Raw genomic sequence first — 144,179 nt, forward strand, 5'->3', positions numbered from 1 at the left:
CCCAGGAGGCGGAGCTTGCAGTGAGCCGAATCGTGCCACTGCACTCCAACCTGGGTGACAGAACTAGACTCCATCTCAGAACAAAAAAAAAAAAAAAAAGTAACACAAAAGTTAGTTAATAAGTAACTCTAGGAATAAAAGCAAATTGAAAAAGAAAGTAAATGTATTCATAGTTCACTAATTGGCTCAACATTGAATTATACTGCATAGACACAGTAGTAAATTTATAATACATATTTCCACAAAAAAGTAAGACATATTAGAAGGATGTGGGATGGAATAGAGAAGAGTACGTATGTGAGCAAAACTCCAGATTTGACATAATAATACTCAATAGACAATGTCTAAACTTGATCCAATAACCCTTTGTGTGTGTGTGTGTGTGTGTTTTTTGAACATTTTGGAAAACAGACATAAATATCAGATGAAATAGTTACAGATTTGAAAGAGGTTGCCACTAGGGAATGAAGTTGAGCAGGTTAAATCAAGGAACTGATGTTTTTTATTAAAGGACTTTTAGCATTTTGGACTTTAAAAATCTTATTGTATATATTTTGATTTTAAAATACATATATTTTTAAAAATAGTGGAGTATATCTATTTATTAGGGTTTCTTCCTAGGGCTATGCAGGGGTTAATTATGAGTGTTGATTTTGCCAAAGGTTACATTTCACTACAACTTAAATGTGCTTTTGGACTTTCCTATGTTAGATTTTATCCATTTTTAGCTGATTCACCATCTTTGTACGGCCATCAGTGCTTTTGCAATCATTCGAATGTGTTATTGCATTTTGTTCTGTTATTTTATAAAAATGACTGTAAATAGAAATGAGTCTCATAACCATAACCTAATTGTGACAAAGATCATGCCCAAAGTAACAAATATTTAACTTCCTTGTGATGTTTATTAGGCTTAAATTGACCAACTGCAGGTTCACTTGATGACTTTAAAATTCAATTTAGAAATATGTGGAAAATTCTGGCCATATCAAACATTGAAGATTATGTCTGAAAGGCAAAATATAATTATCAAATAAATATATTTTAGCTTTCCAAGAACAGAACCACACTTAGAGCATCCAAATGAATTGTTTGACTTCTGCATATTGGACTGTCACCTAAATTTTCAGGAAGACATTATGTAGGAAAATTTGTGGCTGAAAATAGAGGCAACTATGTGATAGGTGGAAACTGAGAGTTAGAACCAGGATTAAAACCCTAGTCTTATCTCAGGTCCCTAAAAATCTAGACGTATTTCAGCTTTCCTATTAATTACCATATTTCAAAATGGATAAATTAATGAAGAAACAAGAAACCTAGAGACTTCCCCAATTAAATATAATTCAACAGCAGATATACTGTATCCCTCATTAACAAATGTATATCTATATAATACTGGCAAAAACAGGATATTTCAAAAGTGATGCACCATAGGAATCTCACAATTGGACTTAAGTCATTTATATACCTTCTTTCTAAATAAAGACCAACTACCAAAGTTACCTATAATGAGAGGATAGTGGTGGTTTTAGTGAAAGGTTGCTAAGTACTTCATATTGTTCATTTGCCATTTTGCATATGCACATGTATGCATGTGTACATACACACAGTGTGGAAAAGCCTACCATTAAAAATGTAACTACTAAGAGAATATTTTTCACTTTTATGAACTCAAGACCAACCTCATTTTTTTATGAATTCCCACCTATAATTTCTTTGTAAATGTAGCTTTTTGAGCAGAGGTTCTTGTAGACTAGAAAGAGATCTGGCTATCACATCAATCAGAGATTCTGAACCTGGTGTGTGTGTTGGGGCAGTGGTATATGTATGTGTATGCATTTCTCTGAAGCAATCCGTAACATTCATCAGGTTCTCAGGGGTGTCCATGACTCAGGAAGTATAACATTTGGGGAAATTGAGGCCCAAGGCGGGAAAGTAATTTGCTCAGACACATAGTGGCTGAACTGGAAGTAAAACTCACTTTGCCTAACTTCTTTCCATTGCATCCTGGAGCCTAGTCCCAAATCCATAAGCTTGCATCATGCTTTGTGGCATGGCACACACCCAAAGGGAGTTCAATTATTTACTGATGAGAATGAGGGGCATAACGTTTTAATATAACCCAATAGTAGGAATTCAGTGGTGCATGACTTTCTTCCATTAAGGCAATCTCTTTTCCAAGATTGGCAGGGGTCTCCCTCATCCATTACTATAAACAGTTCCCCTTGTGAGAGATGTAAAACATTCTTGAATGCTGATGTGCACTTATGTATCAGATCTTTTCAAACAGGAATAGAATCATAGGTCCCCATCCTCTTTCAAATCTTCTACTTCAATTTAAATCCTGGCTACGTAATTACTTCTCAACTTTGCATGATCTCTGCCTATTCAATATTGACTTCTTGGCAGGAACTTCCATCAGAGATCTTTATTTCTGAGTCTGCAGGTTGTTGGAGTCTGACCATATGACTTGGACTCAGAGTAGTAAATGTTACAATCCAAACATTTCTCATAAGGCCAACATGTACATTTGAGGTGAAGTTAATTTTTGGTCTTTGCTGGTCAGAGATGATTTAGGTCAAGAAAGCTAAATATTTAGGCTACATATCTATTCCCAAAGTCCTGCAATCTGACCTCCTTACTTGCTTTAATAGGTAAAATCTGGGAATATCCAAAAGCATAGCTCAATTTGATGAGTCTGCACTACAAATTCGAGTGAAGTGCTTCAAAAAGAGATTTTGCAAATTCTTTTGAATTTCCATAAAGCAGTGAGTGTCTTATACAATATTTATTTGCTGTGGGCTTAGTTTTGTATTTTTAACTCTCTTTGTTTCATGGCATGCTATAATTATATGCTCAAACCATAGTCTAAATTTATCTTATTGTAGTTTTCTGTAAAATACTATGTACTACATACAACATTTATATTTGTAAAGTCTATGATGGAGGCAGAAAGAGATTTGTTTAGATATTTAAATTGGGGTGTGGGGAAGAGAAGGGAAATAAAAAACTAATTTCAAGAGAATTTTGTGTCAAAGGGTACATGTTAAATGCTCTCATGGATGTTACTGCATGAAATGATATGATAACTATTCATTACTATCTTTTTTGTGCTAGTGTTCCAGAATGAAGAGTCAGGGACCATTCATTCTCTCCCTAGCCCTGCCTTAAACTAGCTGCCTGACTGCTGAAGTTTCAGTGTCTCATTTGTGAAATAAGCTAGCTGGACTACACAATCTTGAAGGTGCCTGCTAGCTTACAATCTGCAATATTATGCAGAATAAGGGACTGTAAATGTTTTCCTAGAGAAAAAAATATATACCTCAAGTATAGCAGCCTTCTAGGACCACCATCTATAAAAATATCTGCATTATTTTGGAAAAAAAAAAAAAAGAAATGTATTTTGGGGAATTGTGAATCTCTGAAGATATATACATAATTACTTATTTATTTAATAACCAAGATATTTTTTAAAACAAAATGAGTAGGCTGGATGCGGTGGCTCACGCCTGTAATCCCAGCACTTTGGGAGGCCGAGGTGGGTGGATCACGAGGTCAGGAGTTCAAGACCAGCCTGGCCAAGATGGTGAAACTCTGTCTCTACTAAAAATACAAAAATTAGCTGGGCATGGTGGCGGGCACCTGTAATCCCAGATACTCAGGAGGCGGAGGCAGAGAATAGCTTGAACGGTGGAGGTGGTGGAGGTTGCAGTGAGCCAAAACATCGTGCCAATGCACTCTAGCCTTGGCAACAGAGCAAGACTCCATCTCAAGAAAAAAAAAAAAAAAAGAAAAAGAAAAAAGAATAAGGAAGAAGAGCTTGCCCTGCCAAATACTTAAATATCTCTTAAAGCAACAATAATGAAAACAATATTATACTAGTATAGGAATAGACTGGCAATATTAACAGATAAGGAAAGAAAGTACAGAAACTGTTCTGGATGTACATATAAATTTAGTATATGGTAAAGATGATATTTCAAATCCATGGGGGAAAGGAAAATGCTGGGACAATTATTAGCTCCTTGGGAGTAAATTGAGCCAACATTAATTCCAGATGAATTAAAGAGTTAAATGTAAACGCTGAAGTCATAAAGCCTAGAAGAAAATACCATCTTGGAGGAAAGAAGGCATTCTAGGCATGGTAGCAAAGACAAAACTATACAGATTAAACAATTTGACTATATAATATTAAAATACTCTGCATGTCAAAATAATTTCATAAACAAAATTAACAGACAAATAACAAAATCAAAGATAGAATTACGTCATATATGAAAAAGACTATATAACACACAGAAAATACTTAAAATCAAAAGAGGATAAACACCTTATTGGAAACATAAACAAATGATATGAGCAGACAATTCACACACACACACACACACACACACACACACGAAATTTCCAAGAAGCATGAGAAAATTATGTTCTGTCTCATTACTACTCAGATAATTGCACATTAAAATAATGACATATCCCTATTCAATAAATGATGCTGTGATAACTGGCGAGCCATATGCAAAAGAATAAAACTGGACCCCTTCCTTATACCATATACAAAAATTAACTCAGGATGGATTAAATACTTTAATGTAAGACCCAAAACTATAAAAATTCTGGAAGAAAATGTAGGAAATATCATTTTGTACATCAGCCTTGGCAAAGAATTTATGACTAAGGCCTCAAAAGCAATGGCAACAAAACCAAAAATTGACAAGTGAGTCCTAATTAAAGTAAGGAAATTATCAATAGCGTAAACAGACAGCCTACAGAATGTAAGAAAATGTTTGCAAACTGTGCATCTGACAAAGGTGTAATACACAGAATCTATAAGAAACTTAATCCAGCAAACAAAAAACAGATAACACCATTAAGAAGTGAGCAAAGGACATTAACAGACACTTCCCAAAAGAAGACATACATGTGACCAAGAAACATATTAAAGAATGCTCAACATCTCTAATCATCAGAGAAATGCAAATAAAAACTACAATGAGATACCATCCCACATCAGTCAGAAAGGCTATTATTAAAAAGTCAAAAAATAACAGATGTTGGTGAGGCTGCAGAGAAAAGGAAAACACTTACACGTTGTTGGTGGGAATATAAATTCATTCAGCCACTGTGGAAAGCAGTTCAGAAATTTTTCAGAGAACTAAAAATAGAACTACCATTTGACCCAGCAATCCCACTACTAGTTACATACACAAGGGAAAATAAATCATTCTACCAAAAAGATACATTTACTCACATGTTCATCGCAGCACTGTTCACAATATCAAAGACATGGAATCAACCCAGGTATTAATCAATGGTGGATTGGATAAAGAAAATGTGGCACATATACACCATGGAATACTATGCAGCCATAAAAACAATGAAATCATGTCCTTTGCAACAGCATGGATGCAGCTGGAGGCCATCATCTTAAGAGAATTAATACAGGAATAGGAAACCAAATACCTCATATTTTCACTTGTAAGCAGGAGCTAAACAATACTAATGGACATAAAGATGGCAGCAATAGAAACTGGGGACTACTAGAGGTGGAAGGGAGGGGAGCAAGGGCTTAGAAACTACCTATTGGTTAGTATGCTTACTACCTGCGTGACAGGATCAATCATACCCCAAACTTCAGCATCATGTAATACACCCATGTAACACATTTGCACATGTACCCCCTAAATCTGAAATAAAAGTTGAAATTTAAAAAATAATTCCATAAACAAAATTAGGAGGCAAATAATAAACTTAGAGAAAATATATGCTTTAAAATAAGCCACTCTTTTAAAACAAAAATACCAAGTTGGCATATTTTTCTTAATTCTAGAAATATTTTTGCAGCAACTATTACTTATCAGGCACTGCATTAAGTAATAAGTGCTGGTGAATTCGACATGGGCTTTGTTTCATAAGTGTTCGGATGGAGATGGAGAAGGAAAAGTGGTAAGAGAGCTTCAGACAAAAGGCACTGTCGTGCACCACTGGTAGGACAGTAAATTGGTATACCCCTTCTGCCGAGGAATTTGAAAAGAAGCATTAAGCATATTAAATATAGACGTACTCCTTAACCCTGCCATTCTACCTGCAAGATTTTACCCTCAGTAAATGATCAGAGAGGCATACATTTAACAATAATAGTAAATATTACAAGTGCTTACTTGGTATTAGGCTTTGTGTAAGAATTTTACTAGCATTAACTCATTTAATTCTCTCAACTTTCTGAGATTGCTACTATTTTATCTCTATTTTATATATGGGAACATGGAAGCACATGGAAGCTAAGTAGTTAGCCAAAGATTTACAGAGCTTATAAGTGGCAGAGCTAGAATCTAAACCCAACAGTCTTTACTCTTAACCCCTATGCCATGATATCTATGAAAGGATACCAGGTACAGCAGGATTTATATTTGTGTACAAGTGTAAATAACATAAACACATGCCAATAGGGGCTCGCTTAAGTAAATCCAATGGAATACTATGCAGACACGAATAATCATGATCTAAAAGATTATTTAACGATTTGAGAAAATTACCATAACTTATGTGGAAGAAAATAGTTTGCAAAATATTAATGGCGGTGCCCTCACAATGAGGGCATTCAGAATAATTTCTACTTTTCTCTTAGAGTATGTCTGTAATTCTCAAATTTGACACAAAAGGCTGTTTTATCTTTATAATAATACATTTATCAGAAACATATATTAATTGAAAATCCATTTAACAAAATTGAATGGTTATAGTGATTTTTGTATCATATTAAAATTTGACCTTCATACTTGCACTATTGCCTCTACCAGGGGTGCCACGTGCCACCCCCCCTGCTATGCCCTTTCTTACCTCTCCTGGCTAATTCCTGCTTATTCCCGAAGATTCTGCTCAGGCGCACATCTCCACAAAACCTTGACAGACCACCAGCATTCCCTCCCCTATACTCAGGCTAGATTTAGGCACCTCTCTTCTGTGCTCCCATAATCCCCTGTGCATATCTCTAGCATTCCATGTGCCATATTATTTGTTTAGCCCTCTGTCCTCTACGTCCAATCCCTATTAATGTCAGAGATCTTTATAGCCCTTGAACAGTGTCTGGCCCATGGTAGGTATCAAGCCAGTATTTATAAAAGGGATGGAAAGCATTTCTTGGTGAAGAGAAGGAGGAAGAAACTCATTTTCCAGCTGTGCAAAATACAGTTTTTATAAGTTTGCTTGAGAATTAGTGGAGGGGCTTGGCTCTATAAGACTCGCTACCATAGGTCACCTTAGCGTTAGTACTTTTAACAGCCTAGGTCTCTGTATTAGTCAGGGTTCTCTAAAGAGACAGAACAAATAGGATAGGTGTATATATGAAAGGGAGTTTGTTTGGAGAACTGACTCACACGTTCACAAGGTGAAGTCCCATAATAGGCCGCCTGCAAGCAGAGTAGCCAGGAAGCCAGTCTGGGTCCCAAAACCTCAAAAGTAGGGAAGTGGACAGAGCAGCCATCAGTCTGTGGCCGAAGACCCGAGAGCTCCTGGAAAATCACTGGTGTAAGTCCAAGAGTCCAAAAGCTGAAGAACTTGGAGTCTGATGTTCGAGGGCAGGAAACATTCAGCACAGGAGAAAGATGGAGGCCAGAAGGCTTAGCCAGTCTAGTCCTTCTATGTTCCTCTGCCTGCCTTTATCTTAGCCGCGCTGGCAGCTGATTAGATGGTGTCCACCCAGATTGAAGGTGGGTCTGCTTCTCCCAGTCCACTGACTCAAATGGTAATCTCCTTTGGAGACACCCTCACAGACACACCCAGGAACAGCATCCTTCAAACCAATCAAGTTGACACTCAATATTAAACATCACAATCTCCAATGCCTAAGGGCAACCCCTTTTGCTACTATTGCCTTCCTTTCTTTCTTCCAGTCTAACCTTTATCACATTGTATTGTCCCCCACTAGACTGTGAGCTCCTTGAGGCCAAGAGCAATGTCTATTTTGTTTCTGGGTATTCAAAGCCTAGTACATTGCCCGAGGCTTTCTTGCAGATATCCTTTGACTAATCGCAAACCACTACTTAGCAAATGGTTAGAGCAAAAGGCCTGAAGTCCTTTGAAATGAAGCTATCTGCACGGCACCAGAATTTGCTGTGCCCCTTGCTGCCCCTGCTGCCTGTGTTGAGGAACTACTGTGAACATGTATGCTAAACATTGTTTTGTTTTCCCTGTTTTACAAGACAAACAAAAAATTCCTACCTCTAGCTATCACAACCAACTTAAGAGGGAAGTAGGTGGGGACAGAGAGTGGAGGAATAGCTTAAATTGCATCTTATGGCTGGGTCACATAACCTAATTGAAAGAGTAGTGTTTCTCAGAATTTAAAGCCTGAGTGAGTAAAAATACGTAAGGAAAACCAGTGCATTTACAAGATATCAAAACAACAAGTTGAAAATCAAACACTCAAAAGATTCCATTATGTGTAGTTTATATATTTTTCTCCAACATTGGTTAGCCTCATAGCAGGCTTTTAAACTTCTTCAGTCAGGCCACCATCTCTCCTCAATCGGTATGACCGATTGCAACCTCCACCCTTCACAGAGCATGGAGTTTGCCATATCCCTGTCTCTGCCTTCTCCAGGTGCATTCTCCTCCCGTGCAAAATATGCACCTGAAAGGCCCCTTGCTTTCAGTGTGTAAGGTTTCTGACCTCAGGCAGTCTGGATTCTTTATAGCCTTGGCCACAGATCCATGCTAATTTGCATCCCTGAATGCTTCACTTCCCAGCCCTTCTGATGATGGCCAAGACCCAAAGCAGAACTCTCCCAGTACCACAAGAGTACAGTTACATCAATGTCCCACATGACTCAAAGGGAACTGGAAACCTCATCAGAGAAGTAGCTCCTGAGATTTCCAACCTCATTTCCAATCATCGTTCCCTACGTTCATAAACACTTCATATACCACGTGTGAACAACATTCCAAGAGAAACTGTGGATAAGAATCTGATTGAGGCAGTATATTTTATCTATGGACATATTCTGAAAGCTCACCTGTAGAGAGCTAAAATATGACTGGGACATTGGCCAGCTATAACATGATATAAACACCCAAAGAGCTAAAGAAAGCATTTTACTAAATGATCTGTGTTTCCATTAGGCTGGAACTCAATAGAATATATTCCAACATTAAACAATCATATAGGGCAGTTATAAGTGTATAGACGTTAAGGGATCCAACTCTGAGGTCAAGTAGACCCAGGTTTAAAGCACAGCTTTAGAGCTGACTTGCTGGATTATGTGAACCTCTGTTTCTTCATCTGAAAAACTGGGCTCACCTCAAAAATAGTGCTCACCTCATTAAGGTTGAAAAGATTAAATAAGATAATGCATGTAAATGCACATTGCACAGAACCTGGCACAGAATAAGTGTTCTAAAATGTTACTTATGATAATTGTTATTATTATGTGTGCAGAGACTAATTCATCAATATCCATGTTCTCCTCTTTTTCCTGGGCACCCAGCTACAGTATGTTTCCAAATTTCCCTTGTAATTAATTGTAGTCATGTCTGGCTAATAAAAAATGAACAAAAGTTATGTGCACCACTTCCAGGCCTTTAAAACACAATCTTACATGCTCTTTCCCCTCCCATTTGCCAGATGCTGACCCCTAGGACAACCTTGGATACCCCGTGTTGAAGGGCAACCAGGGTCACTAAAATGACTACATAAAACAGAGCCCTATCATTATTACCACAGACTGGGAATACCTATATTGGACCATTACATAACCAATAAATAAACTTCTGTTGTGTTAAGGCACTTGATATGGTTTGGCTCTGTGTCCCTACCCAAATCTCACATTGAATTGTAATCCTTAGTGTTGGAAGTGGAGCCTGGTTGGAGGTGATTGGCTCATGGGGGTGGTTTCTAATGGTTTAGCACCATCCCCCTAGTACTGGCTCATGATAGAGTTCTCATGAGATCTGGTTGTTTAAAACTGTGTGGGACCTTCTCTTTCTCTCTGTCTCTCTCCTGCTACCATGCGAAGAAGGGTGCTTGCTTCCCTTTTGCCTTCCTCCATGATTGTAAGTTTCCTGAGGCTTCCCAAGACATGCAGAACTATGAGTCAGTTAAACCTCCTTCCTTCATAAATTACCCAATCTCAGTTTTTTGTTTGTTTGTTTTTGTTTTTTGTTTCTTTTTGAGATGGAATTTCATTCTTGTTGCCCAGGCTGGAGTGCAATGGCGCGATCTCGGCTCACCGCAACCTCTGCCTCACAGGTTCAAGCGATTCTCCTGCCTCAGCCTCCCAAGTAGTTGGGATCACAGGCATGCGACATCACACCTGGCTAACTTTCTATTTTTGGTAGAGACAGGGTTTCTCCATGTTGTTCAGGCTGGTCTCAAACTCCCGACCTCAGGTGATCTGCCCGCCTCGGCCTCCCAAAGTGCTAGGATTATAGGCGTGAGACACTGTGCCCGTCCTCAGGTAGTTCTTTATAGCAGTGTGAGAATGGACTAATACAGCACTGAATTTTGGGATCTATTGGTTATAGCAGCTAGTACTATCCTAAATAATACACTGCCCAAGTCACAGAAGAGCAGATCTGAAAATGTTTTTAAAGATCTTCTCCATTACGCAGAAGGAGACTGAGGCTCAGAATTATTGCTGAAGGTACTTATGGATCCTTCACTTCCAGGACTCCTTCAACACTAGGCCCTGCCCTTTTACATATAATGCTAATTAAAGACCATATGATCACATTTTCTCTGTTTGCGTAGTTAGAACCAGGTCTATTCATAGGGAAATTTCAGCATGGGAAGTTGGTAATACAAACCCACCAGAAGCACAGCAGAATGGAATAAAAACAAGAAAGCCCTTTGTCGCTGTTTCTGCAGTCATTAAAACATAACTGAAAACACTCTATGCCTTCCTCACATGGGGTAATATGATTATCATAACATTACACTTTGAAGGGGCTTTGAAAAATAGGCCAAAATATGGTATTATTACACAGAAATATTTTTGTCCTTTTTAAAATGTATTTATTTTTTAGAGCAGTTTTAGGTTTACAACATAATTGGACTGTACAGAGATTTACCATTTACCCCTTGTCTCCACACATGCACAGCCTCCCCCAATATCAATATCCCCCATCATAGTGGTACATTTGTTGCAGTTAATGAACCTACATTGACGTATCATTACCACCCAAAATTCACAGTTTACATCAGGGTTCACTTTTCATGTTGTATATTCTATGGGTTTGGACAAATGCATAATCACATGTACCCACCACTGTAATATCACACAGAGTGGTTTCACTGCCCTAAAATCTCCTCTATACTCAACCTATTCATTTCTTTCCCCTCTATGCCCCAACCCCTGAAAAACACTGATCTTTTTACTGTCTCCACAGTTTTGCCTTTTCCTGAATGTCATATAGTTGGAATACTACTGAATGTAGCCTTTTCAGATTGGCTTCCTTCATTCAGTACCATACATTTAGGATTCCTCCATGTGTTTTCATGGCTCAATAACCTTTTTTTTTAGCACTCAATAATATCCTGTCATCTAGATGTACCACAGTTTATACATTCACTTACAAAGGGATATCTTGGTTGCTTCCAAATTTTGGGAATTATGAATAAAGCTGATATAAATATAAATATATATGTTCAGGTTTTTGTGTGGACATAAGTTTTCAGCTCCGTGGGGTAAATACCAAGATGCACAATTACTGGATCATATGTTAAGAATATGTTTAGTTTTGTAAGAAACTACCAAACTGAGTTCCAAAGTGGCCGTACCATTTTCCATTCTCACCAGCAATGAATGAGAGTTTCTGTTTATCCACATTCTTGCCAGCATTTGGTGTTGTTAGTGATCTGGACTTACCATTCTAATAAGTGTGTAGGTATCTCATTGTTGTTTAATTTGCATTTCCATGATGACATGATATAAAACATCTTTGCATATACTTATTTGCCATTTGTATATCATCTTTGATGAGGCATCTGTTAAGGTTCTTGAAATTTTTTTGGTATAGTTGTTTGTTTTCTTATTGTTGAGTGTTATTCAGCAATTTTTATTGGCCTTTCCTCTGAATGATCCAGGGAAATTAATCGACAAGCATTAATTAAGCCACTATTATGTGCTTTCATGGCCCTGTGCTAGTCATTGTGGGAAACTAATCACAATCCTCAAGAAGTTTACAATCTAACTGATAACCACACAAAAGATTTTAGAAAAGCATGGTTACATGGTGCTAACAATGTTGAACTATAGGAGAGATTTATTGAGCAGTTGAAGAAATCCTCAGAGGAAATGGAACGTAGGCTAGGCTCCAAAGACTCTCAAGAGTTGGCTAAGCAGAGAGACCACACATATGGACATATATGGGTAATTCAAACAAAGGTCGGGGGGTGATGCCCGGATTACCAAGATAATTATGGCAGTTGACACGTTGCTTCTACTACTCTTCTATTCCTTTCTACATTCATCCAGCAATAATAATAATAATAATGAAATAACGAGAATTTACTGTGGGCCGAGCACTATGCTATGCACTTTTCATCCATTGTCTAATTTCACCTTAACTATAACCCTATAAGTAAGGTAACCCTATAAGTAAGGTAATAGAATATCCTATTCTACAGATAAGGAAAGAGGTTCAAGGAGGTTTAGTTAATTGTCTGCAGTTTCACAGCTAGGAAGTTATAGAGACAAAATTCAAGTTTGTCCCTGTGCTCTCAGTTGCCAACCCACACCATCAACAACTCATTTGGAAAGATAGCTATAACATCTCCAATGATAGGAAATCAAGACAAGACTCAGATATGGAGAGAAAGTTCTCTTCTTCCCTGAATGTGCACAGCATGGCAAAAGTACTGGACTATCAGAAGATGTGCATTCGAATCCTGGATCCACCACCACTAAGCTGTGACCTAAGGCAATGTACATTACTTCTCTGAACCTCAGTTTCTGATATGGTTTGGCTCTGTGTCCCCACCCATATCTATTGTTGAATTGTAATCTCCAGTGTTGGAGGTGAAGCCTGGTGGGAGGTGATTGGATCATGGGGGTGGTTTCAAATGGTTTTGCATCATCCCCCAGTGCTGTCTCATGATGGAGTTCTCATGAGATCTGGTTGTTTAAAAGTGTGTGGCACCTTCCCCTTTGCTTTCTCTTCCTCCTGCTCCAGCCATGTGAAGATGTGCTTGCTTCCCCTTTGCCTTCCACCATAATTTTAAGTTTCTTAAGGCCTCCCCAGAACCAGAAGCCTGTACAGCCTGCAGAACCATGAGCTGATTAAACCTCTTTTCTTTATAAATTATCCAGTCTCAGGTATGTCTTTATAGCACCATTAGAATGGACTAATACAGCTTCCTCAATTAGTAGTTACAGTTTTGGGGCTGTTAGAATTGACCTCAATTGTAACAGTTACAGTGTTACAGTGGGCTGTTACAGTGTTTCTCAATTGGGCTGTTACAGTGTTTCCCATATGGCTGTTGTGATGATTAAATGAGATGCTATAAATTTAAATAATTTTGAACTATATAAATATAACACCATTACTTTTCTTATTAGAACTATTTTTACTTGTAAGATTAGGACCAAATATAAAAATGTTTTAAGGGCATTAGAAATGATCACAGGAAACCATTGAACCAGAAGGCAGAAACTCACATGTGAAAAGAGAGTCCTATACTATAACCTACTACAAAATAGTATATGAGAAAAATTTATGGGGCTCAGGATACTCTACCCCCAAATATGGCAACCTGGCAAGTTGAATATTTTAAGCTGAAGATATTTGAGAAATGGCAGGTGTACTTAAGACTCTCTGATCTTTCCCTGAAGCTGGTCATAAGACCCTTATGTGAGAGGTGCCCTCCCTATACCCAGGCGAAAGGAACACCCTTATCTCCCAAGGCAGAGGGATGTGGAGAGGAATCTGAATGAATAGGCCTTGCTAAGTTTTCCCCAGTTTACTACTCTTAGCTCATACCTGTTTGTTCCATCAAATTTTCCCAGTTTCTCCCTCCTCATAAACATGCCCAGGTTTAACCATTTCTTGGTGTTTTCGTTTCTTTATGAAGGCTGCCTTGCCATGTAAAAATTATATTAAATAAATTTGTATGCTTTTCTCTTGTTAATCTGTCTTTTGTTACAGGTGCCCCATCTGAGAACTTAGAAAGGTAGAAGGGAAAAGATATTTTTTCTCCCCTACATAATCATAATAGGTAAAATTTAGAGGGTTCTTAACTATGTGCCACTCATTTCATCTGTATAACAACCTGTGAGATGGATTGTAGACTTTTTTCCCAGTAATGTTTGTTTGTTTCACTGTGTTTTGACTTGCTTTATGGTAGTCTAGTACCTGAACATTCTTCCCTTGTTTGAAAATTCCACCACGGTGTGAGTCTTTTTTTTTTTTTTTTTGAGACAGGGCTCACTCTGTCACCCAAGCTGGAGTGCAGTGGTGCCATCATGGTTCACTGCAACCTCGACCTCTCAGGCTCGAGTGATCCTCCCACCTCAGCCTCCATAGTAGCTGAGGCCACAGGTATGCACCATCACACCTAGCTAATTATTATTATCATTATTATTATTATTATTATTTGTAGTGGCAGAATCTCACTGTGTTGCCCAGGCTGAACTCGCACTCCTGGGCTCAACCAATCCTCCTGCCTCAGCTTCCCAAAGTTATGGAATTACAGGTGTGAGCCACTGCATCCAACCCACTATGTGAATCTTTATGGAAGGCAGGGTCCTACCTCCCATTCCAAAAGCCAGATCCTGCTACTGTAGTGATCATGAGCTAGTGCCCTAAAGTTGGCCAATTGAATGATCCCATAGAGGACTTGGCATCTGAAACAAGTGATGCCTTTCACCAGTAGGAACATCAAGTGATCAGAGTGATCAGTGGTCGTGGTACCAAAAATAGCCTCCAGAGTCTAGTACCTAAACTGGCCTTTGCAGTTTCCTTTGTTTTGTACCATTTTTGAAACCTGTTTTGCCAGCCTTCCTAATATCTTTCCAGGAAATTTCTGTTTTGAACTTGCTAACTGTAGTTGGTTGCTGTTGCTTGCAACCAAGAAACCTGGCTGGCAAAAGTAGGCACTCTTATTGTCCACATTCTATAAATGAGAAAACTGAGGTGAAGCTAAGTAATAATGGAGCTGGGATTTGAACACTGACAACATGACACCAGATGTTACACTAAGAAAAAGAGAAAACAAAGAGACCATTTACCTAGGACATTACTGCAAATGGATACATAGAAAAATAGATAGTTCAAAAAATAGTATATGTGAGCATACACACATGCACATACACATACACATACACGTAAGACCATCTGCCTCATAGGAAATTTCGAACAGTGTCTAGGACAATGTCAGTGTTTGATATTATTATGTGATTCAAGTATTTTTGGACTGCAAATGAAATCTTTAAATCCATCTCAAGCAAATAATCTACATTTTCTGAAGAAATTATCAAAATCTGATCAGATAAGGAACATTTACTATTCTAATATAAAAAATCATCCACCAAAGAAAATCCTAGAATCTTGAGAATTTTAAAATGGCACAGAATGTGGTTAGGAAGATACATCTCTTACCTAGACGGCCTTTGTTTTTTGAATGAGAAAGGTGCAGATATCTGAGTTGCTGTCAAATGACAAAGTATCCTACACTGCTCATTGAGACAGGAGAGCAATGAAAATGCTAGCAGAAGATACCTAGAGTATTTTTCCCTACCCAACTATACCAACTCACAGAGATCAGGAGCAAGAGTTGTTAGTAAATCCAGCTCACATGTACTATAAGACAATGAGGTACATAGGAAGGGGAACTAGCATTATTGGGACCCCTTCTACATACTATGCTCTTTAAATGCATTGCCTCATTTAATCCTCACAACAACCCTCAAAAATGGATACTATGATTCCCACTTGACAAGGCTATGAAATGGCGGAGGTGTGATCTGAATGTAGGCCTGTTTCACTTCAAAGTGCATTTTAAAACCCTAACATGAAAACTTCACAGAGGCAAATGCATTAGCTGGGGAAGCTTGAAGTACACAGCTCCAGAGAAAGGAAGAAGAAATCAACAAATGCTAGAACCTAACACAAACACAGCACCAAGGACTGTTTGAAATAATTTTGTCATGTATTATCTCATATTAGTAATCTGGCAGACTGAAGTTCAGTGGTAAAATGCTTCAGACAATTGCTCCCTGGTATTTAATGAATTCTAAAGTGACTTTTAATAGTTGGAAAATAAGATCTTAAAATAGCTCTGTTATGCTTTTCAACAGACACATGCAACCAGTTTGAGCCGTAGAATAAACATAATAGATCTTCCTGGAACATCTATTTTCCTTAAAGATTGGGAAGGAAAAGTTATATAATTTGCGTGACAATGTAAAATATTTTTAAAACTCAAAACAAACATGAACATATCATGAAGTAGTATGCAAAGGCCCGTGATGTTTTAAGATAAAACAGAATCTTCAAAGAAATTTCAAGCTTTTAACAGACAGCTTCTGAGCCCCTGGAGTGTTCACACTCCTCTGTTGTTAGGGACACTTGGGGAGGGGGAGTTTAAGAAACTCTGCAATATTATGTCCCAGACAGGGTTATTCTATCTTGTTCGAAAGTTTCACTAAATTCTTATGTACATTTCAGTCTGTCATGACTTCACAAACAATAGTCTTGTCAGCTAGCTTTTGCTTATAAATCTGGAGTAAGTTAGACTTTTAATCAAAATTGGAAAAAATAGTATACAGGCTACATTTCTTTAAGCAATGACTACCAAATCTGATATTCCAGATATTGCTAATAATCATAGCCCTGGTAATAATCACAGCCCAACAGCTGCCATCTACATTCTGGCTAACATCATAGTTAGCTGACGGAATATGTTATTATCCAGAAGGGATTACTTGATGTTAAATCTTGCAATGAGAACAGAGAGAATTGGTTCAGTGATGTGGACTTGCAGAAAGAATCTGCAAACTTGTATTCTAATTATTCCTCTCATATTCCCAATTCTATGAAAACATTAGAAATTCCTTGCTCTGCCTCAAGTGAACTACTGCTTGACTTCGCCAACCAATAAATATTAAGCAAAGCTTGAGTTTTAACTGAAACACATGATTTTTTTAAACTTGTATATCTATATCCTTTTTTAAAAGTGTTACATCCACTAACTGTAGGTTTAGCTGTATGTATAAACCTTTATTTAGGAATTCTGTCACTCCAATCACTTTTTGATCATAATTTCCATCTGCAACATGAATCAGTGTGTTTGTTGATATTCAGTATGCCTAAAATAAGCCTTAGCCTCACAGCCTTGGCCTCAATGCAGTGAGCTTAAGGTCCTCAGTCAACAGAAAGGAATAGCTTTCCTGTAAGTGACACACTTCAAAAATGCTCGTTCTGTAGTCAGCCTTCTGGTGGATCACCAGAAATCAGCCTTGTTTCCTTTTATTAGGATGATATTAAGCCCCCAATGGAGTTGTCGACTGGCCTGCACTGGGCTCCTTTCTCTGGGCAGCCTGGCTCTCAGAATAATGGGACAATCTTATGCAGCCCTCTTTTGGCTCCCCCACTTACAATGAGGATTCAAAAGCAAACAATGAGCCAACCTAGTCTACTCAGGGAACTTTCTATACTTTGAAATGCTGGGCTTTATTTGCCCAGCAAACCTCAGTATATGAGTTTCAGTTTTCTGCTATGGGCTCTGCTCTATTTGTCCACAAGAATGTGCTATATAGCTTTCCTTAGAACCCTATTGCTATAATTTTAAACAAGCAAAAAAAAAGCAGATTACAAAATTTCTTCTACACTGGAAGTGTAATTATGTAAAAATTATGTATGCATATTGACAAGGACTAGACAGGGATGAGGACAAAATGAAAACAATTTGATTTGCGGGGGGTGGCAGGACTATGAATGAGGATTTGTTTTTCCTTTCCTTTAGAGATTCATTAACATTCTCAGAGGCTGCTTGTACAAAAAACACAAGACAGTTAAATCTGTATTTTCGGATGTTAAATGTTGATCATCTTCTGTTCATTTAGCGTTTGCCTTATACTGCCAATGTTCCCTTTCCTACATCACCTGAAAGAACAGATTTCACCATAATTTAGGGAGTCTTTGCCAAGAAAATCAATAAAGACATATTTGTACAGAGCCTAGAGTGGGCTGGTTTTATCCAGGAATGTGTTGAGTTAATTGAAAAGGTTTTGGTTAAAGTTAGCCAGTCGGAGATCACAGCATTGTAGACAACACATACTGTGAGTATGAACTTCATACAACCTTTCAAATACCTTTGGGAAGGCAGGAAATTGAAATATTGTGCTATATTGGCAACTAAATGGTCATTTATCATCCATGCTAAGTTTGGAGCTCAGAAGAATGATTTGGAAACTCTTGAGGGCCTTTATTAACAATTTCAAAGTTAGACCTGTATATTTAGATTTTCACAGCATATTTGGGGAAGACTAAGAGATAACATCTGCGTATACTATTAACATGGCCTCTCTAATAACAAGTTCGGACTGTATTCACACCCACAAAAGCTGCATTAAAATACATTAAGCTTGAGACACCAACTGACAAAAGCAAGGAAATTCACAGTTAAAGGGGAAACGTACCATATGTTCTTCAATACCTAAGAGCAACGGGGTGCATTTGGAAAGTCATTAAAGCGGCACCCAGTTGTGCCTAGGTATTGGAGAACATATGGAATCTTTTCCTCTGCGAGTGTAATTTTCCCTGCTCTCAATGAACGCATGTATCAATCTTCACTTTTTGGTCGTATAGGTTTTTGTTTGCTTAATTACCGCAGCATGTAAAATAAATACCTTCTTATTTTCAAATATCAACACAATCACACAATGGAAACTAATCCTCAGTCATTGCTGCCTGATTATTCCTAGTGATTTGTCTTTCTTTCCCAAGGTGCCTGCACCATCCTCACAGTTCCAGCTGTCCTTTACCTCTTAAGGACTGCTTTTCCTTTTCCTACCCCAAGGATGCAGTCACCTATAGTGGCCAACAATTGCACTTCTATCAACAATTCAGTGGGTCAGCTGGCAAAAGTCAGAGTTTTGAGAGCCAGAAGAACCCATTCTTCTGGACATTTGCTATTAAGATAGTCTCTTTCTTCTTTATTTGTTTTTTTTTTTTTTTTTTTTTTTAAACTTTTATTTTAGGCTCAGGGGCACGTGTGCAGGTTTGTTATATAGGTAAACTCATGTCACAGTAGTTTTCTATACAGATTATTTTATCACCCAGGTACAAAGCCTGCTACACAATAGTTATTTTTTCTTCTCCTCTCTCTCCTGTTACCCTCCACCTTCCAGTAGGCCACAGTGTCTGTTGTCCCTTCTATGTGTTCATGAGTTCTCATCATTTAGTTCCCACTTAAAAGTGAGAACATGTGATATTTGGTCTTCTGTTTCTGCATTAGTTTGCTAAGGATAATAGCCTCCATCTCCACCCATGTTTCCACAAAAGACATGATCTCATTCTTTTTCACAGCTGCATAGTATTCCATGGCATATATGTACCACATTTTCTTTATCCAATCTGTCACTGATGGTCACTTAGGTTGATTCCATGTCTTTGCTGTTGTGAATAGTGTTGCAATAAACATTTGCAGGCATTTGCCTTTATCATAGAATGATTTCTATTTCTCTGGATATATACACAGTAATGAGATTGCTGGGTTGAATGGTAGCTCTGTTTTTAGCTCTTTGAGGAATCACCATACTGATTTCCACAATGGTTGAACCAATTTATACTCCCAAGCAACAATATGTAAGTGTTCACTTGTCTCCACAATCTCACCAGCATCTGTTATTTTTTGACTTTTTAATAATAGCCATTCTGACTGATGTGAGATGGTATCTCCAATTTTTTTTTAATATGTACTTTAAGTTCTAGGGTACATGTGCACAACGTGCAGGTTACATATGTATACATGTGCCATGTTGGTGTGCTGCACCCATTAACTCGTCATTTACATTAGGTATTTCTCCTAATGCTATCCTGCCCCCTACCCCACAGCAGGCCCCTGTGTGTGATATTTTCCGCCCTGTGTCCAAGTGTTCTCATTGTTCAATTCCCACCTATGAGTGAGAACATGCAGTGTTTGGTTTTCTGTCCTTGTGATAGTTTGCTCAGAATGATGGTTTCCAGCTGCATCCATGTCCCTGCAAAGGACATGAACTCATCCTTTTTTACAGCTGCATAGTATTCCATGGTGTGTATATGCCACATTTTCTTAATCTGGTCTATCATTGATGGACATTTGGGTTGGTTCCAAGTCTTTGCTATTGTGAATAGTGCCGCAAAAAACATACATGTGCTTGTGTCTTTATAGTAGCATGATTTATAATCCTTTGGGTATATACCCAGTAATGGGATCACTGGCTCAAATGGTATTTCTAGTTCTAGATCCTTGAGGAATCACCACACTGTCTTCCACAGTGGTTGAACTAGTTCACACTCCCACCAACAGTGTAAAAGCCTTCCTGTTTCTCCACATTTGTGACATAGTATCTTATTGTGGTTTTCATTTGCATTTTTCTAACGATCAGGGATGTTGAGCTTTTTTTTTATATGCTTGTTGGCCTCATGTATGTCTTCTTTGGAACAGTGTCTGTTCATGTCCTTTGCTCACTTTGTTATGATGTTGTTTGTTTTTCCAAGTTTATTTAAGTTCCTTACAGATGCTGGATATTAGACATTGTCAGATGCATAGTTTACAAATATTTTCTCACATTCTGTAAGTTGTCTGTTTACTCTGTTAATAGCTTCTTTTGCTGTGCATAAGCTCTTTAGTTTAATGAGGTCCCATTTGTCCATTTTTATTTTTGTTGCAATTACTTTTGGCGTCTTTGACAAGAAATCTTTGCCAGGGTCTATAACCAAAGTGGTATTTCTTAGGTTATTTTCCAGGATTTTTATGATTTTAGGTCTTAAATATGAATCTTTAATTCATCTTGAGTTAATTTTTGTATATGGTATGAGGAAGGGGTTCAGTTTCAATCTTCTGCATAACTGGCTAGCTGGTTATCCCAGCACCATTTATTGAATAGGGAGCCTTTTCGCATTGTTTGCTTTTATCAGCTTTGCCAAAGATCAGATGGCCGTAAGTGTGCGGCCTTACTTCTGGAGTTTCTATTCTGTTCCATTGGTCTATGTGCCTGTTTTTGTACCAGTACCATGCTGTTAATTCCTTATATGACAAATGTAGCAATCTGTGCTACAAAGAAGTGTTTATCAATACAACTGAGTCCTCTTTCTGTGACATGCATCCATTCATTCATTCAGTCATTCAATTGTTGAATGCCTGTCATGTGTAGGCATTAAGAATAAAATGCTGACTCAGACTTAGGCCCTGCTCCCTAGTTGCTCACTGTTTATTGGAATAGACAGAAGAGCAAGCAGGCAATAGTGGTCCAGTGTGATGAGTGCTGTTACAGAGGTCAGCAGAGGGGGTTGATGAAGCACAGAGGAAGGGCACCTAACCCATAGGAGGTGTTCTGGATGAAGAACCCGAGAGTGAGCAATTTTCCTGACACATACCCATTGTAGAGCCAAGCTTATAATTGAATTTATGCAGTACCGTCCACAAACTTATTGAGCCGTTACCACATGGTAGGCCCTGGACTAGGCACTGAGACTACAGACACAGTTTCTGTTGTTTTTAAGCAGGGGAGTGACAGAAACAGCTCGGCCCAATCATTAAAGATGAGGAGGACAGAAGAGACAAAGATACAGGGCCAGATCATGAAAGCCATCTTTTATACTACAGCAATTGAGGAATTACAGAAGACTTGTAACACGGAGTGTGATGTGATCAAATTAATGTTTTAGAAAAATCACCTTGGCACCATCAAAGAAGAGATTCTGGAAGGAGTCAAGAGAGTCAGAGAGACTAGTTAGGAGGCTGATGAAAGATACTGAGGCTCACAGCAAGAAGAATGCAGCTGAAATAGAAGGGCAGGGAAAAATTCAAATAATATTTAGAAGATAGCAGAACTTGGTGGTTGATTGGACCTGTAGACTGAAAAAAAAAAAAAAAGATGTATCTGTGGGATGTGGAATCCACACAGACTGACTGAATGTTAGAGGGGAACTTGGAGATTATCCAGTTAAGTGCTCCTGTTTCACCCATAAGGAAACTGGAGGTCCAGAAGTTGACTAACTTGGATCAAATCAATCAGTCTATTTTGTTGATGCTGCAGTGCCTAGGACCAAGATCCTCTAGTTCACAAAGAAAGCTTTGCAATAAACTTAACTTGGCATCTGGATTGATATAAAAGTATTATTTATACTTTGAAGCTCCCAAAGCTGAAAACTAATCTCAAAATTATTTGAACTTTCTTCATACTTTCTTAGCTTTTTTTCTTCCACCATATTTGATCTGAACTCTCTGCTCTCTACAAAGTGTGGCTGTATTATGACCTTATGACGCTGCAACTGTGAAATACAAATGTTTTTGTTGTTGTTGTTGTTGTTGTTGTTGTTGTTGTTTCAGACGGAGTCTCACTCTGTCACCCAGGCTGGAATGCATAGCATGATCTCAGCTTGCTGCAACCTCAGCCTCCAGGGTTCAAGCAATTCTCCTGCCTCAGTCTCCCTAGTAGCTGGGATTACAGGCGTGAGCTACCACGCCCAGATAATTTTTCTATTATTTGTAGAGACAGCATTTCACCACGTTGGCCAGGCTGATCTTGAACTCCTGACTGCAAGTGATCCACCTGCCTTGGCCTCTTAAAGTGCTGGGATTACAGGTGTGAGCCACCATGCCTGGCCAAAACACAAAAGTTTTATGTAGATGCTTATTTTGTGATTAAAATTTGTGCAGGAGTGTAGTACAGATACTGCAAAATAGACAGTAATGAATTGAGGTACATCCTTGGAAAGTCGTTTTTCCCTCCTTGGGACTCAATTTCTAACTTGTAAAATAAGAAAAATAAGATTTATTAACTATAGCAGTAAATATTGTTTGAAGGCAATGAATTTTGAAATATAGCAAATTAAAACATGTTTGTGGATCAATTGTAAAGTTGTTATGTTACTTTCCCCTGTCCTCAAACACTGCTACTGGGGTTCTGGATCATTAATGATAAGATCAACTCAGAAGAAGCTTGAGTGATAAATTAACAATAAATTTGAGTCAATGCGTCTCCTTCCAGATATAGTTTCAACATTCTTCATCAAACAAACACCTTAAGGGGTTGCTCCACATGCCTTTTCCAATGTCTTCTCAAATACAATTGCATCATCTAATGCACTAGCACTTTGAGATAGTACACACGCTCAACCACACACATAGGGGCTACTAATCCCAAGATACTCTGAATCTCTCTCTTCAATTAAAAAAATCTTACTTGATAAACAAAGGGTTTATTCTTCTTAACATTCTCCATATTGGGTCTCTGAAAACCATTGGCTCCCTAGTAGGCAGTGTAGTACATCAAACTTATGCTATAAAATGTGGTCAATATTTTGTTGACCACATTTGAAGACCACAGTTGAAGAGAAACACTGGGCATGGTTGCGTGCACCTGTACTCCCACTAGTCAGGAGGCTGAGGCAGAAGGATTACTTGAGTCCAGAAGTTGCAGTCTGGCCTGGGTGACATAGCGAGACCCCGGTTCAAAAAAAATTTGAAGAGAAAAGATGTATTTATATAATAGAATAATGTATTAGTTATATTTCATGCTGCTGATAAAGACATACCCAAAAGTGGGTAATTTATAAAGAAAAAGAGCCTTAATGAACTCAGTTCCAAGTGACTGGGGAGGCCTCACAATCATGACAGAAGGCAAAAGACATGTCTTACATGGTGGCAGGCAAGAGAGAATGAGAATCAAAAGAAAAGGGAAACCCCTTATCAGACCATTAGATCTAGTGAGACTTATTCAGTACCATGAGAACAGTATGGGGAAAACTACCCCCATGATTCAATTATCTCCCACTGGGTCCCTCCTGCAACATGTGGGAATTATGGGAGCTACAATTCAAGATGAGATTTGGGTGGGAACACAGCCAAAGCAGATCAGATATATGAAAATGTTGAAAGAATGTATATTTCATTCTCCATAAGTATTTTTCTTACCCATTGAACCAATGACATTCATTGTTTAGGGTGAGACATGGCAGGGTAAGGAGAGGGAGTGCTCCTGGTACAACTTAGAACAAAGAAATAATCAGTCAGCATGGATTTCAAACTACATTTTTCTAATTCCATAACAAGACAATGATCTTAAAAGCCGGGTTCAGCTGAGAAACTGAAGGATTTCTAAATCTGTTTAAATCCCATTATATAGCAAAAGTTAAACTTGGAGGTCTGAGAATAAAGATTTATTATTAGCCACAATGTAAAAGAGCATGAAGGATATGTCACAAAAATAATTTATCACTCAAAAAGGGAAAAACTCTTCCTGTGTCGAGAGGAAGAGTTGGTGGACGAATACATTTTGAACAGCTGAGACAAAGGAGAAGATGCCTCACCCCTGAGGTCAAACAACAAAACAACTAGATATACTGAGAGAATCCAGAACATACTGGGTGGTGGTCTACTTTCATGGCCATGTTATAAAATGGAAAGAGTAATTATGATATACTGGAAACATGAAGTGAGGCAGCATCAGCAGGAAAGGCACCTGTGTGAATGGATCTGAGATAGCACTTCCAATGGCCCACACAGTCTGTGAGTAGCAGAGGAAGGGATAAACTGAGAGAACTAATGAATTGGAAGAAGTCTGGTGCAGGATGAAAAGGTAAAGAGACCTCAAGAGCGAAGAAGCCCTGGATCATTGCAGTGGATACTACAGGCAAACAGGCACACCACAGCAGACATCAACACTGGATAGATGTGCCGTAACCTAGCAGGATGAGGAATATTCCAGGAGAAACCAACAAATCTTTTCTGTCCCACTGCTGCCGCCACTATGCATAGGCCTTCCTCTGCATACAGATATTATTTCAGGGAAAAAGGAAGGCGAAAACCCCTTGAAACAGCCTTGAGAAAGAGTTTGAACTTTGAACAAAATGACTACCTAAAAGAGAGTTTTCAGACTGAGTTGCATTCAGATGTCAGTTTAAGCTTCTTACCATCAAGATTAGAGATGCCAGAATGAGATAAGGTAGAGTTTAGATAATACTAAATGTGACATAAGAGACCCGTTTGTTTTCTCAACTTCAATGCTGCTATATTGACTTGTCGAAGTAAGGATTAATTTTCCTTCTATGACAAAAGTACTACCAATTCCCCAAATGAAGACAGGATCCTCAAGGTTTTGCAAAGCATCTTCAGCAGGAAGTAGAACTCATGGAGAGAATAGCACTTGTGGTTTCCTTAATCCAAATTTAGGGATATTTCTTCCTTTCCCCACCAACATAATTATGAAAAACAGGTTTGAATGCAGAGAGCATAAGGAATAATTTGCTTGCCATTAAAACATTCATGTTGAGTTTCAGTCTTGATCAAATCTACTGACTCTACTCTTCTTTCATAATAAAAATAGATTTGATAACCAGCTAGGTTAAAAAGGCCAAACTAGTTTGTCTATTGGCTGATGGTAGCAAGTAGTACAGTTCCCCACTAACTGCTGTGCTGATTGACAGGGACCTCTAAAACAATAGAAGAGTATGCCAAACAACTCCCTTTTGAATTTAACTCAAAACTCCAGAATGGCTTTCGTGAGGCCATGGTTGACTGGTGTCTTCTTTGATGTGATAAAATTTCAGTCATTTTCAGCTGCAGTTGTAATTGCTATGTACGGGAGGGGTTAGGGGCTGACTATCCAGTATTATTTTAGTCTTTCAATTCAGTCATAATATAATAACTTAGAGACTTAACAGCTCAGTGAAAGAATGGTACATAGTGGCCTATTGAGAAACCTCAGTCTAGTATTTTGCTTTTGACAGAACGTTCTTTCAGACGTTACTTCTGGGGGTTAAAAAAAACTGGATTATTTGCATAAGAATATATTGTATTGTAATGTGTCTAGCATTTCCATGGTGGAAAATTCAAGAAAGGGAACAGTATATTACCATTACAAACAATGATATTTGGAATTAGAACAGAAAGTCCTCAGTCATTTTTCAACCTGCCAAACAAATCAATGCCAAGAGAAAACTGTGTATGTGTGTGTGTGCGCGCGCGCTCACTTATGCACAAGCCTGTGGGCTGATGAGAGCGTCTAACAAAGATATGGATTTATAATTTGCTACCACCAAAGGAAGCACTTTAAATGGCACTAAGTTAGCGAGGAAGCAGTGGTAGAAGGCAAGGGTCATAAACTTCAGCACAAGTGTAGGGAATGTTTCACGTTTGTGTACATTTTTCAATCTTAAAACAGATTTACTCAGGATTTAAGACTTTATTAAGGTCAAAAGGATTACATTAAGTTCATAGACACGTTTGTTATATTAATTGAGTCATAAGTTCTGGCCGTCTGCAAACACATTTGAAAACAGGCATCAGCTGGTTTCCATTGCCATAATAGATCAGAAAATCTGCCAGTAAGTCTGTTTGCAGCTCTTAAAAGTTGTTGAACAAAAATGTGTTTTGAACTATCGACAATTACCTGAGAAAACAACTGGATTCTGTAAGTGGATTTGTTTATATTCCCAATATACTCTCCCTCACCCCACTTCCTCCGTTCTTATCATGGACTTCCCTTAGCCCCAAGCATCCCACTCCAGGGCTTCAGAGATGATCATTGCCTGAAAATATTTCCATTTCCTCCCTCATTAAGATGGAATATCAAGAAGAATGTTAACTTGTCTTTTTAAAAATAACTTAACATTAATAGAGGGGGAAAGAGTGTATCTAGAATAGGGAGACAGAGTTGGGTTTTTATTAAATTGTATGCAAAAGAACATGTATGTAAAGAATATATATAAAATATATTTAAGTTATCATAGATTAAAAAAAATTACCATTACATTGGCAGTCCCATTAGCCCCTCCACAACTCTACATCCTTCCCTCTGCACCTAGGGGTACTGTTCTGAATTTGTGTTTATTACTCACTTGCTCTTTTTTATAGTGTTTACTATATACATTTATATCTCCTAACAATATATTGCTGAATTTTCCATATTTTGAGCTCTATAAAATAAAATAATTCTTAATGTATCCTTCTGCATTTTTTAATATTATGCTTTCAAGGTCCATCCATGTTGTAGTATGTAACTTGAATTAAACTACTTGATATGGTTTGGATCTGTGTCTCCGCCCAAATCTCATGTCAAATTGTAATCCCCAATGTTGCAGGCAGGGCTTGGTAGGAGGTGACTGGATCGTAGGGGTGGATTTCCCCTTTGGAACTGTTCTCCTGATAGTGAGAGAGTTCTTGCAAGATCTGGTTGTTTAAAACTGTGTAGTGACTCGCCCCTCTATCCGCCTCCTGCTCCAGCCATATAAGATGTGCCTGCTTCCCCTTTGCCTTCTGCTATAATTGTAAGCTTCCTGGGGACTCCCAGCCATGTTTACTGTGCAGCGTGTGGAACTGTGAGCCAATTTAACATCCTTTATAAATTACCCAGTCTCAGGTATTTCTTTATACCTGTATGAGAACAGACTAATACACTACTTTCATTGAAGCACAGTATTCTATTCATGTGTATACCAAAATGTATTCATATTCATACAGTCTCTACATATCCTTAGATATTTATGTCACTCGATTTTATTTTCACAGTACAATAGTGCCATTATAAATATTTTTGTACATGTCTCACAGTATAAAAGTGGCCAAATTTAGGGTGAATTCCCAGGAAAGAAAATACACATTTTCCACTTTACTAGATAATGCCAAATTGCAGTTGATGCATATCTTCAGGAAGACTTGTTACTCATTCTGTTAGTCTGATAGCTGTGGAATACTTACCTCATTGTGATTTCAATTTACACCTCTCTGATTATTAACGAAACTGAGAAACTTTTTATATACTTATTAGCCATTCACATTTACTCTGCTGGTATGTAGAAATTCAACTTCTAAATTACCTTTATATCCAAACACCTTGGTCAAACACTCTTATTAATCCTAGTAACTTATCTGTACACTTTTTAATTTTTCTGTGTACACCATCATATGATTTGTGAATAACAATATTTTTATTTCTTCTTTTGAAATACTCAAACTATTTTTCTTTCTTTTCTTATTTAACTGGCTGTGATTGCCAGCTCAATGTTGAGTAGAAACTGTGATAGCAGACAACCTTGCCTTTTTCAGAAATGTAAATTTAATACTTTCAATGTTTTACCATAAATATGATGCGTGTAGTATGTTTTTTCTCATTCAGCAGGTTTAGATGTCCTCTTTTTTTCCTTGTTTACTAAGAGTTTTAGCATGAATAGATGTTTAATTTTACCAAATGTGCTTTCTGATTATATTGAAATAATCATACTGTTTTTTCTTTAATTACATAAAGTGGGGAATTTCACTAATTGATCTTAAAAATTTAAACCATTCCTGTATTCTGGAAATAAATCAACTTTGTAATGATGTATTATCCTTTCATGCACTGCTAGATTTGGTTTAATATTTTGTTTAAAATTTTTGAATTCTATATTCATACTAAAATTGGCTTGTAATTTTCTTATCTCTGTTCTTGTTTGTTATCAACATTATGCTAGTGTTGTGAAAAGAGTTTGTTAGTGTTCCCTCTTTTTCTGAAATCTGAAATAATCTGTGTAAAATCTGAATTATTTGTTACTTGAATGTTTGTTAAAACTCAATATAAATTTTTCCACTTCATCTGCATGTTTTACTAACTTAAGGTTATTCAATATTTATTATTTTATAAATTTGTTAATTTCTGAAACATTCATAATTATTCTCTTTTTTATTCCTGGTATATTTGTTACTTACATCTTTTCTTCTTGATCATTCTTGCCAAAGGTTTACCAATTTCATCAGTCTTTTCAAGGTACCAATTTTTGGCTTTATTGATTGCTTCTAGTAAACGTCTACTTTCTATTTTATTGGTTTCCACTCTTATCTTTAGTCTTTCATTCATTCCACTTTCTTTAGATTTAGTCTGTCATTCTTTTTCTAATTTCTTAAGTTGGATGCTTAGCTCACGAATATTTAGTCTACATTGATATAAGCATTTAAGATTACAAATTTCCCTCTAAGCACTATTTTAGCTGTAACTCCTGAGTTTTTATACGTATTCCAGTAATTTTAGTGCTAAATATGTTATATTTAGTTTAATATTTGCTTTTGTGATTCATGAGTTCATTATAAAGAATTATTTCCTAATTTTCAAGCACATAATTTTCTATATATATATATATATATATATATAATCTTTAGCTTAACTCCAGTGTAATCAGAGAAGTACAAAATGGGATTATTTCCTGATTTTAAATCACACTTCATCCCTGAGGTGCTCTGAGTTGAATAGAACATCACTGTTTTGACACATGCATTTATACTTTCTGTTCAGAACAGTATCTTCTCACTGTCAGAGGAAAGACAAAAAGAGATTTTGGAAGAAAAACACATAATGTTTTTGAAATGTACTAGTCCTTTCCAAAAACAAAAAAAGGTGTGCTGAGAACATATAATTTTTTATTGCGGTGAAAAATATAGCATAAAATTTATAATCTTAGCCATTTTTAAATGTAAAGTTCCATAGTGATAAGTACATTCTCATTATTGCGAAACTATCTCCAGAATTTTTTCATCTTGCAAATCTGAAACTCTATGCCTACTAAATAACAATTCCCCCTTTGGCCGCTTCCCCCAGTCCCTGGCAAGCACCATTTTATTTTTTGTTTCTATAATTCTGACTACTTTAGATATCTCATATAAGTGAAATCATACAGTATTTGTCCTTTTGTGACTAGCTTATTTCACTTAACATAATGTACTCAACATTTATCCATACTGTAGTATGTGACACCATTTCCTTCCTTTTTAAAATTAAATAATATTCCATTGTATGCATATACCACACTTTGTTAATCCATTCATCCATCCATGGACATCTAGATTTTTTCCAACATTTGGCTATTGTGAATAACACTGTTATGAACATAGATGTACAACTATCTCTTTGAGATCTTGCTTTCAATTTTTTTTCTGGATATGTACCCAGAAATGAGATTGCTGAATCATATGATAATTCTGTTTTTAATTTTTTGAGCAACCTCCATACTGCTTTCTGTAGTAGCTGCACCATGTTACAATATATAAATGATTTAAAATGAGAAAACAATGCTTAGAAGTTTATATGTGGGGTGTTGGTAAACTAGATATTTTGGGATCCTAAGAGTGATTTAAAATAGTCCATTAAAGATGAGTTAAGTTTGCTTTTCACTGGCATTAAAACAACTGATTAATTATTTTAAAAGAAGCCAACCATTTTGCTTTACAAGTTGCCACTGTGGCATTGAGAAGTCATGGCCTCTGTCTGCAAATAATGTTTTATGGTTTTTCCTCCATGATGAAATTAGCACTTGGCTAAGATATTCTTATAGATGTCCTTGTATCTTCTGCCTTATGTTTGGTTTTTCACGGCGCTGTCCACTTTAGGGGTAGTTTGGCTGTTGTTTTTTAGTATCTTTGAACACTTACTATAATGCCCAACACTGCGCTAAGGGATTTAACTATATTCTCATGTTATCCCTCAGAGGCAAATACCATTACTAGTCTCAGTTTTTTTCAAATAAGGAAACAAGCTGTTAAAGCTGAATGACTGTATTTCATTGATAATAAGATACACAGTTTACATTTCCAAAGTCAGTATGTATCTTGTAATCAATGACATCTTACAATCACTATTGCCCAGATGATAGCCTGGCATAGTAGCTATTACCTGCGTGTGTGCACACTTGGTCATAGTTGTTGATATTGTTGTCACTTCCTTTGCATTTATATACAACGTTAGTACCAGACATGGTGAGTTTTATTTCCGTTTTAAATGTTTTCAAGAGTATTCACTCCGAATTGACATTGAAAGGAAAAGGTACTGTGTATGCTGAAAAGCACTGAAAACACAGTAGCAGGGTAGCAACTGGGTATTCGTGAAACAAACATATATCGTTGGAGGAATGCATGCAAGTCCTTATTTTCTTGCAAAGTGACAATTAAGTGATTTGCAAGACCTAAGAAAGAAAGATGTCAACAAAAAGAAAGCTTTGTCATGTTGTGTTAACTTATGTATCCAAAACAATTGCCAAACAAAGTGACTGAAGGCAGGAGAAATTGTCAAATCTCACTATATATATGCAAAAAATTTCAAGGCTTGTAATGAGAGGTCTGTGTAGCCAACTTGCACATTGCACAGCAATATTGCTAAAAAGTATATCACTGTTTCATTGGAATTGTTTTTCTTTCTTAGTGGTCCATAAAATAATATTGCATCATACAATTGATGACATCTTAGATTAGATGGCATTGAGTATTTTGCTCAAGGTCACGCAGCTAATAAGCAAAAGAGTTGAGGCTTGTATACCAAGTCTGTGTTCCTAACCAGAAGGCTTTAGTGGACCTTGTTTTATTTCATAACTTCTTTTCTACTCTTTGGCAAGCCTATAATCACTTTTTAAATGAAATATTACTTGCATTTTATACTTTTTGATAATTTCATGACTATTTTGGGGATAAGTGTAGACTCCTTGGGAGTGGCTTCCAAAATAGAGTCTGGAATCACCAAAGTTAAGGAAAACAACAATATAATTAGAAAAGCAGCTAACAGTGACTCTCAAACAAAGCAAAAACAGATCCTGTCTGCATTAAGCCCCCCTCAAAATGGCAGTGAATGTTTAGTGTACTCTATCACTTGGGAATATCAAATGGGAGCACAAATCTTAGAATCCGTGGAGTCAAGGTCTTGGCTCTGTAGTCATATTTTATAACCCTTTCATGTTTACATGACTCTTCCTGTGCTTTCATAACCTATTGCTTTAAGGAGATTAAGAGAAAAAAAAAATCATGATTACCTCATAGAAGTAATCATGGCCATAACAATAATAAATAATTATATAGTGCCTGGTTGTTTGTTGTACTACTGCAATTATATTTCATTTGGTCCTCGTAGCCTCATCTTATAGTGGTTAAGAACAAAGTGCATTGGAAATCTTCACGCCATTATCTGGGTTCAAGTCTCAACTGAACCATGAGTTGAGTTACCAGCTAGGTGACTTTGGGCAAACCACTTCATTTGTATGAGTCTCATTTTTCTCACTTGTAAAATTAGCATCTAATAATACATGCCTTAAGAGCTATTATGAGAATGAAACGAGATAATGCATGTAAAGCAATTCAGCATGGTGCCTGCTATTTAAAGGCTTAGTAAATATAAGCTGCCATTATTAGTAGTAAAAACAACTCTGTGCATAACTAAACAATTTTACAAATTAGGAAACTAAGGCTCAGAGAAGTTAAATCAATCTTCATGACCACACAGCTAGTAAGTAGCAGAGCTGGTACACAAATCGAAAGCTGCACTTGTATTGGATGCAGGTAAAACATGCAATAGAGAACTTCTCGAGGTCTGTGCCAACTCTGTAATGACCATTCTTTTATGATTTCCACGTAACTTGACAAATTGTTGCAAGAGCTATAAAATCTTGAAAATGATTTTTCCCTTCTCTCATAAAGACTGCTAATGGATGGAGATGGAAATAAAAATTGAGTTGACTTTGCTGACCAATCATAGTATATATGGTTATCAAAATGCCCTAGGCCATCTTCTATTATAACCAAAATTTCTTTATTACAAAAAAGAAACCAAATCCTAGCAACTTTATCACAAATTCAAGAAATATTTAAAATAGTATTTTTGAACAAAAAAGAATATGGACAGGGTGTTGGAAGCTTAATGTAAAGGATTTGACCTGTACTAAAACCCCCTTGAATTTCCTGTTACTCTAACCCATGGTGATTATTCGAATTTGCGTGCAAGCTCTTCATCTGCATAATTAGTTCCAGTACCTTACAGAAGCAGACTGAGACCTAATCAAGGAGGACAAGAGTTGGACAAGCGTGAGCTCCAGAGGAAAGGATGCTGTGTTAACCCCTTCTCTTAGATTCATCTTTGTGTTCAGGAGCCACGTACCTGGGAACAAAGGGATGGCCCAGGGATACAGAGAGAAAATGGAGAGAAAAAGCTCTGGACAGACAGTCTTATAGATTTCTATAGCTGTAAGCACAGCAGCGGAGGGTGGCAAAATGGACTGAAACCCCAGACCAAATCAGGAGGGTGCTCAGCAAAGGCTGCCGTGCCTGCAAGAATCCAACAGCTAAGGGAAGACCCAAAGTCGTTACCTAGGAAGAGTGCCAGTAGAGAGCACAAAGCAGACCAAACCAGAGAAAAGAAGACTACACAAAAAGCAAGGAGATCACAGCAGTGGCACCAAAAGATCTTAGCACAGACTACTGAAACAACCACACCAGTGGGGTGGGTAAGCCTCTCAAAGAGAGAAGCACATCCCACAAAGAGCAGGTAGGCAGTCCTCCCTAGCCTAGTAGCCAAGCCAACTCAAAGCAGTCAGCTGAAGCAAAGAAACCACCTTTGAACGTTGTGCTTGAATCCTCACCAGTAGATAGACTCTCCTGGAACAGTGGACCTAATCCTTTCCAGTGGAAAATTGGGTCCTGGGAAAGTTGGGAAAACTAGGTACTTGGGAGAGCTGTAGCTATGGAGTAAGCTCTCTAGCAGGATAAGCATCCTGAAGGAGACCTGGGAACTGTTCAGGAGCTGCTGAAGACCTCATGGCTGCCATCAAGAGTCTACCAAAGAGATCAGGGAGCATATTTCTTGTTGGAGCGTATTTCTTTATATGAAAAGGTTTCTGGTTGGAGCCTCAGGCTAGGATGCATCAAAGACTGAGAGTGACGACTACAGCAGATCATCTCCAGCCCAAAAAGTACTAGGGAGTACTTGCTAACACCACATCAAATAAGTGGGTTGGTGCTTATTTTTTTTGCCGCAGTAAATTTAGCATCCTAAAAGATAAGCGCATACATGTATTGTAAGAAGTAACTATACTTTTATTCAGATATACATATCCTGCTCTTTGTCAAACCTTTATTCTAATTTAGAGTTTGTAAAATCCCTTATTTAAAATATATAAAATGATTTTATACACAGTACATAGCATCTTACAGCATCCTCATCTTTAGGTTACAAATGCACCAAGTGCATTAGAAATCATCACATTCTGGCCAGGAGCAGTGGCTCAAGCCTGTAATCCCAGCACTTTGGGAGGCCAAGACAGGCAAATCGCCTGAGGTTAGGAGTTTGAGACCAGCCTGGCCAACATGACAAAACCCCGTCTCTACTAAAAATACAAAAACTAGCCAGGTGTGGTGGTGCATGCCTGTAATCCCAGTTACTCAGGAGGCTGAGGCAGGAGAATTGCTTGAATCCAGGAGGTGGAGGTTGCAGTGAGCCAAGATCGTGCCATTACATTCTAGCCTTGGTGACAAGAGTGAGACTCTGTCTCAAAAAAAAAAAATCATCACACTGTCAGAAATGAATTCACTAAATGTCGGCTTTCTGAAACGTCCTAAGTAAACTTCATTGTACATTTTGTTACACTGATTTATAATCCATAACCTATTGCTTCTATGGAGAAAAAAGACACCAAGCCCATGAGTACATAGATATACATACACATACATGTGCATACTCACATGCTTACACACATTTGCACAATCACACACATCCACACACCACCCACACAGTCTCATTCACATGCACACACACTTACATACACACTCTCATACACATGGACACACATTGATAAAACTTCTGCATGCTCACACACACATGCACATTCATACTTAAAACATATATGTACACATTTAAACACACTCAAAAATACACATACATACATATCAAGTAACTGGTATGCATAAGTGAGCCACTCTTATTGAATCCACACAACATTATGAGTTAAGTATTGCTAATTCCATTGCACAGATGAGGAAATTGAAGCTCAGAGAAAGTAAAATAACTTGTTCAAATTCATGAACTTAGTAAATGGAAGGGTGTGTCTGATTTAGAAGTGTGTACAGCTGTTTATAGGAATTGAAACCAAACAATTTACTGTGCGTGGGACATCTTAAGGATTTCTCTAATTTAGACCATCATTTTAGTTAACATAACTCAACACATTTCTTTGAAATACTTTCCCTTAATTTTTCACTTAATTTTTGAGCCGTGCATATTTTGTGGGAAATTTAATCCACATGCTTGTGATTCATTTACACTAAAATGCTCCAAGTATTATTTCTTAAGAGGTATTTGATGTCAAAAGAAGTATTTTGATATTTTCAGTGAGATTTTTCAAGCTCTATATTTTATTAAAAACAGGCAAAACCATTGTCCCTAGCTTAGAGAAATTTGGAGTTATGTCTGAGATTTTTTTTTTGTTTTGTCATGTTGAAGATCACTTGCTATGCATACTCAGTTATCTGAATACAAACTAATTTGTTCTTGTAAGTCCTTATTGCTTTGGGTGCTGCTGTTTTAGCCAATGACACACTTAGTTACCTTAAAGATAATTCCGTGCTAATTTATTTGTTTTCTGCGAAGCTAACTATACTAACAAAATAAATTTAAACAATTGGAATATTCCAAAGGAAGTTGTAAAAATATTAATAACTTTACCACTTTAGTGATAAGTCCTTAGAAAATATAAGTGGAGTTCACACAGGATAGTAAAGACATTTTGAGTAGAGATGTGAGAGAAAATGTGAATTCTAGTAAGATATGGATGTTTTGTTTCAAAGTCAAATCTTACAAAAAATCAAAGATGAGCTCTAAGCAAATCACTACTGACCTTCTGAGGACGAATGGGTACTAATTAATCATCTGAAATAATTTTTAACAGCCTTGTTTCCTCTGTGTTTTTCCCTTGATGAAAAAGTTTTAAGATATAAAATAAAATAAAGACCAACACATCAGAAGCATGTTTCACTCTTTGAGAAGTAGTTGAGTTAGCTAACTTGTAACAGGAACAGAGCAGCTGATAACATCTCCTGAACCTGTGGACAAAGAATTTATAGATCCTCTCATGGGTGTGGTTCTGAGGTGGAATACTGATTGATACTTAGACAGTGGAATTCCTTCAGCAAGGATGCCTTTGCATGGAATGGAGAAGTAGTAACAAAACTAACGTTTGCAAACTGTAAGTCTCATAACCACAACTCTATGAAACAGATATTTATTATTGTTGTCGTTGCTATCATTACAATTATTATTGATATCATCCCTGTTTGAAAGATGAGCAACCTGAGGTTCATAGTTGCTCAAAGCTATCATAGTTAGGAGGGCACAGAAAAGATGACTGGTGACCAAAATGTAAATCTCCATGGAGAGTCATCTAACCCCACGCAGAATGGAGACTGAAGGCAAAAGCAAGACGTTTCTGAAGTGAGGAACAAAAGGAAGTAAGATAAAAGCCGACCTCTGGGCCAACAAACCTGAATCTTCCTATCACAGCCTTGACTGTGCCCCCTCAGCCTGATGCCCTACTTCAGCCTAACCTATGAAGAACCTTTTGCAGGATCTCTTTCTTGATACCTCTCCCTGTCTCCCTCTTCCCTTCCTCTGCCCCTCTCCTTTCCCTTTCAATCTCTCTCCCTCTCTCTCTTCCTTCCTTTCTTCTCTTCTCCTCTCATCTCTTCTCTTCTCTCTCTCTCTCTCACTCTCTCTCTCTCTCTCATTTCAAACAGGCAGCTCATAAGGGAAATAGTTGTTACTTTCTTGGCTTTCAGGTTAGGTTTCTGTGGCTAATGGTATGTCAAATGTTCAGATGCTTAGATGCCCTTATAGTGGGTTCAAATATGGCACCCTCATTCATAGAATCACAAAGAATAAATATGGACAAAATATGGGATTATGGGTTCTGGTTCTGTTTCATATTGACTGTGTACTCTTAGGGAAATTTCCCAGCCTCTCTGAGACTCAGTTTCCTCTGAAAAATGATAATACTATCTTCCAAGACTCTCATGAGGATTACATTCACACATGTAAAAGTACCTAGTATAGTCTGTCTGCAGAATCAGTACTCATGTAAAGGGTTTGGGGCATGGAATTTGCCTCAATAATCATGTCAAACGCAATATTGGGGCTTGGAGTCCATCACAATCAAATCTACCTCATACAATGTGGCTTTTTGACAGTTTGTAAGGATTTGTTTATTCTGGGGTGTGGTCCTAAATGTTGCTGGTACAGTAGATGAAGGGACACTCCCTGACTTCCTTGAGCTCCGGGCAGTAAGAAAAACATGTCCTATACTGCTAAGCAAGCTTCACCCTGTCCCATTGCTCACCAGCACTGCCCCCCAACACACCCACATACACACACACACTTTAGCATGAAATTACCTACCCCAACAGTACTTACCCCCAAAAAACTGAGGCAGAACTGTGAAGTGGGAATCCTTACTTCATAGGGCTGATGGGAAATTTAAAGGTCATGAATATAAAATGCTTAGCACAAATGTGGAGCTCATAAGTGGTAGCTATTAGTATTGGTGTTTGTTGTCATCCAGGAAGACTGTGGGGATGTTTTAGCTTCTGAACCTGACCTGGACCTGAACTTTATCAAAAGTTCTGGGCTATTTTGATTTTCATTTAATTACCTTCACCAAAAGAAAAGGAAGATATAAATATTGTAAGGCCCTAAAGGACCAGAATCATATAGTTTGTTTAATATTATTTTTAAAGACAGAGTCTCGCTCTGTTGCCCAGGCTGGAGTGCAGTGGCATAATCTTGGCTTACTGCAACCTCTGTCTCTCAGGTTCAAGTGATCCTCCTACCTCAGCCTCCTGAGTACCTGGGATTACAGGTGCATACCATCATACCTGGCTAATTTTTGTATTTTTAGTAAAGACGAGATTTCACCATGTTGGCCAGGCTGGTCTCAAACTCCTGACCTCAAATGATCCACCCTCCTCAGCCTCCAAAAGTGTTGGGATTGCAGGTGTGAGCCACAGCACCCGGCCCAGAATCATAGATTTTAGCATTGTATGACCCCTCTCACTTTGGTACGTGACCCAGGACATCGAGCAAAGTAGAAACTTAGTACTGTTTAAATAATAAATTAATGGACAATGAATGAATGATACATGTTTGGATGTTTCTTTTTCTATTTTTTTTTTAAACAGAGTCTCACTCTGTCAACCAAGCTGGAGTGCAGTGGCGCAATCTCAGTTCACTGCAACCTCTGTCTCCTGGGTTCAAGCAATTCTCCTGCCTCAGCCTCCTGAGTAGCTGGGACTACAGGCACATGCCACCACATCCAGCTAATTTTTAAAATTGTTATTATTTGTAATAGAGATGAGGTTTCACTATGTTGGCGAGGATGGTCTCGAACTCCTGACCTCAGGTGATCCACCTGCCTCGGCCTCTCAAAGTGCTGGGATTACAGGCATGAGCCACCACACCTCGCCTGGATGTTTCTCAGAACCTCTCTGTCAAAGCTTCTGGTCAACAGTAATGGTTTTCTAGTGTGTGCTGGTATTTCTACAACCCTGGGTTGTAATAAGGATTGCTTAACAAATGTTAGCAGAATCTTCTGCAAGGCCTCCAGTCCTTTCAGGGACAGATATTTGCCCAGTTCAGCCACATTTACCCACTCCTGCAGTTCAACTCTCGCTAGCCCTAAACCTACAATGCTTCCCTTTCCTTTCACTCATCTCCTTCAGCAGAAATCTTACCCTTTAAGGCTCAGCACAAATACCACTTCTTGCATGAAGCCTTCTTTGATCTTTCCATCTGGAAATGATCGCACTCTCCTTTGAACACCATTGCCCTTTGTACTTCCCTGTTGGCACTTCTCCCATTCCCCCTTATATTAGAATCATAATCCTGCCTCAGCTCCCCTACTAGTCTGTGAACTCTTTGAGGGCATAGAGCAGATTTTATACACTTTTAGTTTCCCCAACAGTGCCTAGCACTGCCTAGCTCACTGATGCTCAATATACACTCATATGAATGAGTGAATCCAAGCTAGGTGATGTAGTACATGACGTGACAAAGGTTGGCAAACCAATAGAACATGTGGCTTGACATGAAATACCTGAAAGGATAAAGCTGTATAATAAAAGTAAGCATGGTTCACGACCATGTTTCTCTGTGAGAAATGTCATTATTAGCCCAAACACTGCCTAAGGCAGGATATCAGCTAAAGGGGATCTGCTAGAAAAAAATATATATATAGTGCTTTTTACTAAACCTCAAATAAAATCACATACATTTATAAAAATAATTAAATCCTGCCGACTTTTTAAATAATTGTATCAGCATTTCAGTGGATGCCATTTAAGAGACTCAAACTGCTCAATTTCAGCCTTGACAGAATTCATCCATCACCTCAACCTTGTTTGTCTCTAAAAACGTTCAGAGTCAGCTGGTTTGACCATTTCTACCCCCTTTGACCTAAGCTCCCATGATTGCTACCTGGTGGGTTTGTACTCAAAGCTGACTGACAGTTGTGGCAGTAAAAACGCTCTTTCTAAACAGAAAACAAGACCATGTAAATACAGTCCTGGCATCAGGTTGTATACTTAAGTACTAAACTTTAGTACTTATAGGTTGCTAGATCATTAGCATATAAAGGGTCTGCCTATACTACTACCAAATCACTCATTTGCTCCTGATTTTCTTTCCTGCTGTGTGGAGAGGTACTTTCAAAAAAATTTTTAATTTGACCTCTGTATGACCTCATCAGATAGGTCACTGTGGACAGAGTGCACCCTGGAATGAGCATAAGCCCTGGGCAAGGCTGCAAAACCAACAAAGTTACTGGATTTCTGGCTCCCTCCACTTCACATAATGGCACTTTCATGCTCATCTTGAAGCAGGTCTCTCTCTTGCCCTTCCAAATCTTATGCTGTGTCCTAGCTCTGCAGGTTGCACTGGTTCTACAAACCACCCAACAACCTCTTCCCTGGAAACCCCATTCAAAAGTTTTCTGTTCTGTGTCCCCATTTTTCAAGATCCCACTTTCAGCTAGGGTTCAATGAGTGGTAATGAGTCAATTAAGATTAGTTCATGTATTACCACCTAGATAAACCAATGCTTTAACCAATAAAATGTACATGACATCCAAAGTACATGATTCCCAGAAAAACCTCAGGAATGGATGTTAATGGTGGGAATATCAGCCATATAACAGGAAATAGCCAGGACTTTTCAGTCTGATCTAATTGCAGAGTCTTCAACTCCCATTAAAAGGGCTGCTTTTATGGAAACTGGTAAGGCTAATCCTCCCTAACAAGGCAAGAAACCTAATGGAAAAGAAATGCAGAGGAGGAATAAGATGCACATCACTAAAAATGGGGCAAACCTAGGTATATACCCCCCAAAAATGCATGCATAAGTATACCAAAAGACAGTTGCAAACATGTGAACAGCAGCCTTGTTCATAATTTCCCCAAACTGGAAGCAACCCAAATGCCTATTAACACTAAAATGAATAAATAAATTGCAGTATATTCAAGTATTAAACAGCGATGGGTATGAACAAAGCACAACTACACCCAGCAATAGGCGTGAATTATAAAAACACAATGTCAAGCAAAATAAGCCATAATCAATGAAGATATGCTGTATTATTTCGTTGACATAAAATATAAACAGAGGCTAAACCAATCTATGGTGTTCAAAATCAGGTTAGTGATTACCCTTGGGAGGAGGAGGTAGTGACTGAGGGAGTCTTCTAGGTGCTATTCAGATTGTATTTCTTCATTTGGGTGCTGGTTACACTGGTATGCATGTTTAGGTTTTGAAATGTCATTAAGCCAACACAATTTTTTCACTTTTCTGATATATGTTACACTTCTTTAATAAGTTTAATAAAGCACAATACCAATAAAAATACTGAATAAAAGAGGTTTTGGTGGGGCAAATAGGAATGGGGCAAAAGACAGAAATAAGGTGGTTGAACATCTTGGAATAACTGTTACAGAAGAAAAATAGAAAAAAAAAGAGAGAGCTAGACAAAAAAATTATTCTTATAATGATAGCATTGCTTTATTCATTCAATAAATATTTCTTGAACAACCCTCAGGAGACAGGCGCCATTCTAAATGCCTGGGACACATCGTGAAGAAAATACATACTCCTGCCCTTGTAGCAATCACATTCTAATTGGAGGCATATCCTATCAGCATTGAGTGTAATAGTCCTTTGAAGGAAATATATGGAATCTTCAAAACCTAAATCCTCATTGATTAGATTATGCCATGGTTTGTTTCATGTGATCAGCAGCAGTCAAGACACCAGAAGAGACAGTCGACTCATGGTCACCTGTCTTGTCTTCCTAGGTTTCAGGTGATTTGAGTCTAAGCAGCAGTGTTCTGAATGAAATCCAACAAAAAATTGTGGGTTGCACGCTGTATGTGTTCCGAGTCCAGCTTAAAGGGCGTGCTGTGCTCTCCTAAGCTGACTGAGAAACAAGTTTTGCCCTCCTCTGGCTGGACTTCTCTCACTCTGGCACCTGTCATCCATTAGGAGCCCTCCTACTGGGATCTTTCATCATTGAAAATATATGATGATTTTCATTACCGCCTAGGCTAATTGGTAGTGAGTATTCCTTTAAAATATATTTCCCTAAATACTGGGTTTTGGATTTGCTTTGAAGTTTCTAACACCAACACAGTTGGACTAAAATCATCGATACTAATCACAGAAACTGAAAAGTCCAGTGCAGGAAGAATCACCACCATGGTTCTTTTCTTATTATTATAACCAGTTGGGCAGTAAGCACATAAATGAGAGGGAACCTTACAGCTAAACCAGCCCATGGCTGTCTCTAGTAGCAGGCTTGCTAGACCCACTGTGTTTATGTATCCCCTTGTGAAATTACCATCTAAAAGGAAGTGTTTGATGTGACCAGTTTGCTTTCCAAGACAGTGGAGTAATATTAGATTAAAAAAAATAAATAAAACACATCATATTGTAAGATTTCAACACTTGAAATTATATACTTAATTTAATAGAATAAATACTTATTTTTTAGAGAGGGAGTGGAAATATAGTATTTTCCTCTTATTAGTTGTTAGCATCTGCTTAATAAACTGCTCAGGCTGAAAGGGAAAGATATCATGAAACGCCTTATGCAATCTTCTTTTTTTTTTTTTTTTTTTTTCTTTTTGAGACAGAGTCTCGCTCTGCCGCCCAGGCTGGAGTGCAGTGGCCGGATCTCAGCTCACTGCAAGCTCCGCCTCCCGGGTTTACGCCATTCTCCTGCCTCAGCCTCCCGAGTAGCTGGGACTACAGGCGCCCGCCACCACGCCCGGCTAGTTTTTTGTATTTTTTAGTAGAGACGGGGTTTCACCGGGTTAGCCAGGATGGTTTCGATCTCCTGACCTCGTGATCCGCCCATCTCGGCCTCCCAAAGTGCTGGGATTACAGGCTTGAGCCACCGCGCCCGGCAATCTTCTTATTTTCAAATTTTTTATTTTCAAATGGAGACACCAAAGCCCTTAAAGTGTCAATGACTTACTGTAAGTTTCTGTTGGTAGTGGATCTCATTGTTGAACACAGGTTTCCTGATGACTGCCCCAGCACATCTTCCACTCTATAGTATTGTTAATAAAATCATGCCACAAACATACCTTTTACCCTTGCTGTGCACATGGATATATGTGTGTGTGTGTATACAGAAAAAAACACACAAAATAAAACATTTTTATTTACTTTTGGATAAAGTATATCACCATACTTTTAAGCATAAAAATTTTAAGCTAGATTTTAAACTGAGCTTGTTTATTAAAGATTATAGGATAGATGTTAGAATATGTAAATTTTAAAACAAATCTGTAAAGAAAAAACTAGTTTATAAAAATACATTAAATATGGAAAAATGAATAGAGGAAACTAAAAAAAGAATAGAGGATAGAATTTGCAGTTTACTTCCTTTTGTTTGTAAACGGATACGGTTTTAAGTAGCTCTTAGCTTTATAATTTGTTTTAGCCTGAATTTGTCCAAAAATATATATTTGATACCATCAATCACACAAATACTTAATATTTGTGTAGCTAGTTGTTGAATCATGAAATCAGGAGTATGTAACATGGTCCATTTAGATAGGAAAATGACATGCTGTGTTCTCACTCACAGGTGGGAACTGAACAATGAGAACACTTGGACACAGGAAGGGGAACACCACACACCGGGGCCTGTCATGGGGTGGGGGGATAGGGGAGGGATAGCATTAGGAGATATATCTAATGTAAATGATGAGTTAATGGGTGCAGCACACCAACATGGCACATGTATACATATGTAACAAACCTGCCCGTTGTGCACATGTACCCTAGAACTTAAAGTATAATAAAAGAAAGAAAGAAAGAAAATGACATGCTGGAACTTCTACTAATGTTTATTTTTTACTTTTATCTAGAATGTCTGCAGTTAGCTAGTATGGCCTATAATCTCTATGAAGGTAAGAATCATGTCGTTTCATTCACCACTGCATCCTAGTACCTAAAATAGCACCCAGCTTATAGTAGGTGCTCAATAAATATGTTGAATGAATGAAAATAATAAATTTTAGATTCAAGCTAGCTATGTGATATGTATCTGTATGATACTTGGTGTCACTATGAATAGATTTAAGTTTCTAGACCCTAAAGAGCATGGTTTTAATTTCAATGGGCTTTATTTATCTGGTATCCTTCAATCCTTCCTCATAGAATGCTGGAACTAAAAAAACAAAAAACAAAACAAACAAACAAAAATTTTCATCTAATCCAACTCCCTTATTTTACTGAAGAAAAAATAGCCAAGTCCATAAGAAGAAGTTACTCCCCAAGGATCCCACTGCTGGTTAACAAAAGAGCAAAAGAGCCTGGGCTAGACCCCAGTATAAGGCCATTGACTAGCTGCCTTTCACAGATGTATGTTTCACCTTAGCATTCACATCACTAGATCAGTGGCTCTCAATCTAATCTTCCCTGACCAGCAGTATCAGCATCAGTGGTACCTTGTTAGAAACGTCAATTCCTGGGCCCACCCCACTTCTACTCAATCAGAAACTTTATAGGGGTGGAGCTCAGCAGCATTTTAACAAGCCCTCCAGGAGACTCTGGTGCACTTCAACCTTGAGAAGCACTGGTCTACATAATATGACTGGCACTCCTGATATTTTGTGACATTCTGTAATTTTAGGCAAAAAAGATTGTGTTTACACACTTGATGGTTCATTTACATAAAAACAAAGATAGCATTTGTGGGTTTTTAAAATCAATTGAGACTGAGGAAAATAGTAGAGAGTCATATACGTTGTTTTCACATAACGTACTCAGGTTCCTGGCACATAATAGCTACTCAGGTTTTGTTAAAGTCATCTGAGAATATTGTCTCGATTTTACGGGCATTTCTATATGTACTATATAGGAAATATAATGTAGTAGTTTATTACATGGGCCTTGGAATCAGATTGACCTAGCTTTGAATCTCAAGTCTGCCACTAACTACTTGTGGGATCTTGGGAGCATTACTTAAATCTTTCTGAGCCTCACTTTCTCATCTCTGTAACGGGGATAATTATATACTTACTCCTCAGTATTGTTATGAGGATAAATAAGAAAAACGCACACGAACAGTTTAATATAGTGCCTTATACACAGTAATTGCTTAGTGATGGCAGCTATTATGACGATGATGATTATTAGTATAATCATCATTACCATCATCATCATCATTTGTTCTCAAGTAGGATGGATTATTCATTTGGACACATATTTGGCATACATTTCAAACTGGTAGGTATTTTTTTTTTTTAGTATTCCAAGGGTTATGGTGCCCATAAAAAATGTCTGTTTTCTCAGTGTTATTTGAATGTTCCCAGGCTTTTGAAAGTGAGTTTAGGGCACAGCTTAGACAAATGTTTCCTAGGGCTCCTCAGATATGATTCACACTCTAATAAAACCTTTTGGATGAATTTGCCTGCAGTGGGTTTTCCTTGCAAAACATAAAAGTGCATCAGAACACAAAATTATATCAGAAACATATTCTCACAGAAAGACGGTTTTAAGAAATTTGATCCATACCCTCACTAGCCATATAGCAGAGGAAGAGATAGAAGGTCATAAAGCCTAGGAATGTAGTTGAGATCATGTAAATCTTGCTTAAACTTCGAATTTAGATATTGGGACAAAACATAGTAATCAATATTCCTCCCCAGACCAAAAGATAACCTCTAAGGAGACAGTCACACCTCCTTTTCAGTATCTCTCTTAAGAATCACAGCAGATCCCCATACGCCCTCCCCTTCCGGTCAGGGAGCCGGGGAAAGTAGTCACACCTGGAGTGAGTTTGGGTGGCGGTGTCCCATGCAAATTCTCCTTTCAAGTCATTTTCAGAATTTCAATGCTGCCAACTTTTATTAACAATTCTCCATGTTTCTGTCATTCAGGGGAAAGGAGGAAACAGTCTCCCTGGTGGATTTCTCGTCAGAGAGGCATGAGTATATTACAGCCTCTAAATTTTTGAAGTAAGCTACATTTCATGAGATGAAACAAAGGTAACTCTTAACATCTGCCAATATGTTTTCAGTCCTTATATCAAAGAAAGTGAAACAGCTCCAAATCCTAAGAAAAAAAAAAATCAGGCTTTATAATTTATTCAATCACGAAGATGTGATATGCTGGGCTAAGTCTACTTTGGTAAGCAAAGTGTGGTTGACAGACAAATGCTTTCAGGAAGAAGCATCTGAACTGCAAGACCCTTTTTGATTAGGTTTGGAAGCCTTCCGACTTCACAGAGCTCCACATATGTTCTAACAAATTTGTCAAGTTGAAAACTTGTTCAGTTTTAGGGACAAGAGTACAAGGACCTTTGCTCTAAAGTTCATTTTCATGTAAAAAGAGTTACCAGAAAATACCTGGTTTTTAAAAACAAAATATATTCTTGTCTTCTTGTCCTTTTGCAAGTCTACAGAAATAAAGCCTATTTAAAATTCCACACTTGTGTAGATGTGGCCTTAGGGAAGACCCATTAGACACAGAGATGATTAATGCTCCCCTCGGAATCTTATTTGCTTCTTCAACTGATTGCTCATATAGAATCTTACTTACCAAGTACTTAAGTATTTAAGTGCCTTATCATTCTTGAAAATCACCACTCACTAGCCTGCCTCTGAGAGTGAGGAGAAGTGGAAGCACACACGGCTTCCTAAATAGGCAAAGTAGCTCACTCTCTCTCCAACTCTGCCCTACAACACCATCTTCACACTTGCCCTCCACCAAAACAAAACAACAGCCAAAAAACCTAGCCTTAAAATACTGCTTTCTATAGCACCAGCCCTTGTAATACAGGTGCCTGTAGGACATCTAAATATTGGGCACTCTGTCATTTGTAGAACCTGATTTTTTCAAATGGTGATTAGTCTTTGCAAGCTGAGGGGAGAAAAAGGAGAATGAATTGTTAATGGATTACAATTTCTAAATGTCTGCTAGATGTCTCCCTCTGGATATCCTCTGGCACAATGAACTTAAAGTGCTCTAAACCAAAGTCATTATTTATACTTGACCCCCTGAAAAAGGGCTTGGCTCCTGATTTCCCTATTTCTATCCACATTCCCACACAAATCTTCAGAGGTATCCCTGGCAATTTCCTAACCCTTTTAAAATGCATTCCATCATTTGTCACTACTTGTTGGTAACTCTTACTAAATTCAACTTCCTCAGTCTTTTTCCAATCTCTTCCCTCCTTTCCATTCTCAGCAGTTTCCTTGTCCTGGCCCTCACCGCACACCACCACATCTCTCCACCCCCGCCCCCTGCTCCACCTCCTGCATTGAGCAGCTTCTCCACTGGCCCCCAGCCTCCTGTTTCCTCCCTCTGTAATCAGTCCTCTACATCCACCACGAGAGAGCTTTCTAAAAACACAGGCCTGATCATGTCACTAAAAGCCTTAAATAATAAAAGATGTGAGAGGATAAAAGCCAAGTGGGGTTATCAGAACTCAAGCTTTAGTGCTCAAAATGAACAATTATCCTGATTTTAAATACACCCAAGCCATTTTCCTAAGAATTGCAATTGTTATAGTGGAAATTTTTACTACAGTGGTTGTAGGCAAGACCATTATATCTGTGTTATGGCCTTAACCATGTTGTGTTAGGAATATATTGTATGTAGCTGTATTTCCAGGAATTTTGTTTGGCATAGTTTATCCAAACATATGCAGTGATGAATTCTGTTGTTGATGCAACATTTACTGGGCATTTACTAGGTGCCAGATGCTGTGTTGTACACTTGGGGTACAAATATGAAAATAACGTGGTTCCAGCCCTCATGGAAATTTATCTGACTTTCTGAAAGAAAAATAAAACCTTTAGTAACTCTCTATTGTCTATAAAATAAAGTCTAAACTCCTTATTATAAAACATAATGAAACAAATATTTGTTGAATATTACTCTGAGCAAGGACATTAATTCACTAGACCTCTCTCATGAAACCTTCCCTGAACAGCCCAGCCACCACTAGCCGGCTGCATGACCATGGGTAACTTATTTCCTGAGTCTTGCTTTCCTCACTTGTAAAATGGAGGAAATGATAGTAACTACCTCACAGCAAGACAGTAAGGATGAAGTGCATTCCTGATATGAAATGTTAAATTCTTAGCACAGGGACTGGTCCACAGTAAGTGCTAAAGAGTTTGAGCTACTATTGTAATGCTTCACGATTCTTCAAGGACACTTCTCTTCGGAAATGCAAATGTGTTTTTGAGGAGGAATCTGTGAAACTATTTTCCGGCTGAGGTTTGTTACAGACTTTCCTACCTATGAGTAAAAGTTCCCAGGGAGAGCACTGGGTACTGAGGCTGGGTAAAGGCACAGAAAAGGGAGGCCTCTTATTTCCCACAGTTGTCTTGTGCCAGCCCTTCCCAGCCTGGATTTACTGGTAGAAGTCCTCCTCTCCTAGGGGTCTGTAGAGGTCACCATCATGCCTACTAAAGTTCAAGAGAAAGTCTGCAGCTGGCAGCAGCCCTCACTTGAGAGAAGGTTCCCTGTAGCTTTCCATATGAAGAGGAGGCTGGGCATAACACTGTGGTCTGTGAAAATCATTCTGAAACGCCATAATTGCTATCTAGCAGTGAGCATGAAGAGTCACATTAGTGTTTAAAAATCATCCAAACAGCAGAGTGCTATGATTACACTAAATCAACCTAATTTCTAAATCACTGGAGTAAACCCGTGTTGGATGCTACCACATAAACTTGAAAGAATTCAATAAAAGAGAGCAAACCACTTGGGTGTCATATCGAGATGGCAGTGCCTGTCACTGCTGCCTTCTTCTGAGGTCTGATGGACCTCAGTTGATGTGGTGAAGGGACCTCATTCTGTGAGGTGAGAGTTTTAAACAGAGTCCTGGGGTATTATTCATTCATTTGGCAAATGTTTACTGAGCACATGCTAGGTTACTGACACTTCTCTTGGTGCTGGTAATACGGTGTTGAGCTACAAAATTCTAGCCCTCATGGAGCTCATCCTTCAGGGGTCTGAGACAGACAACTGACACACGAATAAATATCTAATCTAGAGTGCTATGGAGAAAAATAAAACAATGTGAGAGGATGAAGAGGTCCCAGGGCAGGATTGGGATGGCAGGTATCTTAAATAGGCTAGTGTCACCTCTGAGGAGCTGACATCTGAGCAGGTGGCTAAAAGAAGTGACTGATAAGCGACGTGGTTATCTAGGAGAAGAGTGTGGTAGGCAGAAGAAATAGCAAGGACAAAGGCCATTGAGGCAGAAAACAGTTTGGGTTGTTCAAGAATCAACCCACAGCAGAATGAGTGGGGCAACGGACTGGAAGAAATAAGGCAGGGAGGTAGCCAGAAGCCAGATAAGGGACAGCTTGGAGGCCAATGTAAGTACTTTACATTTTATTAGGAGGCCTGATGGGAAGCTGTAGAAGGGTTCTGAGTAGTGACAGAATCAGATTTTTTGGGGGGGGACAGAGTCTCGCTGTATCCTCCAGTGGCGCGATCTCAGCCCACTGCAACCTCCGCCTCCCAGGTTCAAGTGATTCTCCTCCCTTGGCCTCCCGAGTAGCTGGGATTACAGGCATGTGCCACCACACCTGGCCAATTTTTGTATTTTTAGTAGAGATAGGTTTTCATCATGTTGGCCAGGCTGGTCTCAAACTCCTGACCTCAGGTGATCCACCCACCTCAGCCTCCCAAAGTGCTGGGATTACAGGCGTGAGCCACTGCGCCTGGCTCAGATATTTTTATTGTAATGGAATTTTCGTTATTTTGAATTGTATTAAAATATCTATAACATAAAATTGCCCATCTTAACAATTTTTAAGTGGACAGTTCAGTGGCATTAAATATGTTCACCATATTGTGCAATCATCATCACCATCCATCTCCAAAAGATGAATAACTTTTTTATCTTTCCCAACTGAAACTCCATACTCACTAAACAATAATTCCACATTACATTTTCTACTTCCCCCAGGTTCTGGTAACCAACTTTCCAATTTCTATCTCTATGAATTTGACTACTCTAGAAATCTAATATAAGTCATACAGTATTTATTCTTGTTACGACTGGCTTATTTCACTTAGCATAATGTCTTCAAGGTTCATTCATGTAGCATCTGAGAGGCTATTCTTCCTTTTTAAGGCTGAATAATATTCCATAGTACATAGATTATATATATGATTATATATATATATACCCACACACACACACAGTATCACATTGCGTTCATTCATCTGTCAATGAACATTTGGGGTGTTTTCACCCCTTGGCTATTTGTAAACAATGCTTCTATTAACATGAGTGTACAATCATTTTATTTTAAAGGATCGCACAGACTATTGTGTTGAGATTGGACACTAGATTTCCAGGCCAGAAGCTAAAGATCAGTTAGGAGGCTGGGTAAGAAATGATAGCTGAGAAGTCATCAAACTTTGATTTTAACTTGCGATAAGGCTGGCAATCTGGCTGAAGAAGTAGGTGGTATTCTGTACTTTATTTCTTCTCAGGCTAGCATCTGGTTTGTAGGATTCACTTCTCTCAACTTTCTACGGAATGCTAGTGCTATGGTCTTAATGTATGCCCTGAAGTTTGTGTGTTGGAAACTTAATCTCCAATGCAACAGTGTCAGGAGGTGGGGCCTAATGGGAAGCATTTTGATCCTGAGGGAGAATGGATTAACGCTGCTATGAAAAGGACTTGGAGGGGTGAGTTCACTCTCTTCTACTCTTCTGCCATGCGAAGACACAGTGTTCCTCCCCTCGGGAGGATGCTATGTTCAAGGAATCATGTTAAAAGCAGAGAATGGAACCTCATCAGACAACTGAACCTGCTAGTGACTTGATCTTGGACTTCTCAGTCTCCAAAATTGTGAGAAATAAATTTCTCTTCTTGATAAATTAACCAATCTATGGTATTCTGTTGTAACAGCACAAAACAAACTAAGACAGCCAGAAAAACCACTACTTCTAGAGAAATCTGATCATTCATCTACAGTGAGATTGACAAAAGTGCTAAGCAATCTGTAGTAATAACTCAGCCAGCTAGAAGCTTGGGAGATTTCTCAGGGTACGAGAATGCCTGAATAAAACAAACAAACAAAAAGCTTATTTTAACCATGTGTGATAGATAAAAAGCCAACTAAGGTATATTAGACTTTTCTCTGTCTTTTTAAAGAGAAGACATTGAAAATATTGTAAACTTTTCTGGATGACTTGCTATCACAGTCCGGAAAGAGCAACCTTAGTGCTGACATTATGTACATTATGAACAATGTCTTTAAGGCTACTGAAGTGGGCAGGGCTACATTATCCCACACTAAAGTAGTATCAGCCTTCTGCATTTTTGGTATTTTGGGGCTTTCTTACTGGGGATTTTCAGCCTCCTTTCTTGTTAATAAGCCTGCAAATACTGTTCTTTTTTTTTTTCTTCCTATGAGCTTGGAGAGCAGTGTCCAGCACTGTACCTTTCAGGTAGTTAGCGCTTGATAAATGCTGGTAGAATAAAGACAGTCAAACATGTTTATATTTTGGGTGAAATAAAAGTTGTTTTGACTTCTTGGGGTCTCATTTGTTGTCTTCCTAGTTTTCATGTATATTCAGAGCCAACAGTTTTGCCATATGACATCACTCTGCACACAGTTAAGGCATGAGGCCAGTGATGGCTGGTAAGAAAAACCTGCTTGGACCATACACGTTGATCCTAGGTCAGAGAAGCCACAAAATGAGAAATGTCTTCCTGTTTCATCTATTCCGGTCAGAGCCATACTGGAAAAAGATGTGCAATATTTTGAAAGCGTCAACTGTTTGACATCTGTTTTAGGGAAGTTCACAAGCACATTCTTGATGACAAAAGTAGTGTGTTATTTTCTTTATTTTCTTGCCAAAAAAAAATGCATTCTGAAATATAGACTATCTGGATGGGCTCACATTTAAACTAGAAGTACATGTGAAAATTACAGAATCTTACAGCAAGAAGGGATCCAGAGAGATGAGAAAAACAGGAAGACAGACAGATGTGGACATGAAGCTAGAGAACACTATCATTGTTACAGTTTACATTGCATATTTTTAGGAATGTCTCTTCGCCAAGCTGCTCTTAGGTTTTGGTTTGCATATGTGGCTCTGTGTCTTAAGAGGAATATACTAGGAGAGATTTGGAATTGGTACTGACTCTATTGATTACATTAATTTGAGGAGCCTTGCTTTAAGACCATGAGAGCTGACTCTGTCATCTAACAATCAACAAATGATTATGGATTATTCAACCATCAGTAAATTAAAACAGCTAGCTTATATTGAACACTTAATATTGCACTGCGTTAAGTACTTTAAGTATAACTAATTTAATTATCAATCAACCCCATGAAGTAGATTCTATTATTTTCACCACTTTATAGATGAGAAAACTGAGGTTTAGTAAATCACAGAGCTGGGGTATTTAAATCTGGGTTTGTCTGAGGCCAAAGCTACTGTCCTTAACCACTGTACCTTAACCACATGTATCTCTTGCTGATACATGTACATACTGCAAGTATCAGCAAGAGAATCAGAAACCCCGGGTCTTTGCTGAGTACCCAAAAGACTAGAGCTGAATGTAACTAATAGGGTAGTACTATGGATATCGCAGAGATCTCCAAGGGAGCTGGTTTTTGCAAGAATACAAAGCCTCATAAAAGCCAATAGAGGACTCAGCATAGACACTGCTTGCTGGAAGTTAAGCCCTAAAAGTGCTGAGAGCGAAAAACAAAAGAAACAAGAGCAAGAAATCAGAACGCTCAGAGAAATGGTTAATGGGTCCAGGCGATTGATTGTTGTACTCAGAAAGGGAATCATGAAAAGCTAGCAAATGCTCTGGCATACCAAGCAGCAGTCAGAAGGCCACAGCCACTCACCTTTAGGTATCATCTTACAGAATGTGAGGAGCCGTCGGATAGGGTACTAATACAAGCAATGCTTTTCCCAGGGAGAAGGGTCTACTGTCTACCTACCTCCTCCCACTAGAGTGTAAGCTCCTTAAGCACAGAAAGCATGTCTTTTTGTACAAGAATTTATCACCAATTCTTAAAACAGCACCTGGCACATAGAGGGTGCTTGAGAAATATTTGTTGAATTCAGGCATTCAGACAGTGCTCAGTTTGCTATCCTAAGCTACAACCCGGATGTCTTCAAGTTCTCCAGTCTTCAAACACACAAATAAGAGTCCACGCTCCCAATCCCCTCCGTAGCCTAGCAATCATTAGTGTCACTCAACAAATATTTTCAACTTTTCTGCTTTCCAGGCACATGGCAGACCGCACCTCCCCACTCCTTTTAAAGTTAGGTGTGGCACTGTGATGCCCCTTAGCCAATGAAATGTGACCAGAAGCTTTAAGAACTTTTCTATGCCTAGGCAATCACAGAAGCATGGAGATGTAACTTCCCTGAGCCTGACACCCAGAGTGAGGACCAGAAGAAGAGCCAGCCAACCCGCAATGGACAAATTCTGTTGTTTTTTAAAGCCACTGAAATTTTAGGATTGTTACTTCAGTCTAACCTAGCCTTGCCTAACTGATGTATGGCCTAATTTGCAGAAAAACTCATCTTTTTATTAGGTTTCCTTTGCCTAGATTTCCTGGGAATCATTAAGAGATGCCTGCAGTTTATAAATTGATTCTGGTTGTCATTCATCACCTTTAGATTTAGACCTCTGTCCCACATTTCCTTACTGGTCACTTCTTGCCTCCATGTAACTAACTTTCCCTGGGCTGCTGCTATTTTTCCAAACAATGTCGTGGCAAATAATGACAGAGTTAAGACCTGGCTATGGAGTTTAAAAGAATTTTACTGAAGGCTTGGGGACCACAGACGGGAATTACAGAGCAGGAAAAAAAAAAAAAAAAAAAAAAAAAAAAGCTCAATGTTGGTTGTTCATTATCATGTTGCATAGGCTCTATCAGTCAGGTCTGTCCACAAGGGTCCACATTAGCAGGTTCTTTCCTTAGTCTCAGCATCTACTGCCATGGTGAAAGTTTAGCATAGCTCACATGGAGAAAAGCATCTTCCACCTTATCCACACTGTCCAGAGGTCACCCCGTGACCTTCTCCTTCAAGACCCAAAGAGAGAAGGAAAGTCATCCTTGCTTCCAGTGGAAAGCATCATAATCTCTACAGATATCCAACTCTATCCCCAGGAAGCCCACCATGTACACTCTTCTACAGGGCAGTTTAACTCTTTATTTTGACAACCTCTTCATTCTAGAACAAAATGTAAGTTAGAGCTTTTCAAAATTAATGGTCCATTGAAGTGATTTTTCCCAAAAGAAAAGAGTAATATTTTCTCAGCAATGAACTCTCAAAGCAAAGGTAAGAAGCTGCTGGCAGCCTTAAATAGCAGCTTGTCCCTGCTTCTGGTCACTTTTTGCTTGATTTATTTTTATTTTTTAAAATTTTTTGATGGAGCCCACTTTTCTCTCCACACAAATTTCCAGAGCTTTCCTCCATGTGGTGTGACACCTAATCGCATAATGTCCTGTGCCATAATGATCTGTTCCACCAATCTTGTCTGGTGGCCTCAGCTTAAATGTAAGATCACTGGGAAGGGTAATTGTATCTGCTACTACTTAGTAAAGAGAGGCAGATTCACATAGGCTTAAGAGTTAGACGCTGTAAATATACCTCTTAACACAAAGTAAATGTTAAGTGTTTGCTACTACTATAATGTCTCTGGGATGACCCAATGACTTGTCTGGTTTCCTTCCTAAAGTGCTGAGATTGCAAGGCCTTGCTATCTTTAATGGCCAGAGGAAGAACTAGTTCAAGGGCTGAATGCCAACCTGAATTAAAGAGGAAAGCTAAGCCACTACCATATCTGGTAAGCGAGGCCATGGCCAGGGAACCAGGCAAGAGATCAAGAACAGCAGGAATCAAGGGCAGGAAAATAGAATCCAAGACCAATTTTGGAATTGGACCAAACCAAGGAATCTGGTGTTTGTCATTAAGGTGTGTTGTGGGGAAAGCAGAGCCAGACTGACCACCTTGCACTCTCTTCAAGGCCTTACATGAGTTGTTTTCCTTCTCAGAATCCTAAGGTTCCACTGAAAAAGAGAAATATTATTTCCATAAGCTAGCATTTTCCAAAGCTTGATCTGGAGAAACAAAGTTCTTGAGGAAGTTAGTAGGCATACTGTGAAACCAACTTGGAAATTGTAGCACTAAATAAAGTTTAACACGTTTCCTTACTATAGGGCCCATCAAAGGATGTTAAGATGCAGTGTGAATCTCCAGGAGGGAGCTAGAGGATGCACTGTCACCCTGAAGATACTTGAGAAGGAAACCTTCTTTTCATCACCATCTCTCCCTGCCATAACTTAATATATCTACAAAGCACTTTAAGCTCATCATAATGAAAGAGGCTATGTAAGTTCAATGTAAGTTGTAGATGAATGTATCTAATCATACTATTAGGCAAGGAACATCAAAATGGAAGCAGAAAAGGTTGCAAAGGATTTCTCCCAACCAGGTGGTTGGCAAGGTGGACGTGGCAAAAGTCATACACGTTATCTTGGATTTTGTGAGAGTGAAGGAAGGGGAGGCTAGAGAGTGAATGAATCAGATAAGAACAAGCCCTTCTCTGAAAGGGGAGCAGGGGTGGTTTCCTGGAGGATTAGCCATTTTTATTTTTATTTGGTTTTATTTTGTGTGTGCGTGTTATTAGATACATGTATTTTCTAACATTTTATTTTGAAGTAAGTTTAGACTTAACAAATGTGCAAAAATGGTACAGAGAATTCCCTCATCCCTTTTACCCAGCGTCCCTTAATGATAATATCTTACATATTCATAGGATTAGACATTTTTAGGGTATTTTCTCTGTGCCAGACACAGTGCTGTGCGCTTAATACACAATATTTCACCGAACCATCCCAACAGTCTCATAAGGTAGATCTCATGATTCTCACTTTGCAGACTAAGACACTGACCTTGAGGTTCAGAGAGATAGTGTAAATTGCCTAAGGTCACTTAGTATATTAGCTTGCAGAGCTGAGATTACAGCTAAGGTCAGACTGACTCCAAAATCTGTAGTCTTTGCTCCCTCCAGTTGACCACAGATCTCAATAAGCCTGTGCTCAGTGCCTTCTGGCCCCTGTGTGGGGGGTACACACTCTAATAGTGAAGAAGAAACTTGGTAACAAATAACTCAAATATAGTTATGCTCCATGTTTGTTCAAGGTACAGTGGAACTTGAAGGAGAGAAAATGTTACCATGTCAGCTTAGCATGTGGAGTGGAGGGCTGGTCAGGGAAATATTACAGAAGAGTAGCCCCTTGAACTGAGTCCTGATAAGAGTCACCAAGGACACAAGGAGTAGGCAGTAGGTGCTTGGTGGGTGTGGAGTACATTCCTGACACAGGAAATATTGTCCATATGGGAATTTTCATAAAACTTTTTAAATGAAAAAACAAACTTCCAAAAAAAAAAAAAAAAAGAATCTATATTACAGTTGCTGATAGTTCTGTTTCAGAAGTTCAGAGACTTGACCACCAGAAGAAAACACAACAGAACCAAACAACAACAACAAAAAAATCCAAAGGCATTGCTAATCTGTCATCTGCACCAACGATGTAGGAAAATAAACCAAGAGAGCTAAGCAAAGCAAAACAAAACAAAAACGCCTTAAACAAAAAAGACCTCTTTTGAGACAGGAGGAAAGCCCTGTCTCCCAAAGCCACATTCATGTTTTCTGTGTTTATGCTATGGTGTGACCGGGGCCTAGTGTCCTGTTGGGGGCCTTTTTATGCTTCATGGCTTAATCTGTCTCCATCACTTCCCAAAGTCAGACGGGAATCAGCTTAAAAAGCCAAGACTTGACTTTAGCCCTGCAGCGCCCACCTCCCAAGCCACAACATCTAGTGCAGCCTCCTCCCAGGCAAGGAAACAGTCAATAAGGAAATACCATAGTTAGGCTCTTTGCAACTTGCTGGAAGTGTGAGGCAGCGCTTCATTTCCTGATCGCTCAGGTGGAAATTGTAAAAACAATTAAGAGCAATGACTAATCACCGAATCAAAGCAGGTTGCCCAACTCATTTGCAATTGTGTGCTCAGTTCTGTGTGCCAACAAACAAAGACTTGGGGAGTTTATTATTTAAACCAATTAAAAGCTCTAGGCAAAGCGAGTAGTCAATTTGTGGCCACGTGGTGGGAAAACATCAGTTGGAAGAGCCTGAGGAATTTCGTGAGCAGAGCCATATGGCCAAAAACGAAATGAAGCTCCCAGGATCACTGGGAATGTCTGCAGTGAAAGCAATTTCAGAATAAAAAGTGTCACCTAGCAAGAAAGACTTGTGTTCTGCGCATGCGCCCCCCTCCCCCATATTCTAGCTTGCCTGCAAGGCTGGTAGTTCTAACAGTAAAAGAAAAACGAACTGACTAAAATCCATACTCTGTTCAGCAAGAGACATTGCTAAATTTCCTGTCCACCATTTGTACTTTTATGTATTTTAGGGCTACCTAGAGAGTTCTTAAAGGCCCAGATGATGAAAATCGGCTGCCCTTCTTCCCAAATGAGGTGCACAGTCCATCTGGAGAGGGCACTCACACTTTTGTATGAAGCTGTAGGCCATAAAAAGGAAAGTAAAGAATTAAAAACTGCAGCCATTTGGTAGCAGTTATAAAAAAAAAAAAAAAAAAAAAAAAAAAAGGACGGGGGAAGGTAGAAGGTTGTGTGGTGGGGGTAGTTGCTCCAGCAAATTAGATTTACAGAATGGGTTATAGAGTAAGTCTTTATTGAAAGTTCCTTTTCACATCTCTGCAAGATATTTTTTTGCTTACATTTCTTTCTGGCCTATAGGTCCCTTTGCTCCTAACCGTTCCTTTCCATGTCTCCACACCCGTGTCACTGCCCCCCTCCACCCCATGCATTTTCCTGGAAAGTCTGATAATTCTTGAGCTCCCAATGGATCTCACTTCTTAAGGTTCTGGTTCCTTTTCCCTTCAAGTTCCCTCCAAAACAAGCATTCCCAGACAATTCTGATTACAGAAGGAGGAAGAACAACTGTGCCGGAACCAACTGGAAAATTTGGAAAGCTGACAGCTAGCTGCAGCTGTCCTGTACTATGTTGTATAACTAATGCACTAATATTAAATCATTTTTGTACATCAATAAACAATGTGGCTCATGGTATGTCAACAAATAAATTGAGTAACAAAGAATAACAATTGTAATGTCATCCCTTTCAGAATCTAGTGCTGTCAATACTTCCAATATTAATATGGCACACCTGTTAGTGTGTTGGGATATGGTCAGGATTCTAGCTCCAATTTTCTGCAATCTGGAGGCTGGTAGCAGGAAAAGGAAAGGAGGTTCCAATGCTGTCTATCTGGGGCTTACTCTAGACCGTCACAGGAATCCAGTCCCCTCTCATTTCATTCCACCATGTTCACAGCAATGGCACCAACTTGCATTATAGATTAAGGAGACTAATCCTTGCATTTTTAAATCAGATGCCTGTAACAAGTAAGATTGCAAAGCACAAAACTACAGGACCTGTGAGTTCCAAGTCTGACTCTGCTACCAGGATCTAAGAAGCCCTCAGAAAGTCACCCGACCTTAGGGGCCTGCTTGACTGTCCAAAGAACATTCCTTCCTAAGACATTAGACATGGAAGAAACATGAATGGTAGTTCAGGCACTGAAAGCAGATCCCCATTTCTAAACCGGTGGGAATGGAAACAGCATGTCACAGAGACTAATTAAACTGTTTTGAGTAGCAGATTTCAAAAGAGGTGATTAAGAAATGTGGTCCTGTCTGAAGATATCCCTGATATCCAGTCTGGTGCAGATGTGGGATGGTCCTCCATCTGTGTGAGAGCACCAGGAACCCTCCTTAATTTATAAAACAAAATGTCAACCCTGCTACCTGGCTGGCTGTCAAGTGTGGTAAGCATTACAACTGCTAAACAATTTCTAGATGAAGAGGTGGGCATACCTGAGGAAAGCAAACCCAGTCCCTTTGAAGGTAGGCACAGCCACGTCACTTGCTTTGGCCAATGAACTGTGAGTGAAAGTGCTACGTGTTACTTCTGGGTAGGAGCATTTAATTGCCAGGACTTCCAGGGCTTTCTTTCCCTGGTCTGGTAAACCCTGTAGTACAGTGTTGATCGAGATGAGGTCATGAGGTGCTATAGAGTGACTATATGAAGCAAACCCACCTACTGAGCCATGCTGGACATGTAGCATGAGTGATCAAAATGTTTTTGTTGTATTCAACTACTAAGCTTCCGGTGGTGTTTGTTTTTGAAGCATATTCTAGCCTATTCTGACTGGTAACAGTCATAATCTAAGGCTACAGTTTTCTCATTCTGAGAGCTGTAACTTAGTCATTAGACTTTAGTCAAGAGTCTAATCTTGACTAAAAAGTTATTTTACCAACTGGGAAACATGATTTAGATAAGTAATATTGAAGAGGCAGTCTGAAGGACATATTGATCATCCAATCCTTTAGACTCTCCTAGGTCTAATTTTATGCAAATTAAATAAGCAGAAGCTCATTTATTTTGGCTGGTTTAGCTTGGGTCTGTATGGGAATGCATTCATAAAGCCTTAAGTTGTCATTCAAAATTGATCTAAAACAAGTCATTATCTGCAGAAGACAATAGAATGTTGTATACAGTGTTCTTTATATCATACTTCATGTGATAAGATCTGCTTAGAATCTGGTTTGAGGCAGAAAATTTATCTTTTGCTTATCCAGCATTTTTTTGGCAAAGTGGAATCATATTTTCATTTCTACCTTAGCTACTAGGAAGCTCAGAGCAAAATTTATCATTCTATTTCAGGAGCTATCATATTGCTCCTTCCAGGTGTAATTTCTTGTGCTTCTAACTCCAGTCTTCTCTTATTTATAACTGTCCTCATATATTCATATGTGTATTTTTATCTTTTAAACTGCTTTAGAATCCTTCGGAAATATTGATGTTGATAGCTATTATAAATTCTTTTGTTTTCAAGGTAAACTCACTTGTAGAGCCAAACCATATCCACAAAGTGAATCTAGTCCATTCCCATGATACCCAGTTCTAAAGCATTACAGGCTCTCACTTATTCCTCCATTGTCTTTAAAGAGAAGAAAATAGTCTCGTGGGTCACTGGACAGAGTATGGATGGCTTTTAGAGGTATAGGGACCTTTTTTATCTTATTCAAGGTGAAAAGAGTTAAACTACAAATTCAGAAATAATCTGATTATCTATATTCTTGGAACAACAGAATATGACAGGAAAGGCAAAGAGGCATTCTCGGCAATACTACTGGAAAGGAAACTTCACCAGGATCACAGATGAACTGGAAATTTTAACGTGCATAATTCTCATGAATGGAAGGGAGAGAAAAAATAAATTTATAAGGCTAACCACTAAGTTAAATGACTTTGCAAAAGTCTCAATAAGCCTAGTAAATTGTGTTTCTCAAATTAGGGCAGGGTTTCTCAACCTCAGCACTATTTCTTTTTCGAGACAGGGTCTCACTCTGTCAGCCAGGTTGGAGTGCAGTGGCGCAATCTCAGTTCACTGCAGCCTTGGCCACCCTGACTCAAGTGATCCTCCCACCTTAGCATCCCGAGTAGCTGGGACTACAGGCACATGCCCAGCTAATTTTTAATTTTTTTTTCTTTGGTAGAGATGGGGTTTTTCCATGTTTCCTAGGCTGGTTTCAAACTCCTGAGCTCAAGTAATCAACTTCCCTTGGCCTTGCAAAGTCCTGGGATTATAGGCGTGTGCCACCTTACCAGGCCTAACCTCAGCACTATTAATATTTTGTAGGAATACAGCTAACAAGAGAAGTGAAGGACCTCTTCAAGGAGAACTACAAATCACTGCTCAAAGAAATCAGAGATAACATAAACAAATGAAAAACATTTCATGCTCATGGATAGGAAGAATCAATATCATGAAAATGGCCGTACTGCCCAAAGCAATTTATAGATTCAATGCTATTCCCATTAAACTGCCATTGACATTCTTCACAGAATTAGAAAAAACTATTTTAAAATTCATATGGAACCAAAAAAGAGCCTGAATAGCCAAGACAATTCTAAGCAAAAAGAACAAAACTGGAGGCATCATGCTACCTGACTTCAAACTATGCTACAAGACTACAGTAACCAAAACAGCACGATACTGGTACAAAAACAGATACATAGACCAATGGAACAAAATAGAGAACTCAGAAATAATGCCATACACCTATAACAATCTGATCTTTGACAAACCTGACAAAAACAAGCACTGGGGAAAGGATTCCCTATTTAATAAATGGTCCTGGGAGAACTGGCTTGCCATATGCAGAAAATGGAAACTTGAACCCTTCCTTACACCATATACAAAAATCCACTCAAGATGGATTAAAGACTTAAATGTAAAACCCAAACTATAAAAACCCTAGAAGAAAATCTAGGAAATACCATTCAGGACATAGGCACAAGCAAAGATTTCATGACAAAACCACCAAAAGCGGTTGCAACAAAAGCAAAAATTGACAAATGCGATTTAATTAGACTAAAGAGCTTCTGCACAGCAAAAGAAACTATCATCAGAATGAACAGACAATCTACAAAATGGGAGAAAAGTTTTGCAATCAATCTATCTGACAAAGGTCTAATATCTAGCATCTACAAGCAACTTAAATTCAGAAGAAAAAACATAACCCCATTAAAAAGTGGGCAAAGGACATGAACAGACACTTCTCAAAAGAAGTCATACATGCAGCCAACAAACATATGAAAAAAAGCTCAACATCCCTGATCATTAGAAAAATGCAAATCAAAACCACATTCAGATACCATCTCATATCATTCAGAATGGCTATTACTAAAAAGTCACCAAACAACACATGCTGGCGAGGTGGTAGAGAAAAAGGAATGCCTTTATACTGTTGATGGGAGTGTAAATTAGTTCAACCATCGGGGAAGACAGTGTAGAGATTCCTCAAAGACCTAGAGGCAGAAAGACCATTTGACCCAGCTATCCCATTACTGGGTATATACCCAAAGGAATATAAATCATTCTATTATAAAGATACATGCATATGTATGTTCACTGCAGCACTATTCACTATAGCAAAGACATGGAATCAACTTAAATGTCCATCAATGATAGACTGCATAAAGAAAATGTCATATATGTACACCATGGAATACTATGCAGCCATAAAAAGGAACAAGATCATGCCCTTTGCAGGGACATGGATGGAGCTGTTATCCTCAGCAAACTAATGTAGGAACAGAAAACCAAACACTGCATGTTCTCACTTATAAGTGGGAACTGAATGATGAGAACACATGGACACAGGGAGGGGAACAACACCTACTGGGACCTGTCAGAGGGTGGACGGGGGGAGGATGGGGAGCTTCAGGAAGAATAGCTAATGGATGCTGGGCTTAATGCCTAGTTGATGATCTGTGCACCACCATAGCCCATGTTTACCTATGTAACAAACCTGCACATCCTGCACATGTACTCCTGAACTTAAAATAAAAGCTGGAAATCAAGAAAAAAAACCATTTTGTAGTGGATAATTACTTGTTGGGGGTAGTGAAGGGTTTCTCTGTGTATTGTAAGATGTTTAGCAAAACCCCTGGCATGTCTTCACTGTATAACAACAACACTTCCACCAAGCAATGAAAATGAAAAATGTCTCTGGACATTGGCAAATGTGCTCTAGGGAGTCAAACTTGCCCCTCAAGGAAAACCACTGAATCGGGCTATTTTTTCATCAGAAACTTCTGCCACAGTCAGCCATAACCCTCCCCTGTTTTGTATTTCTTATAAAATAGTCATAATAGCTCTCATTATTGTGTACCTACCATGTGTCAGAAACTTCATATGCATTCTCTCATTTAATCCTCACCACAGCCCTGTGAATTATTCATCCCCAATTTACAGATGACAATTCTGAAGTTTAGAGAGAGTCATACAATTAGTAGGAAATGGAGCTAAGAGACAAATCCAGAACTGTTTGGATCTAAACCTGTGTTCTTATCCACTGTCCAACCCAGATCGACAACCCACTTTGACAAATGAAGAAACTGAAGTTCTTCCAACTTAAGCAATTTACCTATACCACACAACTAGCCTATGGCAGAATAGGGTACTACTCTAGGTTTCTGCAGCTCAAATGATACACCTTTTTTTGTCCATATGAGTCTATTAAGTGGTGGCTGGGCCATTTGTACCCTCTCTGACTTGGGTGCCAATAGAAGCAAAAGGGTGAGATATCTGGAGCCAAGGAAGTTCAGAGATTGCACCAAAAGAAAATAACAAAGCAGTGGCAATCAGCAAAAGAAAAAAAAAATCCACCAGTACTAGTGAGGCCACACAGCTACCAAAGTTTGCAATGAGAAGAAAGAGTCCAACTTCTACTGCCACTTAGGGAACGATTTGAATATTTCTCTGGTAATCCTTGACCCTCACCTGCTTCACTGAACTCCAAAGCCAGAAAAACGTGTGACCAGATTGAGTTTTCTTAAGGCACTTTGAGACTATTCTACTTCATTATGTCTGCTAATGGCTGAGCCAGAAAAAAAAAAAAAAATCATATTTTCTGCAATGATGATGATGAAAAGTCAATATCTCATGAATTCCCCATGTGCCCAAGCTGGAATTTAACATGGCAAAATTAATGTGTGAACCAGTGTTGCTATTTAATGTGGTTTCTATCAAAGTGTTCATAAAACCTGGAGCTGCAGCTGGCCCCCATTAGGTAGTTTCTTGGTGAAAGTTTTCCAAGGAAAACTTTTTTTTTAACAACTTCATAAAGCCAAGCACAAAACGGCATTGCAATGACTGGCTGAAAGATATGGGACTTTTTGTCTTTGACGACTAAAATGTTAAATGGGGGCTTACTCTGTGCATTTATGGAAGAAAACTTGGAAGGCATTAAAGGCTATGTTTTGAGCCTTGCATGATTTCATTCGTTTATGCATGAATTCATTTGTTCAACATTTATTTAGCACCTACTATATACCAGGCACTGTGCCAAATGTTGGGAGGAAGAAAAAGATGAATAACACTGACGAGAACACAAGTAACTATTTCAAAGTAGTCTATGGCAAGGACTTCAGTGACAGAATTTGTAAAGCTACCTGGAAAAGTACTTCGTGCCAACAAATGCTCAGAATGTGTGTATTCATTCCTTCTACATACACAATTAAATGCAAATGCTTTGAAAGCCATCATGCATTTATTGCTAAAAGATGACTATCAACCTCACACAAAAGGTATTGTTTGGGACCCAATTTAGAAATATGTGCTATTGTTTTAAAAGGTACTTTTTTTTTTTTTTTTTTTTTTTTTGAGACGGAGTCTCGCTCTGTCACCCAGGCTGGAGTGTAGTGGCCGGATCTCAGTTTACTGCAAGCTCCGCCTCCCAGGTTTACGCCATTCTCCTGCCTCAGCCTCCCGAGTAGCTGGGACTACAGGTGCCTGCCACCGCGCCTGGCTAGTTTTTTGTATTTTTTAGTAGAGACGGGGTTTCACCATGTTAGCCAGGATGGTCTCGATCTCCTGACCTCGGGATCCGCCTGTCTCGGCCTCCCAAAGTGCTGAGATTACAGGCTTGAGCCACCACGCCTGGGCAAAAGGTACATTTTCATCTAAACAACAAGACATATATGTTAGTTTTGTCACAACACCATTACACCTTTCCTGTATGCTTGCATACTTCCTCTGCTCTCAGGAGACTTATACTCCAGCTGAGGAAATCATGTTTATATTTTCTTATGAATAAAACATGAAGAAGGCTTGCCCCTCCAGCAGACTTTCTTGCCCACAGGCTCAGGTTGGTTCTAGATTGGTGTAAACATCGGCCATTCATCCAACCAACCCTTCCATTCAACCAGCATAGGTAATAATAATGTTATAAGAGTTCAGAGGCACAAATGATCTCCGGGGGGATGAGGTGGTCAGGCAAGGCTCTACGAGGTAGGCAATCCTGAAGCTAGGTCTCAAGATTGAAGGTTGTACACAGTACAAAGGAAGAAGAAAGAAATTCAAGAGTAGGGGAAAGCTTGAGCAAAGATGCAGAAGTAGGAACATGCTTAGCATGACTGGGAACAATGAATACACCAGTTTGACCTGAATACCATTCAGAGGATTAGTGGAAAATCAAATTCACGATAGGTAGGGCCAGATCATGGAAAAACCTCAAATTTCAGTCTCAGGCATTGTATAAAATTTGCAGCCTAGATATGGTTGCAAACATTATACTTTTAAAAAGTGTATAGCAGGAACCGAGTCCACAGATTCTCAAGTATTTTATTCTTAGCAGTATTCTTTATTACAGTAAGTCTCAGAACCTTCCAAATGCTTCCAATACTATAAAATCCACAGGACTTGGAGGCCTGTAAAAGAAAAGGTCCTGAAAACATATGGCAACGCTGTACCTGGGAAATGTGTCCTTGAGAAAAGAAAGTAGTATTTGCAGACATTGTGCAAGACCCTTGTACGTGACCCTTGTACGTGTGTTCTTCAATTTCATTTTCACATAAAGTCTATGAGGTAGGTCCTAATATAGCCCCCTTTTACAGATGAAAAAACTGAGCCTCAGATAGCAGATCAATACAGGATTCAAACTGTAGCCCATTTTGTTCTAAATCCACTATTCTTTATTTTTTTTATTTTTTATTTTTGAAACGGAGTCTCGCTCTGTCGCCCAGGCTGGAGTGCAGTGGCGCAATCTCGGCTCACTGCAAGCTCCGCCTCCCGGGTTCACGCCATTCTCCTACCTCAGCCTCCCGAGTAGCTGGGACTACAGGCGCCCGCCACTGCGCCCGGCTAATTTTTTTCTATTTTTTAGTAGAGACGGGGTTTCACCATGGTCTCGATCTCCTGACCTTGTGATCCGCCCGCCTCGGCCTCCCAAAGTGCTGGGATTACAGGCGTGAGCCACCGCGCCCGGCCTAAATCCACTATTCTTTTTACCATACCACACTGCCCCCTGAATGGGAATTTCTCTGCAAAAATTTGAGTCAGGGTACCCTGTGATTCATCCATACCTTCAGTTGCTATTCATCTGGAACCTAGTAAAAATTTCTATTTGCCTATCATCCAAATATCTTTGAATATCAGACATTTTGAGGTTATAGCCAAGTTAGGGAAAACAATTAATGCCAAGACTCCCAGGACTATTCATTATAAAGTCAAACTAACCCTTCACTATATAGTCAAACTACCCCTTCACTATATAGTCAGACTACCCCCACATTTACTTAACCATCAAGCGACTCTACAGCAAGGGTCAGAGAAAAATGGTGCTAACTAGAACTATTTGAGTGGTTCGAGTTGACAGCCACAGCCAATAAGGATTAGCTCTATTATTCTGGTAGGCTCTTCTGCCTCTTTAAGTACTACATGACTAAAACTACAGTAAACAATTATACTAGCAGGTTACCTTTGTACAGCACTCTATAGTTTACAAAGGTTATATACAACCCCCTCTGAAACACCACCACTTTCAATTTCACAAATAAGAAAACTAAAGATCAGAGAAAGCAAGCAACTTGCTCAAGGACACATATCTCAATAATTGGTAAAGTACAAATTTAAACCCCAGCTCTTTGACCTCAAAGTTCAATATACTACTTTTTAAGTGTGAAGACACTGATATTGCCTTCATTTTGGCAAAATAACCATGGAGTGAAATACTAGGAGAAGTCATCAACTTAACTGATTTTATTTCTCACTGCTAATCTTCCAGGTTCTGAAGTGTATTAGGTCATTTTTGCATTGCTATAAATAAATATCTGAAGCTGGGTAATTTATAAAGAAAACAGTTTTAATTGGCTTACGTTTCTGCAGGCTGTATAAGCATGATGCTAGCTTCTGGTGAAAACTCAGGAAGCTTCTGGTGAGGACTCAGGAAGCTTACAACCATGGCAGAAGGTGAAGGGGAAACCAGGATGTCACATGGTGAGATAGGGATCCAGTGAGAGATGGGGAAGGTGTCACATCCTTTTTTCAATAGTTTATGTATTAATTTATTTAAAAATATATTTTAAAAATTATGTGGGTATATAGTAGGTGTGTATATTTATGGGGAACATGAGATATTTTGGTATAGGCATTCAATGGGTAATAATCACATCATGGAAAATGAAGTATCCATCCCCTCAAGCATTTATCCTTTGTGTCACAAACAATCCAATTATGTTTTTTCAGTTATTTAAAAATGTACAATTAAATTATTATTGATTATAATCTCCTTGTTGTTCTAGCAAATACTAGGTCTCATCCATTATTCTAACTACATTTTTGTACTTATTAACCATGTCCACTCCTGCTGCCCCTTACTATCTTTTCTAGTCTGTGGTATCCATTCTTCTACTCTCTATCTCCACAAGTTCAATTGTTTTGAATTTTACATCCCACAAATATGTGAGAACATGTGATAGTTGTCTTTCTGTGCCTGGCTTATTTCACTAACATAATGACTCCCAGTTCCATCCATGTTGTTGCAAGTGACAAGATCTCATTCTTTTTTATGGCTGAATAGTACTCTATTGTGCCACATTTTCTTTATCCATTCATCTGTTGATGGACATTTAGCTTGCTTCCAAATCTTGGCTATTGTGAACAGTGCTGCAACAAACATGAGTGTGCAGATATCTCTTCAGTATACTGAATTCCTTTCTTTTAGGTATATATCCAGCAGTGGAATTGCTAAACTATATGGTAGTTCCATTTTTAGCTTTTTGAGGAACCTCCAAACTCTCCTCCATAGTGGTTCGAATCATGTACACTCCAACCAACAGTCCCCAAGGGATCCTTTTTCTCCATATCCTCTCCAGCATTTGTTATTCCCTGACATTTGGATAAAAGGCATTTTAACTGGGATGAGATGATATCTCATTATAGTTTTGATTTGCATTTCTCTAATGATCAATGATATTGAACACCTATTGATATGCCTGTTTGACATTCATGTGTCTTCTTTTGAGAAATGTCTAATCTTTTGCCCACTTTTTAATCAGATCATTATCCCCCTTGGGATATAATTCCATTGGACTGGGAACCACACTCCCAGCCCCCACAGAAGCCACAGCAAGTCCAACTCAAGAAGAAGCTGAGCTCAGACACCCCTATCCCTGCCCCCACCTGGTGGTCTTTCTCTACCTGCCCTGGTAGCCTGGTAGCCGAAGACAAAGGTCACAATCTCTTGGGAACTCTATGGCCCTGCCACTGCCTGAGAAACCTGAATACTTAACCAGGTGTCCCTAGGGCAAGTTTGCATCCTCCCTATAGGACTCCAGCTGATGCCTCCTTGAAAGCACCAGCTCCTCGCTGGAGGCCAACCAACACAAAACCAGTGCACTAAACAAAAACACAACCAAAGACTCTCACAGAGTGCACTTCACTCCCCTGCTAACTCCACCAGAGCAGATGCTGGTATCCACGGCTGCAAGACCTGAAGATGGATCACATCACAGGACTCGTTGCAGACAATCTCCAGTGCCAGCCTGGAGCATGGTAGCTCTGCTGGGTGACTAGACCCAGAAGAGTAAAAGCAATCACTACACTTCAGCTCTTAGGAAGCCCCATTCCTAGGGGAAGGAGGAGAACACCAAATCAAGGGAGTACCCTGTGGGACAAAAGAATCTGAACAGCAGCCCTTGAATTCCAGAACTTCCACTTGACATAGTCTACCCAAATGAGAAGAAACCAGAAAGACAATTCTGGTAATATGACAAAACAAGGTTCTTTAATACCCTCAAAGATCATACCAGCTCACCAGCAATGGATCCAAATCAAGAGGAAATATCTGAATTACCAGGAAAAAAATTTCAGAAGGTCAATTGTAAAGCTAATCAAGTAGGCACCAGAGAAAGGTGAAGTCCAACTTAAATAAATAAAAAAAACATGATATAGGATATGAAAGAAAAACTCTCCAGTGAAAGAGATAGCATAAATAAAAAACAATCACAACTTCTGGAAATCAAAGACACACACAGAGAAATGCAAAATGCACTGGAAAGTCTCAGCAATAGAATTGAATAAGCAAAAGAAAGAACCTTAGAGCTCAAAGGCAAGTATTTCAAACTAACCCAATCTGTCAAAGACAAAAAAGAATTTTTTAAAAAATGAGCAAAGCCTCCAAGAAGTTTGGGACTATGTTAAAAGTCAAAACTTAAGAATAATCGGTGTTCCTGAGGAATAAGATAAATCTAAAAGCTTGGAAAACATATTTGAGGGAATAATCAAGGAAAACTTCCCTGGCCTTGCTAGAGACCTAAACATCCAAATACAAGAAGCTCAAAGAACACCTGGGAAATTAATTGCAAATCACCCAGGCACAAAGTCATCAGGTTATCTAATGTCAAGACAAATGAAAGAATCTAAAGGGTTGTGCAGCAAAAGCATCAGGTAACCTATAAAAAGAAAACCTATCAGATTAACAACAGATTTCTCAGCAGAAACCCTACAAGCTAGAAGGGTTCAGGGTCCTATTCTTAGCCTCCTTAAACAAAACAATTATCAGCCAAGAATTTTGGGTCCAGCAAAACTAAGATTCATAAATGAAAAAAAAAAAAAAAAATGCAGTCTTTTCCAGAGAAACAAATGCTGAGAGAATTCACCACTACCAAGCCAGAACTACAAGAACTGATAAAAGGAGCTCTAAACCTTGAAACAAATCCTCGAAATACACCAAAATAGAACATCTTTAAAGCATAAATCTCACAGGACCTATATAATAATAACACATTAAAAAAAAAAACAACAAGGTATTCAGGCAACAAATAACATGATGAATATAATAGTACCTCACAACTCAATACTAACATTGAAGGTAAATGTCCTAAATGCTCCCCTTAAAAAATATAGAATGTCAGTATGGATAAGAATTCACCAACCAAGTTTCTGCTGTCTTCAGGAGACTCACTTAACACATAAGGACTCACATAAACTTAAGGTAAAGGGGTGGAAAAAGATATTCCATGCAAATAAACACCTAAAGTGAGCAGGAGTAGCTATTCTTATATCAGACAAAACAAACTTTAAAGGAACAGCAGTTAAAAAAATGCAAAAGGTAAATGAAACGAAAAGCCAGTTCTTTGAAAAGATAAATACAATTGATAGACTATTAGCGGGATTAACAAAGGAAAGAAGAGAGAAGATCCAAATAAGCTCAATTAGAAACAAAACAAGAGATATTACAACCAATACCACAGAAATTAAAAAAAGAGAGAGCATTCAAGGCTACTATGAATACCCTTACATGCATAAACTAGAAAACCTAGAGGAGATGATAAATTCCTGGAAAAATACAATCCTTTTTTGGCTTAGGCAAAAACGTTGTGACCAAGAACCCAAAAGCAAATGCAACAAAAACAAAGATAAATAGATGGGACTTAATTAAACTAAAAAACTTCTGCATAGCAAAATAAATAATCAGCAGAGTTAACAGACAACCAACAGAGTGGGAGAAAGTCTTCACAATCTATACATCCAACAAAGGACTAATGTCCAGAATCTACAGAGAACTCAAACAAATCAGCAAGAAAAATCAAACAATCCCATCAAAAAGTGGGCTAAGGACATGAATAGATAATTCTCAAAAGAAGATATACAAATGGCCAACAAGCATATGGAAAAATGCTCAACATCACTAATGATCAGGGAAATGCAAATTAAAACCAAAATGCAATACCACCTCACTCCTGCAAGAATGGCCATAATCAAAAAATCAAAAAATAATAGATGTTGGCATGGATAAAGTGAAAAGGGAACACTTTTACACTGTTGGTGGGATGTAAACTAGTACAACCACTATGGAAAAATGGAAAACAGTGTGGAGATTCCTTAAAGAAATAAAAGTAGATCTACTGTTTGATCCAGCAATCCCACTACTGGGTATCTACCCAGAGGAAAGGAAGTCATTACACAAAAAAGACACTTGCACATGCACGTTTATAGCAGCACAATTTGCAATTGCAAAAATATGGAACTAACCTAAGTGCCCATCAATCAACAATTGGATAAAGAAAATGTGACATATATATATACACCATGGAATACTACTCAGCCATAAAGAGGAATTAAATAATGACATTTGCAGCTACCTGGATGGAATTGGAAACTATTATTCTAAGTGAAGTAACTCAGGAATGGAAATCCAAACATTCTACGTTCTCACTCATACAGTGAGTTAACTATGAGGATACAAAGGCATAAGAATGATATATTGGACTTTGGGGACTTGGAGGAAAGAGTGGGGGGTGGTGAGGATAAAAGACTACACACTGGGTACTGCTAGGGTGATGGGTGTACCAAAATCTCAGAAATCACCACTGAAGAATTTATTCATGTAACCAAACGCCACCTGCTCCCCAAAAAACCATTGAAACAAAAAAATTTGGCTGGGCGTGGTGGCTCACCCCTGTAATCTCAGCACTTCGGGAGGCCAAGGCAGGTGGATTACCTGAGGTCAGAAGTTCAAGACCAGCCTGGCCAACATGGTGAAACCCCATCTCTACTAAAAAATATATAAAAATTTGCTGGGCGTGGTGGCACACACCTGTAAACCCAGCTACTCAGGAGGCTGAGGCAGGAGAATTGCTTGAGCCCGGGAGACGGAGGTTGCAGTGAGCCAAGATCATGCCACTGTACTCCAGCCTGGCTGACAGAGCAAGATTCTGTCTCAAAAAAAAAAGAAAAAAAAATTTTTTTTAAAGTAAGATCATATCATCTGCAAAAAGGGTAATTTGACTTTTTCCTTTCTAATTTGGATGTCTTTTATTTCTTTCTCTTGTCTGATTACTCCAGCTAAGACTTCCAGTACTATGTTGACTAACAGCAGTGAAAGTGGGCATTATTGTGTTCCTAACGTTAGAGGAAAGGCTTTCAATTCATCCATACTCAATATGATACTTGCTGAGGGTCTGCCCCATATGGCTTTTTTTTTAGACGGAGTTTCACTCTTGTTGCCCAGGCTGGAGTGCAATGGCGCTATCTCAGCTCACTGCAACTTCTGCCTCCTGTGTTCAAGCGATTCTCCTGCCTCAGCCTCCTGAGTAACTGGGATTACAGGCAAGTGCACCACGCCTGGCTAATGGCTTTACTTATCTTAAAGTATGTTCCCTCTATGTCCAGTTTTTTGACAGTTTTATCATCATCAAAAAATTGGGATTTGATGGTTTGAGGGATGTTGAACTTCATAGAATGCTTTTCAGCATCAATTAAAATGATCATGTAGTTTTTGTCCTTCATTCTGTTGATATGATGTATCACATTGATTTGTGTATACTGAACCATTTTTGTATCCCTGGGATAAATTTCACGTGGTCATAATGAATGATCTTTTTCATGTATTGTTGAATTTGGTTTGCTAGTATTTTGTTGAGGAGTTTTGCATCAATATTCATCAGAGATATTAGCCTGTAGTTTCCTGTTTTTGATATGTTTCTGTCTGGTTTTGGTATCAGGACAATATTGGCCTTGGAGGCATTTGCACTGCACAGCTTTACTCTCAGCTGTGGCAAGGCAACACTGAGTTTAATGTAAAGTCTCTCAGTTGCTGTGTTCTCCCTCCCCAAAGTGCACAGATTTTATTTCTGCATCCAATAGCTGCTGCTGTGGGGTGGAAGAGGGGTGGCATTAGTGATTCAAGACTGTCTCTCCTGCCATCCTCAATGCCTCTTTCTACAATATGAGGTTAAAAACAGGTGCTGTGGTTGCTCACCTGATGTTTGGTTCTTGTGAGGGTGCTTTTTTTGTGTGCAGATAGTAGTGAAAATTTGGTGTTCTAGCAGGAGGAACAAATGATGTAGGCTTCTATTCTGCCATTTTGCTGTGTTCCCGAGATTGCCACAACAACAAAATCTCACATGAACCCAGAGTGAGAATTCAACTCATTACCATAGGGAGGGCACCAAGTCATTCATGAGGGATCCGCGTCCATGGCCAAATCACCTCCTACCAGGTCCCCTCCAACATTGGGTATTACATTTTAACATGAAATTTGGAGGGGACAAGCATCCAAACCCTATCACGAATTTTCTCTCTCCAATCCTGTCTCCAGCTCTCTATTGATTGAAATGACCAGCTGGTCTGGTACCATGCAGACATAGTCTATGTGTCATAGGTGCAGAGAACTCCCCCTCAAACTCCCAAATGCAATAAACATGACTTTAACCTTGAGGAAATCCAAAACACATGGAAAACATAAAAATGGCATTGGAGAAATTAACAACAGGTTATCAGAGAGACAAGAGTCTCTAGTTGTGTTATATTGATGAGTCATGACTAGACCCTGTTAAAAAAAGAACCTGGATGGTATTATAATGATATAGATAGCAGAGAACATGTAGGAATAAGATAAATAGCTACCTGATGAGCATGCAGAGATACTCAAAAGGTCTCTAAAAATTTCAGTCATCAAATCATGCTATTCACAGGCTACCCTATCTTATAACATATTTTTCAAAATGTATGCATGAAAATGAATATACTCATTGCCTATGTTCATCAAGCAGCTAATTACTTTAAGGATGAAAAAATCATTAGATTGTATTCTCCAGTGAGTTTTTTTTTTTTTTTTATTTAACTGGTGAGATGAAGATTCTAGTTTAGGCCCTTATTGCCCAGGGGTTGAATTCTGCAAAAGCCTCCTGCTTGACTTTCCTTAGTAGTGTTTCTCGTACTGGAGAATCCACCAGAATCACCTGTAGGGCTTTTTAAACCACAGACTTTTGGGACCCACCCTCAGAGTTTCTGATTCAGTAGGTTTGGGGTGGGGGTCAAGAATTGGCATTTATAACAAGTTCCCAGGTTCTGTTGACACTCTTAGTCCAAGGACCACACTTGGAGAATAAATACTGTATAGCCACTAAAGCAACCATCTGAAAACACTTACTTTGTTTGTATCACTCTTCTCAAATACTTTCAGAGGCTTACAATTGCCTACCCAATAAAGTTCAGACTCTAGTACCTAACACTGCAAGCTCCAGTCACCTTCTCTCTCCAAACTTCCCTCTCAGCAATCAGAAACACAAACACTTCATTCCAGCCAAGAAGGTTTCTTCATTGGTCCCTGACTCAATATGCTTACTGCTTGCGGCTGACTTCAATCCTTGCTTCATGCTGTTCCTCTCAAAGGAAATGAATGCCTTTACCTTTCCTTTGCTCATCAATTTGGACTCCTGCTCTATTTCTTCTAATTGGCCTTTCTTGACTCTTCTAGCTGCATTAATCTCCTCTTTCTATAGAGGCCAATAGCACCTCTAATTTGTATCCCTCAGTTTAGCAAGCAGGAAGTTGAGTGGTTTTATGTATGTCGCTTCTCTGTAAGTAAACTCAGTTCCCTGAAGGCCCATGTTTTAAGCAATGTTCTCCTTCAGTACCTATGGCAGTACTAGACAAATAGTAGGTACTCAATAAATACAACTTTTTAAATTACAACTTTTAAAATACAACTTTATTAATTAAGGATGTTTCATATATATTTTAAATGTGGTGAAGCTTGGCACAGTAATGAATGGTATATTTTGGCTAGATTTGTTGTGTTTTCAAGTTTTTGTTTGTTGTATATTTCTTTCATGTTTTCAGAATTCCCGAACATACTTACATTTGTAAAATTAGGTTGAAAACAGATGTGACAACATGGGTACAATCTATGCATTTGCTGATCACTGCTGGATATTTCCCAGTATACTCACACATGGAGCACAGACCTAATTTGCAGAGCTCAACTTAACCCTCTGGTAACACAGGCACATTATAGGTTCCTTTGACCCAGATTCAGCACCAAACAGTGATCTAGACATATGCTAATTAAGATTTCATTAATGACAAAAATATCCTGCCTTTGAGGGATGCTTTGGTGAAACAGGATGGAGATTAAAAAGACAATTACACTTCTTAAATCACCTCCGTTGCTCTCCATGAGATACTTTGAGGCTGGTTTGGTTCAATTCCACCTTTTCAAAAAATCTCAGTTGGGGGAAAATGGGAATACAAAAATAATAATTTCTCAAAGCAAATTTAAACTATTCTAACCAGAACATGGTATGTAGAAAGCAACTAATGTCTAAAATTACGCTGGCGGTGTTCTTCTTCCCGTAGAATCTAAATTATTTGAATTGATGAAAGAAAAACACACAAATTGTGTCTATACATACAAACTAGTTTGAATTTTTTGGAAGATTATTCTCCATTTCTGAATAGATTACTAACTTGGGTTTGATTTCAGTCAAATATCTGGTACTTTTCTTATGAATTGTTGTCTTCACTCCAGTGCCACATAACCACACATATTTCTAGAATGTGTGAGGGCATAATCACCTGGCAGCTGGATATCATTCTAATGACAAAGACAGTGTGACTCAACCCAATGACATTAGTTACAGTTGGCAGTGGATTTTTTTACTTTATTTTGGATTTCGTTCACTCCAAAGAGGCTCTCTAACTCAAATACTTTGCTATATAAGTGATTGCTTAAATGAGTGCAAAGTAACAGGCTTGTTGGTCTCTATGGCAGGCCATACATAATCACCATAGAAATATATAATTACACCTGTCAACCTCATCTTGTGTAATTGATTCAATGACTAACAATGTCAGTGGCAGACTAAGCTTTGAGGTCTCACTGTGAGAAAATACTCATACATGGCTAAACATCTTGGTGTCTTAATTGCTTGTCATACTGCCAAGGCTCCTGTGTTGTATCTATTTCCACAGCAACAGACTGGAATCGATAAAGCATATTTAATAGCCTAAAGTGAAATGATAACCTTATTTTTGTTTTATAGGCTTTTTAAGAAAATCATAGAGTCATTGAAAATAATCTGGTCGTGAAGCCAAATTTGAGAGAGAGAAGCCTAAAATATTCTGTGTGTTAAAAACTAGATGCACGCTCTGCACTTTAAAAAAAAATCCTCTAATTATGATTACAAGCTAAGAGGAGCAGTTCATGGTTGAACATGTACAAAAGCCCAACATGACAAGAGGTTTTCATCACTCACTGCCTTTTCAGGAGTTGTTGGAACACATTAAAGTCTATCGACCCCAAAGCAAAACACTAGAAGCTACTGACCATTGGCAGTTTTTCTGAGAGGATGGGTTGGGGAAATCAACATGATGGTGAAGTAGAGGCCACCAATACTAGGGGCCAGCACACTAACCATAATTATGTGTAATGAAGATGCGGAGTCACAATTAGTATTGTAACAAAATGCAATCAGTTAGTTTGAAATTTAGCAAATGACATCCTGTAGCTAGTGTTTAGAGGGTATAGTGACTAATTGAAAGTTGCCAAGAAGCCTGCAGATTAACCCAAGATTAAATAACTTTTGATACATTTCACAGCTACAAAGTAACTCCCACACCCAATCTCTACTGTTCTATTTATTTATTTATTTACTTTATTATTTTATTTAGTTTTTTGTGACAGAGTCTCACTCTGTCACCCAGGCTGGAATACAGTTGCATGATCTCAGCTCACTGCAACCTCTGTCTCCCAGGTTCAAGCGGTTCTCCTGCTGAGTAGCTGACACTATAGGCATGTGCCACCTGCTCTGCTAACTTTTGTATTTTTAGTAGAGATGGGGTTTCACAATGTGGGCCAGGCTGGTCTCGAATTTCTGACCTCAGGTAATCCGCCCACCTTGGCCTCCCAAAGTGCTGGAATTACAGGTGTGAGCCATCATGCCTGGCCTCTACTGGTCTCTGATTTCTCATTAACAAGCTATTTTTTTGTATGAACCATACTCAGGCAACTGCTTTCCATGGCTACCAAAGCCCATTCATTCGTTAATTCATCTATTTATTCACTCAATGAACATATTTTTGAGCACATACTATGTGTTAGGCACTGTGCTAGATGTTGCAGTGTAACACAAGAGAATGTGTGCCATGGAGGCACATAAGAGTAGTGCTAGCTCAGACTTGATCAGAAACGTTTTCCTGGAGGAGATGACACTTAACATGAGTCTTGCAGCATGAATAGAATATTAACCTGGTTTTTAGGGGAGGGGGAAGTATCAGTGACATGGTACAAAGTCACAGAGGTGAAGTACAACATGGCTGGAGCATAAAATGGCATAACAGGATATTTGGCTTGAGAGCGAAGAAGGAAACAGATCATAAAAAGGTTTTTCACATTTTAAGGATTTCAGATCCTGATCCTGAAAGCAAAGGAGAACCAGTTTTTAATTGTGTATTGGGAGGCAGGGCACATGTTAAGAATATTATTTATGTGTAACATTAAAAATAGAACACTACTTCCAGAAGAATCTGATTTTTCTATTCAATTACATTTTCCTCGACTAGAGTATTTAACACTCTTCATAACATGATAACTTTGTTTGCTTTTCTGATGCTTTTCTAGCTCCTTTGCTGTTATTTATTCTGTCAAATCAGTGGATTCTTCCCCTTCCACTGTCACCAACCCTATACAAACTTTCCTAATTCGCTTCCTAATATACCTCCCTCCTTCCTCCAATTCATCACGAATACTTCTGGAAATTTGCTCTTTCTAAATTCCACTTTCAGCCATATAATATGCACCTGTTGTTTCTAATTGCATAACAAACATGCCCCCATTTTTGGTAGCAGCACCATAATTTTCCTTTAGAAAACAATCCCTTCCCCAGTGGATCATGTCCCACCTTCCTCTGGTCAGAGGCCAGTTGTATAAGCCAGGCCAAGCCAATTAGACTTCCCATGAAATTTAAATCTTGACCTGAAGGATTTATTGGTATCTAGTTCACCGTAAGAGCAGAATGCTGAAGAACTTGTAATTTAGTTCCTGTGGCTTTGGATCTGTATGGTTCTTGTCCTTTCTAAAGCCTGTTTGTTGTGCATTCTCTTAAGTTCTAGAAGCTTCCCTATATCCTTCTAGTGGTGTGCGTGTGTGTGTGTGTGTGTGTGTGTGTGTGTATAGATAGATAGATGATAGATAGATAGATAGATAGATAGATAGATAGATAGATAGATATTCATGTGTGTGTGTAGAGTTCTGGTTAGTTAGAGTCCACTACTGTTGCTTGCAAATGGAAAGTGTAAGTTTCCTACTGGCATTAAAGGCACTTGCTTAATAGAAACCATCTTGCCTGTCCAAACATATATACCGTCATTAGCCAAACTAAACCCTCTGCCACAGTCTGAGTCTCCCTTCTCTACCTCTTCTGCCACACCTACTTTTATAGTCCTAACTCCATATTTTTTTCTTTCTTCTCTCATAGTCTATCCTCATATCCCATTACAGTTGATACTGATGGAGGGCAAACAATTATGAGTGGCACTGTGATGATGGTTCAGGAAAGAAGAGATGAGGGAAACATAGGTCCAACCTTAAAAACTAACCTTCTATTCTACAAATCTTATTTTTCCCTTTTGGCCTCCTGCCCAAAGCCTTTCCCAGTAACGTTATGAACTTTCTAGGGCAAGGGTCCCCAACTCCCAGGCTGCACAGCAGGAAGTGAGCAGTGGGTGATAGAGGGGAGCTTCATCTGTATTTATAGTCACTCCCCATTGCTCGCATTACTGTCTGAGCTCTGCCTCCTGTCATATCAGTGGTAGTATTAGATTCTCATAGGAGTGCTCACCCTATTGTGAACTGTGCATGTGAGGGATCTAGGTTGTGCACTCCTTATGAAAATCTAATGCCTGATGATCTGTCACTGTCTCCCATCATCCCCAGATGGGATCATCTAGTTGCAGGAAAACAAGCTCAGGGCTCCCACTGATTCTACATTATGCTGAGTTGTATAATTATTTTATTACATATTATAATGTAACAATAATAGAAATAAAGTCCACAATAAATGTAATGCACTTGAATCATCCCAAAATCATCCACCCAACCCTCACCCTGGTCCATGGAAAAACTGTCTTCCACAAAACTAGTCCCTGGTTCCAAAAAGGTTGGAGACTGCTGCTGTAGGGTCTAGGAACTTTGCCTTGATAGTCTCTACTGCACAGGTGAGCATTAGGATAAATATTGTTGAATGCTGTAATTTAATTTTCTTTTTTCCCCAGCAACATTATAAGCTCTTCAGGAAATGGTTGTGTCTTCTGCTACCTTTCATTCTCCCTCCCAACTCCATCTGCCAACCTGCAGTTTTGTGCAGGAGCATACTGAATTAAATAATGTTTAAGATACTAGGGAAAATATAGGAAAGAAAATTACTTTTAAATTTTTATTAATATATAATATTTGTACAAATTCAGGGGCTATGTGTGATATTTTGATACCTGTAAACAATATGTGATAATCAAATCAAAGTAACTGGGACATCCATTACCTTAAACATTCATCTTTTCTTTTTGTTGGAATCATTACAATTAAGAAGTTTATTTTTAACTTATGCCCACTGTTGGGCCACTGGAGCCTTATTTGTTAGAGAGTGTAGCATATTACGTGGGTTTTGGAATCAGACAGCCCTGAGTTCAAACTCTGGTTCTGTCACTTATGAACTATATACCTATACTTCCACACCTCAGTTTTCTCATCTGTATATTAGATGACACTATGCATATTAAATTGCTAAGCCCAGTGTCTGGCACACTAAAGAATTACTATTTTTAGTTGTTTTTATTAAAATGAAAATTGTTTTCTTAATCAATAACCCCAAACCACATTTAATTTTTTACATGCCAAATTCTGAATCTGTGGCTGCAGAGGAGTCTATCTATGGGTTTCCCTCTGAAATAAAATAAGATGTATTTTGTGGACAAACCTAGAAAATTTCTAAACCACTTTTATCTCCAAAAGCCATTGATTCACTCTCACATTTTATCTTTCCCACTTAGTATAGAAACAATTTTTTAGAATAGGTGCTGATTTCCACAGAGGCCTCAGCAGCAAACTCATGGACCAGCGAGCCTTGTGGTGAAAGCCCGTATTGCAGGGGGTTCTTTCAGAAAGGGTAGCAAAAGAGCATTGAGAAGATTTTAAGCTGGGAAAGATTTAATGTGATAATACATGTATTTGGCACCATGACTAACATGTGGTAATTACCGAGTAAATATTAGTTGTCCTTTATTTTAATTACTTTCATTTCTAATTCCAGTGTGTGATTTTTCAGACATTTTAAGCAACATTTTAGCTACGCATTCTTCTATGTTCTTAGGTTATGTTACCTCAAATAAAAATAGCATAGCTAGTCTATAGTATCTTGGAACCCTTAGAAATTCTACTGATGAATTATGATTATAAATTATGCACTTATGCGGGGTGCAGTGGCTCATGCCTGTAATCCTAGCACTTTGAAAGGCAAAGGCAGGTGGATCAGCTGAGGTCAGGAGTTTGAGACCAGCCCGGACAACATGGCAAAACCACATCTCTACTAAAAACACAAAAATTAGCCAGGCATGGTGGCACATGCTTGTAATCCCAGGTACTCAGGAGGCTGAGGCAGGGGAATTGCCTGAACCCGTGAGGCAGAGGTTGCAGTCAGCTGAGATCGCGCCACTTCACTACAGCCTGGGTGAAAGAGTGAAACACTGTCTCAAAAAAGAAAAAAAAAAAAAAAAAGTGATGCACTTATGTTTCAAAACAGTTTGTAAAACATGAATTGATTTTTATTTTAAAAATTAAGCATAGTGCATACACACACACAGAGTACAAAAAGTCTAGAAGAAAACAATACATTTAACACTGGTTCTCTCAAGTAAAAGGTAAAAATAAACGGAGGAAGAGCTGTTTTTATTTTACCTTATACAATTCTACGTTGTTCAAGCTTTTAAAAATTTGAAATGAACATGTGTTATTATTTTTGTTAAACTAATCAATCTTCTCTTGAAAACTGGCCATTTGAAGATTATTTTTACACCTATCACAAAAGTACAAACATATAGTCCCAGAAATCCATGAGAGTAACTCCTCCTAAATAGACATCAGTAGATTCACAGATAAATACATGCTACTTTTAATAGTTTACTTTTTGCTTATGCTGCCAGGAAGCTTAGAGTTTAATTCTGTGTTTTATCAATAACTCTTCGCAAGTATTAGTGTATCATTGTTTCTTTTAACTTTTTACATTTTTAAAATATATTTAATAGTAATTCTTGATATGTTTTTAAATATTATACACAATCCAATATTTTTTAAAAGTAGGCAGAGTGTAATTGGATTGTTTGTAACACAAAGGATAAATTATTGAGGGGATAGATACCCCATTTTCCAAGATTAGATTATTATATATTGCATGGCTGTATCAAAATGTCTTATGTACTCCATAAATATAAATATCTACTGTGTACCCACAAAATTAATTTTTTAAACCTCCATTTAAGGTTTCTGAAGTAGCCATTAGAAAATGAAGAAACAGGCCGGGCGCGGTGGCTCAAGCCTGTAATCCCAGCACTTTGGGAGGCCGAGACGGGCGGATCACGAGGTCAGGAGATCGAGACCATCCTGGCTAACACGGTGAAACCCCGTCTCTACTAAAAAATACAAAAAACTAGCCGGGCGAGGTGGCGGGCGCCTGTAGTCCCGGCTACTCGGGAAGCTGAGGCAGGAGAATGGCGTAAAAACCCGGGAGGCGGAGCTTGCAGTGAGCTGAGATCCGGCCACTGCACTCCAGCCTGGGCAATACAGCAAGACTCCGTCTCAAAAAAAAAAAAAAAAAGAAAATGAAGAAACATTTATTTAACATCTTTGAAAATTCTGTGTTAATGTGAACCAAGACTCTTCCCTCTCTCTCCAACAAAGCAGAGAATCCACTCACTTTCTGAATACAAGATTCCAGCTCTCCCCATCCTCCATTTATTCCCAGGAGCAGCACACTTCAGTATTTCTCTTCCTGGAGAAAATGTGCCATGTTGGTGTGCTGCACCCATTAACTCTTCATTTACATTGGGTATATCTCCTAATGCTATCCCTCCCCCCTCCCCCCACCCCACAACAGGCCCTGGTGTGTGATGATCCCCTTCCTGTGTCCAAGTGATTTCATTGTTCAATTCCCACCTATGAGTGAGAACATGCGGTGTTTGGTTTTCTGTTCTTGTGATAGTTTGCTGAGAATGATGGTTTCCAGCTGCATCCATGTCCCTACAAAGGACATGAACTCATCCTTTTATATGGCTGCATAGGATTCCATGGTGTATATGTGCCACATTTTCTTAATCCAGTCTGTCATTGATGGACATTTGGGTTGGTTCTAAGTCTTTGCTATTGTGAATAGTGCCGCAATAAACATATGTGTGCATGTGTCTTTATAGCAGTATGATTTATAATCCTTTGGGTATATACCCAGCAATGGGATGGCTGGGTCAAATGGTATTTCTGGTTCTAGATCCCTGAGGAATTGCCACACTGTCTTCCACAATGGTTCAACTAGTTTACAGTCCTACCAACAGTGTAAAAGTGTTCCTATTTCTCCACATATTCTCCAGCACCTGTTGTTTCCTGACTTTTTAATGATCGCCATTCTAACTGGTATGAGATGGTATCTCATTGTGGTTTTGATTTGCATTTCTCTGATGGCTAGTGATGATGAGCATTTTTTCATGTGTCTGTTGGCTGCATAAATGTCTTCTTTTGAGAAGTGTCTGTTCATATCCTTTGCCCACTTTTTGATAGGGTGTTTGATTTTTTCTTGTAAATTTGTTTGAGTTCTTCGTAGGTTCTGGATATTAGCCCTTTGTCAGATGAGTAGATTGCAAAAATTTTCTCCCATTCTGTAGGTTGCCAGTTCACTCTGATGGTAGTTTCTTTTGCTGTGCAGAGGCTCTTTAGTTTAATGAGATCCCATTTGTCAATTTTGGCTTTTGTTGCCATTGCTTTTGGTGTTTTAGACATGAAGTCCTAGCCCATGCCTATGTCCTGAATGGTATTGCCTAGGTTTTCTTCTAGGGTTTTTATGGTTTTAGGTCTAACATTTAAGTCTCTAATCCATCTTGAATTAATTTTTGTATGAGGTGTAAGGAAGGGATCCAGCTTCAGCTTTCAACTTATGGCTAGCCAATTTTCCCAGCACCATTTATTAAATAGGGAATCCTTTCCCCACTTCTTGTTTTTGTCAGATTTGTCAAAGATCAGATGGTTGTAGATGTGTGGTATTATTTCTGAGGGCTCTTCTGGTATTATTTTCTTTCTGTCTGAAACATTTCCTCTGAGGAAATGAGTTCAAAACCAACATTTTTTCCTTTCATTCATTATTTTCCCACTCCCCCTTCTATGGTGTGAATGTTGTTGTCTCCTCCAAACTTCATGCATTGGAAACACAATCCCCGATGCAACAGCACTGGGAGATGGGGCACAATGGGAGGTGTTTAGGTCATGGGAACTCTGCCCTCTCTAATAGATTAATGCTGTTAAAAAAAAAAAAAAAAAAAAAAAAAAAAAAGGCGGGAGGGCTTGCAAGATTAGTTTCTCTCTCTTGCTCTTCTGCTGTGTGAGGACACAACATTCCCCTCCTCTGGAGCAATCAGGCTTCAAGGAGTCATTTTGGAAAAACAGAGAGTTGGTCCTAATTTGCTGGTGCCATGATCTTAAACTTCCCAGCCTCCAGAACCGTGAGAGAATAAAGTTATGTTTTTTATAAATTACTCAGTTTTAGGTGTTCTGTTATAGCAGCACAAAACAGATGAAGACACCCCCAACCCACCCAAAGAAAAGCAATGATGATATGTTTGATCAGATTCCTGGGCATTAATTGGATCTGGTTTTCTAGTGTATAAGGTCTCAAAAAGATGAACAAGCATGAGCCTGATGAACAAATGTCTCGATATTCTGCTATTTCCTCTAAAACGAGCTGGCATGGCTTAATGTCTCATTTGAAAGGCAACGTTCCGAGATGCAGCTTTGTGTTTAGGGAAGAGGGCCACTTAAAACTCTAGCACAGAATTTACAAGAAAAAAACAAACAACCCCATTAAAAAGTGGGCGAAGTATATAAACAAACACTTCTCAAGAGAAGACATTTATGCAGCCAACAAACATATGAAAAAAAGCTCATCATCAATGATCATTAGAGAAATGCAAATCAAAACCACAATGAGATGCCATCTCATGTCAGTCAGAATGGCAATTATTAAAAAGCCAAGAAACAATCGATGCTGGTGAGGGTGTGGAGAAATAGGAAAGCTTTTATGCTGTTGGTGGGAATGTAAATTATTTCAACCATTGTGGAAAACAATGTGGCAATTCCTCAAAGACCTAGAACCAGAAATAGCATTTGACCCAGCAATCTCATTACTGGGGATATATCCAAAGGAATATTAATTATTCTATTACAAAAACACATGCACACATATGTTTATTGCAGCACTATTTACAATAGCAAAGACAAGGAACCAACCCAAATGCCCATCAATGATAAACTGGATAAAGAAAATGTGGTATATATATATACCATGGAATACTATGCAGCCATAAAAAGGAATGAGATTATGTCCTTTGCAGGGACATGGATGAAGCTGGAAGCCATCATCTTCAGCAAACTAACACAGGAACAGAAAACCAAACACTGCATGTTCTCACTCATAAGTAGGAGTTGAACAATAACACATGGACACAGAGAAGGGAACAACACACACCAGGACCAGTCGGAGGGTGGGTGATTGAGGGGAGGGAGACCATTAGGTCAAATAGCTAGTGCATGTGGGGCTTAAAACGTATATGATGGGTTAATAGGTGCAGCAAACCACCATGGCACACATACACCTTGTAACAAACCTACACATTCTGCACTTGTACCCTGGAACTTAAAGTAAAAAACAAACAAACAAACAAACAAAAATTACTCTAGCACAGGAAAGAGGAAATAAATGCCTCGAGTGCTCCAAGCATGCTCACTTAACTTTTACTCTGGCATATGCAGCTCAAATCCCAGGTAATAATAAATCATCACTTTGTTTTTCATGATTTCATTTGCATCTATATATCCCTTGGAGCTCCTATAAAGAGAAAAGGTGGCTGGGCCAGGGTTTGTGTACTTAACTAGGCCCTCTAACTGTATACCTTCTTATACAATACCCTCCAATGGAAACATATATAAAAGTTATGAACTAAGAACACCAAAACTGGCTTAGATTGAGGTCCCTCTTTGTTCCTGGCATTTTATCTCCATCCTTTAGTAATTTTTTTCCCTTCAGTTCCTGAAGATTTTCTGGTTCCAAGTTACCTGAATTTCACACTTTCAATTTTTCTCTACCTTTGGGTGTCTTCATTCTGCTGGTTCTATTTTTATTTTTTTCCACTTATTTCATTTTAGATTCATGGAGTACATGTGCAGGTTTGTTAGAAAGGTGTATTGGGTGATGCTAAGGTTTAGAGTACAATTGAACTCATGACCCAGGTAGTGAGCATGGTACCAAACAACTCAGTTTTCAAACGTCTGCCCCCACCTCACCTCCCGCCCCTGGTAGTATCCAATGTCTATTGCTCCCACCTTTATATCCATGTGTACCTAATGTTTAGCTTCCACTTATAAGTAAGAACATGCAGTATTTGCTTTTCTGGTTCTGCACTAATTCAGTTACGATAATGGCCTCCCTTCTTATCTCTATACTTGGCTTCTGCCCCATGATTAATTCTAACCTTTATTCTTTGCACGATCTGACTGTAGTTTTTCTACTCAAATGCGACCCACAGATTTATTATTGCCTTTATTATCTGAGTTCACCACTGCTCTTAACTGACTAGTAGCTTTGAGACCTGTGATTTTGTTTGGCTTGTGACACTCTGTCCCAGCTTAGTGATCAATCCATTCTTTTAACTTCTCCTACCTTGTATTCATAGTGTGATTTTTATCTCTTCTCATCTTTGCACCTCACCTTGATGTCCCAAACTTGTTCGAAATTCTTCAGCGATAGATAATACAGGATGAAGCAGTTAGCTCAATTAGATCATAATATCACTGAAACCAAGATCAGGCCGGGCGCGGTGGCTCACGCCTGTAATCCCAGCACTTTGGGAGGCCGAGGCGGGCGGATCACAAGGTCAGGAGATCGAGACCATGGTGAAACCCCGTCTCTACTAAAAAATAGAAAAAAATTAGCCGGGCGCAGTGGCGGGCGCCTGTAGTCCCAGCTACTTGGGAGGCTGAGGCAGGAGAATGGCGTGAACCCGGGAGGCGGAGCTTGCAGTGAGCCGAGATTGCGCCACTGCACTCCAGCCTGGGCGACAGAGCGAGACTCCGTCTCAAAAAAAAAAAAAAAAAAAAAGAAACCAAGATCAGATACTTAATCTTCATTTGAACCACCTGGTCCTGTGCCCCATTGATTACAGGGAGAGCAGAGGGAGGGTGTGTGGATTAAATAGTAGAAACTTACCCTGCTATTGACAGCACATCTTTTAAAACATGTCTGAGTGACTTTGGTCAGCATTATCATCTCTGTATGGGAAGGACACCACACAACTATTTACATATATAACACATGCAAATGAGGTTGAGTTTTGTCCAGAGGATGCATATGCTGAAGACACCTTTTAAATTCCAACAGAAACAATTTGTGTGTGAGGAACTCCTGTTCAGAGAAAATGCCTCTGAGATCAGAGAAAAAGACTTGAATTCCCTGAACCAGATTGTTCAAAGTATTGGAACATGCTGTCCTTTCAATATTAAAGAAGCATGGCTTTGATCATGATTATTTTCATTATGAATGATTATTTCTATTACACCATCCCTCTAAGGAATAGTACTAAAAGACCTCCTGAATCTTCTAAAACGTATTTATAGATCTCATCAATGAAATAAATAAATACACAAATGTCCTAATTAGCTAGAAAAAGTTCAATGCTGCCTTTAATGATATTTTTGAAACAGGAAGCAAGTGATTTTACAGCAATGAAATGGTATATGTTCTGGTTTAGAATGTAGTATTTATTAATGCAGAAAATATAATTTTTTTCACAGTATCGGTGAGCCCTGAAGGAAGGGACAATACTGATTGATGGCAGGCATAAACATTAGGAAAGTATTCTCCAAGTGTACCATGCATTCTAATTGACCAGTTACCAGTTAAGTCACAAATGAGATCCTGCTTTGTAATTCTGTGCTAGCACTGTGTATGAAAGTATTACAGCTGGTATAATAGCAAATAATGTATGTTGCAAAGCAGATAGATTTAAAAATTAAAACATGATATTTCATCTAGTTCTTTGATAAAAGACTAGTAGTAATCAATTATTTTCTGTATTTAGGGTCTCATTCTACATAGTCCATCTATAGAAATTTATTAATCATTGTTTACCTTATAGAGCCTCAAGTTCTTCAGTGGCTAAAGAGATAATAGGCTTTTTGAAAAATTATGGGAGATACTTCCATAATAGGAGCCAGATCTTTGGATTTAATATAGAGTCTTTTGATGACTCAATCTCACTGAGTCTCCATTTACTCTTCTGAAATGGTAAAATAGAGCTAATAATATAGGGCTGACCTAGATGTGCTAGATAAGCTTTCATTTGCCACTTCAGACCCTTCCTTCCTTCTCCACTCTGCTTTGTGACCAGGAAGCTAACTTGTATAGGCTTCCTTGATTTCTAACTTCGACTTGGGTTCATTCAATGGGAGGCACTGGCAAGAGGTCAGAGGTCATGAAGAGAATAAGGTCAGGGAATTTATTTCCCCAGCTTCCTCCCTGCTAGGTCATCTTGGGTTGGCTATATCCTTTCTCCTAAAGATCCCTTCACAGCCTTTCCAATGGCCCTCACCAGTTATGTTCTCTACTTTCTTCCCTTGTCCCTTCGGGACTAGGGGCCTAGAAGCTTAACATTGGCAATGGTTAGATTAGATTAAATTGGCATCTAAGAATGATTCAACATGACTTGTTGGTTTCCCTTTAACCTGGGACATATCTGTGTAAACAGTCACTTTATTAAACTCTTAATTACTCCAGCTGAGCATGCCACCAATTTCAGCCAGCACAATGACTGATTTAGTCACAGGTCGTTTTGATGACTAATGAGATATCACATACAAGGTCATATTGAAATACATAAAGCATACATAAATATTAGGCCTTTTTTTTTATCAGAAATCAAACACTGAATAATTGAACTAAGCAGCGAGAAAACTCAGATATATCTAAAACATGAGGTTAAAGCAAAATTCAACTAGTCTATGACAAGTCAATTTACTAAAAGGTAAATTGCCGGGGTTGAAAGGGCTAAAAGGGAGCAAGCAGAAGAACAAACGCCTATGAGATGGCCATCTCAAATAAGACATGGAGCAGTGAAGACTTTCAAAAGAAATAGAGGAGCAGTATGGGAGGATGTAACTCCAGAACAGGCTCCAGTGTCAGCCTTCCACCTCTGCCCCCAGTCTCTGGACATTGTAGTACCACCATTGAGAAGACAAAGCACCATTTTGTCTCTAAAGTCCACCCTTTGGCATTCATTTCTTCAATAGTTTCCCTGCCCCACACCACTGACTGCAATAGAGAACACTATGGCCCGTTATAGGGTGTTTGCTATTTTTTTTTCCATTTCAGTGCAATCTTGAGATAAAACTGCTCTTTAGCCTCTCCCAGATTATCTGTTTCACCATTATTATATTCTACTCTCCATCTGCTGACCTTTGATTTACCTGTCCTTATTGCTCATTCATATGATTCCGCCTCTCCTTGGTTGTGCGAGTTTTCTCTGAAAAAGCAGAGGCCTTTCTATTCTGTTCCCTGGCCCACCCTCACCTTCAAGCTGAGATTGCTTTTCTGATTGCTTTTCTTGAAGCTTTGTGAATCCCAAGTCAGCAGTGTTCCCTAGACTATCCCTGGAGAAATTCTCTGAACTGGACCCTCCTCTGCTTAGTAAACAGTAGCCAATCTCTTTCTTTTCTCAAGTCTGGCAGCTGCTTAAGTCCCATAGTCCACTCAATCTCTGAGAAGCTCCAAGATCTAAATTATTTATTCTCTCCAGGCCCCAATTCCTTTGGCAACTCTTCCCCTCCACCTAGCCCTTTTGTACTACCTGAGACTTAACCTCTCCAACCACTCTAGGATCATTGTCTCACCTCAGATAATATGAACATAGAACAATAACACATCTTCAACTCAATTATTAGTTCTTCTGGCTCCAGACAGATAGCAGCTACTCCCATATCTACATATAAATTTGGAGGAAAGGGTCTCTGCCAGAGACAAAGAAGAAACATCAGGTCTTTGTAGTGTAAGTCACATAGCACAAAGAAAACCAGGGGAGTTTTCTGTAAACTAAAGCAGAAACCATCCTATTCCATGGGTTACAATATACCTAGAATGAAAAGCAAAAGAGAGAAATACAGTGTTCTTCTAGTCATAAAGAAAATTTTATTTAATGTTTATGTCTCAATAGGCGCTTGAAAATATTGATGCAATAGTGCAATTTTACTTTGTCCATGTACTGTCTTCAGAATTCTGAAATGAATTTGCTCAGATTCCTCAGGAGTTATGAGAGTCTGGTGTTGTGGTTAAGCACATAGGCTCTGGAGCCAGCTTACTTGGATTTGAAATGCCAAGTCTGTCACTTAAGCAAGTAATTTAAATTTTCTATATCTTGATTTCCTCATCTGGGATAATAATTGTACAGCATACTTGTCCCACAAGACTGCTGTGAATATTAAATGAGTTATGATTGGGAAGAGCTTTGAACATGTTAAAAAGAAAATAGGAACTCAAAGGCCGAAGACTGAGTGGTAAGTGTCTTACTGTTAGACAAAAACCTCAGTCTTAGGCAGATGTCACGTTCCATGAATTTGCACTAGAGGGATGGAAATGGGTTACGGTTCTTAAAAAGCCAAAATTGCAAATTATCTCCGCTCTATACTAGGAAAGTTCAGTGTATGATTGATTGGTTGGTTGTAGGTATCTGGGGAAATTGGTTAGTATTGAGCACATATTGGGGTCCTAGTCTGCTGTGTTTCTTAGGTCTGTGCTTCAGAATTTATGGCATTCAGTTGTCATTTTAGTAGAAGTTAAGTGTGCAGTGTTTTCAATAGGATAGATGGACATCACAGAATGCCTTAAACAATACCTGGCACCTCATAGTGGCTATTATTATTCTGCTAAAGCTATTGAGCAGGGATATATTCTTCCCATAAAAATATTAGATCATCTGGCAAAGCTTCATATAGAAATCAAAGATATTTTTTAAAGAACCTCTGTGTCTGGCCCAGTGCTTACTGAAGTGAGTGGATGCAAGTGACTGACTTGTATTGAGATTCAAAATGATGGTGCTAAGAAACTTAATGGAAGCAACCATAAAGATTAATTTGCAGCATTGGGTCAGGAAGAAAAGGGGGTGCCACCAGGTCAGGCCTGGTGCTAAAGAACCCCCAAGGTCCTCTCCTAGATGCTTCCCAGGTGTCTGCCTCTACAGCTCAGTGACTCCAGCTTAGGAGTCAGAATTTATGAAGAGCACTCTCTCCCCAACCTGGCGCTTACCATGGGTATTCTTAGGCCATTTATCTTTGTCTCGGTACACTTAACTCTATCAAATCTTATTTATAGTCTGGCACCCTAAGCTCTTGGATTCTAATTCCAAATTTGTCCTTTAATCTGATTCTCTAATGCTACTATTGCTTACACATTTTGTGTATATTCTGCTCTTTTCTCAACGCTGAGCTATACCATGTCTCTGATTTACCTTATTACTACAAATCAACAAAAAATAGCTGAATTCCTTCCTCTTGTGGTGGCAACACTCAGACTACCCCTTATACTGTCTCTATCTCACATTAAAATAATTCAGAATGGGAGAATTTCCTGTGATAGCAGAAGAAAAGGTCACACAAATTCCCCACAGATAATAATTACAAAAAATGGATAATTTTTTTTATTTTTATAAAATTTAAATAAAAAAAAAAAAAGTCTTAAAAAACCTACTATGTCGGCTGGGCATGGTGGCTCACTCCTGTAATCCCAACACTTTGGGAGGCTTAGGCGGCTGGATCACCTGAGGTTAGGAGTTTGAGATCAGCCTGGCCAACATGGTGAAACCCTGTCTCTACTAAAAATACAAAAATTAGCTGGGTGTAGTGGCGGGCACCTGTATTCCCAGCTACTTGGGAGGCTGAGACAGGAGAATCACTTGAACCCAGGAGGCAGAGGTTGCAGTGACCCGAGATCGCACAATTGCACTCCAGCCTGGACAACAAGAGCGAAACTCTGTCTCAAGAATCCAAAGGAGGGTTTAAGCTTATAAAACTTCATCTGAAAAGAGTAAGAATTAGTGATTTGGTGCTTACTGATGTGTGGTGACTTTAAAGTATGTCCACAAATTCTTTAATAGTCTCCCTTCAAGAAGTAGAACCTAATCCCTTTCCCTTGAATGTGGGCTGGGCTTAGTGACTTGCTTCATTGATTGATTGATTGATTGATTGATTGATTGATTGAGACAGAATCTCACTCTGTCCCCCACCACCCACACTGCAACCTCCACCTCCCAGGTTCAAGTGATTCTCCTGCCTCAGTCTCCTGAGTAGCTGTGACTACAGGCATGTACCACCACACCTGGCTAAGTTTTGTAATTTAAGGAGAGACCGGGTTTCCCCACGTTGGCCAGGCTGGTCTTGAACTCCTGACCCCAAGCGATCCGCCCACCTCTGCGTCCCAAAATGCTGGGATTACAGGTGTGAGCCACTGTACCCAGCCTTAGTGACTTACTTCTAAAGAAAAGATAAAGCAGAAGTGAAGGTGTGGGACTTGCAAGACTAGGTCAAAAAAGGCACTGCAGCTTCCTCCTTGCACTATCTGTTGAATCACTCACTCTGGGGAAAGAGCGAAACCCTTTATCAAAAAAAAGAAAGAAAGAAGACAAGAAAAATAACTTATGCAACAACTAGAAAACAACTAATGAAGTGGCAGTAGTAAGTCCATATCTATCTATAATACCAGTGAAGGTAAACAGACTAAATTCTCCAATTAAAACATAGAACCAATTAATGGATTTGTTTGTTTGTTTTGAGATGGACTCTCACTCTGTCGCCCAGACTGGAGTGCAGTGGTACAATCTTGGCTCACTGCCACCTCTGCATCCCGGGTTCAAACGATTCTGCCGCCTCAGCCTCCTGAGTAGCTGCGACTACACTCATGCGCCACCACGCCTGGCTAATTTTTGCATTTTAGTAGAGATGAGGTTTCACCATGTTGGTCAGGCTGCTCTTGAACTCCTGACCTCGTGATACGCCCGCCTTGGCCTCTCAAAGTGCTGGGATTACAGGCATGAGCCACCATGCCTGGCCTTGAATGGATTTATTTAAAAGACCCAACTATATGCTGCTGAGAAAAATCTCACTTTACCTATAAAGACACACATAGACTGAAAGTAAAGGTAAAACCAATATTCCATGGAAATGGAAACCAAAAATGTGAGCTGGAATAGATATGTTTATATCAGATATAATAGGCTTTAAATCAAAAACTATGCGAAAAGACAAAGCAGGTGGGGTGAGGTGGTTCATGCCTGTAATACCAGCACTTTGGGAGTCTGAGACAGGTGGATCACCTGAGGTCAGGAGCTTGAGACCAGCTTGGCCAACATGTCAAAACTCCATCTCTACTAAAAACAAAAATTAGCTGGGTGTGGTGGTGCACACCTGTAATCCCAGCTACTTGGGAAGCTGAGGCACGAGAATCGCTTGAACCCAGAAGGTGCAGGTTGCAGTGAGACAAGACCGTGCCATTGCACTCCAGCCTGGATGACAAGAATGAAACTTTATCTCAAAAAAAAAAAAAAAAAAAGAATGAAAATATGAATTCAGTAAGTTATAGAATACAAAGTCAATGTGCAAATATCAGTAGTGTTTCTACATGAAAATAGCGATCAATCGAAAAAAGAAATGAAGAAATCAATCTCATTTCAACAGCTACAAAAAATACCTAGAAATAAATTTAACCAATGAACAGAAATATCTCTGTGAAAAAACTACTGATTGATGAAAGAAATTGAAGAGGAGACAAAGAAATGCAATAACATCCCTTGCTCATGGATTTGAAGAATGAATATGGTTAAAATGTCTTTGGGTGGCCAAAAAAATGTATAGATGCAATGCAATCCCTATCAAAACACCAATGACATTCTTTACAGAAATAGAAAAACCAATTCAAAAATTTATATGGAACCACAAAAGACCCCAAATAGCTAAAGCAATCCTGAGCAAACAGTACAAAGCTGGAGGCATCACATTACCCGATTTCAAATTACATGACAAGGCAATAGTAACCAAAATAGCATGGTACTGGCATAAAACCAGACACACAGACCAATGGAACAGAATAGAAAACCCAGAATTAAACCCAAGCAATTACAGCACACTCATTTTTGACAAAGAAGGCAAGATCAGACCATGAGGAAAGGACAGTCTCTTTAATAAATGGTGCTGAGAAAACTGGATATCTATACACAGAATAATGAAACTAGATCCCCATCTTTCACCATATACAAAAATCAAATCAAAATGGATTAAAGATTCAATGTAAAGCCTACCACTATGAAACTACCAAAAGAAAAATTTAGGAAACCATGTTAGCATATTTGTCTTGGCAAAGATTTATTTGGTAAGACATTAAAAGCACAGGCAACAAAGCTAAAATAGACAAATGGGATTCGTCCAAGCTAAAATGCTTCTGCACAGCAAAAGAAACAATTAACAAAGTGAAGAGATAACCAACAGAATGGGAGAAAATATTTGCAAACTATCCATTCGACAAGGGATTAGTAATCACAATACATAAGACACTCAAGCATCTTAATAGTAAACAAACAAGTAATCTGATTAAAATGTAAGCAAAGACCTGAATAGACATTTCTTAAAAGAAGACATACAAATGGCTAACAAGCATCTGAAAAAAATCCTCAACATCACTAATCATCAAGGAAGTGCAAATCTGAACCACAACAGGCTGCCATCTCCCTCCAGTTAGAATCGTTATTATAAAAAAGACAAAAAGTAACAAATACTGGCAAGGATGTGGAGAAAAGATAAGTCTTATACACTGTTGGTGGGAGTGTAAGGTAGTATATCCATCATGAAAAACAGTACAGAGGTTCTCCAAAAACCTAATAATAGAGCTATCATATGATCCAGCAATCCCACTGCTGGGTATATCTCCAAAAGAAAGGAAATCAATATATCAAAGAGATATCTGCACTACCATGTTTATTGCAACACTATTCACAATAGCCAAGATATGGAATCAACCTAGGTGTCCATTAACAGATCAGTGGATAAAGTAAACATAATCTATACACACACAATGGAATACTATTCAGCCATAAAAAAGAATGAGATCCTCTCATTTGCAACAGCATGGATGAAACTGCAGGTCCTTAATGGTAAGTGAAATAAGCCAGTCACGGAAAGACAAAACATTGCATGTTCTCACTCATATGTGGGAACTAAAAAGGTGAATCCCATGGAGTATGAGAGCAGAATAGTGGTTACCAGAGGCTGGAAAGGAGAGGGAGGAGAGGAATGAAGAGAAATCGTTTAAGGGGTACAAAAATACAGTCAGATAGAAATAATAAGTTCTAATATTTCAATGTATACTAGGGAAACTATAGTCAACAGTAATGTATCGTATATGTCAAAATATCTAGAGGATATTTGTAATAATCCCAACACAGGGAAAAGATAAGTGTTTGAGGTGATGGATATCCAAATTACCCAGATTTGATCATCACAAATTGTATACAGTTACAGAATATCACACATATTCCAAAAACATGTACAACTATTATATATAAATTTAAAATTTTTAAAAATCAAATACATATATTACTTGGTAAAAATATAATTTCAATTTTAAAAATAACTCTGAAGAATTAAGAAAGAAGAAATAATTACTGAATGATGTCAGGAAATACCAAGGATAGTGGCATTTGATTACTGGTTTGATTGATAACAAATGTACTAAAAAATCTACCACCATCCCACGCCACATCCAGAAAAAAAAAAAATCAGAATATAAAAGAGGGCATAACTAACAATACAAAGAGAAATATCAAAACTATTAGGAGCTTATTATGTATAACTTTATGTAAATAGATTTGAGAACTTAAATGAAATAGATCACTTTCTGGGAAACACAACAGTTATGAAAATTGACTCAAAGGTAGAAATCCTGAATAATCCTCAAATCATAGAAGATGCTGAAAACCTAGTCAAATATTTGCCCTTAAAAAAGCCTTAAGACCCATATAGCTTCACAAATGAAGTCAACCAAATCTGAAAAAAATAGATAACTCATTTGTTGATTATATTTCATTAATTCTATGTGTCTATTTTTCACATTCTAACATCTCTAAAATCAGAAAGAATTTTACAACCAACAGCACTTTATAGTGGACATTTGATAGGCAAGTAATGATATATCTGTCATTGTTTGCATATGTCCCACCTGGTCACAACTTCTAAAATTGTTGTCATGTTAGATATGTATAATATACTGTTTGACAAAAGCCTCAACCCATAGAAGAAGGAAATCCACTGGCACTGCAGAGTCTGGAGGCAAACATTTTATATCAGTAACACTTCAATAAAGGACATAACAAGAAAAAAAAATCCACAGAGAGTTATACAATGATACGGGCTGGAAAAACAATATTTTAGAGATGCCATTTCTCCCAAAATTAACCTATAAATACAGTGCAATGAAAAACATCATTTCAACAGGATGTTTTGTGCAACTTGGCAAACTAATTTTATATTCAACGTAGAAAGTAAAAATACATAAAAATTATTTTTAAGTGGACAAAAAAGAACAATGATAGGTTGCGCCATCAGATATTAAAATATCCTATAAGGCTAAAATAGGTTATAGTAATTAAAATGGACAAGTACATCAGTAAGATAAAACAGAGTCAGGACATCTAATAGAGGGAAAAAGTGACACTTCAAATTAAAAGGGAAACAATGCATTAAGTAATATTGAGATAACTTACTTCATATTAGAAAAAAATTAAGTTCACATTCTAATTGATACCACACACAAAAAATAAATTCCAGATGGATTAAAGAACACAGTATCAATGACATAACTAAATACTGTATTAAGTTCTAAGAAGAACATTTAGAAGGATATTTTTATTATAGGGTGAGGAAGACCTTTAGCAACACTTAAATCAAGAATCCATAAAGATGTAAAGACTTAAAAGTGAAACTTAAAACTATAAAAACGTGGGAAGATAACTTAGGAAATAACATTCTGGACATAAAAAGTGGCAAAGATTTCATAACAAAGATGCCAAAAGCAATTGCAACAAAACAAAAACTGACAAGTGGAATCTAATTTAACTAAAAAGCTTCTGCATGCAAAAGAAACTATCAACAGAATAAACAGAAAACCTACAGAATGGAGAAAATATTTGCAAACTATGTATCCAACAAAGGTCTAGTATCCAGAATCTATAAGGAACTTAAATAAATTTACAAGCAAAAATCAAACAACCCCATTAAAAAGTGGGAAAGGACATAAACAAACATTTTTCAAAAGACGTACATGCAGCCAAAAAGCCTTTAAAAAAAGCGCAGTATCACTGATCATTAGAGAAATGCAAATCAAAACCACAATCAGATATCATCTCATGTCAGTCAGAATGGCTATTAGTAAAAAGCCAAAAATTAACAGATGCTGGAGAGGTTGTGGAGGAAAGGGAACACTTATACACTGCTGGTAGGATGTATGTTAGTTCAGCCATTGTGAAAATCAGCGTAGTAATACATTAAAGAACTTAAAACAGAATTACCATTCAACCCAGCAATCCCAGTACTGGGTATATACCCAAAGGAATATAAATCATTCTACCATAAAGACACATACACACATATATTCATCACAGCACTATTCACAATAGTAAAGACACAGAATCAACCCAAATGCCCATCAATGGTAGACTGGATAAAGAAAATGTGGTACTTACACACCACGGAGTACTATGCAGGCAAAAAAAAGAACAAGATCATGTCCTTTGCCATTACATGGATGGAGCTGGAGGCCATTACCCTAAGCAAATTAATGCAGGAACAGAAAACCAAATACCACATGTTCTCACTTATAAGTGGGAGCTAAACAGCGAGAACGCATGGACACCAAGAAGGGAACAACAGACAATAGGACTTATTTGAGGGTGGAGAGTGAGAGGAAGGAGAAAATCAGAAAAAATACCTATTGGGTACTATTCTTTTTTTTTTTTTTTTTTTTTTTTTTTTTTGAGGCGGAGTCTCACTCTGTCACCCAGGCTGGAGTACAGTGGCACGATCTCAGCTCACTGCAAGCTCCGCCTCCCAGGTTCACGCCATTCTCCTGGCTCAGCCTCCCGAATAGCTGGGACTACAGGCACCCGCCACCACGCCCAGCTAATTTTTTTGTATTTTTAGTAGAGACGGGGTTTCACTGTGTTGGCCAGGATGGTCTAGATCTCCTGACGTCGTGATCCACCAGCCTCGGCCTCCCAAAGTGCAGGGATTACAGGCCTGAGCCACTGCGCCCGGCTATTGGGTACTATTCTTATTACCTGGGTGATGAAATAATCCACACAGCAAACCTCCCTCCTCAGTGACACACAGTTTACCTATATAACAAATCTGCACATGTACCCCTGAAACTAAAAGTTTAAAAGATTTGTAAAGAAAAAAATGAACATTTTAATTATGTAATAGATAGATCTTATAACAAATTATATAATTTAATTATATTGTTAATTAATTGATGTTGTAAGCTAAGAAGGAAAGTGACAGACTGGGAGAATTATTTGCAACATGTATGATAACAGATTCAGATCTAGAACATATGAAAAAAAAAATCTTAAAAGGCAAAGAACCTATTTTGAAGACAGGGTTAGAAATGATGTGATTATGAGATTCAGAGAGGAAGAAATTTAAAAGGCAACCAAGTATGAAAATGTACACAAACTCACTACTTATCAGGGAAAGCAATATTAAAAGGATAGTAGTTTTTTGGGTCTGATTTGACAGAAATTTCCACTTTTGCTTAAAGCCTATAAAATAATATGACCTCTTTGGTGGGATATTTCTTAGTTGCTATCAAAATATAAAATATGCAAAGTTTGGACCTAGCATATGTGTACACACAGAGACGCAAGGACAAAGATATTTGTTGTTGCATTATTTTTAATTGTAAAAAATTGGAAACAATCTAAGTGCTCATCAGTTGTTAAATAACGATTTATCTGCATTAGGTTGTGGTTAAAAGAAATGAAGTAGGTCTATATGCACTGACATGGAAAAGTCTCCAAAGCGTATTATTATGTAAAAAAAAAGTATTAATAGCAAAACCATTTTTATCATATGATTTCAATAAGGTAACCAAACGAATCTGTAGGTACATATATATGTAAATCCATAGGGAAAAGTTTGTAAACATTCACATCAAAATGATGACAATGATTATTTCAGGAAGGACGGTGAGATGGGGGACTGAAATGTAAAAGGAGCACTTGAACGTTTTACTTTCTGTACTTGTGAATGACGACTCATTCCCAATGGGAATGTATTCTTATATTACTTGTGTAATTTTTTAGACATAATAAAAGTTTTAAATACTAAATAAAACTGGGTAATGAGAAAGCATAGGGTAAGGAACTGCTGTTTCTCATTACAAGCTTTTGAATAATATTTTGTTTTTAAACCCACGCACGTGCTTTCATGGAAAAAGGTAAAGGTTTAAAAATGCATTTAAAATATATATTTTTACTCAAGTCCTCACAGCAATAAGGGCAGAGTTGGTCTTCAAACCAAGGTTGTGTTAAGAGTTTCTAAAGAAAGAATTTTTTAAAGTTTTATCTAGTAATTCATTATAATTAATTCCTATTCAGCTTTTACCTATGTTATGAGAAACATGATCATGGTTTCATAATCATCTTCATAACAACCTGTAATAGTAATCTATTTTAAAAGTTTTAAGTAAGGTCCTATCTATAAAATGACTTGGAATATTTTTTTCCTTAAACGTATAAATTTGGCCCTAAAACTGGTGCAGTTAGGGTTAGCTTGGTGTCATCACGATTTGTTAGCAGCTGTCTACTTTAAACATACTGTCTGCTCATTTATATTTCTTTTTAAGCTCATCAGATTTAGATCAGAAAGAGAAATAGCTATCTGTTTTCATTGTGGGTTTGTGTATTTTTCTACGTAGAGGACATTCTTGTTTCCACATATCTTTATTTACAGATCAGCATGTGTTCTTGGGAGTCCCTGAATATAAGACCACATGGTTTTCATTTTCCATTTTCATAAAACTGTTTTTTATTTTAGTTTCTGTGGACAAATACTTAATGACAAATTGCCATCTTTATTTTTATAATGCATGAAACAAGTTTATTCTTACCATTAAAAAATTAAAATACACCAAAGAGAAAAAACTTTTTAATTTTTGCATTCAAAGAAAATATCTTCGTTATCATTTTACAGTCCTTATACTACAGCATACAAGGCAAAAGAAGTTAGAATTTAATGTTTAAGAACATTGTGCACTCATTATTATTTTTTTCATTATTTTTATCCCTTTGCAGTATGTTAGTCAAGACTATTTTGGTTAAAAGTAGCAGAACCCCAAATAACCTTAAGCCATGCCATACATGCCTGTGTATGCATGCATGTCACATGCACATGTGCACACACACACAAACACACATACACACACACACAGTTCTAGTTGGAATATACAAAAAATATTGGCTTCATTCTCAGACAGGCCTAAGATGATAAAGTATAGCCCAGTGGTTCTCAGTCAGGGTGAACTTGGTCCTGCAGAGGACATTTTGCAATGTCTGGAGATGGAGGAAGGTATTACTGGCACCTAGTAGGTAGAGGACAGAGATGCTGCTAAATATCCTAAAATGCACAGGGCAGTCCCCAACAGCAAAGAAATATCAAGCCCCATATGTCAATAGTGCCAAGGGTGAGAAACCCTGGGTATAGGCACACTGATGAGTAACAAAGGTAGAGTAAATAGGGAGGAATTTAGAATGAGATAATCCAGGAACTGTGATGCTCGGATGGCACTATAATTATTATATAGGAGGGGCTTGGGAGTGGCATTCTGATGAGAAGTGGAAAGATGGAGCATAGTTTGTTTAAAAATTTTGTGAAGTTGTAGAAATATCAATTATGTATATCAAAGAATAGGACAGGACTCTAACGTTCTCCTAATTCCCACCCCATTAGCAACACCACTAAACCAGGATGTTAAACTAGTCCTTAACTTAGATTTTTAAAATTATTATTATACTTTACATTTTGGGATACATCTGCAGAACGTGCAGGTTTGTTACCTAGGTATACTGGATCCATGGTGGTTTGCTGTATCCATCAACCAATCATCTACATTAGGTATTTTTCCAAATGCTATCCCTCCCCTACTCCCCCCACCCCCCAACAGGCCACAGTGTGTGATGTTCCCCTCCCTGTGTCCCTGTGTTCTGTTGCAGGAAGTCAGGGACCCCAAACGGAGGGACCAGCTGGAGCCGCGGCAGAGGAACATAAATTGTAAAGATCTAATTTTAATATGGACACATATCAGTTCCCAAAATTAATACTTTTATAATTTCTTATGTCTGCCTTTACTGCAACCTCTGAACATAAATTGTGAAGATTTCATTTTAATATGCACTTTTATCAGTTCCCAAATAATACTCTTATAATTTCTTATGCCTGTCTTACTTTAATCTCTTAATCCTGTTATCTTCATAAGCTGAGGATATACGTCACCTCAGGACCACTGTGTTAATTGTATTTAACTGTACAAATTGTAAAACATGTGTGTTTGAACAATATGAAATCAGTGCACCTTGAAAAAGAACAGGATAACAGTGATTTTAGGGAACAAGGGAAGACAACCATAAGGTTTGACTGCCTGTGGGGTCAGACAGAATACAGCCATATTTTTCTTCTTGCAGAGAGCCTATAAATGGATGTGCAAGTAGGGAAGATATCACAAAATTCTTTTCCCAGCAAGGAATATTAATAATTAATACCCTGGGGAAGGAATGCATTCCTGGGGGGAGGTCTATAAATGGTTGCTCTGGGAGTGTCTGTCTTGTGTGGTTGAGAAAAGGATTGAAATATGCCCTAGTCTCCTGCAGTACACTCAGGCTTATTAGGGTGGGGAAAAAACCCTACCCTGGTGAATTTGAGGTCAGACTGGTTCTCTGCTCTCGAACCCTGTTTTCTGTTGTTTAAGATGTTTATCAAGACAAAATGTGCACAGCTGAACATAGACCCTTATCAGGAGTTTTTGACTTTGCCCTTTGCCTTGTGATCTTTGCATTGCCCTTTGTCTTGTGATCTTTATTGGCCTCAGAAGCATGTGATCTTTGTTCTCCTTTTTGCCCTTTGAAGCACATGATCTTTGTGACCTACTGCCTGTTCATACACCCCCTCTCCTTTTGAAGTCCTTAATAAAAACCTGCTGGTTTTGCAGCTCAGGTGGGCATCATGGTCCGACTGTTATGTGATGTCACCCCCAGAGGCCCAGCTGTAAAATTCCTCTCTTTGTACTCTTTCTCTTTATTTCTCAGCCAGTCAACACTTAGGGAAAATAGAACCTACGTTGAAATATTGGGGGCAGGTTCCCCTGATAGTGTTCTCATTGTTCAACTCCCACTTATGACTGAGAACATGCAATGTTTGGTTGCCTGTTCCTCTGTTAATTTGCTGAGAATGATGGTTTCCAGCTGCATCCATGTCCCTGCAAAGGACATGAACTCATCCTTTTTTATGGTTGTATAGTATTCCATGGTGTATATGTGCCACATTTTCTTTACCCAGTCTATCATTGATAGGCATTTGCGTTGGCTCCAAGTCTTTGCTATTGTGAATAGTGCTGCAATAAATATACATGTTCATGTGTCTTTATAGTAGAATGATTTATAATCCTTTGAGTATATACCCAGTAATGGGATTGCTGAGTCAAATGGTATTTCTGGTTCTAAATCCTTGAAGAATAGTCACACTGTCTTCCACAATGGTTGAATTAATTTACACTCCCACCAACAGTGTAAAAGCATTCTTATTTCTCCAGATCCTCTCCAGCATCTGTTGTTTCCTTTTTAATGATCACCATTCTAACTGGCATGAGATGGTATCTCATTGTCATTTTAATTTGCATTTCTCTAATGACCAGTGATGATGACCTTTTTTTCATATGTTTCTTGGTCGCATAAATGTCTCCTTTTGATAAGTGACTGTTCATATCCTTTCCCCACTTTTTGATGAGGTTGTTTTTTTTCTTGTAAATTTTTTAACTTCCTCGTAGATTCTGGATATTAGCCCTTTGTCAGATGTATAGGTTGCAAAAATTTGCTCCCATTCTGTAGGTTGCCTGTTCACTCTGATGATAGTGTCTTTCACTGTGCAGAAGCTCTTTAATTTAACTAGATCCCATTTGTCAATTTTGGCTTCTGTTGCCGTTGCTTTTGGTGCTTTAGTCATGAAGTCTCTGCCCGTGCCTATGTCCTGAATGGTGTTGCCTAGGTTTCCTTTTAGGGATTTTATGGTTTTAGGTCTTACATTTAAGTCTTTAATCCATCTTGAGTTAATTTTTGTATAAGTTATAAGGAAGGGTTCCAGTTTCAGTTTTCTGCATATGGCTAACCAGTTTTCCCAACACCATTTATTAAATAGGGAATCCTTTCCCCATTTCTTGTTTTTGTCAGGTTTGTCAAAGATCAGACAGTTGTAGATGTGTGGTGTTATTTCTGAGGCCTCTATTCTGTTCCATTGGTCTATATCTCTGTCTTGGTACCAGTACTATGCTGTTTTGGATACTGTAGCCTTGCAGCATACTTTGAAGTCAGGTAGCATGATACCTCCAGTTTTGTTCTTTTTGCTTAGGATTGTCTTGGCTATACGGGCTCTATTTTGGTTCCACATGAAATTAAAAGTAGTTTTTTCTAATTCTGTGAAGAAAGTCAATGGTAGCTTGATGGGAATAGCATTGAATCTCTAAATTACTTTGGGCAGTATGGCCATTTTCACGATATTGATTCTTCCTATTCATGAGCATGGAATGTTTTTCCATTTGTTTGTGTCCTCTCTTATTTCCTTGAGCAGTGGTTTGTAGTTCTCCTTGAAGAGGTCCTTCACATCCCTTGTAAGTTGTTTTCCTAGGTATTTTATTCTCTTTGTAGCAATTGTGAATGGGAGTTCACTCATGATTTGGCTCTCTGTTTGTCTGTTATTGGTGTATAGGAATGCCTGTGAATTTTGCATATTGGTTTTGTGTCCTGAGACTTTGCTGAAGTTGCTTATCAACTTAAGGAGATTTGGGGCTGAGACAATGGGGTTTTCTAAATATATAATCATGTCATCTACAAATAGAGACAATGTGAGTTCCTCTCTTCCTATTTGAATACCCTTTATTTCTTTCTCTTGCCTGTTTGCCCTGGCCAGAACTTCTAATACTATGTTGCATAGGAGTGGTGAGAGAGGACATCCTTGTCTTGCCGGTTTTCAAAGGGAATGCTTCTAGTGTTTGCCCATTCAGTATGATATTGGCTGTGGGTTTGTCATAAATAGCTCTTATTATTTTGAGATACATTCCATCAATACCTAGTTTATTGAGAGTTTTTTGCATCAAGGGATGTTGAATTTTATCAAATGCCTTTTCTGTATCTATTGAGATAATCATGTGGTTTTTGTCATTGGTTCTGTTTATGTGATGGATTACGTTTATTGATTTGTGTATGTTGAACCAGCCTTGCATTGTGTATGTTGAAGCCAACTTGGTCGTGGTGGATAAGCTTTTTGATGTGCTGCTGGATTTGGTTTGCCAGTATTTTATTGAGGAGTTTTGCATTGATGTTCGTCAGGGATATTGACCTGAAATTTTCTTTTTTCATTTTGTCTCTGCCAGGTTTTGGTATCGGGAAGATGCTGGTCTCATAAAATGAGTTAGGGAGAAGTCTCTCTTTTTCTATTGTTTGGAATAGTTTCAGAAGGAATGGTATAAGCTCCTCTTTGTACCTCTGGTAGAATTTGGCTGTGAATCCATCTGGTACTGGGCTTTTCTTGGTTGGTAGGCTATTAGTTACTGCCTCAATTTCAGAACTTGTTATTGATCTATTCAGGGATTTGACTTCTTCCTGGTTTTGTCTTGGGAGGTTGTATATGTTCAGGAATTTACCCATTTCTTCTAGATTTTCTAGTTTATTTGTGTAGAGGTGTTTATAGTATTCCCTGATGGTAATTTGTATTTCTGTGGGATCAGTGGTGATCTCCCCTTTATCATTTTTTATTGTGTCCACTTGAGTCTTCTCTCTTCTTCTTTACTAGTCTGGCTATCAGACTATCTATTTTGTTAATCTTTCCAAAAAACCAGCTCCTGGATTCATTGATTTTTTGGAAGATTTTTCTTGTCTCTATCTCCTTCAGTTTGGCTCTGATCTTAGTTGTTTCTTGTCTTTTGCTAGCTTTTGAATTTGTTTTCTCTTGCTTCTCTAGTTTTTTGTTTGTTTTTTTTTATTTGTTTGTTTGTTTTGCAGTGGTGTCTAGCTCTGTCACCCAGGCTGGAGTGCAATGGCGTGATCTCAGCTCATTGCAACCTGTGCTTCCTGGGTTCAAGTGATTCTCCTCCCTTAGCCTCCCGAGTAGCTGGGATTACAGACACCCGCAACCACACCCAGCTAATTTTTGTATTTTTAGTAGAGATGGGGTTTCACTGTGTTGGCCAGGTTAGTCTCAAACTCCTGACTTCATGATCCACCCACCTCAGCCTCCCAAGGTGCTGAGATTACAATCATGATCCACCATGCCTGGTCCTCTAGTTCTTTTAATCATGATGTTAGGGTGTTGATTTTAGAACTTTCCGGCATTCTCCTGTGGGCATTTCGTGCTATAGATTTCCCTCTTAACACTGCTTTAGATGTGTCCCAGTGATTCTGGTACATTGTGTCTTTGTTCTCATTGGTTTCAAAGAACTTATTTCTGACTTAATTTCGTTATTTACCCAGTAGTCATTCAGGAGCAGGTTGTTCAATTTCCATGTAGTTGTGCGGTTTTGAGTGAGTTTCTTAATCCTGAGTTCTAATTTGATTGCACTGTGGTCTGAGAGACTGTTCATTATGATTTCAGTTCTTTTGCATTTGCTGAGAAGTGTTTTACTTGCAAATATGTGGTCAATTTTAGAATAAGTGTGATGTCGTGCTGAGAAGAATGTATATTCTGTTGATTTAGGGGTGGAGAGTTCTGCAGATCTCTATTAGTTCTGCTTGGTCCAGAGCTGAGTTCAAGTCCTGAATATCCTTGTTAATTTGCTCTCTTGTTGATCTGTCTAATATTGACAGTGGGATATTAAAGTCTCCCATTATTATTGTGTGGGAGTCTAAGTCTCTTTGTGGGTCTCTAATAACTTGCTTTATGAATCTGGGTGCTCCTGTATTCGGTGCATATGTATTTAGGATAGTTAGCTCTTCTGGTTGAATTGATCCCTTTACCATTATGTAATGCCCTTCTTTGTCTTTTTTATCTTTGTTAGTTTAAAGTCTGTTTTATCAGAGACTAGGAGTGCAACCCCCCTCCCTTTTTTTTTTTTTTTTTTTTGTTTCCATATCCTTGGCAAATAATCCCCCATCCCTTTATTTTGAGCCTATGTATGTCTTTGCACGTGAGATGGGTCTCCTGAATACAGCACACCTATGGGTCTTGACTCTATCCAATTTGCCAGTCTGTGTCTTTTAAGTGGGGCATTTAGCCCATTTCTAAGGTTAATATTGTTATGTGTGAATTTGATCCTGTCATTATGATGCTATCTGGTTATTTTGTCTTTTAGTTGATGCAATTTCTCCATAGTGTCAATGGACTTTACAATTTGGTATGTTTTTGCAGTGGCTGGTACAGGTTTTTCCTTTCCATATTTAGTGCTTCCTTCAGGAGCTCTTGTAAGGCAGACCTGGTGGTGACAAAATCTCTCAGCATTTGCTTGTCTGTAAAGGATTTTATTTTTCCTTCACTTATGAAACTTAGTTTGGCTGGATATGAAATTCTGGGTTGAAAATTCTTTTCTTTGAGAATGTTGAATATTGCCCCCCAACCCCCTGTCTTCTGGCTTGTAGGGTTTCTGCAGAGAAATCCACTGTTAGTCTGATGGGCTTCCCTTTGTGGGTAACCTGACCTTTCTCTCTGGTTGCCTTTAACATTTTTTTCTTCATTTCAACCTTAGTGAATCTGATGATTATGTGCCTTGTGGTTGCTCTTCTCAAGGAGTATCTTTGTGGTGTTCTCTGTATTTCCTGAATTTGAACGTTGGCCCATCTTTCGAGGTTGGGAAAGTTCTCCCGGAAAATACCTTGAAGAGTGTTTTCCAACTTGGTTCCATTCTCCCTGTCACTTCCAGGTGCCAATCAAACATAGGTTTGGTCTTTTCACATAGTCCCATATTTCTTGGAGGCTTTGCTCATTCCTTTTCATTCTTTTTTCTCTAATCTTGTCTTCATGGTTTATTTCATTAAGTTGATCTTCAATCTCTGATATCCTTTCTTCCGCTTGATCCATTTGACTATTGATACTTGTGTATGCTTCACAAAGTTCTCGCGCTGTGTTTTTCAGTTCCATCAGGTCATTTATGCTCTTCTCTAAACTGGTTATTCTAGTTATCAATTCCTCTAACCTTTTTTCAAGGTTCTTAGCTTCCTTGCATTGAGTTAGAACATGCTACTTTAGCTCGGAGAAGTTTATTATTACCCACCTTCTGAAGCCTACTTCTGTCAATTTGTCAATCTCATTCTCTGTCCAGTTTTCTTCCCTTGCTGGCGAGGAGTTGTGATCCTTTGGAGGAGGAGAGGCATTCTGGTTTTTGGAATTTTCAGCCTTTTTGCACTGGTTTTTCCTCATCTTCATGGATTTATCTACCTTTGGTCTTGACCTTAGAATGGGGTTTCTGTGTGGACGTCCTTTTTGTTGATGTTAATGCTATTTCTTTCTGTTTGTTAGTTTTCCTTCTAACAGTCAGGCAGGCCCCTCTCCTGCAGGTCTGCTGGGATTTGCTGGAGGTGCATTCCAGATGCTGTTTGCCTGGGTATCCCCAGCAGAGGCTGCAGAACAGCAAAGATTGGTGCCTGCTCCTTCCTCTGGAAGCTTCATCCCAGAGGGGCATTTGCCAGATGCTGGCCAGATGTCTCCTGTATGAGGTGTTTGATGATACCTGCTTGGAGGTATCTCCCAGTCAGGAGGCACTGGGGTCAGGGACACACTTGAGGAGGCAGTCTGTCCCTTAGCAGAGTTCAAGCACTGTGCTGGGAGATCTGTTGCTCTCTTCAGAGCCAGCAGGCAGTAACGTTTATGTCTGCTGAAGCTGTACCCACAGCTGCCCCTTTCCTCAGGTGCTCTGTCCCAGGGAGATGGGAGTTTTATCTATTAGTCCCTGACTGGGGTTGCTGCCTTTCTTTCAAGATACCCTGCCCAGAGATGAGGAATCTGGAGGCAGTCTGGCTACAGCAGCTTTGTGAGCTGCGGTGGGCTCCACCGAGTTCGAACTTTGAGGCGGCTTTGTTTACACTGTGAGGGGAAAACCGCCTATGCAAGCCTCAGTAATGGCAGATGCCCCTCCCCCCACCAAGCTCGAACTTCCCAGGTCGACTTCAAACTGCTGTGCTTGCAGCGAGAATTTGAAGCCAGTGGATCTTAGCTTGCTGGGCTTCATGGGGGTGGAATCCACTGAGCTAGAAAATTTGGCTCCCTGGCTTCAGCCCCCTTTCCAGGGGAGTGAGTGGTTCTGTCGCACTGGTGTTCCAGGGGCCACTGGGGTATGAAAAAAAAAAAACTCCTGCAGCTAGCTTGGTGTCTGCCCAAACGTCCACCCAGTTTTGTGCTTGAAACCCAGGGCCCTAGTGGTGTAGGCACCCAAGGGAATCTCCTAGTCTGTGGGTTGTAAAGACCGTGGCAAAAGCACAGTGTCTTGGCTGGAATGCACCGTTCCTCATGGCACAGTTCCTCACGGCTTTCCTTGGCTAAGGGAGGGAGTTCCTCGACCCCTTGCACTTCCTGGGTGAGGGGATGCCCCACCTTCTTTCAGCTAGCCCTTTCTGTGCTGCACCCACTATCTAACTAGTCCCAGTGAGATGAGCTGGGTACCTCATTTGAAAATACAGAAATCACCCGCCTTCTGCATTGATCTTGCTGGGAGCTGCAGACCGGAGCTGTTCCTATTCAGCCATCTTATCAGCCAACCCTGCCCCCTTAACTTGGATTTTTAATGCCTGGGAATTCTTCAGAGAGGGGAGAAAGAGAGCCAACCATCCTTGAATAGGGAAACTGGAGACTTGAGTTCTAAGGTCACCCTTCTTTTTTGTGTGTGACTTTGGGTAAGACACTTTTCCTCACTAGGTTTTAGTTGCCTCCTTTGTAAACTGAGGACATTTGGTTCCATCATTTCTAAGGCTCTTCCCCATTATTCTAACATGTATGTGTCTGTATGTGGTTCTATCAGTTGGAAGTAGAGCAAAAGAAAGCCTAGGGACTTTTGTTTTCTTTTTTTGGTTTTTTTTTTTTTTTTTTTGGTGATTGGCTAGGATGTCCAATTCTTGAATGTGGTCAGTCCTGAAAACATCTTATCTTAGTTTATCCTGGAAGGTTGATGAAACTGAACTATGCTTGTCAACTGCTACCCTAGCAGATACAGATGATTCCATTGATGAGAATTCTATGTGGCCAAAATAAGTTGGGTTGATCGTTCCTCCCACTGCAGACTTACATAGGATAAAACCTTAAAACCTTTGATGATTGTAACATACAGTAATTTCAGATTTTTTGAGGTGTTACATATTTACCTAATATTCATAATGAAAAATGTAATTCAATGAATAAACCCAGAGTTTTTAAAAAATTGTTTCTCATGTTTAACATCTTTAGAGAAGGGGCTATTTTATAAAAATAAAAGTTTATAGAAAGAGAACTGTTGTGGTGCTAAAGAATGAGAATATTTCTCATCTGAAGCAATCATTATGATCTCCCTGCTAGTCATGAACTCAGTCTTTGGGCCAGGGCTTTATTTAAAATGTGAAATACTTAGCAGAAAATATTTCATGAGAAATTTGAAGTGTTCAGTACTCAACTGTAAGAGAGCAGAAAGGAGATCATTCTCTCTTTGTTACTGGTGACTGAATCTCTATTCAAAGTGAAACATTTAGTGAAGGCTTAGTGAAAACTCTGGACTTGTGTTAAATGCACAGAGCACAACTTACCTCTTAAGAATTAGTACATACACAACACACAGGTTGTTCAGTGCACAAGAACACTAGTGGAGATGGCAAATGAAGGCTGAAATCCACAGTCCTTCCACCATTCACCAAGCCATGCACCTTTGCAGGGGGATGTGTCTGTGGAGAGGAGGCCTTTTTCCAATTCAGATAAAGGCACCGTATGTCATTAGGCGATAAAGATGCCTTTGTCAAAAACCGATTGAAGCCAGCCACAGTGGCTCATGCCTGTAATCCCAGTGCTTTGCAAAGATTACATGAGGTCAGGAGTTTGAGACTCGCCTGAGCAACCATAGGAAGTCACTGTCTCTATGAAAAATTAAAAATTAGCTGGTAATAGTGGCGCATACCTACAGACCTACTTACTCGAGAAGCTGAGGTGGGAAGACTGCTGGAGCCCAGGAGTCAGAGGCTGCAGTGAGCCGTGATCGCCCCACTACACTCCAGCCTGGGTGACAGAAAGAGACCCTGTCTCTAAAAAAAATAAAAATAAAAATAAACATGAAAAAATAAAAAAGAATAATGTAAATTCTTATTTTAAACCACAACAGTGTGAATTATAAAAATTGCCCAAACAACAAAGTTGATCCAGGTAAGAGAAACAGATAGTAGAAATTTAATCAGAAAATTACCTGGATGCAACAAAAAAAATTTAAAAAAAATTAAAAAGATTGTTTCTGAATACTAGAGAGTCAAAAGACAAGCTAAGGATATGAAGAGGAAGATTCTGAAAGAAGGAAACAAATAATTTGGCAAAGTCCTGCTTTAGCCCTTGAGGCAATAATTAAATTTGCAGACAGGCGCCCACATTATGTGGCCCAGGAGGTTATCAATTTGGATATCATACATTCTGTTTCTGAGAGAGGCCAATGATACATAAACAAACCTATCCTCAGGGATTGTTCTAAAAAGCAACTTTCAGGCATGTCATTGGGTCAGTACATCCCACATCTGCTACACAAAGAGAATTCAGATTTACAACATGAGCATATGAGGCTGCATCACCAAAGAGAAATAACTTTTTATTCGACCTAGCTTAGATTTTGTTATTTTCATCATTTCCCAAGTCCATGGCAACTGATAATCTAGGAATAACATTATTCCTAGTTTCCTAGCTAACTCAACATTAAAAAGAGAACCAGTGTCCATGGCCATTCTGCAGAATGTATAGCACAGATCATTAAAGGTCAGAGTACTGTCTAATTATTATAATCTTATGTTTAGAAAGTTTTCAAATAAAATAATTCTAATTCACTTTTTCATTTAAAAATTTGTAGGTATTCTTCAGTAAGTAACTTACCAATTTAAGAAAAATCTTATTAAATGAAAAGCATAGGATAACGTTGAAATAACCTTTTCTGACTTAATTTGAATGAAAAGTCTGATTACTTTTAAGCCATTACACAGCAGATCCATATTCTCCCTATGTTTATATCCTTCTAAACAAGCTGAAAATTCAGATCACACAGTCAGCTAGCTCCCCATTTGCATTCTTGATTGGCATGATGAGAGCTGCATCATAGTTTGTGAATATCATGTATTACATGAGACCAAAGAGGAATCTACCCAAACCTGCAGGATGTGGTAGGCAATCAAGCGGCATAAAGGAGATGAATTGCAAGTCCTTTGAGAACGGAATCATTATGAGCTTAACAAGCATCATTCTCAGCTATATCTGTTTTAGTGGTGTTAGTATGATATTCATGGTTGCATATGAGCTGTTGTGATGGCTTTAGACTTACCAAGATGATAAATATTTTAGAGTGACATCTGAATAATCACGAGGATGTGTTACGGTGCTCTTTATTCAATCGTCCATCTCCTGTGCATGGACAAAGAAGGGGTATATTTTTTAGCTAAGCAAAGGGTAGAAAGAAAAATCAACATAATTAAATGCAAAGAGAGTCAATGAAATTATAGAATGTCAGAGCTGAAGAGAACTTTAAATATCAGCCAGTTTATTGTTTCTGCAAATATTCTACCCAAGTGCTCCTATGGTAAAGAAAGGGTATTATGTATCCCCAGCAGCCTGGGAGTGTAGTCCTCAGAGGCCAGAAACACATTTGAAACATTTATCGAAATGCCCTACTTTATTCTAAAATGTACTTAACCTCTAAATCTCACTTTCCTCATCTGGAAGATAGAGATTATAATAGTGTTTACCACATGAGCTGGATTTTAAGACTAAGGGAAACGTGTATGAAACACAGAGTACATAGTACCAGCCATATACTAAGGGCTAAATTAAGAGTCATTATTATTATTTACAATAAAGAAAAAACTAATTGTGTTTGCCTCTTGTGAAAAATAAGCAGGACAGGGGTGGGACATGGAGATTAGTTAGAAATACTGGCAAGAGTAGATAGTGATGGATCCAGAACCTGGGACTTTACTCATACAAGGCCCATACAAGATTACAATGAGAAGTGACCTGGGATGTAAGCTTTAAAGCAACTTAAGCTGAGGCACAGGCACCCCTAGAAATACACTGGAAATGACTTGACACCATAGGATAAACATAGAGAACTTCCTGGATCAGCAATTTTATTAGATACTGAGGGAGAGGAAATGGTTATCAAAATAAGCACATACGTATTATAGAATAGAATATATATTTTTGCATTAATCTTTTTCTTTTTTTTTTTTTTTTTTTTTTTGAGAGGGAGTCTTGCTCTGTCACACAGGCTGGAGTGCAGTGGCGTGATGTCGGCTCACTGCAACCTCCACCTCCCGGGTTCACGCCATTCTCCTGCCTCAGCCTCCCAAGTAGCTGGTACTACAGGCACACGCTACCATGCCCGGCTAGTTTTTTGTATTTGTAGTAGAGACGGGGTTTCACCGTGTTAGCCAGGATGGTCTCCATCTCCTGACCTCGTGATCCACCCACTTCGGCCTCCCAAAGTGCTGGGATTACAGGCGTGAGCCACCGCACCCGGCTTTTGCATTAATCTTTAAGTCAAAACATGAGTCTTCAAAGAAGTGCCTCACCCCTTACCCTTAGGAGTTGAGTTTATAGTGCTCAGCTGTTAGGGATACTTCTGTTGGGAAGTAGAAAATGCACAGAAGATCATTCACAAAATCATTGTATTTCTCTCTTATTTCTTGTAGGCTCATTTAGACAAAAAAAAAAAAAAAAAAAAAGCAGCCCTCGACTATAAGTTCCCTGAAGCATGAATCCAGTTGTTTTTCTTTAAAGTTTTATTTCCAGCTCTTAGCTCAGTGTTTAGAATATAGTGAAATGGTTGGATAATGGATGGCTACATGGTTGAGGAGAAAGATGGGAGAATGAAGTGATTCATTTTGCTTCTTCTTTCCTGTATGTAGAATCTCAGTAACAGTACTAAATTGATTCACACAAAAGTCAAGAAACTCAGGAAGCTCTCATCTGATCTGGACCTGAGTCCAGATCATAGGCAATGCCTTTTTCAGGAGGATAGCTAACCCAGTCATCATAAGGATTTGCCTGGCCATAAAAGAAATGTGTTTAGTTTGCCAAACGAGAGGCAAGAAAGGGGTATACACATGTACATGCAAGTATGTGAGAAAATTGGTGCATATATGTATTACTGAGATTCTTCATTAAGACTAAACATCTATCTTCCTTCAATGTTGGCAGCCATCTGACCTTATGCAAGCTACTTAATTTTTGTTAGCCTCAGTTTCCTCATTTGGGATAATAATACCTGCCCTGCAGATTATATTAACTTCGCAGTGTTGTTTTGAGAATGAAAATCAAAATTAGATAATGTATGTGAAGCAATATAGGTATATCCTATAAAAAGCTACACAAGTGCTAGAGAAAGCATCATCATACATACGTACTATGTAGTAGCAAAATTAACAGCAATAAGGTATACTGGCAAACCATTTATCTCTGATTCGTAGTTACTAATTGAAGTCAAAAAGATTACATTTCAAGAAGAAAATGTCATGCTCATCTACTTATTCACATACCTTGGAATGTAGTCTCAAACATCTAAGATTCCATGAAAGTGGGGAGGCTGATTTCCTCTTTGTACTTGTATCTGTGCCACCCCCACAAGGAGCCAGAAGACGTTGACAAGACTGCCACTCTATAGGAGGCAAGAGCCCAAGCCAGGGTTCTCACTACAGACTGACACCAGCAGCTTGTTAATTACATATTTCCATTAATGGGATGAATTCCATTGTCTTTCTAGATGACAATCTCCCTTTCAATGCGTAGATGTCTTATTTTGTTCCACACACCTTAGCAACCCAGCTACTGTGTTCTGACATTTCCATTTCCTTACTAGTCTTGAAGCTGTAAAAAAAAAAAAAAAAAAAAAAAAAAAAAGGAAAAAGGTTGTTTTTGAACAACATGCATCTTTCTACACTTGATTTTTCCCCTAAGTTTTTACTATCAAAAAATGTTTAAAGAAATACATTGACTGGAAACATATAAGGGCAGCATAACTTTTATGTGGCAGCTTACCTTTTAAAGCCTCATCACATCAGAATAGGATTATCTTCTGTCTTAGGAGCACAAATTAAAGGGCAATCTTGCAAATATACCCAGAGTTTACTTTATATGCGTTCTTGGTCAAGGAGTTTGCATTTGGTTAGGTAAAATTCTCCAGAAGGACATGATTATATACCTCAAAGCATTCTTTTCTATATAGAAAAGTACATGAGATGGCAGTCACAAAAACCAAACTCTAGGGAGAAACCAACGAGAATGGGTATTTGAGAAAATAAAGATTTTCTTATTTTTTTCAGACTCAGTAACTACAAAACTATGCCTGATAGTCTAAAACATCTTATTAGAATGTGGCATATAACATATTTCCCCCACAATTCTTTTGCAGAAAGATAAGTTTTACAACTCTACGAGAGAAAGTGACAAAACGCCCCAGGCATGAAACTGAATTTGAAATAACAGCCATATAAATGAAAGGAAAATGCTTATCTTTGGGAGAACCAGAGAAGAGGTAGAGACGAAGCCAAGGTTGAGGCAAAAGAATGTTGAGCATGTGAGGGGGCAGCCATAATGCCAAACAGACATCAACACTTAAAAGTTGGAATCCTGTTTTTAACTTGGATTTCAGAATGGATAGGGAGTAGGACGGAATACAGTAGTAGTATGGTCCTGAAACATTATGAGTTCTTGATTTAAAGCAAAGGAGTTGTGAGCCACAGATTACTAATTTTCCTCAGACATTACTTCGGCAAGGTGATTAATCTTTAACATTTCATTGAGTTTACTCTATATTCACTGAACTACTCTTTACAGTGAATACCATTCACATATCTGAATAATGCTGTAGACTATGTTGCCCCATCCACTTGCACATACAAAATACTCCTGTACCAGAATGTGCACATACTTTCCAAAAAGAGTAAGAGGAAAAGCAAAGTTACTGTATTAGTTTTCTATTGCTGAGTAACAATTTATCACAAACTTAATGGCTTAAAGTAACATCCACATATTATTAATACCTCATAGTTTACCTGGGTCAGAAGTCCAGGTATGGTTTAGCTAACTTCTTTATTCAGAGTCTCACAAGGCAGAAATAAGGTGTTAGCAGAGACTGTGATCTCATTTGAGGCTCTAGGTCCTCTTCCAAATTTACTAGATATTAGAGAATTCAGTTCCTTATGGTTGTAGGTGAGACCCTCTGATCCTACAGGCTACCTTCTATTTCCTGCCATGTGGCCCTCTTCACAAGAAGACAGTTTACTTTCTCTAAGCAGCAGAAAACAATTCTCTGGCTTCAATCCTCCCATTCTGGCCAACTGCGGTGGTTCATTTCTGTAATTCCAGTACTTTGACAGGCAGAGCTGGGAGGATAGCCTGAGGCCCCTACTTTAAGACCAGCTTGGGCATCATAGCAAGTCCCTGTCTCTCTAAAAAAAAAAGAAAGAAAAAAAAAATAGTCGGACATGGTGGTGCACACCTGTGCTCCCAGCTACGCAGGGAGCTGAAGTGGGAGGATTGCCTGAGCCCAGGACGTTGAGGTTGCAGTGAGCCATGATAATGCCACTACACTGCAGCCTGAGTGACAGAGCAAGACCCTGTCTCAAAAAAACAAAGGAAATTCCTAGTTTAATAGGAAAATTACCCTTCCTTTCCAGGGAGGTCTGACATCTTCCTTATTTTTGTATTTTTGTATTTTCATTATTATTATTATTTTTGAGACAGAGTCTCACTGTCACCCAGGCTGGGGTACAATGGTGTGATCACAGCTCACTGCAGCCTCAACTTTCTGAGCTCAGGTGATCCTCCTCCCTCAGCCTCCCAAGAAGCTGGAACCACAGGCATGTGACACCACATCCGGCTAATATTTATTTTTATTTTTATTAGAGACAAAGTCTTTGTTTGTTTTCCAGGCTGATCTCGAACTCCTTTTGTTTTCCAGGCTGATCTCGAACTCCTGGCCTTAAGCAATCCTTCCACCTTGGCCTTCCAAAGTGCTGGGATTACAGGCATGAACCACCATGCCCGGCCCTGGGGACCTTCTTCAAAGGGCTCATCTGATTAAGTCAGGCTCCCCCCAAGAATAATCTCCTTTTAGATTAATTCAAAGTCAGATGATTTGAGACTTTAATAACATCTGCAAAATATCTTCACCTTTGCCATAGAATACAATCTAATTACAGGAGTGAAAACCCCTCACATTCACAAGTTCTGTGCACATTGAAGGGCAGAAGATTTCACAGTGTGTGTCCATCAGGAGGCAAGATTCTTGGGGGCCATCTTAGAATTCTGCCTATCATAGCTAATTAAATGGAAAATTTTCTTTGTCTCCACTTTTTCTTTGCTTATACTAAATGATTCATTAAAAAAAAAAAACAAAAAACAAAAAAAAAAAAACAACCTTTTTTTTTTGGTAAAGTCTATAATGAAAACTGAGATATTTTGAGAATTTCCTATGAACTTTTATTTTTAATAAAGTTTTAAAACCATTCCCAACGCTGTTTGGTCCCATACCACTCCCTCTCTAGAAACAAGCTTATAAGCCTTAGGTCTCCAAGCCACAAGCAAAGGGGCAGTTTTGCAAACACATCTAGAATTGGTTTGTATGGCCTTCCTTTGTCAAGAAGACTGCATTTGTCCAGATGAAATTATCCAGAAGGACTTGTTTCATACCTCACAGAGGTCATTAGTATTTTTTTTTTTTTTTTGAAAGATAGGGTCTTCCTCTTTCACCCAGACTGGAGTACAATGTCATAATCATAGCTCACTGTGGCCTTTATCTCCTGGGCTCAAGTGTTCCTCCTGCCTTAGCCAATAAAGTAGGTCAGACAATAGGTATGCACTACCATGTCCGGCTTTTTTTTTTTTTTTTTTTAAAGAGAAAGAGTCTTGCTATGTTGCCCAGGTGGATGTCAAATTCCTGGCCTCAATCTATCCTCCCTTCCTGGCCTCCCAAAGCACTAGGATTACACGTGTGAGCCACTATGCTCAGCAAAGGGTAATTTCTACAGAGAAACATAAAAAATGGCAGCCACTAGGCCGGGCACAGTGGCTCACGCCTGTAATCCCAGCACTTTGGGAGGCTGAGGCAGGTGGATTATTTGAGTTCAGGAGTTCGAGACCAGCTGGCCAATATGGTGAAACCCCGTCTTTACTAAAAATACAAAAATTTGCTGGGCGTGGTTGTGCGTGACTGTAATCCCAGCTACTTTAGAGACTGAGGCAGGAGAATCGCTTGAACCTGGGAGGTGGAGGTTGCAGTGAGCCGAAATCGCGCCATTGCACTCCGGCCTGGGTGACAAGAACGAAACTGCATCTCAAAAAATAAAGAAAGAAAAAGAAAAAAGAAATGGCAGCCACTGAAACCACAATTTAGGGAGAAACCAAGAAGACTGAAGATTTAGAAAAGGAAAGAGTAGTGATGCTCACATGGTAAGAAATACCTGAACTCACTGAGAAATGCCCAGTGTAAGTGGCAAGTGAGGCCAAAATTGGCAAAAGTAGAAGCCCATGGTTGGCAAGGAGGTTCGAGGGTTCATTGTCTAAGGCTTACGATTACTTAAGGAAAGGGCCCATCTCAGGATGGTATTTTCAACAGGTGGCCAGCAGACAAGACAGCCAGCTCTCATTTCTTCTAGGGAGAATTTCTTTAGGGCATTCAGTATTCATTTTGCTTGCTATATACTGATGTCCCTTTAATTTCTGTCTCATGGATATTGGTGTTAAGCTCAATGAAGCCATTTCCTTAAATCTTGCACACACACACGCACACATGCACATGTATAGTCAGTGGAGATTGTGGAGCAGCAACCTGTACAGTGGTTAAGAAGGTCACATCTAGATTTAGCATAGATAAGTGATCTCAGTTAAGATAATTTACTTTTTTGAATTTCAGTTTCTCTAACTGTAAAATGGAAATAAATAAGCTAAGCTCCCAAGATTGATATGAGGAATAAATGAGATACCATAGAAAGCTTCTAACATGCCACCTATACAGCAAATGAAAGTTACTCCTATTGATTAGTAGTATTACAATATTCATTCTTGTTTTATATGAAAATATTTTTTAGATAAAGCTCAGAGAGAGCTCACAATTTTGGAAGAGCAACTTCCCATGCTTAGAGTAACCTGGGAGAGAGGGCAGATGATCGAAAACATGACTAGACATGGAATGAGGACCCTTTGTCTTCTTTATTGCTTAAATAATGTATGGCCAGCCTCCTGACTCCCTGCTTAAAAAAAAAAAAAAAATCATCTCCGTTTAATGATAGAGTGCTTGGGTGCTTAAGGCATTAGTACCACTGATTGAAGGGTTTGTTCTTATCATAAATGTCAAGATCCTGATTATTTTTTTCACCCTACATTTTTAACCTGCCTTTTGCCAAGGGGGAAGGACGCATGTAGGACAAGAAAACAGAGTGAAAAGAAAAGAACAGAAAGATAGAATTTTTCCTCTCAGTTGGTCTGAATTTTAATAAAAATTTCCTTGCTTTAACAGCAGTTTTGTTTGGTTGCTTTAATTTATTTCCCCCACTGAAATACATAATGAATTGCTACAAGTCCCCATGGTGAGCTCTGTTGCAGGGGGAGCCGCTCATTAGTTCATGTGAGGTCATGGGTATTTGTGTCTAATTTACATGGCAGATATTGCAAAGATTTCTCAAATTTGATAGAGACATCAACTCACAGTCATAGTGAGATGACTGCTGAACCAGAGAAAGAAAGGAAACCTGCATTTGCTTTTGATTGTTTTCATGGCCACTTTTCATGTACACATACTCCAAAAATGACTCTGAAATCACAGAAGTAAACAAAACAATTTTAAAATACATTGAGAAATATTATTTTACTATTGTCCTTTATATAAGGGAAGGACCAAGAAGGACTGCGAAGAAATAGACCCTCCTTTTCCATAGAATCGAGGGAGTGTCCCTAAGGAATGAAATGAATTCCAGCTTCCTAGTGCTTAACGGAATTTCTTCATTTAATTTAATAAGTGGGTAATATTTAAACTATCTTCTCACATAAATATCTCTGCGTTGTAGAGTTTCATCATGAAAATCACTGCTCCTTATGGCCTCTGAGGTCTCTTATAGCATGGAATTCCATAACATTCATTCTTAACATACAGATGCATTCTCACAGTGAGGGAAAGCCCCTCAATAGATTCTCTGAGTTTACAACTTTTAGAAAGAAAAGAGGTAAGCTGGTAGGCAGCGCTAAATCGCACCAGGCATTAACCTACAACAAAAAGAACGCTGAGAATTGTATCCCACTTTTTGGACTTGGAGATTTCTTCTCCTTTGCCCTCACTTCTCCTCACAGTAAGTGAAAGTAAGTTCACCATGTCCCCCAAAGCCAAGCAACTTTTTACTTACACAACCTTACAAGTCTTTCCACATCACTTCAAGTGAAAAAGTATCTTTGTTTTTATCTTCAAGAACAGACCCCAATATAACACCCAGACACCGTGGGCCTTTCATTACATAGCACAGTGTTAGAGCTGCTTGAAAATCAGGATGGATTCCTTGAGAAGCAGCCAGAAATCTTCTAAGTAATCTATAGCATACCCTCTACTTTTCCGGCCAAGGAGAGTGAGGTAGAGTGGGGACAGAGAAAACCATACAGAAGAGTCACAGAACATCACAATGTCTAGTGCGGGTCCGTTTATTATGAAGCTGGAGAAAATGAGGCCCTGAGAAGGGAAGTGACATAGTTTAAGATCATGCATCAAGTTAGTGGAAGAGAGATCGAAATTAAGGATTAATAACAATGACAATAGCTAACATCTACTGAGCACTTACCACATGTTAAGCACTGTTTGAGGAGCTTGTCATCTACGTCCTAATTGTTTCTTTTTAAAAACCTATCAGGCCAGGCGCAGTGGCTCACGCCTGTAATCCCAGCACTTTGGGAGGCCGAGGCGGGTGAATCACGAGGTCAGGAGATCAAGACCATCCTGGCTAACACGGTGAAATCCCGTCTCTACCAAAAATACAAAAAATTAGCTGGGCGTGGTGGCGGGCACCTGTAGTCCCAGCTACTCGGGAGATTGAGGCAGGAGAATGGCGTGAACCCGGGAGGTGGAGCTTGCAGTGAACGGAGATTGCTCCACTGCACTCCAGCCTGGGCGACTGAGCAAGATTCCGTCTCAAATATATATATATATAGATATCTATATCTATATCTATATATATATCTATATATATATCAGCTGGGTGTGGTGGCTCACCCCTATAATCCCAACACTTTGGGAGGCTGAGACAGGCGGATCACCTGAGGTCAGGAGTTTGAGACCAGCCTGACCAACATGGTGAAACCCCATCTCTACTAAAAATATAAAATTAGCCAGGCGTGGTGGTGCACGCCTGTAATCCCAGCTACTCAGGAGGCTGAGGTGGGAGAATCGCTTGAACCCGGGAGGCAGAGGCTGCAGTGAACCAAGATCACCCCATTGCACTCCAGCCCGGGCAACAAGAGCGAAACTCAGTCTCACAAAAAAAAAAAAGAGTAATGAGAGAGAGACATTAAATACTACAGCTTTCCCACCTCCTCTCTCCACCCTTTCTTAAAAGTTGTTCTATTTCTCAGAAGTAACCATTTTCAAGAGTTTCTTATAAAACTTATTTTTAAGACTTTCTTCAAGAAATGTACTAGAAATATACTAGTATATAGATATATATGCCCTTTATATAAATAAATTACACTTTACTCTTGTGTGCTTGATATTTATTAAACACACAAAGAGTATTCATTTTAATGCCTGCAAAGGTATTCCACTGCATGGATGCACCATAATTTATTTAAACAGCCCTCTTTTGATGAACACTTGTGTTATTTCCAGTTTGTTAATTTGTCTGTTTTTATTTTGTTATAAATGAATATATGCAATTGTCTTTAAGAAAAAATAAGAGAAGTGAAATTTCTGAGTCAGTGTCATTTTAGTTTTTATAAATCCTGCCAGATTATCCTATAAAAAGGCTGCCTAGCTTACTCTCTTACCATCAATGCTTGAGAGATGCTATTTTTCTATATCATAGTTAATACTAGCTATTAATCTACTTCTTAGTATTTGACATTCTGATGAGGAAAAATAATACTGCCTTAATGCTGTTTCAATTTGAATGTTCTTAATTATAAAAAAGATTGAGCATCTTTTCTACCTTTATTGTCAATTTATATTTGTTTTTTTCTATGAACTGTCTCTTCATATGCTCTACCTAGTATCTCCCATTGGGTTATATTACCTTTTCATATTGATTTCTAGGAGCTCTTTGTAAATTTACAATTATTTCTCTGTTGTATGTGTTGTAAATATTTGCCTCATTTGTTGAATTTTTTAAAACATTATTCATATTTATCATACAGAAATTTCATATTTTTGTACAGAGTTAATCACATACAACTTTTGAAGGCTGGTTTATCTGTCTTTCATTATATCTACCTATCTATCTAAATTTCCCAGTCAAGTTAGCCTCTAGAAAATATTAAATAAATTGGCTTCTAATGATATACTAATTTATGAGTATAGCTTCTGAATGGAATATTTATAAAGAGATTTCTTTTTTTTTTTTCTTGAGATGGGGTCTCACTCTGTTGCCTAGGCTTGGGTGCAGTGGCGCTATCTCGGCTCACTGTAACCTCCGCCTTCCAGGTTCAAGCAATCCTCCTGTTTCAGTCTCCCAAATAGCTGGGACTACAGGCGCATGCCACCATGCCCTGCTAATTTTCATATTTTCATTAGAGATGGGGTTTCATCATATTGATCAGACTGGTTTTTTGTTGTTTTTTTTTTGACGGAGTCTCGCTCTATTGGCAGGCTGGAGTGCAGTGGCGCAATCTCGGCTCACTACAACCTCCGCCTTCTGGATTCAAGCAATTCTCCTGCCTCAGGCTCCCAAGTAGCTGGGAATACAGGGGCGTGCCACCATGCCCGGCTAAATTTTGTATTTTTAGTACAGACAGGGTTTGAGCCACCAAGCCCAGCAAGAGATTTCTCTGTGGAGAAAAATATGTTAAAACTTCTGGCCAGGTGCAATGGCTCACACCCATAATCCCAGCATTTTGGGAGGCCAAGGTGGGAGGATCCCTGAAGCCAAGAGATCGAGACCAGCCTGGGCAACAAAGTGAGACTCTGTCTCTACAAAATAATAATAATAATACTTGTAAATGATCTCACAATCAGGCAATGAAGAACCTGAATTTAGTGCTGTAATCTTTATGTTGAATGTTATTAAATTACAGTTTAGCACTTAACCATATGATATGGTTTGGATTTGTGTCCCTGTCCAAATCTCATGTTGAATTGTAATCCCCAGTGTTAGAGGTGGGGCCTGGTGGGAGGTGATTGGATCATGGGGGTGGATTTCTCCCTTGCTGTTCTCGTGATAGTGAGTTCTCATGAGATCTGGTTGTTTAAAACTGTGTAGCACCTCCGACCTTTACTCTCTTCCTCCTTCTCCAGCCATGTAAGACTTGCCTGCTTCCCCTTCACCTTCTGCCATGATTGTAAGTTTCTGGAGACCTCCGCAGCCGTGCTACCTGTACAGCCCGTGGAACCATGAGCCAATTAAACCTCTTTTCCTCATAAATTACCCAGTCTCTGTTGTTAGTTCTTTACAGCAACGTGAGAACAGGCTAATACACAGTATACACTGTTGAGGGGAGAAACTCTACGTTTCTATGTGTCATACATCATACTAGGCAATATTAAGTCCTTCCTCATGTATTATCAATAAAGACTGTGAAATAGGTACTATGGAGATAGGTATAAGATAGGCATAATTATGTTCATTTTTAACATGGAGAAATTGAGGCAAAGAGAAGTTAAATAACTTCCCTAAGGTTACACAGCTATGGAGTAGTAGAACCAGGACACAAAGTCACACTTTGCCGACTCCAAGTCTAATGGTCTTTCTGGCAGACTACAGTCAACAAATATTTATTGAATTATATTGCATTAAAAAGCTGTGCCGGATAGATTTACAAAGATAAATTAGCCAGGCACGGTGGCTCACGCCTGTAACCCCAGCACTTTGGGAGGCCGAGGCGGGTGGATCACAAGGTCAGGAGATCGAGACAATCCTGGCTAACACGGTGAAACTCCCTCTCTACTAAAAATACAAAAAAAAAAATTAGCCAGGCATGGTGGCAGACGTCTGTAGTCCCAGCTACTCAGGAGGCTGAGGCAGGAGAATGGCGTGAACCCGGGAGGCGGAGCTTGCAGTGAGCCGAGATCGTGCCACTGCACTCCAGCTGGGTGACAGAGAGCAAGACTCTGTCTCACACAAAAAAAAAAAAAAAAAAAAGAAAAGATAAATAGGTCCCTGCTCTTAATAAGCTTTTAGTTTAATAGGAAAAACACACATGTAAACACCAAAGTATAAATGCAAGTAGAAATGTAGAAAAAAAAAATGGATTTTGACTTTGGGAACTGAGAAAAAGCTCTATAAAGAAGGATTTATTTATTTATTTATTTATTTATTTATTTATGATGGAGTCTTGCTCTGTCGCCCAGGCTGGAGTGCAGTGGCACCCTCTTGGCTCACTGCAACCTCTGCCTCCGGGGTTCACACCATTCTCCTGCCTCAGCCTCCCGAGTAGCTGAGACTACAGGCGCCTGCCACCATGCCCGGTTAATTTTTTGTATTTTTAGTAGAGACAGGGTTTCACCGTGTTAGTCAGGATGGTCTCAATCTGCTGACCTTGTGATCTGCCTGCCTTGGCCTCCCAAAGTGCTGGGATTACAGGCGTGAGCCACTGCACCCGGCCAGAAGGAATCATTTAAATGAAGTACTGGAGAATGTATTGGGAGAGGACAGTTAAAGAAGAGAAGAGAAACGTATTCCAGGCAAAGAGAACATAAAATGAACAAAGCCCCAGAGATAATATAGCCTGAACAAAAGCTGCAGTACAGGATAAGCTTAGGCTGGTAAACTGGACCTTGTATATTATGCAAAGGACTTTGGATTCTTTTCTGTTTCTTGTGAAATACGAACTAATCTCATCTAGTTTTTACTTTATGATCACTTATAATCATTTTGGGGAGCCAAGAGTGTATTAACCTGTGTGTTAAGAAGATATCTTGGGCCAGGCATGGAGGCTCACACCTGTAATCCCAGCACTTTGGGAGGCTGAAGCAGGAGGATTGCTTGAGCCCAGGAGTTTAAGACCAGCTGGGGCAACACAGTGTGACCCCACTTCTACACACACACACACACACACACACAGTTATTAATTAGCCAAGGCAGTGTACCATGCCTGTGTTCCCAGCTAGGATGAGGTGGGAGGATTGTTTGAGTCCAGGAAGTCAAGGCTGCAGTGAGCTAGGTTCACATCACTGTACTTCAGCCTGGGTGACAGAGAGAGATCTTGTCTCAAAAAAAAAAAAAGAAAAAAAAAAAAGATATTTGGCAAACATGTAAAAATGGCCTTGCAAAAATGATGGAAATTGAGGTATGGAGAAATACTGCTTTTCATATCTACAAGAACTTTTTTTTTTTTTTTGAGACAGAGCTTCGCTCTTGTTGCCCAGGGTGGAGTGCAATTGTGTGATCTTGGCTCAATGCAACCTCCGCCTCCCAGGTTCAAGCAATTCTCTTGCCTCAGCCTCCTGAGTAGCTGGGATTACAGGCATGTGCCACTACGCCAGCTAATTTTGTATTTTTAGTAGAGACGGAGTTTCTCCATTTTGGTCAGGCTGGTCTCGAACTCCCAACCTCAAATGATCTGCCCGCCTCAGCCTCCCAAAGTGCTGGGATTACAGGCATGAGCCACCTGGCCTGGCCCATATCTACAAGAATTTGAACTTTCAAGTGACTCACAAATTTTCATTCCTTTCAGAAAATAATACCTGACATTAGTGCTCATTCTATGCCAGTGACTTGTTTTTCTTAACATTTTGCATGTTTTATTAACTCATTTAACTCAGTAGCAATTCATTCAAACCTCAAAATAACCGTCAAAGGCAGGATTGTAATCCCCACATTACAAATGAGAAAACTGAGGCACGGAGAGGTTGACTACACCCAGGTTGAAACCTTAGGTTGTCTGGCTCCAGAGTTTGTGCCCTTAACCCCAGTTTTTAGACTCTCTATTTATGAAACATGCAAGAGACTTGCCTCCCACATAGCTTCTACAGGGGCTGGCCAGCCTTTGCTTACGTGCTGTCACTGTTCAGATCATTCTATTCTGGCACAGTTTAAATCTTCAGAGTCCTGCCTCATATTGCACCCAAGTCTACCTCCTTATAACTATGAAGCAAACGTCTAAAGTCAGTTAGCAAATTTCACCACTCCCAACTCCACTGAGGTAAGCAGAATGGTCCACTGAAGATGTCCATATCCTAATTCCTAAAACATGGGATTATACTACACAGCAAAAGATGTTTTGCAGATGTACTATAGTAAGGTTAGGGGCTTTAAAATTAGAGGGATTGACCTCGATTGGCCAGGTGGGTGAATCTAATCACTTGAGTCCTTGAAAAATAGAGAACTTTCTCCATCTGGAGGCAAGACAGATGTAGCAACAAGAGAAGTCAGAAAGACTCACAGCTTGAGAGGCATTCAACCAATTGATGCTTAAGGAAGGCCAGTTGGAAAGCATGAGAAGCAATGAGGGCAACATTTAACTCCAAAGACTAACCCTCATTTGACAGCCAGCAAGGAAACTGGGTCTTCAGTCCTACGGCCCCAAGGAACTGAATTCTACCAATAACCTGAATGAACTTAGAAGTCGATTCTGCCCCAGAGCCTCCAATAAGGAACGTAACCCCACCAAAACCTTGATTTCAGACTTGTAAGACCCTAATCTGAGAACCTAGCCAAGACCACCCAAACTTCTGACCTACAGAACTGTGATGTAATGAGTGTTGTTTTAAGCCACTAAGTTTGAGTAATTTGTTATGGCAGCAATAGAAATCGAATACGATCACCAAGTCTTCTCTTCCTAATTCCTTTATATTCCTGACGCCACAGCGTTTTCATCCTCTTACCATCAAGTCTACAACATTTGATCATATTCCAATTTGTCTATGACCCTCTGAAAAGGGTAACACCCATTGTCACCACCTGAGCCTGCTGATCAATGTTGGCATCACTAAGACAAGGATAAACCAGACCTTGGGTTCCTGCCTATGGGATCCAACAGGAGGCACACAGAAGTATCCATGAAATAGTCTTGCCAAAAATGTCTATAAACACTATCAAACTTTTAGAGCAAGTGTTAAGTGAATAAAAAATATAGGGAATAGAGAAAAAAGTTAAATGGAACCCAAGAAAGCAATCAGAAAATCCAGAATATAAGAAGAAGTGGCTTTTTTTTTTTTTTTTTAAGAAGGCAATGGGAGGGAATAATTGAGGGGAGACTACTCTAGTTTAAAAGATATTTGAGGGACGATTACAAACAAATGTAGTGAACCTGCATTGGCTGCTACTTCAATTGAATTAAATGTCTCCAAGGCAGCCTGGGAAATTTGAATATGGACAGGATATTAGATGATAATAAGAAATTATTGTTAATTTTGTTAAGTGTAATAATACCATTGTGGTTATATAAGAAAATGTGTGCCAGGCACAGTGGCTCATGCCTGTAATCCCAGAACTTTGGGAGGCCAAGGCGGGCAGATCACCTGAGGTCGAGAGTTCAAGACCAGCCTAACCAACATGGAGAAATTCTATCTCTACTAAAAACACAAAAATTAGCCAGGGTGGTGGCGTGTGCCTTTAATCCCAGCTATGAGGGAGGCTAAGCCAGGAGAATATATGGAACCCAGGAGGCAGAGGTTGCAGTGAGCTGAGATCGTACCACTGCACTCCAGCCTGGGTGACAGAGCAAGACTCCATCTCAATAAATAAATAAATTAATTAAAGCTATGCTTTTCAGATTTATTGCATATGTAAATCTGCTCAGCGTATTTTATGACATTTTTCCAATTATTGATACATATTTTGATTCAATATGGTAAAGGACAAAGCCCTGTCATGCTTCACTGAATAGTTTTATCCAGTAATTAACATTCCCTAGAGAAAGGTAAAATATAACTTACATTTAGATTTAGAGATCAGAGATTTAGAGACTGCCATGTGCTTTCACAATGCAATCAAATTTAAACCTCACATCTCACCTATGAGTTGTCTTATTATAGATGAGTAAGCAAAGGCTCAAATAAGTTAAAGACAAAAAAAAAAAAAAATAGGGTCAGGCACAGTGGCTCACGCCTGTAATACCAGCACTTTGGGAGGCCAAGTCAAGTGGAGCCCCTGAGGTCAGGAGTTCAAGACCAGCCTTGCCAACATTGTGAAACCCCATCTCTACTAAAAATACAAAAATTAGCCAGGCGTGGTGGTGGGCGCCTGTAATCCCAGCTACTTGGGAGGCTGAGGCAGGAGAATAGCTTGAACCCTGGAGGCGGAGGTTGCAGTGAGCCCAGATCGCACCATTGCACTCCAGCCTGGGTGACAAGAGCAAAACTCTATTTAAAAAAAAAAAAAAAGTTAAGGACAAATACCTCTTCTTGACGTGACTGGGCAACATTTGGAAGAAAGAGATTGAAAACAAAGGCGTGCAAAGGGGATAGAGGTATATATACACGTATGATAAAAGATTGCCTGAGGTGTGATTAAGCAATGAAAGATGAGAAGATAGAAAGACAAATGTAGAGATTCAGACTCCTCTGGTGAAAGAAAGGAGTTGGTGGGGAAGAGATAGGTTGGTTCATTTTGCTGGCCAACTGGGGACAAAGAACATTCACAAATCAATTTCTCCATTTGTAAAATGCAGTTAAGATCCAGATTTGCAAGTTTCTTGATAGGATAGATGAGATAATGTATGTAAGGCACGTGTCCCGGTGCTTGTCCTGTGGTAGGCACGCAATAGGTGTTACTTAACACTCAGACTCCCCAGTTCCTTGAAACTTCCAGTGTACCAGAATCAGACTTCCATTTTCCTAAGGCTCTTCACCACGACCCTATGATTTTGTTATCCACCACTTGGAGGGTCCCTATTGTTAGGTTTGTAACAAGGGTGGCAAATATTTGGATATTATGCTTTCTACCACAGAACTTCTTCCTGTTCTGTCTTCCCATTGTTCTCCCATGGCTATTTTTCCTCTGCCCCCTATGGCCCCTTTCCTGTGGTGTACAATGTTTGAAGACCATCAGAGCATATTCTTCAATGTCCTTTAATAATGCCCTTTTATTTCATGTTTACAGTAATTAAAGCTTTTTTCTGTTCATTTTCTCATTTCACTTTCATAATAACTCAGTGAAATAGGCAGAGCAGTGGCTTGATCCATCAAGGAAACTGAAACTCAAAGATGTACATGACTTACCCAAAGTTATACAGCAAGTAAATGGCTGAACTGAAACTAAACCAAAGTTGTGTGATTCTAAATCCTCTGGTACTTGAAATACAACACCAAGTCATCAGCTGTGGATCAGAAACCCGAACGGCACCACTAAAAGCTACACACAACCATTTGTTTTTCCTAGATAACGCTGGCTGTCTTCCATGTGAAATATCCACATAATACATTGACTTTCTAAGAAAAGTAAAGCCGGCCGGGCGCGGTGGCTCAAGCCTGTAATCCCAGCACTTTGGGAGGCCGAGACGGGCGGATCACGAGGTCAGGAGATCGAGACCATCCTGGCTAACACAGTGAAACCCCGTCTCTACTAAAAAATATAAAAAACTAGCCGGGCGAGGTGGCGGGCGCCTGTAGTCCCAGCTACTCGGGAGGCTGAGGCAGGAGAATGGCGTGAACCCAGGAGGCGGAGCTTGCAGTGAGCTGAGATCCGGCCACTGCACTCCAGCCTGGGCAAAAGAGCCAGACTCCGCCTCAAAAAAAAAAAAAAAAAAAAGAAAAGTAAAGCCAATGTATTTCTATAGGAAGTCACAAACATTTGAGGTGCAAAATGCAACTGCTCTACTCCATAGATGGATAATCATTTTGGAGAAAGCTATTTCCATCATCTTTATAAATGTTTGTAAAAACATTTTTCTGTGCTTATAAAAAATGGTGCTCTGAATATTCTTTTTTTCCCCTTTATATTATATTACATTCTGCAAGCTTTTTTTTTTTTTTTTCCTTTAAGCCTGTCTCTAAAAGGACCTCTACAGAAGTTAATGTCTGGAGTAAGATTTGCTTTCAAGGTGTGAATAAAGTAGGACTGTCTTGGATCCTTTAGGTCAGTTGATCAAATACAAAGTCCAGTATCTTCTGACATAAAAATTCTGCCCAGCATATCTTTTCATTTTAATGGGAGAAATAGAAATGTGGCTACATGCACCAACAGTTAATCTTTGGCATTTTTATTTTATTTTGTTATAATGATTAATCTCTTATTGGAATAAAGTAACTCTGAGGTCATTGCATGTGAATGTCTTATTCTTGAAACAAAGGGTCTACACTAATATACTACTTAGTTAAAACAAAAAGAAAACATTTGTGAATGTCATTAAATGTTTTGTTTTTTGTTTTTGTTTTTGAGACGGAGTCTTGCTCTGTCGCCAGGCTGGAGTGCAGTGGCGTGATCTCAGCCTCCGCCTCCCAGATTCAAGCAATTCTCCTGCCTCAGCCTTCTGAGTAGCTGGGACTACAGGTGCGCACCACTACGCCCAGCTAATTTTTGTAATTTTAGTAGAGACAAGGTTTCACCATGTTGGCCAGGATGGTCTCGATCTCTTGACCTCGTGATCCACCTTCCTCGTCCCCGCAAAGTGCTGGGATTACAGGCATGAGCCACTGCGCCTGACCCTCATTAAGAGTCTTCTTTGAAAGAATGGCATATGTATTAAAGAATCAACAGTATTTGTGCCAACACTCCATTCAATTGCTGTGGCAATGGAAAATTAGATAAAGCCCTCACCATGAAAGAGAATACAGTCAAAAAACAGTCAAAATGCATGTTAGTGCATTAAAATTATAATAATTTTAGTGCATGGTGAAGGTAGCACTTAAAATCATTGGGGAAAAATGAGCTTTTCAAGAAATAGTATAAGGAAAATTAGCTATTCATTTGAGAAAATGAAATGGTTAGCCCTCTGTCTCATACCAGGCTGCCTTGGAGACATTTTTAATTCAATTGCAGTAGCAGCCAATGCAGGTTCACTACATTTGTTTGTAATGTCCCTCAAATATCTTTTAAACTAGCGTAGTCTCCCCTCAATTATTCCCTCCCGTTGCTGTCTTTAAAAAATAAAAGCCACTTCTTCTTATATTCTGGATTTTCTGATTGCTTTCTTGGGTTCCATTTAACTTTTTTTCTCTATTCCCTATATTTCCTATTCACTTGACACTTGCTCTAAAAGTTTGAGAGAGTTTATAGACATTTTTGGCAAGACTATTTCATGGATACTTCTGTGTGCCTCCTGTTGGAACCCATGAGGAGGAACACAAGGTCTGGTTTATCCTTGTCTTAGTGATGCTAACATTGATCAGCAGGCTCAAGCCAGCATTACCGCCTGAGTTCTGCCTCCTGTCAGATCAGTGGCTGAATTAGATTGCCCGCCACTCACTCCCTGCTGTGTGATCTAGGTCCCAACAGGCCACGGACCAGTATCGGTCTGCAGTTCAGGGGTTGGGGACCCCTGGTTTAAAGAACTAAATATAAATATAAATAAATACAAAGGGTATCGATACACTAATGGTGGTAATGTAAATTGATCCAGCCACTTTGGAGGGAAAAACGGCAATTAAATGCACATACCCCGTGACCCAACAATTGAACTTCTACACAGTTACCCTAGAGAAATATTGATACACATGTGCATAAGGGGAATTGCCTAGGATGCTCACTGCAACATTCTTTATAAGAGTAAACAAATTGGAAACAACCTAAATATTCACCAGTATAGAAATGGTTAAATAAAACTTTCATGCATCCAAACAATGGAATACTATATTGCAGTTTAAATGCAACAGTTTGTTTTTTAAAAGATGGAAGAAAAATACAGATCCATAAGTAGCAACATGGAAAGTTATCCAAGATATATTGTTAGATGAAAAAGCTATTCACTGAAGAATGTATAGAAAAAAGTGATTTTATTTTTATAAAAATAAATACTGTACTATTTAAGTATATGTACATTTGTTTTCATAAGTGCAGAGAAAAATGTCCAGATGGAGACACAGCAATCTGTAACTGTGAGTACTTCTGGAGAATGGGTTTGAGACAAAGTCTGAAGGTAATAAGGTATTATTAGAAGATTTTTATGGTGACCATGTTTTCATTTGATAGTTACATACTTTTTAAATGATAAAAGCACTCACTGCAAATGATGCTACAAGCCCTTAGGAAGGTGTGCCCCCACCTCCTTCCCAAGTTGACAATTAACTGAAAGAAAAGGTGAAAGGAAGAGGAAGTCCACATAGAGACTTGCCATCTAGAATCAATTCTTCATAGTAAAGTTCCATGGCAGAAAATCCTGCATGGTCATTCTAATCTCTCATGACCTCCTCCCCTAAAATATATTTTTAGCCTCCTCTTTTTGATTAGGACATTAATTCAAGTAGATGTAGTGTAAAGTGCAATGTATCACCTACTAGAGAGTAAATTCAATGAGGGCAGATACCATGCCAGTCTTAGTCATGTTGGTGTCCCTGGTTTAGCACAGTCCTTGGCACCTGGATGTGTTTGCTAGACATTAGCTCTAACCTGGCCGGGCATGGTGGCTCACGCCTGTAATGCCAGCACTTTGGGAGGCCGAGGCAGCTGGATTACCTGAGGTCAGGAGTTTGAGGCCAGCCTGGCCAACATGGTGAGACTCCATCTCTACTAAAAATACAAAAAAATAGCCAGGCGTGGTGGTGCACACCTGTAGTCTAGCTACTGAGGCAGAAGAATCACTGGAACCCAGGAGGCAGAGGTTGCAGTGAGCCATGATCGTGCCATTGCACTCCAGACTGAGTGACAGAGACTCCATCCCAAAAAAACAAAAAACGGAAAACAAAAAAGAGAGAGGGAGAGAGATTAGCTCTAACCTAACTGTGTCTGTATTCTTATCTTTATTGTCACAAACAGCTCCATTCTGCCTCTAGCACATTTATTCAATGGATATGTATAAGACTCCTCCTATGTGCCTGGCACTGTACATTAAATATTTGTTATATAAATGTTGAATGAAGGGAAATACCTATTAGCATCCATTAATACAATAGCATCAAAGTGCATCCATTTATAAGCTTAACTAGTTGACTGAATGGGAAGGAACAGACAAATGGGGACATGGCACAGTACAGAGATTGAAAGAAAGGAGACCTGAGTGCTGTACCCTGGGAGGCCATGCAAGGAGGGGCACCAGCAGGGTGGCAGTCTCTTTTCTAGCACCTCATTATTGATACCATGAGCAGAGTAACACATACCGCTTCCTGTATGTATTCATTCGACAACTTAAGATTAAACAATTAATCTGGCTGAATACCTTAGTCCCTATCCTCCAGGAGAGCATACAGTAGGGGGTGGAATGAAAAAATGTGGGCTTTGGTTCAGGTTTAAACTATTGCTGTTGGGAGATTCCAGGCAAGTTGCTGACCTCTCTGACCTTCAGTGAAATAGGATGATGACACCTCTGATAAAGAGTTATTTTGCCTTTTTAAAACACCCTCTTGTAAAATGCCTGGTACTTAGTAGGTATTCAGTAATTGATAATTAAAATTATTAATTAACCTACAGGTTTAATCTTACATTCTAGCTGGGGTGGAGGTAAGAAAGGGGGAAAGACCATAAGATAATTACCTCTAATGGAAAGCAGAGTCAAATATGTGTTCGCATTGGGAAGGGGGACACAAGGTTGTAGACCCAGAGAAAAATATAATACCTTCCAACTAACTGTGGGGATTGGGGAAGGCTTCCCAGATAATGTGGCGTTTCAAATTGGGCCTGAGGGGATGAGGAGGATTTCTATAGGTAGAGAAGGGATAAGGTATGTGACTGTGCACTCTCTTGTCCTATAAACACAAAAGTATCCCTGTAGCAGACACAGAATGAAATTTGTTAGGGTGATAAAGAAAAGCAGAGAGACGCAGTTAAGATTATGTCTCTATAACAGCAAACATATATTTGGCAGCAAATAAATGGATCATCATGACTCACTGGGTTTCTCCAGACTCAGGAGAAGAAAATGAAAAAAGAATTGGAGCTGAATGTCAGGATAAAATTGTTTTACTAGAAAGATGGTTTTGATTGTGAGACAATCTCCCAAGGAAAAGAAAAGAATCCCTTGCTCGTGCATTCTATTAACTAGAAAGTATCTTGGATATAATTGAATCTTTTGATTATACAATTGAATGAAAACTCTTAAAACAAGAATGAAGAACAGACATTCCCTTGGAGATTGTGCTCTGACAGTCTAGACAGTAGCCCTGCCCATAGACACTACAGCATTCTGTACAACAAACATAATCTAAATTTCACTGCCCAACTGGACCTTTTACTATATACTCTCTCATACAGTGTTTCGTGGGCCTGCGTTACCCCCAGTAGACTGCAGGCCGTCTGAGCTCAGGAATACTGTTACCTGTTTTCCCCAGAATTTAGCATTATCCAAGACACACAGTCCCCTGAGCTTAGGTTTCTCCATTCAGTCATCTCTCCAGTTCTTCTAAGTCTTTATTACAAGGTGATGAACTTGAGTGAAAACAGGACCCACATTAGCTCATTTGTAATTGTTTTCTGGGTGGCTGATTTTAGCCCCTGAGTTTATAATTATCAGGTAGACAGAGAATAACCTCAATTTTCAGCTCCTCTACAATATGCAGCAACAGATTTTTTCCTCTAAGACCAAGAGAGGAGGGAAATACAGAATTTGAGCAAATTCCTAAGGGTGCAGTACCATAAAGTCACATAATATGAGTAAACTCAAGGAGAGGGGTTGCTTTATAGGGTTAGCATTGGGTCACGCAAAAGGCCATCATACGGCCATGAATCCATGAAAGTTCTCCTTTGAGCCTGTCCCTAACCTGTGCACATTGGAAAGAAAAGACCTAGCTTCCCCTTTGCCTGAAAGGGCAGTCTGTGTTGTGTCCTACATCCTTTTGCTAGTGGCTGCTGTGAGGGCCCATGAGGGTCCCTGAGCATTCCAGGAGTGGAATTGATTGGGGAATCAAAGAGTGTGGCTTGGACAAGTGGGCAGAGCATGACTGGTCAGTTGTGAGACACCATCTTTTAGCCTCCTCTCCTTTTCCAGAAGGTTGACTATACCTTTAATTAACTGTGGAAACTTGTCACAAGGGAGCTTGTTAAAAATGCAGAATCACAGGATCCCCTTTTAACAAGATCCCCAGGTGATTCATATGCACAGTAAAGTTTGAGAATCACTGCCTTAAGCCCTCTAGGCCTGTTTCGGCTTCCCTTAAATGGGATTGAGGACACCAACCTATCCCTGAGACTGGCTGTGGGTAGCAGATGAGATAACCTGGGACACCACTGTCCTGGAGCCGGCTGTTAGATTTTCAGGAGTTTTGTGAGCTGGTTGTTAAGTTGCTGCTAGTTTGAACTTGGGCTACGATGGGAGTATTTACACCACAACAATATGCAGACCCTACACATCAGGGCTTTTCATTTGTTTTCAGAGATGCACTTTATCTGTACTCCATCCCAGGATCCTTTTCCAGGTAATACCCAAGACCTGTGAGCTGGGGAGTCTGCCATGTCTAGCACAAGAAGGACACTTGCAGATCACTAGGGGTGTTCAGAAGTGGGGACATCGGCTTGAATTTGGACCCACAGTCTGGATACCAAAACAGGAAAGGTAAGGGCAGAGCCTCTCCATTTGGGCTCTCCTCAGTTCCTTGGCACTTAACTCAACAGCTGGAGCTCATTACTATACCCCTTACCCACTAGCTGCTCAAAGGCCTTGTTTTGTTATGCTGCAGAGGGTCTGCACTTCGGCAGCAAAGGAAGCCATGCCCAGCATAGTGCCACTGGGTTCTGTCCTAGGAACCTTTGAAAAGAACTTTTCAAATCATTAAGGAAATGAAAATGAAAACAAACCCTGAGGGAGGAGAAAATCCACCTACTAGCTAGCTTACTTAACACAGACTGTGCGTTAATGGGACATTAAGATCACACCAAAAGGAAAAAAGCATTTTAGCCATCCAGCTCCCTGTTCACACAGGGCAAAGATAAACTATGTGGTTGTGGAACGTTTGCATGCTTCAACATTTTGCAAGAGGATGATCTATCTCTCAGAGGTACCATAAGGATTTTGTGATCCTGAGGTTGCTATGGTGGCTGCTTTCGTGTTGAATAACAAAGTGCTATATAAACTTGGGCAAATCTGCATAAATTATATCTCGCCTATGACTCCATGGTTCTCTAACTTACACACCCTGATCCATAACTGAAGAAACATGCTTGGCCATAGAGCAATGGGGCATAGACATATGTTGCACCAGCAAGGGTGCTTCCCAGGTAGTTTCATCAAGTAGGCTATTTATTTCCCTCTAGTTAAAGAGTTGTTAATTGCCAAAACACCTTTTCTGAAATTATTTTGCAAGTCTTTTAGCACAAACACTATTGATGAGGCACACTTGGTATTTTTCAGATAATACAAAGCACAGCCAAGTAAGCATGTTTCCATTTTGATGCACAGAAATCTAATACTCTTCTATTACTTACATTCAGTCCATATTTATGACAAAATGAGGTTTTCGTATAAAATAAAAACCTGAAACTTACCACTATGCTGTGCCTCTGTCTTTTATCTCTTGCCCCTCTGAGCTGCAACAGTCCATGGAATCCAAAATTATATTATCGCAGCCTAACTTCCTTTTGTCCAAGCAGAGCATATTGCAGTTCTCCAAAAGTAATGCAATATTATCAGTTCCAAGCACCTCCCCACTTTCACCCCTCTCCCTTTTTAAAATGACATTACTTTTCAAGAAGATACGTCAGTATAACAGAGTGTGTATTTCTAGCTAGCTTGCAGCCTCGGAAAAGGGGTTTGGGCTGGGCGCGGTGGCTCAAGCCTGTAATCCCAGCACTTTGGGAGGCCGAGACGGGCGGATCACAAGGTCAGGAGATCGAGACCATCTTGGCTAACACGGTGAAACCCCGTCTCTACTAAAAAACAAAAAAAACCTAGCCGGGCGAGGTGGTGGGCGCCTGCAGTCCCAGCTACTCTACTCGGGAGCGTGACGCAGGAGAATGGCGTAAATCCGGGAGGCGGAGCTTGCAGTGAGCTGAGATCCGGCCACTGCACTCCAGCCTGGGTGACAGAGCGAGATTCTGTCTCAAAAAAAAAAAAAAAAAGGGGCGGGGGTTTGAAGTGTGTGTCAAACATATTTCACATACCCCTGCTCCTTGCTTTAGGTCAGTAGACGACCAGGAGGTGACATTTTCCCAGAAGCAAGATAACTACATGCCAGTTTTCACAGAGCAATGGTGTGTCGTTCTTCACTTTTTGTTCTGATGTCCAAGATCACACCTAAGTCATGCACCTTTTACTCTCTTCTGGAAATGTAGCCAACCGACCATCTACACAAAGACAACCTCCAGCTGGGAAAGCCACTCTCATCTCAGAGGTGAGTGGACCACGGCGATGAGTCATGAGAGCTCACAAATGGCAAAACCAGGTGTCTGGGTTTCCAGATGATATTAAAGGATCTCTGTAACATCACTGGGACTTGAGTGGGATTGAACTCCTGCTCTGCACCAACTGCAACAGGGAAATGCATGCAGGCGTTTCTGATTTTCCTGTTGCATTCTTTCAGACAGCCAACTTTTACAGAGAGTAGCCGCATGATTGGAGCCAGAGATTTCACTTGGCCCTGAGCCACCAGCACTAACACATGTCTGAGGACTCACAGCTGCCTCACTAGTGGCTTCTCAGCACCTCCGCTGCAGATGTGGGCTTTTCATGCTGTGTAATGTCTGTTTCTCAAGCTTCTGTGAGAGAGAGCAAGACAGAGAAAAGAACCGATAGGCATCAGCTCCAACAAGTGCCCACTCACAGGTGGAAGAATATCCAGGAGGCTGGTTGGGCTAAACCCCACACTGCTAGGCATTAATCAGGTTCTCCAAGGTAGCAGGGTCTGACTGACCAATGTTGGCCCCAATCCCATCCCTGCAAAATCCCAATCTTAGCTCTCCAAAGCCCCCAAGTCATCGGCAAAAGCAGTTCGGCCCTGACACTAATCATTGCCCATGCCCAGCAAAGCCTGGGACAGTACCTGATCCATTTCCTTGCCTGTGAGATGAAGTTCATCAATTGTCAATTTCTAATGACAAGCAAATGATAAACAATGGGCCTTGCTCCTTGTCTGAAATGTCATGGAGGCATCTGCAGGCTGGATGGTCAACACATTTTCCGGTACATAGGGCAAACAAGATCTGAGGTCTAGTTCTAACATGTCACTGACATGCTGGCTAACCTTTGGCAGGTCACTTTTGCTCTGTGACTCAGTTTTCGCATCTCTACAAGGAGGAAGTTGGATTAGATCACCTCCAATGCAACTACCAGTTCTGCTATTGAGTGATTCTGTGTTGCACACACTGGCTTTACAGCTAGGCTGCCTCAAATAGTCACTAGGAAGTTCTCCTTCTTTATGCTGTGTGCCCATCTCAGACCAACTTGGTTATAAAATAAGTAAAGTCTCAGCAATAGGCCGGTGGCAGCAAGAAGCAACAAGCTCAGCCCACACAGCAAGAACGTTTGCCACCACATGGTATTTTCTCAAACAGTTTCCAGACACATCTGCACAGCACCTAGACAGAAAGCAACAAGAACACACATGAACTTCATGGGTGGTCTTCTCAAGATGTTCAAAAACATTCAGGATATAAACTCACCAGGTCTATCTTCACTCCCACCCCTAAAAGACACGGGATTCCATTAACACCAGGCCCTGCCTTGGTTGCAACAATCCACCAGCCCAGAGTCTGTAGTTACCTCATACCCTAAAATCAACTCAGCTTTGTCCCCTATGTCTCAGATCTCCTTGGTCCCGAGTTAGGGGGTGAATTATCTGCCACCACTTTCTCTAAAACAGCTGGGTGTAGAGCCCACCTTTGCCTTAAGTACTGGAAAGTGAGCCCACCATTCAGCCTGCAAACACTACCATGACATTTCAGATAAAGAGCAACAATTTCAGCTCTAGTTCTAGCTGTGTTACTGACATGCTAACTAACCCTTGGCAGGTCACTTTTGTTCTCCGTGACTCGGGTTTCCCATCCGCATCTCTACAAGGAGGAAGTTGAATTAGATGACCTCCAAGGCCACTTCCTGTTCTGATACTGAATGATTCTGTTATAGGACATGCCTCCAACATGGAGCAGGGCCATAAGAGCCCTGGCCTAGAAGTCTAGCACTCCTACTCACTAGCTGTGATTCTCCAACTTGTTTAGGTAGCAAGGACCTTGAAGTCATGGGGACCTTTGTGGAATACTATAAAATAGAAATATCTGGCCAGCCGTGGTGACTCGCTCCTGTAATCCCAGCACTTTGGGAGGCTGAGGCAGGCAGATCACCTGAGGTCAGGTGTTTGAGACCAGCCTGGCCAACATGATGAAATCCCATCTCTACTAAAAACACAAAAATTAGCCAGGTGTGGTGGCAGGTGCCTGTAATCCTAGATATTTGGGAAACTGAGGCAGAAGAATCACTTGAACCTGGGAGGCAGAGGTTGCTGCGAGCCGAGATCAGGCCACTGCACTCTAGGATGAGCCAGAGTGAGCCTCCGTCTCAAAAACAAACAAACAAACCAAAAAAAAAAAAAAAAAAATAGCGATATCTATTTTTATCACCAAACACATTTGGTTTTTTATTTATGTACATGCCTCTTTATCGGAACAACAATAATATCAGTATCTGGAACATTTAAGAAATTATGTGTTAATATTTTTAAGTTTTCTGTTACACTCAATTGCTTGTGTCTTGCTTAGTTTTTCACCTACAATCCATCATCTGTACAAGGCCTTACCTGGTGCTTTCCCTGTTCCTGCCCCCATTCCGCTCCATTATCCCTCTCTCATTCATTAACCCTATCAGTCACTCTGGCCTCCTTTTAACTCCTAGAACATTACTAACATTCATCCTCAGGGCCTTTGCACTTGCTCTTTTCTCTATCTGGAATTATCACTTCTTTCAGGTCAAATAAATGTCACTTTCTCAGTAGGGTTTTCCATGGCTTCCCCACCAAATAAACATTCCAAACCCCATTCATACTTTCTATTCCCTTTGTTCCTTTACTCGCTTTTTTCTCATTAGCCTTTATCACTGACATACCATACATTTTACCTATTTGTCGTATTTGTTGTCTCTTTCCCCAATTAGAACGTAAGCTCCATGAGGCCAGGGATTTTTTGTTTTTTGTTTTTTTCCACTGCTGTTTCAGTGCCAAGAACAGTACCTGGTACAGAGAAGGCACTCAGAAGCTATATGTTGAATGAATGAAGGACTGGGAGCAGGCACCAAATTATTTAATAAATATTTATGGGAGAAAAAATTATAGTTGAAAAGATGTATCAAATTAATCTGCAAACTGGGAAAGCCTTCCTTTATTCTTAGTGAGTGACTGACATTTCAGTCCAGTTCTGGGAACTTTAGGGAGCCTCAGGGGCAGAGTTTGAGAGCCCTGAGTGTAAACGCCCTCCTGCCATATTGTATGTTCTGACTTACATTGCCTAATCTTGTCAGCTGCCTTGCCACTCAAGAATACACACTTCTGGCTGGAAACATCCAGTAATATGTTAGAAGATGGAGTCCCCTAGACATAAAAGCAACCACGGAAAATGTTTTCTGAGTGCAAAGCTCTATGCTTGAATACATTTCTGGCACTATCAGCAAAGCTCACAACCACCCTGTGAGGTGAGGAGCATTTTTCCTCCTGTTTTTCAGGTGGGAAAACTGAGCCTAAAGGAGACAGTTTTTTCCCTGGGTGTGCACAGCAAGAAATGGTGAGGTGAGGCTTTAAATTTGAGCCTGAAACACTAAGCTCTACCCTCTTACTTTATTTTTTTATTTTTTTTTGAGACGGAGTCTCACTCTGTCGCCCGGGCTGGAGTGCAGTGGCTGGATCTCAGCTCACTGCAAGCTCCGCCTCCCGGGTTTACGCCATTCTCCTGCCTCAGCCTCCTGAGTAGCTGGGACTACAGGCACCTGCCACCTCGCCCGGCTAGTTTTTTGTATTTTTTAGTAGAGACGGGGTTTCACCATGTTAGCCAGGATGGTCTCGATCTCCTGACCTTGTGATCCGCCCGTCTCGGCCTCCCAAAGTACTGGCATTACAGGATTGAGCCACTGCGCCCCGCCCCCTCTTACTTTCTTATCTCCTATTGCCTGCTTTCTTCCTGCTGCTGAAGTCCTCTCTTTACTCCCCACCCCCAAGCCTGGAAATTTGCATTTGGAGATTAAAATATGTAGATGTGACCAGGCGTGGTGACTCATACCTGTAATCCCAGCACTTTGGGAGGCCGAGGCAGGCAGATCACCTGAGGTCAGGAGTTCGAGACCAGCCTGATCAACATGGAGAAAACCTGTCTCTACTAAAAAAAAAAAAAATTAGCTGGGCATGGCGGAGCATGCCTGTAATCCCAGCTACTTGGGAGACTGGGGCAGGAGAATCGTTTGAATCTGGGAGGCGGAGGTTGGGTTAGCTGACATCACACCATTGCACTCCAGCCTGGGCAACAAGAATGAAACTCTGTCAAAAACAAAACAAAACAAAAAACCTGTGTTCCAATTCTGGCTCAGTCAATTTACTGGAGCAAGTTACATAATCAGAACCCCAGTTACCTCAAGTATTAACAAAAAAGAGAGATATGATCCACTTCTCAGCATTGTCATGAGGATGAAACAAGATAATATTCAGGAATAGGCCAAGCCCAGTGCCTGACACCTAATAGCAACTTAGTAAATGTACGTTTCTTTCCTGCCTTTTCAGCCTCAGACATGAGCACCCTCTTCTTTGTAGTTACTTCCAATCCCAAGGACACTGCTTGATGAGTAGCCGGGGAGGAGAACTTCTCCACCTTGAGAGATGATCTGCTTTTCCCTTTTATTCATTGCTTTCCCTGTCACTCACTTTGATTGCCCTTAGAGTAAAGGTATGGAATTTCAAGAAGTGAAGATGACCTAAAAAAATCTGACTCTTCTTAAAAATGAGGAAAATCCAGAAATTCATTATGCTGTAATGAAGAATGCTTAGCATTTTCCTTCTTTTTGATAATTGATGCATGACCAGTCAGATCTTAAATGTGCTGATTCTAGATGAGATGAACTAATCAAAATTAACATTGTCAAAAGCAACTCATGTCAATTAAAGATGAAAAAAGATGAAACTCAATAAAGGATCTTTCCTAGGAAAGAAACGTTTCAAAAATTTTTGTTTCATTTTGTTGCCATGGTACCAACATTTTCTTTTCTTTTTTTTTTTTTTTGAGACGGAGTCTTGCTCTGTTGCCCAGGCTGGAGTGCAGTGGTGCGATCTCGGCTCACTGCAAGCTCCACCTCCTGGGTTCAAGCGATTCTCCTGCCTCAGCCTCCCGAGTAGCTGGGACTACAGGCACCCGCCACCATGCTAGGCTAATTTTTTGTGTTTTTAGCAGAGACGGGGTTTCACCGTGCTAGCCAGATGGTCTTGATCTCCTGACCTCGTGATCCAGCCACCTCGGCCTCCCAAAGTGCTGGCATTACAGGTGTGAGCCACTATGCCCGGCCGCCATGGTACCAATATTTTCAACTATTTTCAGTTATCTTGAAATACTCAGTAAGGCCAAGTACATCCTATGATATCCAATTGTTTTCCCAAGTTTAAAGCATTATTCTGTAAATGCAAATGAATGTTTGCAGACATCTGAAGATTAATACTGAATTGGAAATATTTAGTAAACTGTCTATCTTTAGATAACTCCATACAATAACACTTTGAATGTATCCAATGCCTTTGTTCTGAGCAGCTCAAAGGGCTCTGCAACTATTATCTCATAATTAAATACCACATTCCTAAGCTAGAGTATCATGATGTAGCTGGTTAGTGATGTCAGCAGTTCCACTCTGGAAACCACATACTGTTACTAGAGGACTGACTACTGGAGCAAAATGAAATGATACCAAAAAAAAAAAAAAAAAAAAAGCTTCATAACTACCGCAATGTGAAAGTCCTAAAACAAATCATGTTCTCTATCAAAGTACTTTCCCAGAATTACACTAAGGCTTTCTATATTCCCAATGCAGATATTAAGAAAGAATGCTATAGTTTCCTGAATTGGTAATACCAAGTAGAGTGGAAATAGCAGCAGACTGAGGTTAGAAGCCTTGGTTCTTATGGAGCCTCTGCCTTTAACTTCCTAGTACTGCGTGTCTTTTCTTTTATGGATGGAACCTTCCTCACCTGGGAAAACAGAGGGTTGAATGGACCACTACTTTTCATACTGCCCTGAGAGCGAAAAACTTTCTGCCAAACAATGGGAATCTACTTATCACTTTTTATCAGGCTTCTCTGTAGGTATCTGCAAATTTTCATGGCAAAAGAATTTGAAAGTCCCTACACTCATATTCCTAACAGCATTATTTGCAATAGCCAAGAGATGGAAGCAGCCCAAGTGTCCATCAGAAGAATGAATAAACAAAATGTGGTATCGATATACAATGGAATATCATTAAGCTATAAAAAGAATGAAACTCTGATGCATGCTATAACATGGATGAGCCTTGAAGACACTGTGATAAGTGAAATAAGCCAGACACAAAGGACAAATATTTTATTTTTCTATTTATATGAAATATCTAGAGTAGGCAAATTCATTGAGACAGAAAGTAGAATAGTCGTTACCAGGGTCTGGGGAACGGGGACTGAGTTTCAGTTTTGCAAGATGAATAGTTCTGGAGATGGATCGTGGTGATAATTGCACGACAATGTGAATGCACTTAATACCACAGAACTATACACTTAAAAATGGTTAAGATGGAAAGTTTTATGTTATGTGTATTTTACCACAATTTTTTAAAATAAAAATAAAATATAAAATAAAAAGACCCCACTGATAAAGAGCAGTTTGAAAATAACTGGGCTAAGGCTGGGCACAGTGACTCTCGTCTGTAATCTCAGCACTTTGGGAGGCCAAGGTGGGCAGGTGACCTGAGGTCAAGAGTTCAAGACCAGCCTGACCAACACGGTGAAACCCTGTCTCTACTAAAAATACAAAATATTAGCTGGGCGTGGTGGTGCTTGCCTATAGTCCCAGCTACTGGGGAGGCTGAGGCAGGAGAATTGCTTGAACCCAGAAGATGGAGGTTGTAGTGAGCCGAGACCACACTACTGCATTCCAGCCTGGGCGACAAAGCAAGACAGTGTCTCGAAAGAAAAGAAAAGAAAAGAAAAGAAAAGAAAAGAAGGAAAGAAAGGAAAGAAAGGAAAGAAAGGAAAGGAAAGAAAGGAAGAAAGAAAGAAAGAAAGAAAAAAGAGAGAAAGAAAAAAAGAAAAAGAAAAAGGGGAGTCACTTGAACCCAGAAGACAGAGGGTATAGTGAGCCGAGACCGCGCCACTGCACTCCAGCCTGGGTGACAAAGCAAGATCGTGTCAAAAAAAAGGAAAAAAGAAAGCAAATAAATGGCCTAATAAAATCTGAAGTGTATTTTATGTGAATTGAAAAAAAAAAAGTATTGTGACCAAGAAAAAAAAAACGATTCCTTAAATCTGACTTTGTTACTATTGGAAAACGGAGTCAACAATTGTGGACAGCAATGAATAATCTCATTTCTCCATACTATGAGAGTGGGTTTATGTTGACAGAAAACAGTTCTCCAGAGTTTTCTAAAAAGGGCTCTTGGTTACTCCCAATTTCTTTGCAGAGGGATACAGACACGGCCCAGTATTTCACACCCAAGTAACCAATGCACCAAATTAGAAAGGCTACTGTGAGTCACTGTTTTTTTTTCCCTAAGTTGTTAGACTGGAAGATAAGGAGAGAGGGGCAGGTGAAAATGGGATTCACACTTACAATACCTGTGAGCTAAAGCAGCTTATATTGATCATGAAGTAAGTTTGCCTTTTGAGGACACTTTTGCCAGGAGACAATTTGAGTCCTGCTAGAAATGTGGCATCCCCTCCCAGCCTTTCCATCCATGCCTGAGGTCAAACAAGACCCAAACCCACAACTAACTAAAGAAACTGGGATTCTTTCCTCATGATTGCAGTCTATATTATTGGCCTAAATGTAAGTCTCCCTACAGAACTGGAGATGAACCTGGGACCTGGAAAGAGGAATCCAGCTATGCGGTTACTGTGTCCACCATCACCCAATTGCAAAAGAAAGGATTGAAGCTCTCCCCTTAGTCCTAATCTATTTTTCCCACATAAAAAAAAAAAACACTGATAAGTAATCCCTACTGGAAAAGAAGAAAATTGTAACAGAAATTAAGTCCTAGGTGGGGTTAGGGCAAAGGCAGGGGATGGTCAATAAACGAAAATTGAAGAAGGAAAGTTCTTTCCTTTCTTTTCCATAAAGGAAAAAAGAGAATAGAAGGGGAAAAAGTGTTTGTCTTTCTTTCAGAGTAAGAGAAGGTTAGGGTTAGAGTTTCCAGAGTCTTGTATTCAAGGTTCCCCTGTATTAGGGGATTGGTTGATGAAGGGCCTTGTAGTAATGCACTTACTCAAAGAGGGGGCTAAATGTTGTCATGAGAACCTTGGATCTGTATCTCTCTGACTTGGATTAGTGTGTAAAAGTCACCTGGCTGGAGATTTTACATTAATCACTAAGTGTCCTTTAGAAGAGGATTTGAAGAATTCTTTTTAGCAGATGCATTTCAAAATAAAGCTAATTTCTCACTGAAAGCTCTCTATGAGAAGGCCCAGTTTGTTTCGAAACAGATACTATGGTGGAAAGGGCTGGATGAGGAGTTAGACGATCTGGGTTATATAATCTTTACTTGGTCACTTAACAGCTATGAGACATTGAAAAAAATCCACAACTTTGCTGGGCCTCAGTTTCCTCCTGAAATGTGGATAGTAAATCTTCATCCTGGGTAAAATTTCTGCAGAGTTATTTCCAGGCCTTCTCCCAACTTGGAAAGGCAAAGATGGAGCAGGGAAGGAAGTCTTGTGCCCTGCCCCTAGAGGAGATAAGTCTTGAGTTTCCCCAAGATATTTTGTATCTGATTGTTGACAAAATTACTGAGATGAACTTGTGAACTTTTTATTTCACAAATTCTAAAAGCAGGTG

The sequence above is a fragment of the Chlorocebus sabaeus genome, chromosome X (assembly GCF_047675955.1).
Source record: "Chlorocebus sabaeus isolate Y175 chromosome X, mChlSab1.0.hap1, whole genome shotgun sequence".
In the NCBI taxonomy this organism is placed as follows: domain Eukaryota; kingdom Metazoa; phylum Chordata; class Mammalia; order Primates; family Cercopithecidae; genus Chlorocebus; species Chlorocebus sabaeus.